The sequence below is a fragment of the Ochotona princeps genome, chromosome 1 (genome assembly GCF_030435755.1).
Source record: "Ochotona princeps isolate mOchPri1 chromosome 1, mOchPri1.hap1, whole genome shotgun sequence".
NCBI lineage: Eukaryota > Metazoa > Chordata > Mammalia > Lagomorpha > Ochotonidae > Ochotona > Ochotona princeps.
The window spans coordinates 63,874,289-64,018,467 of record NC_080832.1 but is presented as its reverse complement, the minus strand read 5'-3'; the positions used below and the strand labels follow the sequence as shown (position 1 = coordinate 64,018,467).

Sequence of the window (144,179 nt, the reverse complement as noted above, 5' to 3'; positions counted from 1 at the left end):
TCTTTGACACTTGCAAATATTTCAATTATCATATATGAAGATTCTTAGTATAAACCAGGGAGATTTTTAAACAATTATTTCATCTTATTTATTTAAACAGAGAGAGAAAAATATCTTCCATCTACTGATTCATTCCCTCAAATTCCCACACAGCCAGAGCTGTACCAGGCAGGATAAAGCTAGGAGAGGGGAACTCCATCCAGTTTTCATCCATGGGTGGCAAGGACCCAACTACTAGAATCAAAAGATTCAAGCACGGGACATTCTCAAGGTACGCCTTAGCAGGAAACTGTATAAGAAGCAACAAGCAAGCCACAATCCCACCATGGGATATATGTATCTCATGCAGCAGCTTAGCCTGCTGTTCCATAATGCCTGCCCCTTGATACTTCACAAAGTGAATTTCACATATACATTGAATTAATCTTACAAAGATAACCTCTCACTTTTATACATGATAAACTTGGATTCCTTGAAGGATTCCAAGATGGCTAATTAGGGAAAAGACATGCTGATTCTGATCACAAGAAAGTGCCAGAAAATCAAGAAGACAGTTGAAGAGGCTTTTTCAGAATCTATAACAAGATGAAAAACTCTGATGAGTAACAAAAGATTGTACAAACACAGACAGCTTGCAGAACAGCACCAGTGACTCCCATGGTCAACTACTTGCAGGGATGCCATCTTCCCAGAATGAGGTGAGAGGACTCTGCAGAAGCCTGTGCTTCCACCCGTGATCCTATCTGGTGAAGAGGCTCACAGTCCCCGCTGACTGATTTTAGGTGCAGAAGTTAGCAGGGGTCACTTACCTCTGGGGACAGAAGGCATAGTGCTCTCTCCCTCACCTGCTGGAAAAGTGCTGTCTTCCAATAAGAGAAATGTAAGCTGTGGTGGCCTGCCACCTCTGGTGAATTTTGTCAAATGAAGATATGTGGTCCCTACTGACTGAATGTAGGAGGGTGTTGTGACAGGGTGCAGGGTTCCCAACCAACTTTGTGAATGAAAGGCACAGTGCTTTGTTCCCCCACAAATCAGAAACAGCCATCTTCCTAGAATAAAGGAATTGGAGGCTGTGGCAGTCAGGGCACCTCTGACAGCTTTTGTCAGAGAGATTTATAGTCCCCACTGACTTGGATTCTTGGCAAAGGAACTGACAGGGGCAGGTTGTCTACTTAACTCTGTGAACCAAAGGTGTCACCTTCCTATCTTTTCTAAAGATGCCCAGGTCAGGGGTAAAGCAGCTCCATCTTTGGATGGAGACATACAGAGAGCAGAGAATGGATTCCTACAGCCCTTGACTATAGGAACCCTGCATTTTGTGACTGTGGGAATCCTAAGATCACGTTATCAGCTGGAAGGATTAAATGCACACACTACATAGTGCATAGATTCCTTATGCCATATGTACCTGAGTGAATGGGGGAGGGTACAGGCACAGAACAGGCTCATGTTGGCACACAGAAGAAGGAAGGCAGTGATCATGCAAGCTGGAGTGATTAGCGTTCTCCCCTACTGACTACAGAGGGGAGCTACCACACATATTTGGGGTGTTATCCTAAACTTCCATCCCACAAACAAAGGCTGTCCCAAGCTCTCTTACTCTACCCAGTGCACATCTCTGGATGGCCAATGAAAGTACAGGCATCCTGATACATCTTGTAGCATGTCACCAAGAACAAAGACTTCAGAAGAGATATTAGTAAGTGCTCCCCAAAATGCATAGAAACTGTGGAAATATAAGATACAATAACAGAAAAAACAATAATGACTTCTCAAAAGGAATATATAATATGTTTTAATATGGGACTGTGAAGATAAGAATATTGACAAAATGTCAAAAAGGAATTTAAAAGATTGAATCTGAGTTTGTTCAAAAATACAGGGAAGCAATCACATGAGTTAAAGAAATCAAAGAATGGCATCTATAAGAAATTCTGCTGAAAATAGAAATATTAAGGAACAATCATACCAAAATATGAGAAAAAGAAGTCAATAAGCCAAAAGTGCATTGGAAAGTCTGTAACACAGAATCAGTGAGGTCAAAGAAATATCTGAACTAGAACACAAAGCTTTTGAAAATATCAAACAAAAAAGAGGAAAAAGTGTTCAGGATCTATATTAAACAAAATGTACACATGTCATATTCATTCTCGCAGGAGCAGAAAAGCAGATTGACTTAGAAACCCATTAAGAAAGTAACAGAAAAGTTACAAAGTTGGACAAAGCTATTGACATTCAAATACAGAAAGGACATGGAACCCAGATAAACAGAGAAAATTGCCACCATTGCACATTGTATTAAAACTTTCAAGAGTGAAATGAAAATTTAAAAAATCCTAAGGTGTGCAAGACAAAAATGCCAAATTGCCATTGAGAAAACTTGATTCAGATTAAATATTTCTCATCAGAAACACTGCAAGTGAGGAGCCAAGGGAGTGACAGAGTCCTTAAGGAAAACAGCCTTCATCCCAGATAAAAGGCTGTGATTTTAAATGAAGGTAAAATAAAGACTTCCCAAAACAAACAAAAAGTGAAGTAATTTGTCACTACCTGGACAGCCTGAAAAACATTACTTAAGGATTAATATACACAGAAACAGAGAAAGAGAACTAGTATCGTGAAGAATGAGAAAGCAGAAAAACCTCCTAATGGCAGCACATAGGATTTTCAAAACAAGCAATAGGAATATTAGAAGAAAAAAAAAATCACCAAGTCAACACCAATAATAACCTTGAATGTAAACAGACTAACCTTTCCAGCTGAAAGATACAGACCGGCTGATTGGATTAAATTGCCGCACTGGGGGCCAGGACTATGGTAAAGCAGGCTAAGACTCTGTCTGTAGTGATGGATGCTCATTGTGATTCTGGCTGTTTTACTTCCAACCCAGCTCCCTGCTAATGCACCTGGGAAAGTACAGAAATATGGCCCAAGTATTTGGGTCTCAGTACCCACAAGAGAGACCTGGAAGACCAGGCTCCAGACTAGCCCAGCTCCAGACACTGAACCAGACACTGAAGCCATTTAGGGAATGATTCAGTGGATGGAAGATTCTCTCTCTCTCTCTCTCTCTCTCTCTCTTTTTCCCTCCCTCCCTCCCTCCCTCCCCTCCCCCATTCTATTTCTTTAGTTCTGGCCTTCAAATAATAAAATAAATTTTTTAAAAAGAAAAACAAGACCTACCCATAAGTTGCCTACAAGAAACATAGCTCACCAACAAATATATATATATATATATATATATATATATATATATATATATATATATATATATATACCATGAAAGTGAAGGGATGCAAATGGAAATCAAAAGCCAGCAGGGCAACAAAAAAGACATAAAGCCAAAAAAAAGCTGTCAAAGAAAATCATTATGTAATGCTTAAGAAACCGAATCAACAGGAAGAGTAATTGTGTCAAATGAACACAAAAACCAGTGGTAGAGCACCCCGTATAAAACACATGTTGATGGATCTAAAGGGAAACATGGGCTCCAATACAAAAATAATAACTGACTTTAACTCTTCCCTCAATTAGTAGATTGACAATACAACAAATGAACAAAGGAAAAAACAGAGTTGGGTCATTGCATCCCACACATATACAATATACTGTCTTTTTAGGAGTGCATGAAAATTTATCCAGGGTAAGCTAAATGCTACATCATTTCTTTAAAAAAGCTTCAAAAATATTGAAAACATACCATGCACCTCTCCTGACCACAATAGAATGAAGATAGAAATTAACAACTTAAGAAATTCTGGAAAATATGCAAACACATGGAAGCAGAACAAAATGCTTCTGTATAAACAGTGGCTCCTAGAATAAATCAAAAGGCAAAGCAAAAAAATTCCTGGAGACAAATAAAGATGACAAAACAACACATCAAAACTCATAAGACACAACGAAAACATTGTTAAGAGAAATGTGTATAGTAACTACTCCCTACATCATCAAATAGAGGATCTAATAATGTATCTAAACCACTTGGAAAAACGAAAAACAAACCCAAAGTTACTATGTGGGAGGAAACTATTAGAATTAGAAAAGAAATAAAATTGAAATGAAAATACAAAATACCAGTAGTAAAGTGAAGCACAAGGTTTTTTAAATAAATAAATAAAATTGATACAGCATTGCTTCAACTAAATTAAAAAAATGATGAAGACCCAAATCAGTAAAATCAGAGATGAAAAGTGGATGTTGGAGATCAAAGATGACAGAATTGGGTGGGAACAAGTTTAAACAGGCAGAAGAATTAGCCAAAGTAAAGTACACAGGGCACAATACCCTGAAATAGGAGAGGACAGCCAAGTGGCAGAGGAACATCAGGGACGCCTGAAGACCATGGGCATGGGGAAGTAGCAGAGACAGCAGAACAGTGTTATGGTGACAAGATACCCCAGTGGTTAGTGGCAAGCAGAGCTCTACTGGCAACCAGGTGGGAAGGAGAATTCATTAGAAACTCAGGAGGTAAACCTAGCCATAGAACTGCCCATTCTGCTGATATATTTAATTTGACCACAAGCAGAAGCAAAGTGGTAGAGCCCAAGCAGTCTGCAGGAACATGCTAAACGTTACTGTGCTACAAATCAGTTTCAAAATTCTTAAGATAATTTATTCTGTGTTATGAAATAAGAACTAAGGGAGCTGAGGTAGCTTGAGTCTAAAATTCCACAAACACACAGACCATACACACACAGAGCAGCACAATGGGAGCTTGAGCATCATCCTAGCATAGATATTATACCGGGATATTCCCCCAAATCCTTCTGCCACGGTCCAACCTGGCTAACTGAATGGGAATCTTTAGAGGGAATATACAAGCCTTGACATTTTTTCAAAATTCCTCGGGTCATTTTAATGGTCATTAGAGTTCAGAGCCACTGTGAAGTTATTTGAAGCCCAGATAAAGTCAATCAACCACTAACCCACTAATATCCAGTGTAAGAGCAAAAATGGATTACAGCCTCTTGTGTGTAGTACAAGCTCCTTTCCCTCACAACAGTGGGTGAAAAAGATCCACCCTCACCAATATACTTGTGTATCAGCTGGTCCTTTAAGGGCCTGTATAGAATGCAAAGTGGGTTTCCAGTTTGCAGACAACAGATTATGGGACATTTTAGCTTACATAATCTGATGAACCCATCCCTCACAATAAATCACTTCCTGGATGTTTATACAGTGTTTATTTGCTCTGTTTGTGGAAATTACTGTTGTCATTGTTGCTTTGCTTTTTGTGTTTCTTTTGGAGAACTATTGGATACAGATGTTGCTGAGCCAGTCATTATTATAGGAAACTGGGTTAGATCTCCCTGTAATCCTGTAGAAGGGCCATTGAAAATGTAGCTTATGACATGCATATAGTGTGCAATTTGAAAAAAAGGCAAGAAATTATAATTAGAGTTGGATATTCCTTTTGGAAGAAATCACATACCAGGAGGGATAGCTAGGCATTGGAAAGACCAAAGGAAAGAATAGACTGTGATGAAAGCATGTGTTCAGCCAAGGGGTGGTAACTGCTGTGAACGTCATTGCACCAATACTAACACTGAGAGAAAGCTGTGCACTGCCTGTGCCCTATGCCAATCCTTTTGTGCATATCCAGAAAGCTTTAATGGGGCTATTATTTTTATTCAGCATAAGTTAGCTGTTTTTCAAATCATTGCTAGACAAAACAGAAAAGAGCACTTTCTGCCTGAAACTGGTAATAGCAAAGTTTTAAGTGAATTTGGCTACAGCTAAAAATGACACAGAAAAAAAGTCCCTTTCCTTGCTTAAGACAATTCTAAACACATGTACTCTTGGGCCTTGTGACTGCTGGCAGAAATTTTCACAGACATATTGTGAATAAATATCTCCTTACTATATTTGTTTGGTTTTGACAGCAGACTCTAATCTTAACACAGAAAGGAAAAACTCTAAATACATTTGATAGCTGTATTCTCCATAGAATTGATACAGCAAACCTAATAATCAGCAAAACAAAACAATCTTTAGCTAAATTACAATTTCTATTTTTGCTTATAAACTCTATATGCTCGTTTTCTATCTATAACTTGGGATGTAAAAAGCTTAAGTCCTGTGTCTACATTCCTTGTCCCGTTTTCCTTGCCTGACATTAACTTAGTGTCGATGGAGTCCAGAGCCCTAAACCTCAGAGTCCGTAAGAAGTTTATGAATTTGGGGAAAATTTTGTCTCTCAAGAAGACTATGATGGAAATATCAAAATACGAAAATAACATTTTGTGAGGTTTTCAAAACCCAGATAGACCTTAACAGCAATGCAAAATGTTTGAAAGTACATTTTTGTTAAAATGTTCAAAACGTAATTATCTTACTTTAAAATATTTATTTGTAATTGGAAAACATGACTTTAATATTTAGTTTCCCATCTGTTTCAATGCAGGAACACCCACAAAGGATGCATGTTGCGAATTTTCCCTATACTCTTTTTTATTGCCATGATATACTTATGCTTATAAACCTGAAAAATCAGCAGAAAAAAAAGAACAGTTCAATAGCAAAATTTCTTTAAAGCTAGTATATCAGAGCCTGGCGCGGTGGCCTAGCGGCTAAAGTCCTAGCCTTGACCGCACCCAGATCCCATATGGCCACTGGTTCCAATCCCGGCTGCTCCACTTTCCATCCAGCTCCCTGCTTGTGGCCTGGGAAAGCAGTCAAGGATGGCCCAAAGCCTTGGGACCCTGCACCCATTTGGGAAACCCGGAAGAGGTTCCTGGCTCCTGGCTTCAGATCAGTGCAACACCAGCCGTTGCAGTCACTTAGGGAGTGAATCGTAGGACGGAATATCTTCCTCTCTCTCTCTCCTCCTCTCTGTATATCTGACTTCACAATAAGAAAGATAAATCTTTTAAAAAATTTAGTATATCAATGTGTGAAGAGAATTGTGCAAAATGTCATCATTCTACTGCTGTATTATATTTTAACTTATTTTTAAATCCAGAAAAATAACTTGACTCAGCAAAGTTATCTTTAAATTCACATGAGTAGAATTTTGCCTTTCAATAAAAGTTAAACAACATCAAAACAAGATCCAAACTTCAAAAGAAAACTAAAATTTAGTGTTCTTCTACTTCTCTTCTATATTTCCTCTATTCTCTGATATCCTTATCTGTCATTCGTTAAGATAAAACAGATACATTATAACTCTTACTCTCTTTCCTTGCGCTATTCTTCACTTGATCTTAGCCAAAAGACTGAAAAGTGATCTCTGTGTTATTCTTTACCCAGTAAATCCTAACATTTCTGGGTTTTGTTTGCCATGTATGTGTTGCAGCACACAATCACCATTTAAGTGTTATAATTCAAATCTGCCATTATAGCTTTAATGCAGGACTTGCTATGGAGAAATGATTCAGAAACCTTCCTGTACTTTCCAAGTTAGGATAGTAGATTGAATATTTTTTAAAATGTTCATTTTATATCCTGTATATTCTTGATTTTATAAAAGATGTAACAATGCCTTGGAGTAAGAAAGACGAGCGAAGCAGAGATAATTGGAATTATTACATATCCCCTTATCACATACTTAGTCTTACAGCAAGAACATACTTCATGTTGTTTAAGCTCAGACTCACATTTCTTAGTGGGTGCTTGCTTTCAGTATCATTTAAAGTGAAGCTTAGAGCATTTGGTTGCAATAGTATTGCTGACTTAGAGTGCACTTGCTCCTAAAATGTCCTTGCTTACACACAGGTCCTGGACTGGAACAGTTCAGAGCTTCACAAAGTTTGTGATAATCTTTCTGTCATCCAAAAAAGAAAGTTCCAATGGCTGAATTCATAACTGTTACTTTCACTATCTATAGAATACAGAAAAGAGTTTCCAAGCCCTAGCATACTCTCATTCTACCCTAGTCTGAGAATTACTCCTGGCTCCCTACCTGGTGACTTTTCTGTCCACAAAAAAAAAAAAAAAAATTGTCACCCTGATGATTTCCTTTCTGATACATATAGGCATTAGACTCGGTGTTTTGGTGTAGCTGACCACTTCAGCTCACTAGAAAAGATTCTTCCTTAGAGATCACTATTAACCAACATTGTTATTACAAAATTCTGTTCTCCTTCTCCCAAAACAAACTCATTTTCTCAATAAGTTATCTCTAGTGTTCGGGCAGGGTGGTAACTAATTGCGTGAGCTGAGTTATCTCCTCTGTGATATCTTTAATGATTTTTTTATTTATAAAATAATACCTGTATTGCATTTCTTAAGATAGCACTGTGCCATGGTACTCATGTAAGGAGTTACAGCAACTAATAGGTAGTTAGCTCAGGTCCCTGATGATATGAGAAAGGGGGAACCTTTTTGCAAGTGGACAAGACACTTCCTTCTGCTGAGAAGGTGCTTTTAGCAAGACAAAAGTACCATCCCATCTTTTTGAATTTCTAGTTCTATCATGAGAATAGAAATTGTCTATTCCAGCACTCTGGTGGCTTTTTGCTTTATTGAGCAGGCTAGACAGGATTATAATTCTGATGGGCTTTGTCTCCACCCTCTGAATGTTCCTTGAATTGTGTTTAAATGACTCCATTTCAACCAGTCTCTTCTGGTGCTCCAGTCCTGACTTCTGTAGCAGAAGATTTCTGACATTAATAAATCCTGCTTTCCTAACTGCCCTGTCCACAGGAAAATTCTTCTACATAGATAACAACTGAAGTCATCCTACTTCATTAACAGTTTCCCCTATAAATAATGACTCTTCATTAGCAGTGAGCAAGTCAAGAATCATTACTAAACTTATACTGATACATTTTGTGACATTGTGACATTAAACAACCATTTAACTTCCCACTTCTACCTCTATTTCTCAAAATTCCATTTGAGGGCCCGGCGGCGAGGCCTAGCGGCTAAAGTCCTCACCTTGAAAGCCCCGGGATCCCATTTGGGAGCCGGTTCTAATCCCGGCAGCTCCACTTCCCATCCAGCTCCCTGCTTGTGGCCTGGGAAAGCAGTTGAGGACGGCCCAATGCATTGGGACCCTGCACCCACATAGGAGACCTGGAAGAGGTTCCAGGTTCCCGGCTTCGGATCGGCGCACATCGGCCCGTTGCGGCTCACTTGGGGAGTGAATCATCGGACGGAAGATCTTCCTCTCTGTCTCTCCTCCTCTGTGTATATCTGGCTGTAATAAAATGAATAAATCTTTTTAAAAAATTCCATTTGAATTTCAACTACATCATTGAAGTAACATAAAACCATTGATTGAAGGCAGAGAGGACAAAATTAAATTACTATTGTAAGTATTTTATATTTTATAAGAGTAAGTATTTTGTAAGCATTTTATATTTTATAAGACTGATTATTAGCAGTGTACAAGTGTTAGAGGGTGCAGCCAGTAATAGCCAGCACCCCTTGACAGTGGGCAAATGGAATGTGGCTATGTCCCCTACCCTCTGTCCTGAAGGTGGGATCTAGCAGCAATGCAATGTTAATTTCATCCTTAGGAAGCCCTCAGCCACTCCCCACCACTACCTAGGTGTTCACTCCTGCCCACCTGTGATTCTCACTTATCAAATGAGAGGGGGCAGTATTGCATTGTTGTATAATCACTCCCCTCACAAGCCCCTTTAAAGGCTCATGATGAAGAAGGACTCATTCTCTTGATGGAGTGTCTGGGTGATTCCATTGTTCTGGCCCTACCCAGGACAGGTAATCTCCTGAGAATGGCCTCTGTGTGTCTGTATTCCTCTCCCTGTGTTTACTGCTTAGGTATGTTATTTCTGGTTTGTGTGCTATCAGGTGTTCCAGGGGAGGTGAGGCCTAGCAGTGTCGGAATGTGGGCAGAGAAGCCAGGGAAAGGTGAATGTCTGCAGCTTTATGTGTCCAGGTTATTCATTGTGTGTCTCTTAGGATAACTTATATTGTTGGGGAAACAGAAACCTATGTTCAGCTTAATGGATGGACTTGAGTAAAATGACCATTTGCTCCTCTTGGGGTTATGTTTGGTTGGATTACATATGGTTGGATTCTTGGGTTATGTTTGGTTGGATTACATTTGGTTGGATTATGATTGGTTGGATTGCCATAGAGACTTGTGATTTGCTATTTCTAGTATGCTCTATTATCATCAAGCTTGGTTAATAAAGACTCCTTAATAAACCTTAAACATGTCTGTTGTGATCTCGCTGTCACTCCCCAACATAAGTGAGCATGTACAAAAATAAAACTATTAGAAATCAGGTGAATCAGACACTGCAAAACTGTAGAAATTATCAGTGCGACTCTTTTGAAGATAAAATATATTTGGAGATTACAATAATTTTTAGAAATCCAGAGACCATAATAAATATGAAGTATCATGTTGGAGAAATCAAGTTTAAAATCAAATCTCTCAATCCCCAAAATAATCTGTTTAAAAGTAGCAAAAGCAGATAAGTTTTTGTACTTACACTGGATAAGCATTTAAGAACAATGTGATGGTCTTTACAGGCAATTGATAAGAAATTGCAAAGTCAGAAAGAAATCACTCATTTTTTATATAAGCAGATAAAACCTACTGCATAACAAACAGGAGTCCTCAAGAAAGACAATTTGACAGTATGTTTGTCACACACAGTTCATCCTAAATTTCCCTATTGCCACAATGATAGGCAAGCAATGTGTTTTCATTAGTAAGCTTTATTCAGAGAAAAAACAAATCTCTCTTATCTTTATGATAGGATACAATTTTGCAATTTGGAGAAGATTCCTACCAAGTTAGGCTCACACACTCCCACAGAAACTGGGAGGTAAGAGTGCTATCTGCCCTGTTGATTACATTTCTAAGATATACCTCCTGGGTCCTTGAGAAAAAACATTGTTGGGTCATGAAACTATCAAAAGACCTACCTGGTTTTTAAAGAGATAACTATATATTTCAAAGAGAGGAGATAATACTTACAGGTTTTGCAAAGCAAAAGTTGTTATAAAAGGGAGAAGGCAAGTAAAATTTCTTCCTTTATTTTCAACAGGGAGAATTAAGTTTCTTAGTTTTTTATACTTCCTGACACATTTATTTGAGTGTTGATTCCCAAGTGACGTGTTTTCATCACTTCTCATTTGAGGCTTCACAATATCCACTTACCTGAGTCTTTTTTTTTTTTTACCTTGAGTCTTTAACTCTACATGATAAACGATAAACTCAACAGCTATTCTAAACAGAATGAAGGAAGATAATATACTCATTTACCCAAAGGTTGAGGGAGGAAATATTATTATAGTGTCTCATGGGTAGTTGGAACAGGAGTAGTTAGAATGTCCCAAGTGTTAAAGAAATAACATGATTAAACACAAAATCTCCTTCTGTCCCAGAATACTGTTTTTACAAATGAATAGTATGGAGAAAAACTTTCAGTTGTAATACTGGACAACTTTTAGTGAGAGTGAGATTTTCATCACAAGCAAGCCACAAAAGATACCTCAAAGACAAAAAGTCTTCCTTTTCTACAACTAAGTGCATGCAGTGCGTTAAATCGGGCTTTGAAGGTGAAGTTACTAGTTTTCTCATGTTTGTATGACTTTGGAATCAAGTGACAGATGAAGTTAGGTTCATCATCTCCTAGAAATTGCGTTCAGAGATATGGCTTTTAATCTGGAGGCATAATTTTTAAAATTGTGGGATTTGGCAAGAGGATCTTTTAGCATTTTACCTTCCAGAAAAAGGTGAAGAAGCTGGGGTGGGGAGGGACACTGGGCAAGAGGTTCAACAAATGTTATACTCATGTTTGGCAAGTCCTTTGGAGCATTTTGTGAGCTTGGAAAATGTACCTTTTAAATGTGTGGATAAAACTTTGAAGCTATTGTGTTTATTTCCAAATGTTTTATATAATTTAAAGAGTTTTGCTCTCATTGCATGCTCCGAGATAAGGAAGGAAACTTTTTTATTCATGACTCAGATCGAATGCTAGGGAGATGAGAAAGAGGAAAAAATAGCTTAAATCAGAATTACTATATTTATACATAGTGAAATGTCATATCTTATACTAAATATGGCAGAATAAGATTAGACTTGCTGCATAAAGAGAAATGCAAGGAATTGTTCATGTAAACAAGGTTGAGAAAATCCCTACTGTCATGGAAACCACAGAGTCATAGGAAAATTACACCAAGTAAGCATAGGAGGTCCAAAGGAGACTCCTAGCTCCTGGCTTCAGGTCAGCCTAGTTCTTGCCATTGTGGCCATTTGGAGAATGAACTAGCAAATATTTCTATTTCTCTCTTTCCTCTCTGTATCTATGCCTTTCAAATAAAAATAAAATGGATCTTTAAAAAAGAAAAAGTTGTTTCAAGAAGAGACTGAAGATAATCGTATCCATCCTCCTCGGTATGTGTAGTCGTTAGACTGAGAAAGGAGTGACAAAGTAAGCCTTCTTCCAGGATCCACAAGTCTCCAAGGGCCTTTAATTTAAATAATCAGTGTACCAGGATGCCATAGATTGTGTTGTCATTCCGGTCCCTGGACTCCTGCAATTACAACATGTTCCTTGAGCATATCACCTGTCACCTATTTGGTATTTGAAAGAGAGAGCCTAATTACAAATTCACAGACACTGAAAAAAAAAGTGGGTATTATTATCCACTGAAAAAAGGTTTCCAAACTCTAGATGATATTTTAACTCTGTTCCTAATATGAAGGTTAAATAAAATATGAATAAGTCACTGCACCTTAAGGTCATGTAAGCTTCTTCTTAATTTCCTTAGCTCAATTCAGGGATATCACTGGTTTATGTCAGTACTTTATAAGGATTTCCACAAATACTTTGTCGGCAATAACAGCAGAAAAACTTGATGAAAGATTACTGTTTATTTATCCATTTATAACAATAATAAATTCAACAAAATTCATTTACCTTTTTGACAGGATGGTAGATAAAAGTAAATATACTTTTTTTTTGACTGGGTGGTAGATAAAAGCAAGTATTCCAAGATACTCTAAATATACAATAAGTGGTAGGTGGTGATAATAGGCAATTCTTTAGTTGAGTCCTTTAATGTTAAATATTAGTATTGCTAACAGCATACATTAAATGAAAATTAATCTTTAAATGGGACATTTAGGAATCATTATGATTAATCATTGTAATTGTATAGTTCACCATCTGGCTGCACTGCCTGCTATAGCTTTGTTGTTGGTAACTTTATAATTAGAGCTTTATGCCTTGAGGAACAGAATCATTCAACGCTATATTATCCGCCAATAGAAGCACTAAATCAGTGACGTTAAAGGCAAATATGTCAAAATAACGGTTCATAGCTAGTGATTGTTCTCCAAAGTTCCCACACTACCTGCCAAAATATTTATTTTATTTTTTTAAAGCATAATTTATTCTCAGGGTACAAAATGATAACTATTCAGTCTTTTTAATTTTTCACACAATACAGACAAATATGAAGACATTAACTTTAGTATTCTTTCCTAGAAATAAACATAACTAACATTTTCTTTCACAACTTTCAGATTTTTTGCTGTCTGCTAGATGTCAGAACCTATAAGCCACCCAGTCATGCATTCTAAACCTTCTTCCTTCCTAAGATCCCTTCAGTTATTGTTGTTATAGTATTACTATCAGTCCTGTGATGCGGCATTGTTATGGCACCAATTTACATCCCAGTTGCTGCACTTCTGATACATCTCCCTCTTACGGCGTGGGAAAGCAGCAGAGGATAGCCCAAGTCCTTCAGTCCTTGTACCCACATGGGACACACAGCAGAAGCTCCTGGTTCCCAGCTTCAGATCAGCTCAGTTCTGGCTGTTATGGCCATCTGGGGAGTGGGGCAGAGACTGGAAGTCTTTCTTTCTCTGTTAAATCTGCTTTTCTAATAAAAATAAATATTTAAAAACAGAAGAAGGAATTAACCCTTTTTTCTTCAGCCACGGCTGCTTGGACTGAGACAGAGTCTTCTGTCCTTGCACTGGGGTTTACACTATTTGCTCCATTTCTCTAGCCTTTGGACTCATGGAAATCATCACTGCAGCTTTCCTGGGTCTTCAGACATCAGGTTGCAGGACTTCTCAGTCTCCCTAATTATACAAACCAATATTGAGACCATCCAAGCCCACTAAAACCTTGATCAGACATTCAAGTGAGTGGCACAAGAATTGTCCAGACGTTTCCTAACTAGTTGAGATAACCACTACCATCTTCCCTCCAGGCTCCCAAACAGATAACAAGGCATCATGGAATGCTTTAAATCCCAAGATGCTTCTGAAAACTTTTGGTGTCTCTCCCTCTCCCCTTGCAAGAGCAACTCACCTGTAGGTTTTCTCTCAAAGGTGATTTCCCTTCCCTCTTCTTTCTATATTCATCTGGTCACTTTGTGAATAAACTTCTCAGTCTGCCATGATTCCTGGCTTTCTATTTCTATGCTAAACTGAGGAAAGAACTCACCGAGCTTTTCTGGTAACAAATATCCTACAATAAATCTCTGAATACATACTATGTATGATATATATATCTATATATATCTATATATAGATATACACACACACACACACAAGACTTTTGTAATATGTGTTTACTATTAACTTGTTGAGGGCCCTCATATACATGAGTTCCAAAAACCCATTTTGACCAAAATTAATATATCTTAATTCCATTTCCTAAATTTTTTCAAAAATGTTTTATTTCTGTTTTGAATTATTTCTCATCTTTATGATTATCTTACCTCGATTAGACTGCAACAGACAAGGCTGATACCATGCCTGTAAAATGGACCTTTCCCTTCACAGGTGACTTTCTTATTTTTTTAAAATAAGATTTATTTATTTATTTATTTATTTATTTATTTATTTATTTAATTGCAAAGTCGGATATATGGAGAAGAGGAGAGACAGAGAGAAAGATCTTCTGTCTGATGATTCACTCCCCAAGTGACTGCAATGGCTGGTGCTGTGCCAATCCGAAGCCAGGAGCCAGGAACCTCCTCCAGGTCTCTCAGGTGGGTGCAGGGTCCCAAGGCTTTGGGCCATCCTTGACTGCTTTCCCAGGCCACTAGCAGGGAGCTGGATGGAAAGTGGAGCAGCCAGGATTAGAACCGGTGCCCATATGGAATCTGGGTGCGTTCAAGGCTAGGATTTCAGCTGCTAGGCCACTGCTCCAGGCCCCACAGGCAACTTTCTTTGCTTTAAAAAATAGAAGTATAAATTATACAAATAGGTAGGATACCAAATACATTCTGGGAAAAAAATCTGTTATGAAACAGATACAATTTTTAAACTATTCAAAGTGGCCTTGCAAGGAAATGTTTTGAGGGTTACTATTGCTAAACTATCTTTAAATTCTATTTCACTGGATGAGGAGGAAGAAATAAATTAATGAAGAGTAAGCACTTCTCATATATTTTGACATAAATGTCTGGGGTATATGGGTTGTTAGCAATTGATCAGTGAAGAAATCCTCAGGAAGGCTAAGATGTGAGCTGGGGTAGAACCTTGAAGCACAATTTACAACTGCCCAAGAGGAACTAAGCAATTGAAAATAGGAGTCCAAGGCAGAAGGTAGGCCCTCCAGGAGCCCACTTCCATGACTCTCCCTCCATGAAAAGTGGGTGCAGGCCAAGACAGAATCCTGAGGCATGAGGAGCTGATATGCAGAGTTTCCCCATCAACCTGTAGCCTGTCATTCAATGTGCAGAACTTAATTTGTGAAGACATATACTCAAATAAATGCTAGATAGTAAATTAAGCTATCCAGAAGTCAATCTACGATACCCACATTCTATGATAATCCACTCCCTTCATTTAATGCACAACTCTATTGAAAAAAATCATTAAATTATTTAGTCTGAAGTAGTCTAACACAGAAATTGGTATGTGAATAAACACTAAATATTTTAAGAAAAGATAATTTCAATAGTTAAATCTATTAATACAAATGTCTAGCAGCAAAAAACAGATATGACAATGCTTGGTGGTCACTTAATGCCACCAACTCAAGGATGAATGGAAACACACACATACAGAGGGATTTCTTATCTCCACTCTGTATCCTCTCCTTCCCAATTATAAAGATGAGCTAAAGCTGGAAAAATTAAAATTGTGGAGTGGAAAGAGCTGCCTTTTTACACAGGTTTACAAAAAAAATCACCTCTTGATTTTGTAACCACAATCTCTTTTCTCATGCATTAATGTTAACCGCAAAGATTCTTTAACTGTGGAACAACTATTTCTGAAAGAAAAAACAGATAGACAAGAAAAAAATCACAAAATTTACAGTTATAGTGCAATCATTATGCTACTACTCTGGATCCAAACAAATGCAACAAAATTTTAAAAGTCTACTTCATTTGAGGATTTTTTTTTTATTGAACAAGGGTTCAGAAATATTTCTATTTTTCTTTCTATTGTTGATTTTGTATCATGACTTTTCATTTAAGGGGATATATAGTAGCTGTGAAATGGAGACTAACATCCAGATGTGAGGATGCAGTGTGATATGCATTTCCACTTCCAGACAAAGATGGACTTACAATGAAACTGTTTACTATATCTTGACAATAGGATTCCGGATCTCTGCCATTGTCCATGCCCGCAATGATGGACATATGGCTGAGTATGAAGAACTATATGTTAGTAATGATATAGAGGAACTAGGTGGGAGGGAGGGAATTGGGGAGGGGATAAGCGAATATGGAACTGTATCATAAAATGATAGCAATAATAATAAAACGTAAAAAAAATAAACATATCCCAATTTTAAGTCAACAAGCCTTAAGACCGTTTTAAAATGCACCTTAAAACCATAATGAGGCAGGATAATGGGTTGGAAAATGTGAAATCACAATTTTTTCTGATTCCTCAAATCCCATCTTTAATGCACACTATATCCTTACTTAGTTTCTATGTGATTGCAAAAGAACAATATACTTAAGTTACTTCCTATGGTTCTTGAGGTAGCTTATTCACATAAAACTTCTAATTCTGTTGTTTATCAAGAACTTTTATAGATATTCACTCAATAATTTTACTGTGAATAGATTTAAAAGCCACATTGTCTATCATAAATACTCATCTCTAATGTCATTTTACTTGGCATTTTAAATGTAAGAAATGTTGAATGTTCTAGAATCATAATTGTTTACTCTTGATCACAAAGCTTCTGAGGAATTTCCAGCAGACCCTTTGAGAATGGCTTAAGTATATCAGCACAATGAGTGACTTTAAGGCAGTGAAGATTTCAGCTCCAATCAAATTGGCTATCTTAGTCATTTATGAAAAAGCTTACCCAACCATTTAAAAACCCTCTCCAAGAACCTGGATTTAAGGAATGATCACATAAACAAGCTGAGGAAAATATTTTCCACATGAAGTATTGTGAAAAAAGTTTTATATGCCAAGAGAACAGACAGGAGGATTATCTACATTTTAAATTTTCCTTATATTTCAAGCTTCTTGACATTTGACAAATTCCTGGATCTTTTCTATCCCATTGCCTTTACATGCTCATACAATAATAAAACCATAATACTGCAATCACTCTTCAATTAGGATTCACAGATTATACCAATCTAAACCTCATTAACTTGTGCCAGGTGTTCCTAAAAACAATTTTAATTCACTGGAAAAGATTAAAAGGTACATTGGCATTTGTACTGCAATGAGAAGTTAGTAGTGGGTGAAAGACTATCACTCTCAGAGTTTACAAGTCAATTTCAAAAGGATTATGAAATCGGTATTCCAGACAAGAACATAAAAAACTAATCAATTCCCATAAGTTTCCCACTGGAAAAGAATATGAGTTCTTGCTTCTGTCAGATTCTTTAACTTAACTAACCTACAAATATATCTTTCAATAAACACAGAGGCACTTCACTTGAGAAATCAAAACAGAATATTTTTTAGCCTTTATTAGGAAAAGAAGTGCCCGTCAGAGTTGGGTCAACACAAACTCTGTCCAGCTCTGTGACCACAGAAACCATCATTCTGGCCGCTTGATAATAGGAAAACGTGCAACAAAGTCAATATGGCTACTTCCTGCTAAAAAGGGGCATTGTCCTTATGTAGCTTCCATAGGCACCAAAGTGTAGGGGTGGAGTAGCATCTGGTTGAAAGCTACCAATGAGGCTTCATGGATTTTCTCCTGGACGAATCTTTGGAAACAAGGGGCAGTAATTAGTCAGAGGTCTATGATTACTAGTGGAGTGATTTTTGGATGAGCCATGACATGAGTGGGGATCTCCAGATATTGAGACCAGTGTTGTTACGAATTTTGCAAGCCATTGAATCTGTTTGGTCAATGAGAGGCAGAGAACTATTTGTAGAGCTGGGGACAAGGGAAGCATTTTGACATTTAAAGCTTAGTGTGGTAGACCCTGTCTGGGACCTCCCACTGAGATGAGGCAGTGGTTCAGAAAGATTTGAGAGATGAGAGATGGTACCGGGAGGAGTGGCCAAGAAGTCTGGCCACAGTGGGTGTGGTGAGGAGCACTGCGTGAGGTCTGATCAACCTTGGCTAAAGTGAGACTGGATGAAGAGTCTTGAGCAGAATCAAGTCCCCCAGTTGGAGAAGGAAGGTGTCCAGGTCCACCAATGAGTTTGGGTTGAGGGTGGAAGGCACCAATCTGTGTGTTCTCAAAGGAGATTGCGAGTGAAAGTAAGATAAGACAAATAGCCAAAGGAACAGGTTTTGTGGGAAACTGGTGGGTAACCAGGAAGGACCAGTCATACATAAGTTCGAAGGGGCTCAGTCCCAGAGGCTTGCAAGGAGTGGCCCTAATGATACACATTAGTGCCCATGGGAGCAGGACCCAAGACAATTGGAGTTTCCAAGGACAGTTTGGTGAGTTGGCCCTTGATGCCATTGGCCTGTAGAACCTTCCCTGAAGATTGAGGACAGTATGGTATGTGGAGCTTCCAGGTAGTGTTCAGGGAATGCAACACTTGTTGGGTAATATGGGAAATGAAAGCTGGCCCATTGTTGCACTGAATGGATAGAGGAAGTCCGAACCTGGGAATAATATGTTTAAGAAGGGTCTTCACCACTACTGCCGATATTTCCTTTGCTGTTGGGAATGCTTCCACCCAACCTGAAAAGGTGTCAACAAATGTAAGCAGGTATCAAAACTTTTTATATGTAGGCATGTGGGTAAAATCTATTTGCCAGTCCTCACTCCTAAGTTGATGGGTGGGTATTCTTGGTTTGAGTGCTCCCTGTGAGGAGACAGTGGAACAAGTTGGGCATGAGCCATGGATTTGTTTGAGAAATCCATGCATATTAAGGCAGAATAGTAAGGTTAGAAACCAGAATAACAAGTCAGGCCCCACATGTGAAAAGTTGTGGATATGTATGGGGGGGTAGAGCATCCCAAGAGGACAGTGTTATTTTGTTGCCCATGAAGAACCAGCCCTCAGGATGTTCTTGGCCCCCTGAGGTGAGTAGATCCGAACATTCCTGTGAAGAATAAGTAGACTTAAGAGTGGTACAGAGGAATAGTGTGGGAGCCACTGTCATCTGCGTGGTAAGTCTCCTCACAGTGCAGTTGGCTGTGTTGTTGCCCTGTGCCACTGGGTCCATGGAGGTCTGATGTCCCTGACAATGAATAATTACCGCCTGTGTCGGGAGTGAAAGTGCCTGGAGAAGTTTGTTAATTAAAGAGGCATTAACAATAGGATTGTCTTTGGTGGTGAGGAATACCCTATCCTGCCAAAAGGCTGAATGTGAGTGGGCAATGAGTAAAGCATATTGGAATCAGTATAAATGTCAATTCATTTTCCCTGAGCTAGTGTTAATGCCCAAACGAATGCATAAAGCTCAGCCCTTTGAGAAATAGTTCCCCGGAGGAGGCATTGTGCCTCAAGGGAGGAATCTGAGGTCACAACTGAATAGGCTACATGTTTTCTTTTTATTATATTTTTGACAATCTTTACATTGTTAATTAGGGTAAAAAGGTACAAGGGCTATAGGGAAGCAGGTAAGACTATTATTTTCCTATTGTTTCCTTCATATATCTGAGGTAAAGGGAATATTGAGGGAGAAGCCCCACCCAGTCTCCCACCCATCCCAGGTCCCCAATGTGGGGCATGCTCTGAGATCCTTGCTCAAGTGGTTTTGATAGTTCACCAGTTATGAATCGTTGCCAATCTCGCCACTCCAGGCACGATGAGGTAGTTGAAGAATCCACTGATTGACATAATCCATCATAGAGTCTCCATTTGTCCAGTATTTCACTGCCAACATACAGCTGAGGTGATGGATTGACCTGTTCTGTCTTCCATCTTTTCTAGGTTAGGGTTCTGAGTCCACCATTTCGACTGGGGATATTAGGTTACCACTCCCAAGGGAGGGCACAAAAAACTGGGACAGGGGCTGGGGTGGCTAGACAGAGAGGCACTCAACATCCGTGAGGGCTGGATGGTTGAGCTGGTTAGATGGAACTAAGCTTCAATACCCATCGACATGTATGAGAGCCAAATGAGATATGGGGCAGACTGGACTAGTCTGCTACACATACTGGCAAACCAGGGTAGGGGCGAGCCTGGTGGGGGTTATTGTGGGTCACTCTGATTGGGCTGCAGCTCTCACTGGTTTATGTGAGGGTCGAGTGTGTGCTGGGTGGAACAAGGCTGGACTGCAACACCCATTGGTCTCAGTGGAAGTCGGGGCTGAAAACAAAACCAACCCAGCAAATGCAACCACCAGCTGATCGGGGTGATGGACTGTGGCGGGCCCTATACTTGCTAGTACATGCAAGAATCTGGTCTAGGCTACATGTTGCTATCCATCAGGCCCACACACTGATGCCATCCATTAAGAATGTGAGATCGGGAGACAGAAGAGTTTGATCCTGTAAGCCAACCCTAGGAGACAAATTAAAATCAACAATTTTGGGCAGGAATGGGTAGTGTTTGACTCCTTAGGAGCTGGCAGAAGGGAGGCCACATTGAGTGGTGGTACTGGAGCTAGAGTGATGTCCCGATTTTGGATGATAAGTAGATGTATCTCCTGAATCTGAGAGGGGCTGAGTAGTGGAAGAGCCTTTGCCCCCAGAAGGTCCTTGAGTTGGTGAGCTGAAAACACAGTTATAGGCAACTGAAGAGTCAATTTTAGAGCTTCCTTTTGTGAGCAAGGCTGCCATCGCTAGAGCCCATAGACATGCTGGCCAACCCCTGATTGTGAGATACAGATGCTTAGATAAATAGGCTACCACCCAGTGATCTGGACCCAGAGGTTGTGCCAATAGGCCCACAGCAATCCCCTGTGGTTCGTCTGTGATGAGGTGGAAAGGTCATTTGGGGTAAGGGAGAGATAACACAGTGAGGAGGTCAACGAGTCCCATTGGACAGTGAAGGCCCACATTACCTCCTTAAGCAGAAACCAAGCGCCACTTGGGGTGTCCTTAGCTGCTTGATAGAGGGGCCTGGCCAGTACTGCAAACTTAGAAATCCAGTGTCTGAAAAACCTGACAGTCCTGAAAAGGAATGGATAGAGCCTGTGCCCATGGGTGGTTGGAGGACCTTGAGGGCCTGGATTTTATCTCCTGTGAGGGACTTCTGTCCTGGTTGGAAGAGGACCTCCAAGTAGGTTACCTGTGGAGTGGAGAGTTAGGCCTTGGTTTCAGAGACCTAGTATCCTTTATCTCCCCAAAATTTTAGTAAAACTGCTGTAAAGTAGTTCAAGACCTCAAGGGAAGGGCTTCATAGGAGATGATCCACGTATTACAGTAAGGCAGAGCTGTCTATCGCTTCTTGGCCTTTTGGCTAAGATCAAGTGTGAAGGCAGAGCTGTCTTGGTCACACAACATAAGGTCCTTGGCAAGCGACTGGCAAAAAAAATGGAGGCTATCTCTGAACCCCACTGGGAGCACAGTCCACCTGAATTGTTGTGATTGACTAGAGTCTGGGTCCTCCCAGTTAAAGGTGAACAGATGGTAGCATTTTTGTGGATGGGGATGGTGAAGAAAGCATCCCTAAGATCTAGGACTGTAAAGGGTGTGGTGTCAGGAGGGACTCAAGAAAGTAAGGTATAGGGGTTAGAAGCTACTGGATGTGATGGAGATCTTGAACCAATCAATAAGCTCCTGAATGTTTACATACAGGAAGAATAGGCATGTTACAAGGAAAGTTAGTGGAGATAAGAAGTCTTTGGTCCAGTAGTCAGTCAATGATGGGCTTAAGACCACATCAGTGCTGTGGTGAAATAGGAATCTGAGGCCTGCGGAGTGCCTGATTTAAGGGATATCTGAACATGTTGATTTTGAGTGGCCATGGCAAGTGTGGAATGTCCCAAACCCGGGGTCCACCTCAAAAGTGGGAAGAGGCCATGATTCATCTAACTGAACACATTCCAAGACTGGGAGGAGTGACATCAGTAAAGGCTGAGTTCTAAACAGGTTAAGGGAGGCCTCCAGTGTGGACAAAATGTCACATCCCAACAATGGAATGGGACATGAAGGAATGACCAGGAAAGAAAGGGTGAAGGGTATTCCCTCAAGGGAGCACGGCAACGACCCATCTGTAAGGGTTTAGAAGGAATGCCATCAATACCCATAACCAAGATCTGGGAAGAATATGTACGGCTGACATGGGCAGGCAACACAGAACAGGTAGCTTCCGTGTCCACTAGGGAATTCATGGACTTACCTGTTACTTCAGTGGAAACTTGGGGCTCAGCCAGTGTGATAAGAGTGTCTACCCCTTTGTCCCCACTAATCCTCAGCCAGTACCAAGATTTTGGGTGTTGGCTACGTCGGTAGCACTGCTCGGGGGAAGAGTGCTGCATTCTGTGGAGGCGGACTGCCAGACCCCCACATTGGGCAATCCGATTTCCAATGACCCATTTGCCTACAGCATGGACATGGCTTAGTAGGCCTGTGAAGCATGCAGGAACCCGGGTTGGCACACTGTTGAGACCAGTGTCCCTCCTGCCCACATTTAATGCAAGCTTCCAGTGGTGCCCAGTCTCCATGAGGTGTGGCTGGCCATAGAGCCGCCACCACTGCCTAGGACTGGAAGGTCATCTTCTGTAGTCTAGGCTGTCTCACCTGTTCAGTCACCTCTTCATGAGTATTGTACTCTTTAAAGGCCATTTTTACCAGTTCCTGGATAGGAACTTGAGGACCCTCCTTCATCCGTTTGAGTTTTCTCTGAATCCAAGGCTAACTGATAAATGAAATGGGTTGCCAAGGCTTGAAAGGGCAGGCTAGTGAAACAGACATTTCTCATATATTGGGGGCCCCGGGACCGAGGGACCAATGTGAAAGGGATGTCTTGTCCAATCGCAGAGGGTCCCAACAATGGAAGCCTGGCGTGAGCACGACTCAGAGGTTCTGAACTGAGAGGACTTTCAGAACAGGAGGGGCTAGGCAGAGGGTCTTATCTTCCTCACGTCTGTTGGTCCCGTGGCAGGCAGAGGTCTCCAGAGGCTAACGGCTGGAAGTCAGGGAGGGGACGCCTCAACCCCATGGGTGGGGGTTGGCTTAACGATCCCTCTTTCCTGCTTGCTAATCAGAGAACCATGATGTCAGGTTCACCGACCACCAGAGAAAGAAAGGCCTTGGTCAACTGTTGGAAAGAGGCCTTTATTGGAAGGAAGGGAAGTCTACTTTCAGGCCCTTCCTCCATGCAATGGATAGGCAGAGAGAAAGCGGGAGCCATGAGGATGAAAAGGTACGCAAACATACGTAGAGGAGGCTTTTATACTCCTCCTGACGTGCAGGTAGGAACGGGTGCTAGCCCAACCTTTATTAGGAAAAGAAATGCCAGTCAGAGTTCCTCATTGGTCTGTCAGGGCTCTGTTGCCCTGGTGACGTGCCTGAAATACACTGCTGCGGGAGATTGCCCCTGGATCACCATCTGCCTAGCCCATATGGGAGACCATAGGCACATGGCACACTGTGCCCTTGGCTAACACACCTCGACATGACCTGTTTACTGGGCATGCAACAAGAGCAATGGGCTGCACCCCAGTCTCTCTTCCATACTCTATTAGGACTTCCTTTGCAAACAACTCTAGGAAGTCAAATGTTACATTCATCCTTTTCAGGAGGTAAAGGGTCTGCCCTGAGATAAAGTTTCCTGTGCTTCCTGATCTTTAACTTCATTGGAGGGTCTAGAGAGATAGGCCTGTTAGCCAGTCACAATGTGGTTGCGCTGTTGGGACAACCGTTCTGCCTTCCCCCTTCTCCTAAATAAGCTTGTGACTTTTCCAAATAAACAGATGTGCTTCACCAAGGATTTGTCTCCAGTGTTTGTGCTGCAGAAGAGCACTGTTGCCTCACCCTTCAGTGGTCTCAGAGCCTGCTTCCCAAGAGACCCCCGAGACACTACTGCTTCTTCCAGGTCTGGCCAGAGGTCAAAGTGTCACAATGGAAACCATCAGGCATAAATTCTCAACAAGCCTCAAGTCCTTTGTTACTGCTCAGTAATGTGGGGTAATCAATATAATTACACTCCATCTTGGCTAAACCCACTTCCCAACTGCACATTTTATGCCAGCATATTAAAAATGTACCAGTGGTTGAAAGCATATCATCTCCTAGGTGAATAATGAATGAATATGCATGTTTTGTTGGTAGTAATATCATCCCTTTCTCTGGGCCCCAGAAACTGACCACCTTGAACATCAATAACCACACCTTGAGTATGCAAAAGAGGACATCAAGCAAATACCAGGACTGCTAGAGATTCCTTGGGAGACTACGAAGTTCCTGGTGAGTATGATTCTCCGACTGTTATCACCTTTGTCTGTACCAGACCTCCTCAACAAACTTTCTCAGAGATTTATTTCCACTACACCTGCCTAATACTAATCACTGTGTTTTAATTTTTATTTATTTCTACAAGAGGCAGAGTGAAGGCCCCTGTCTGCTATCAAGTTTCCGATTACCAGAAATACTCAGGGCTGGGCAAAAAGCAAAACTGGAAAGGAACTCCGGGATTAGAACCGGCACCCATAAGGGATCCCAGCGTGTTCAAGGCGAGGACTTTAGCCACCAGACCACGGCACCGGGGCCTCTCATTTAAAGGTTATTTGTTCATTTGTTTATCTGAAAGAGAGACAGGGATCTCTCTCTCTCTCTCTCTATCTATCTATATACATACATACATAGAGGGAGAGACAGAGAAGTCTTTCATCTACCAGTTCACTCCCCAGATGCCTACAACAGCCAGGCTTCAGCCTGGAATTCCATCTGGATCTCCCTATGTTGGCATGAATCCAAGTAATGAATCCTTAAACTGCTGTCTCCCAAGGCATTCATTAGCAGAAAGCTGGATTAGAAGTAAGGAAGCCAAGATTCACATCAGGTTTTTGATATGCATAAGAATCCCAAGCAGCTTCTTAACCACTGTGCTGAATGTCTTCCTCAAATTACTCACTTTTAAATCTGGAAGATGACATCACAAAATTCACAAATAGACCCATAATTATTTTGTCTACATGTTTTCAATATAACAGATATGGTCTAGTATAATTTTCATGAGAAAACCAAAATAACCAACTCATTCTTTTAATGTGATCACAAACAAAAACAGTCATTTATGAGGCATACTTGAAAAATGCTGCAGGTTCAGTTTCAGATCACAAAAATAAAGCAAATATCACAATCAAGTGAGTCACTCTAATTTTTGGATTATCCAGTGTATACATATAGAAGTTGTATTTATACTACTCTCCATTAGGTGACAACAGTATTGTCTACCAAACAATGTACAGCTCTTACTTGTTGCAGCTTTTACATCTCTTGTGACTTAATTTTTCACTTTTGTGTTATAAACATGATTTGTTTCCTTAAATCTCAGACCAACCTCTACTGCATGCAAACTCTCATTCTGCAACCTCCTCATCCCTCTTTACCTTCGCAGACTTGCAAGAGAGTCCAGGCCTTGTTGTGGTTTAGACTTTGGTTTAAGAACCTTGTGACTGGTTTGCTATTCCCCTCAAATCACTGACATTTTCTCCATATCAGCAATAAGACAGCTTCACTTTTATATCATTCCTGTGTTCACTGGAGCAGTACTTTCAGTTTCCTTCAAGAACTTTTCCTCTTCATTTACAATTTGGCTGTTCACCACAAGAGGCTTAGCTTTTGGTTTGTCCTGGCTTTCAACATGGCTTTCCACTAAGCTTAGTCATTTCTACCTTTTCATTTAAACTGAGGGATGTGTTACTTTCTTACGTTTCAATACTTAGAAGCTATTGTAGTTGGTTAAATTTCAATATTGCTTTCAGGGAAGAGGGAGACCTTAGAAGAAGAAAGAAGGGGAAATACCAGTTGGTGTAACAATCAGAACACAGAATTATGGCTTACAATCATTCTCTTATATGAACACAGTTTACAGTGCCCAAAAGCAGTTAACAATGAGGTAACATCAAAGACAAGGGCCAGGACTGTAGCAAACAGGCCAAAGCCACAGGTCATCCCAAATGGATACCTGTTTGAATCCTGGATGCTCCACTTCTGATCCGGCTCCCCGCTAATGTGCCTGAGAAAACAGCAGAAGGCAGCACAAGTGCTCTGGGACTTACAGCTACATGGAGACCTGGATTCAACTCCTGGATCTAGCTTCAGCTTGGCTCAGCCCTGGACACTGTGGCTATCTGAGGAGAGAAACAGCAGATGGGATATCTTTATCTCTCTTTGCCTCTGCCACTCTGCAACTCTGTTCTTCAATTTAAAAAATAAATAATTCTAAGAGATAATTGGTTAGTATAATAGATACAGCAGATATAATAATACCAATAAAGTTTTAAAATCGTGAAAAGTACCAAATGTAATGCAAACACATGAATGAGTACAAACTTTTGGGAAGATAAATTAATTCACTTGATGCAGTATTGCCAGAATCCTTCAGTCTGTGAATAATCCAGTGTCTATGAATCACCATTTAGTGAGGTACAATGAAATTGAAACATAACAGTATTAATATTTAATGGTGATAACATATAAATGAATATATTTCATACGAATATTCTTGTTATTTGTAATACTACAATGTGTGTTTTCCAAAAAGTAATTAAGATAAAATCTACTTCACATTATCTGTATCCCCCCAAAATAAACATTTTAACTGAATTTATTATTATATTAGTAAATATATTTCTAACAGAAGAGAATTTGCTTTAACTAGGGTTCAATGAGAACAGAATTCTTCACTTTTAATTTTAGATATGTGAAGACTGGGAGGATTTCCAGATTGGTTTCTACTTCTGACACTGTTTTTCTACCATTATCCACATATATTTAGTGCCAGGCACTGAAGGACACATTTGTATAGCTCCTTCCCATCATGGTGCCTGCTGAGTGGGAATGGTGGGTTGCAGGAATATTCCTGGAAACCATTTCTATACTGGGCTGATTAGCAGTAACTGAACTAAATATGCATCAAACAAAACCTTAGTTAAATGTATTTCCTCTTCAATTAGGATCCTCAAATGCCTACAAACTCAAAACTCAAAAAGAAACAGGACAAAAGGCAATTAAAACTAGGAAGACACAGTGAGCCTAAAGCGAAGCGAGTAGGCACAAACAGAAATTTTACAATTAAATTGATTTAACATTGTTTATTGTACAAATACATAACGGCCACATGAGCATACCATTAAAGCCATACCTAGAACTTTGAAAGGAAATTGGGCAAATAAAAAGCTTTGAAATTTTATTAAGACTTATTAGCCTCGTGGTAAATTCATCTCCAGCTGTGAGAAAAATGGAGATAGAAAGGAAGACTGTGCCAGTGGAGAGGAGGGCACAATATTTTTGAGTTTCCTGTAGAGGAGAGAAGATTGGAGTGAAGAGTAGGAAAGGAGGTAAAAGTAGTCTCAATATAGATGAATATGTGTATGTAGTACCAGGGAAATACTAGTTTTTACCCACAAAATTCTGTATGAACATTCCGTACAAAATTCTGTACAAAGCAAGGTTGAGTTCGGGGTTGGGTTTAAGGAAGATGGATGGAGCGTATGAATAATCCTTTTTGGAGTCCATGAAAAAAAGCTGACGAGGAGCATGTGGAAAGTTGACGGACTAGTGCTGGTGTCCAAATAAATTTGGAGAGCATAACTTGAAGATGAACTAAGATGAACCAATTTATCTACTCAATTGAGAAAACTAGTATAATGAAAATCACTGTTGTTTGATCTTGCAATATTCATAGACCATCATTTTAGTCACTGCATTCTAGCTTTTCTCTAAGGAACCATTCACTTATTCTCTCGCCTTCAGCCCACACACTTCTGAGCTATAGGCTGGAGCATGTTCCTAAAACAGATGGTGAGTCATTAACAATGGAAAAGATAACTACCAGATTTTTTAAAATGCACTGGTATTTGGATAACACGAGTGATGGGTTTAAAAGAAAAAGAGAAAAGAAAAAGAAGGTGCAAAAGTGTAGTGGGAAGTTGTAAGCCCTTTTCATCCTTCACAGGGAAATTGGCAATCCTTTCTAGGAGTAGTGAAATGTTCACTTGTATCTTGGGACTGGAAACTAGATTTCTACCCCCTAAAAAAACCAACTTAATAGGAAAAAAGTTACGAGTTCAGAGAATACTTATTGAGTGATTATTCATATAACTTCAGAGAGTATTATTTATTGTGACCTTCTTAAGACAATATAAAGAAAACATTGACTTAGGCTGAAACTGGCCAATTCTGGAAGCAGAAAAATGTGAAAATTATAGCAGTGCTAGGAGAGACCAATACAACAATGTATCAACTAAAGAGAACATACTGATGGTAGAATTAAGAAATGAGGTTAAAGGTGGGAGAATCTTAGCCATGAATCATTACAAATGGGAGGGTCACGGGACACGTGAAAATGTTTAAGATGCATTTCTGTAGAGAATGTTTATGCTTCTCATAGTCAACTTTCAGCACTAGTTCTGTGTGATCCTCCAAACAGGCATACATGAGTCAAAGGCCTTATACCAATTCTCATCCATGGGAGGTATTCAGTGGTATTTATTCACACATGAACAAAACCTGGGGCAGCTCAGCAAATGGGCCTATGCACCAGGACTCAGAGGACATGGGTATTTAGCTATTTTATGAAGTTCTTTCCTCCCCATCTCAATTCCATGAGTACCCAGTATTCATTGGCTTATTGAAACTGATAGAAGACACAAAAAGAGAGAAAAGCTAACATATGCGCTTAGTAGTAGAACAGGCTGCAGTATGTACAAACCACTGAGTAAATGAAGGGAAATCTTTACAAAAGTTATTTTTCTGGAATATAACTGCAAATATACGCACTAACTATACCTTTGTATGATAGTAACATATTTCCTCCACTCACATAACTCCAGTCCTCAGTCAGTGAGGAAAAATTGTTAGCTGATCAACTGAACTTCAATCCACGTTAGCCTTGTGGTATAGAGCAAGAAATTACAGAAATTCACAAAATGCCTTCTTGCTTTCAGACAGATGAATTTCCATTGACTCTGGATAAAACCTATGGCAGCACCCAGAACTTTAAGATATGGGAACATACTGGCTGATGTTGCATTAGAGGCAGCAAATGGTAGTGAAGATACCCACCTCCAAGCCAAAAAAAGTTGGCATGGCCTGGAACACTTTCAGAAATCCTGTGTGGTGGTCTAAAATTAGAGTGTCTGGTGACCAATGTAGGGTTGTTCATGAATTTGCTTCTCTCATCACCCAGGATATTAAGATTATTTGTTGTTTGCACTCATCTATGAATTTCATAGCCTAGAGTGCATTTTGTCAGTGTCAGGAGAGTGACATCTTGGCAGAGGGTCTGGAAAGAAGGCTTCACTTGTGGGAATTCTCATAGGCTACTTTTAAAGAGTAAGGGACATCAAGTTTTGAGTGGAGCCCTCCTGTTCTTGTGATACAAATGAAAATATCGGCTCTACTATGGCAGAAAACACCTTTTCCACAAAAAATTCATTTATTTTTCATTTCAGGAATGCAAAACACATTCTGAGTCTTCACTGCAGAAAGTATATCCATGTAGCCAAATCCTGTCCTCTGGTGAAACCAGGTATGGCCAGGGTGATAAGGCCACAGACTAGAAAATGGGTAAAGGTAATAAATGCATTTTCCGGGTTTGAGCCATCAAAATCTCCATGTGTTCTGGCATAGTACCTTTCAGTATTGGGACCTAGATGCCAACCTGGATACCATTATTTCCTGGATCCAATGAGAAACATCTGAATTACATCATTATGTGAAAAAAATAAACAAATACTCTTTGAGGTTTTCTTTTCACAAAATGGTTTGAGGGAATTTCTTGTCACAAAATATAGCATGGTTTAATAAATGCAGACTTTTGTCCATGTCACATCTGTGAGAACCAGTTATATCACAGGGTTGGACCTGCAGAGATGATTATCCAGGTGTGTGACTAAAGAGAGAATTTCAATTGTAGCATAATAAGTATCCCCTAAACTCAAGATTTACAGAAGAATTCATTTATAAGAGGGTAAGCATGATGTTTCATTCAGGAAGACTATTGTGAGTTGGTTTGCATACCATGGAGACAATCAAAACATGTGGTATAGAACAAGGGCAGAGGAGGTCTGAGGACAGCAAACATCTCTTTTCTTCAGATTAAAAAAGCTCTGGAAGTGAAATGGGACTGTGCAAATCCAGTTTTGTCCCAATTTTTTATAGCCTACTTGACATCCTTTTAACTTACCTGAGGTCTTTACTGCTAGACAAATTGTATTCCTCAGAAATTCCAAGTTTCTTTTCTCTAAGCTCAATGTGTCTTAATACATTTTATTATTATTTAGGTTTGATAGGGCCAACAGAAAAAGAGATGGCTGACATTTAGAAAAAATGTTTATTCTACTGGTATCGGCCATAAGAGAAGATGTGTGCTATGCAAAAGGAAACCACACAAGGAGTCACTGAGTAGTTATGAGAGGCAGGTGTGAGTAAAGATTTTTGTGATATCTTCTGGAAGGAATAGATGACAAGAACACAGGGTTGTCTGTTCTGGAAAATTTTAGGAGGCTCTGAGACATAGGGACGTTCCTTGGTTTTCTGGTATCTTACCCTGGAGTGTTGATGGCAAGCAGGGAATAATGGCTGAGTATGTGGACTTATCAAGTGCTCAAGAATGGCAACTGACCAGACTCCAATCAGGATCCTCAAACTAGGTCAAGAGAGCTTTTGAAAATTGTGATATGAACTATCACACATCAACTGCTTCCACAGTTCATTCCTAGGCCACACCAACTCATGTCTCAGCTTAACTCTGGTAATATCACCTGTTATCATCCACTCCTGTCAGTATGAGGATGAGTACCCATATTGCAAATGGGGGACAGATTTCCCCGAGGTCCTGATTCTGAGAATCTGGACTTCACAACCAAAACCAAAGGACTCCAGGACCTCTAAGGTCCTGCAGCCAATTATCACTTAAAAAGGAGGCATTTGGCCTGCAAAGCAACTTCACCAGCCTGAGACATCCCCCTCACCACCTAAATATTTCCTACCTGTGAATTAGTCACTCAAGGAGGACAGCAGCTCAAAGAAACCATCATCTTTGGGATGATTAGGTACAAAAATAAGTACTCCTTTGAAAGAAGGGCCTGTTTGGCCTGCCTTAATTTTCATTCCATATTCAGATGTCCTCTGAGGATGCAAGTGATTCAAAATTCTTTTCCTGTTCTTGATTGTAAATGAGAAGTGCATGGCATCAGGGCAGAAGTGGATTTTCCTGCTCTACCTGTGTCAGCTCTTGCAGACACTGACACAACTTACCAGTGCTGAGTTGTACTTCAGCAATGCTGAAGCTTGTAAGCATTCAGAGGAAGAGGTGACAAACAGATCACTAAACCTTAGGGTTTTAGACCACAGAAGAGCTGAGGACAGACAGAGAACGGAACCAGAGGTGAGAGAAGTCATGAGATGCAATCCAGCAATCTAGGTCAAACAGGACCATTACATCCTATGGGAAAAGTCTTTAACAACAGAGGCAAAGAAGGTGTAGGAAAACAAAAAGCACAGGTAAGAAGCTGGATAGAAAGTGCTCTAACAAGAAACAAAACCTGAATTTTGGTGTCAATGTAGATGAGGGTTTGAATTCTCCTTCCTGTTGAATCTTGTTGTGGTCTGGTAAATCTTTAAGAAACTTCAAAATAGAATGCTTCCAACTTCCCAGAACTATTAGAAGAATTGAACATTATGTATTTATAGACAAGACGCATCTAACAAACATCAAACAAATAATGGATGCTATCAAGACTATTTCATTGTGGACTTTCTCTGGCCTTGAAATAGAAATAACAGCCTTTACTAGAAGCTAAATGATGCAAATCATAATTTATATGTTACTTTGCTTCGACCAAATGGACCTTTTATGTAGTGTTTACATATTTTAGTGCTTGCTTATGTCTTGAACAGAATAACTTTTTTATGTAAAATTCTAAGCTAGTTGCCAAAACATGATACTAATTTATCCCATATAGATGCCATGTTTCCTGTTTTTATATGATTCTTCTTCTTAGTTTTAAGCTGCCAATGTTTTAAGTATTTGCACTAAATATAATTTTTCAACACTTCTATGCAATGCTGTGCTAATTTGGCAGCATGCTTGTTCTAAGTTTCCTTGCTTTTTTCTTTTACAGCAACCTTTTTTTTTTCTAGCATCTTATTTAGCAGCCTTTTGTCTACTTATACATGTCACATCTTGGATCGACTTTTATTCCTAGTTTCTTCCTGGCAAAGACAATGAGCACAGTGAGCACATTTAATAAATGTTACATAATAATCACTATTAAATGTTCCATTAATATCTCAAGCAGTCCTTTTATCTTTAGCTTCTACTTTGAGATAATTATATACTTCCCCAAAGTTATTTATAGCTCCCATCAGGAAGAATAGCTGGAAAAAAATGTATTCAGAGTCCTGCCAAATCTAAGATGAAAGTGTCTTGAACTCTGCTTTTTACTTTATACAAAAATCAACTCTAAATGGAGCAAGGACATAAATCTGCACCCAGAAACCATCAAACTGTTAGAGGAAAACATAGGAAGCACTTAACAAAATATAGGGATTAGTAAAGACTTCTTGGGAAAGTCATCAAAACCACAGGCAGTCAAAGCCTAAACAAACAGATGAAACTACACCATATGAAGAAGCTTCTGTACAGCAAAGGAAATGAGCAACAAAGCAAAGAAGCAACCAACAAAATGGAAGAAAATTTTTGCACACTACACAGATAGAGAACTAATATCCAGGATTTACAAAGAGCTTCAGAAACTCAACAAGAGAAAAACAGCCCTGTGAAGAAAGGGGTAAAGGAAATGAGCATTTAAACAAAACAAAATAAAACAAAACAAAACATTCAAATGACTAACAGATATATGAGAAAAAAATGCTCAGGTTCACTAGCTACTAGGGAAATACAAAAACAGAAATCACATTGAGGTTCCACATAATTCCAGTAATATTGGGCTACACATGGAAATCTACTAGCAACACCTTTCAGTGTGGATGCGTGGAAAAAGGTACCCTACTCCACATTTGGTGGGAATATAGACCAGTGTAGCAACTATGGAAGTCAATATGGAGAGTGCTAAGACAACTAAAATTAATCTACTGTATGACCGAGTATCCTACTCTTGGGAATATATCCAAAAGGAGTGAAATCTGCATGAGAAAGTAACCTACAACCCTAGATTTATAGTAGTAATACAACCCAAAATAGAGAAGACATGGAAACAAACCAAATGCTCATCAAAAGAGGAACAGATAAAGAAACCGGGATAGGAATGAATGAAGAAATTGTGGTACATCCACTCCATGAAATGCTAATCAGCCATTAAAAATAATGAAATTCTACCATTTGCAACATAATTTTCCCAATTATGTAGACAACTACAGTGAAATAAACCAATCCCAAAAGGACCAATATCATATGTTCTCTCTAATATAACAGATACATAGACAAACATGTATATATATATTATAAATTATATATTATATATTGTATATATGCATTATATTATATGTATATTTATTCTTATCGATGAACTATATAATGGGAACTGACATTCTGGGAAGTAAAGATATGTTGCAATAATCATCTCCATTCCTGAATAAAAGGAGAACTCTCAATGAAACTATTAGATATAGATTGATCACATTGCATTCAGAAATGAAAAAACAAAAACATAAGACTATTACACTTAAACATGATAACCAGTCATTCTTTGAAACATTTGTATGATGAAAATTAATATCTTAAGGTCAATGTAAAGATTAAACAAATAAATACAGTTTCACAATATGATACTAGATTTTCTGCCATCACCCATACCTACAATGACATGATACACTTAAATAGCAGACTATTAGACTTGTGACTGTTGCTGAAGGAATATACTATTCTAAACACATGGGGGAGGGGAATGTGAGGACATGGGGAGGAAGCAAGTGGAGGTGGAAGGGGGAATCCCTATACCTAAAAAGTGTATCATGGAAAATAATGATCACAATAAAGGTACAGAAAAAAAAATTTTTTTAGAAAAACACACTACTTCAAAACAATAGCCTTTACAGAGATGAACATGATATTGTAAAATGCCCTGTATCCAAGCTAATCACATCTCTTCACACTAAACATCTTAGTGGGAAGACATATGCCAGAAACCCATCTTTTCTTTTGGCAGAGAAAAATGACTTTCATGCCACTTGACATTATCTTGCTAGTAGGGTGAGTTCAAGAACAAATGGAGGCCCTGCCATGATAGCCTAGTGGCTAAATCCTTGCCTTACATTGCTGGGATCCCATATGGGTCCCAGTTCATGTTCTGGCTTCTCCACTTCCTATCCAGCTTTCTGCTTGTGGCCTGGGAAAACAGTCAAGGATGGCCCAAAGCCTTAGGATCCTGTATCTACGTGGGAGACCTGGAGGAGGTTCCAAGCTCCTGGCTTCGGATCAGCTTAGCTCCAGCCATTGCAGCCACTTGGGGAGTGAATCAGCGGAAGCAAGACCTTTCTGTTCATCTCCTTCTCTCTGTATATCTGCCTTGCCAACAAAAATAAATAAAGCTTAAAAAAAGAGAGATGAGAACTGAAAGTAATTTCTGGCCACTGATAGCTTTTTCTTCAGATCAGCGAAGCAAAGGTTACTCCAGGAGAAATCCAGAGGACATGATCATTAGTAGAGCAAGTGTTGAGGCTCAGCTTAGGTCCCCTCAAAAGTTTTAGTCCCAACTGAGATCAGACTGCTGACTCACACGCCACTGGTCAGTCCCCAATCATTTCTCCTTAACCTCTGCTGTTTTCCTTCCATTCACCTTGGATGAAGAACTCATGAAAATTGTTATTTCTTTAAGATGTATGTATTCCCTTATTTACATTTCTGCTAATCATCATGTAACTATTTGGTTAAGATCTTTCCTAGGATCAAATTGGCCTCTGCTTGCTTAATTACTGGGTTTTCTAATGTTACTCGTGCCACCCTCAGGCAGTCACTTTCTGAAAGGCAAAAATCTTATCAATGGAGGTAAAATGGAAAGAACTAAAGTTGGCAGTAGGTGAATCTTACTTTGACTATAACTTCTCTCTTCTGCTGTTACAAGAACCTGGGCAAGTTATTCAGTTGTCCTTCAGAACTGCTGCCTAATCTGCTTATTATTGTATCACGTATGTGATAATCTCTAATGGAGGTAGTGCTACAGAGCTAATTATTTAAATTATTTAATTGAAAATATTTTGTTTTTAAAATATATAATGAAGCACAATGAGGTTTTTGGGCATATTTTTAGATATATGCACAAATAATCCAGTTGATTAAGTGATTTTAATTACTGTACTAATCATCAGTTTATATGGGTTTTAAAATACTGCTAATTGACAGGCTAGAAGACTTCCGAGGACAGAGCAGTCGGTCCTGAGCCAGTGCAGAGATGCCAAGGTTCCAGACTCCCAGCTCAGCGTGTAAGATTATCTGATGTGTTATCTGATAATTAAATATTTTCCAATAGCATTTATATTAACTGTCTTAATCAACTTTACTTAGATAGACTAACCCTTTATAAAGAAGCCCCTACTTATTGCAACTGCTAAATCTGTGGGTTGTTGCTTTGCTCAACATACTAGATAGGAACTGATATTATTCAGAAAGTTCCACTTTCCTGCTGGTAGAATTGCAATTTCTATTGCCCATTTCTTCTAAATAATCAAATGCTGGTCTTCCGCTCTTGAGCCACAGTTTAAAGAAAAAAAATATACTTACTAGGCACCAGCATTGTGTTATACCAAGTCAACCCACGGTCTGTGACACTAGCACCCCACACGGGTACTGCCCAACTAATGAACTAGCTCCCTGTAAATGCACCAAGGAAAGCAGCAGAAGATGGCTCAAGTGCTTGGGCCCCTGAACCCATTTGGGATATCTGGAAGAAGCTCCAGGCTCCAGCTCTGGTCATTGCAGCCGCTGGGAAATGAATCAATATCTGGAAGATTTTCTCTCCATGTGTACCTCCTTCTCTGCCTCTCAAATAAAAATCTTTTAAAATAAAAATTTAAGGATAGTTACTAGCCATATTGCACCAAGAATCCTGAAGATACAGTGGTGAAGTTTTTCTTGTTCACTGGCTCTGGTGCTCATAGTGCTAGGGGGACAATCATTTCTGAGTTGCCTCTCTTTCATAGCAGGTTCCAAGTGAAACATTTGGAGTCTTCCTGAACATTCTTTATTCTCTGCTTCTTTGCCCAGAAAGGCCCAGGAAGTGTCTTCAGCAAGGAAAGGCCACAGGGTGGGTGGAAGAGCTACTTCTTTGCAATAAACCTCTGATAGCTGTGTCCTATAGTTCTGATTCTGAGTAAACCCAGACTGATACAACCATGAACTTTGTATTTATTCCTTTTGCATTAAATATGATTGACTGAACCTTGATGTGTAAGGGAGAAATTTGTTAGCAGTCTTTATTTTAGAATTGAATGGAGTTCGTTGTTTTCATAGCAGGGATGGACAAGTGTGCTCTCAGCTCAGCTTATTGCTGTGTTTTCCTATTAAACTTTCTCATCTCTACATTTCAGAAGGAAACATGACAGGCACTCACAACACCTTTTGTATTTTAATAAGAAAAATATATTAAGCTACTATGTAAGTAAAAAAAGAGAATACAATTCATGTTTAATTGGCACAACACTAAAAACCTTATATACAAATAAATGCTGCTTCCTATGAATTTATTAGCAGGTTTTAGGAAAGCTTTACATTTAGAAATGGAAATGCAGTAAGAAATAATTTCAATCAAACGGAAGCACTCAGTCATCTGAGAAAGCCTCGTATTTTGAGAGGTTTCCATACCTATGCACATAATTAAAATGGCTTTGTCATCTTAAAAAAAAAGAAAGAAATAGAAGCAAGCATTGTCATTGCTTTGTTGCTTGGCTATCTAATTTTAAACGAATCAGAAGTATGGGTGTCCTAGTTTTTCTAGAATTCTTAAAAGATATTTTATCCTAATAGATTTCTTTTGTCAAGTTGCATTTCATTCTAAGCTACTCTGAGAACTAAGTAGAACATAGTAACATGCCTTAAGAACTGGTTTGAAAATAAGAACCCGAAGAAAGCCAGATTTGAAACTCAATTCAGATTTTTTAATTTAAATAAAATCATTATTCGTGACAAACTTTTCTAAGATTAACAGAATTTTTAAATTTTTAAATTTTTAAAATTCTATTTTAGAATTCAATTTCTTTTGGGAGTTCTTCCTCAGTTATATTAATATTATGCACAAATAAGCATACCTTTTGATATTTAAGTATTATAACCTCAAATTCAAGGTTTTTTTCTGTATAAATATCAAGCACTATTTACAAAGAACTAGAACCAATAAATATCTTCAAGAAATTTATTACCATTCACCTGCAATAACAAACATGTGCTTTTATATTTTTATTATAAAAATTGAGTTTCCAATGAGGGAAATATAAAGGACTATGATTTTGGAAATAAATTTGAATTTAGCAATTTTTCAAACTTAAACCAAAAAGCATGATAGAATATCAAGCAAATGAAAATTTTTCTGTGCTTAGACATAAATAATTTCATGTAAACAAGAAAAAATATTTTTTTGCAAGCATACAAATCCATAGATTAAAAAGATTATTTTATTTTACTTCATGCTTTCACTTAACATAACTGGCATAAACACAATGACAGGAATTAGAGAAATCTGAATTTTCCTCAGATTGTTCAGAAAAGTTACAATGAAGAGAGGTCCTGGAAAAAGATAGCTCTAAAAGAAAAATACTAGAGTAGTTATACTTTCTCATGAAAGTATAAGATGCCTTTTTATCGGAGATGCCTTTATGAAGATGCCTTTTCATCGGAGTTTTATCAGAGTTTTGCAGCAGAAAGGAAAGCTGATCCTGGCAAGGCGCAGCACTCACATGTGGCAGCCAGTAGGCACAAACACCTGTGGGTGCTGCCTCGCTTGGATTACCCCTGCACTAGGAAGTAAGCGCTCCAATGCAAAAGAAACCTTGTGGGATCACATAGACAAGGCTTAAACGGGTCTATTTTCTACAGGAGTGTTTCCTGAAGTGTACACCAGGGATCACCTGAATCAGAAGCTGGCAGACTGCTCCAGTGCAGAGCTTTTGGGGGGCTCATCTGGAGACACTTAAACACTATGAAAGTTTCAGTATCTCCACTCTATGTGATTTCTCAATTCCCCTCCCTTTTTTAAAAAAAAATCATAAATATGTTTCTTTCATGCTTCTTATTATCCAGAAAGAAAAACAGAACAACAGCAGCAAATGTGATTCTCGGTCGGCAGTGACAAGTAGTAGTGGTATTTATTTTCCCCAAAGAAAATGTGGGGGAATCTGTAACAAACCATGTTGCACCTAAATGTCTTAAAGGTATACCATTAGTACTTTGTTTTAAAGGCTTTCAAAATGTGTACATAATAAAAATGTCCAAAATTATTTGTAAACTGTCATCAGTATCATCCAGTGTAAAGAGAACTGCTGTTCCATGTTGCTGATGAGTTCTTAAAGGCGTCTCTGTAAGTCTTCTTTCAAAAACACTGAGCATTCCAGCACACTCCAGAGCTCTCACCAAGCAGGTACTGCCTCCTCAGCAGCAGAAAAGTAGTAAAGACTGCTCATCAAGCAAGAAGAGAGGAAACAAAACTCAGTTTTCACTTCAAACATGAAAGGAGTCAAGCAAGGTTAGATGAACACAGATCATGCCTTCTTCAGAGAAAGCCTAATCTCAAGTATCCTTATGATTGTCTGCTTGAAATCCAGTTTATATTGACAATGGAAAGCATAACATGTCTCACCATGCTACTTTCATCTAATACAGTGTTTATTCCTATAAGATCCCTAGGGACAAAATAAATTTTACAGGTGAATAATGTAAATTAGAAACTAAAGAAGTAGGTGACTATCATCAATGACATGTTCAACAAGTTCCAAAACAGTTCTCTAAACGGACAGTAAGTTCCAACATAGTTGTAATTGCCTTAAGGGCAGGGTTTGTTAGATTTTTCATAATACCACCAAATTTCCAATGTCCTACCTCATAAAGTACCATGGCATGAATTCTTCAAAGATTCAATTTTTTTAAATATCCAATTAAGTAAAATGTAAAGAAGTAATACTGGAGACCAAGGAGTGGTGTTGAAGTGAGTTGGGCTCTTCAAAAATCTGTATTCTCATATGAAGGAAAGCACATTACAGTTGGACATGATTTTGAAGATTCATCTAGTCCAACTTTCTAGCTTTATCATAAAAGAAATAGATGTTATTAATACATGGTTAATCTGCCTATTTAGCCCATGATGTAGCCAAGAGGCAACACTTCTCTGGCCATCCGCCCTAAGTCTACAGTCCCATTGTTGTGCAGTGGTGGTGACAGAGAAGTTGACCAAACACCCTGGATACACCTAAGGTGCAGACAGTCAGCAAGAGAAAAATGATTCAAAATCCTAGACCTGTCCCATTACGACTTGTTGTGTGTGGGCTCAAGGCAGGGTTTATCACCCCTTCTTGTGAGAGACACATCTCTGAGCACATTCGCATTTTGTGGAGCTCTGCTAGAGCAGCCACTGGGGAAACAATGTCGTTCTGCCCAAAATATTTAGAAGCAACACAGATGGACAGCTGGAAATCCCAAATCCATAAGGGCAAGAGCTTTTGTTTAAGTTCTCTGCAACTGTCAGTCACTTGTCTTGCAAATTTAAATAAATCACAATATTACCTTCAAAGTCTTTTAAATGATGCCTGTGAGTGATGTTTCCTTATCCACTTTCCAGAATCTATGATGAATTGTTTCATGTTTCTTTGATAATAAAAAAAGAATTTTTTTTAAAACAGAAGGTATTAGTCTAAAGAAATTAAAGGATACACAACTAAACTGAGTGAGTGTCTGTTTGGCACAGTGGAACAGCACAGTTTAGAACTCTGACAATTTCAGATTCTATCTCCATTGTTAACCTTGAGCAGAATTTTAGTCTCTGAGATTTGATTTCTTCATATGTTAAAAAAAAAAATTCTTAACTCAAAGGATGCCATGAGGACAATATGATGAACAGTGCCAGACATGTGGTAGTGGTAACTACTTTTAATCTTGGTGCAGAAATCATTTAAAAAAAAGGAATCACCATGGCCTGAACTAACTCATGCCTGCATTGTCCTTTTAAATTTGTAAGACAGGCTTCTCTGTCTCCTCAATTTTGCCCTACCGCTCTAAAAAGTCACTCTTATGCTCAGAATTTTTTTTTTTGTATTTTTATGTTCTCTTCTTTAAAATGTACATGCAGATGAAACATTTAAAAGCTATATTCCTAGAAATGATAAATCATGTTTCCTGAAACATAACATGCCATGTATAAAAACAATTCTGGGGCCCGGCGGCCGTGGCCTAGCCGCTAAAGTCCTCGCCTTGAAAGCCCCGGGATCCCATATGGGCGCCGGTTCTAATCCCGGCAGCTCCACTTCCCATCCAGCTCCCTGCTTGTGGCCTGGGAAAGCAGGAGAGGACGGCCCAATGCATTGGGACCCTGCACCCGCGTGGGAGACCTGGAAGAGGTTCCTGGTTCCCGGCATCGGATCGGCGCGCACCGGCCCGTTGCGGCTCACTTGGGGAGTGAATCATCGGACGGAAGATCTTCCTCTCTGTCTCTCCTCCTCTGTGTATATCTGGCTGTAATAAAACGAATAAATCTTTAAAAAAAAAAAAAAAAAAAAAAAAAAAAAAAAAAAACAATTCTGAAAAATTACTAAATTAATTTGACTATTATTTCTAAAAGTGCACCAAAGTAAATAGTAATAACCTTTAAAACGTCACTAACCTCCTTAGGTTATTTGAAAAAATAAAACTAAATATTTTCCAACTTAGACAGATACAGGTTTTGGCTCCATGAAGAAGGCAAAAAGCAGCAATGTTTTCCAGAACAGAACCTATAAATACAACTACACATACCTTTAGCAGCATACAAAAGGCCTACAAGTCAGTGTAACTGCAGGCTCAATAAAGCACAATCTTTATTCCTACTGCAAGACTGAACTCAATCAAACAAAAACCCATTTCCCCATTCTAAAGCAAGGATTTCTCTTGAATCCTGGAGGTATCATTTGTGATCACTTTCCCATTGTGTATCATGGGTAACAGAAATGTAACTATTCTTTACATCCTTCTTTACATCTGCTTACACACACACACAAAAACAATATTTGGAATAATAAAATCTAACTAGAGAAGCATGTGGAAGAAAACAAAGTCAATTCAGAGCAACCCCGAAATGTCATTTGGTTCCAATATTCACACTACCGTCCGATGTTCCCCACACACATAGACAGCACTAGGACGTATCCTTCGCTTTGTGTGACCAGGGAGCCGTGGCAAAAACTTGAAGGACTTGGGCATCATATCCAGGCAGGCATCATGGAATTTCTTAATCCTCCAGTAGTAGATCAAGGGGTTCAATGCAGACTTGAGGTAGCAGAGCCAGAGCAGCCAGGTGCTAATCTCAAAAAAGTTGTTTTTATAGTAAAAGTGCTCACTGAATGTTGCCACAAGGCTGTAAGTGGTGAATGGAGCCCAGCACACAATGAAGACAGCAAAGAGAATCAAAATAGTGGTGAAGGCACGCGTTTTAAACCCCATGTCAATACTCATCTGGAAGGGTCTCTGTAGGCTCATGAGACCAAGCTTGCTGGCCTGGCTGAGGCATATACCTTCAGGGTAGCTGTGGATCCTCAAGGCATTGTGACGCAGGGTGTTGAGGATGCCCATAAATGAATACAGTATTACCAGGAAGGGTATGAAGAAAGAAATGAGCGAAATCAAAATTACATATGCCTGGTAGCCTACGTCAGTCGTATATCCGAACACACACTGGGGGGCTCGGGAAGGTATCTGCAGGTCAGGGTTTCCTACAGCCAAAGGAAAAGCTACACAAAAGGAAGCTGCCCAAGATACTGCTATCAGAACCTTGGCCCTATATGGATTTAGCTTATCCTGCCTCTGAACTATAATAAGAAATCTATCAATGCTAATGATAACCAGGATGGCTACGCCCTCTATCACAAACAACCAGAAAAACATAGCAGATACCCTACAGAAAAATTTCCCAAAAATCCACCTGGTAGTAAGAATAGTTATCAAGGCAAAGGGCATGTTCAACACTGCAAGCAACATGTCTGCAAAAGCCAGGCTTGCAAGGAGGATGTTAATTGCAGATCGCATGGCAGCTTTTTGGTAAACCATGAGGCAAACTACCAAGTTCCCAAGAAAAGACACAAAGAGAATAAATATCATTATAGCAGAAAGGATGATCTGGAGAGGCAAGTTCAGGCTCTTAAAAACTGCTGGTGTTGGGGGCACAGCTGTGCTATTCACTGTCCAGGAGCTCAAAGCAGCGGGAATCGTAGTTTCAAAACTGTACCGAAGCAGAGGACTGATGCTCGGGTGCTGGAATGGTGGAGGGACCGTAACATTCATGTAGGTGTTTTCATAGACTACAAACGTCGTGTTAGACGGCCCAACATGAGATGCAGTCAATACTGCTGAGACCACCATGGTTTCAGGATGGATGATACATGCAGAGATGTGGGGATTCTTCAAACATCTCAAAGGAGAACAGAAGTTTTAGGTTCCATTGACGGGCTTGGAAACACATTCTGGAAAACAGACAAGGTGTTCCATCTTGTAAAGGAGTCCTTTTGCCTGAAAACAAGTCCAAAACATGAAAGGTAAGTGAGAAATGAACGTTGCAGATATTTTACTTCCACATCATGAAGGATCCATTTGATGTTTTTTAAATCTTTAAGTATTAAAATCTCTAGCTTAGCATCAAAATATTTTTGTTGTGTTGTTCTTAAATCTAGCTGAATATGATGGAATTCTAAAGAATCTCAAAATATATTACTTCCTTGAAGATAAAAGTTAAAACTTGTCAATTTTTTAAAAATTTCTAGCAGTATCATGGCCTTGCCACAGTCATCAGTAATATATTACTTATACATTTTTAAATAGATGCTGATCCAAGTTTTACAGCAGTATAAAACTAGACAGCAAAAATTCTGAAGTCAGTTTCTAATACAATGTGATAATTATATACTTTAGACCTAAATTCTTATAGGTAAATACTAGGTGATTTTCAATGAAAGTCTAAAACCATTTTTTGATTATTTTTTTAAAATCTATTTTCGCAGAAATCCACCACCAAAAATACTCATGCAGTCACAGAGAAAAATATTAAAACTAAAAAACAATGGTCCTCGATCAACTACCTCAGCTATGCATTGGCAATGTAAGTGCTGGGCAAATGGAGACTCTATGATGGACTATGTCAATCAGTGGATTCTCCAGAGACCGCATTGTGCTTGGAGTGGTGAGAGTGGCAGCAATCCAGATCCTTTGAAATGTCAAAAACACTCTGCCAGCTCTGCCTTCAGACCAGAGATGGTCTCCCCAAGGAACTAATGAACTTATCTGGACAATATGATGCTGGACTTTATGCCTGGCAGATGCTTCCAATGAAAGAATCTCAGCTGAATTTGAACTGTGGTAACGCAACAGGGTGGAGGAGTCCACCATGGAGGGGGCTGGGAGGTTTGGGGAGGGGTAGGGGGAACCCCACTGCCTATAAAACGGTGTCACATAATGCAATGTAACCAATTAAAAAATTTAAAAAAAACAATGGTCCTATTTTCAAAACTTTTTTCTGTTTGCATATTCTTTCCTCTCATTTAAACCTGCCCATTTCCATCCTTTTTTATTCTGATAAATATATGAGAGTATATCAAAAAGTTTGTGTAACATGGAATTAACCGCAGAAACAGAAGAACAGTAAACTTCTTTTGGGACTAGGGAGGATAGCTTTCTCTGGTCCTCGCTTGGTTCCAACTTTGGGTCCCCACCCTCTCTCACAATGACCATCAGGATCACTCCAGAAACCCCTCAAAACATACAAACAAACAAAATTCTAGAATGGATAGAGAACAAGTAAAGCTTGGAATCAGACAGGAAACGGTCAGCATGGATACACTTATACCTTACTAGGTGGGACACAAAGATTGGTTACTCCTCACTAGGGTATTGAAGATTTCTCTGCAACCCCTCCTAAAACCGTTCTGCACCTCAATTGTTGACAAATGCCTTGTTAGAGTTATAAGCCAGTCTAGACTACCCCCCAAAAAAACCTAAGTTCAGCAAAATTATGCTTTAACGCTATATAATGCTAAATTCTATAATGTAAATAGACACGAGACAGCTGAATAGTAATCTATAGTCATTTTAAGGTGCATAGAACCCGGTCGTGTATAAACTAAAATTGAAATGTCAACAAAGGAGTCACAGGATGTGGTAAAGAATTTGCTTTTTTTTTTCAACATGTTGGTTACACAATAATATGTCAATTAATTCCATAATTATAAATTGTTGCTGATGTTATGTCAGGGCTTTTAATTGATAGGAATGATACTCTGCCAGCTCTACCTTCAGACCAGAGATGGTCTCCCCAACAAGTCACTGAATTTGGACAATAAGATGCTAGTCTCTATGCTTGGTATGTGCTGGCAATGAAAGAACCTCAACTGATCTTGAACTGTGCTGATTCAACAAGGTGGAGGAATCCACCATGGGGGGAGGGTTTAGGGAGGGGTGGGGGGAATCCCAGTACCTATAAAACTGTGTCACATAATGCAATGTAATCAATTAAAAAATAAAATAAAAATTTTTAAAAAAGAGAAGTTTATTTCGGTGGGAAAATTCTGAAAGCCAAGTAAGCTTAAAAATGGCCTGCGGAAAATGTATCTCATGAAAACAAAATGCAGGCTTTCAAATCGCTTTAGCACCAAAATGCTCTATTTACTTATTCATTTGAGACAAAGAGAGGAAATAGAGAGATAGACAGAGTGCTCCTTTGTGCTGGCTCATGGCAATTCAGGTCTCACATGTAGGTGGCAGAGACCCAACTGCTGCTTCCCAGGATCAACACTAGAAAGAAGCTGAAATTGAGAGCCGGAATTAAGCCCAGGCACTCCACTATGGCACATGAACATCTTAACTGGAGTCTTAACCACTAGCTTAAAGGCTTGCCCCAATTTATCTTTTAATTCCATTTTTTCACAGGATGATTTATTTTTCAAGAACCCTCGTACTTGTATCTTCTGTTTCTTCTAAAACTGCTCTTATGTATGTTAGTAATTAACACAAGATGTTACCCAAATAAAGATGGTGATGTTAAAGAATCTATATAAGAAAATAGCTAAGAATGAAGAAGCTATTTCAGAAGATTTCCAAAGACATTTAGCTGTTTCGCTCTAACAAATTTATCACCCTCTTATTCCTACACCAAGTTCTTAACAATTTTGCAACCTACAGCTTTTTGTCTTGTTAGAAAACTGATTTGTGACATGGGTTCTTCCTTCTGTAGGAGTTTACTGAAGGTGAAGCATCTTCAATCAGAGAATGCTCTTTGAAAGCTACACAGATTCATTAAATAATTTTTTTAAAGTTCTGGGTACAATAAACACACAAAGTTTAAAATAAGACTGAATTAGGGGACTCGCAAGATGGCCGACATAGGAGGATGGTTGTGAGGGAGCTCACAGACAGAGGGATAGAACATGACAAAAGCGTAAGTGGAGCAGCATAGAGCTGCAGGGAGAGGAGAGTGAAGTTCCCTGGACAGTGTGGAGCCAAAAAAAATCCACACAACTCAGAAGAGCAACCAGGAAAAAAACAAAACAAAATAAAACAAAAGGCAGGGAAGATGGCGTTCTGCTCTAGACCTGCTGAGTCACGTTTGGGTGAAGCCACCAGGAGCCACAGCCGCAGCCACAGCCACAGGAGACGCAGGAGCCACAGAAACCGCCAACAGCCCCGCACCCACCACAGACACCGCAGCAAGAGCCGCAGCCTCTGCACCCACTGCACCTGCCAGGAGCCGCACCCGCGGCGTAGGTCCTTGCCAGCAGCAGAGGCAAGCTGCAGGAACCTGAGGTTTGAGTGAGCTGGGTGGGGGTGGCAGTGGGTCGAGGCTCCCGGAGTTAACCCTCCAGGGGCACGCACAGAGCCTGAACATCCTTGGTGCTCATCTCCCCACCCCTCCACCCCAGAGATTCCAGCATCTGGGGACACAGGACAAGTGCCTTGAAACTGCCAAACTGTGTCTTGGAGGTGACGCACAGTGGTCCACACACAGTGGTCCTGTGTGCTGAGGAGAAGGGCAGAAGGCGCACTGAATGCTCCCCCATGCCCTTTGGACTGGCACATAGCTGGGTGGTACTGACCCACAGGAACCCGTGCATGCCTCTGGGCTGTGCGGACCCGGGCGTGCCTCTGGGCTGGGCGGTCCCCTGCCAGCACTGGGGTGGGCGGTCCCACGCTGCGGGGGTGGGCGGACCTGCGCAGGAGGCGCTTCCAGAGAGCACCTGGAACACCCCACGCCCTACAGTCCTGTGCTTGGGAGACATACCAGGAGGGCACTGCAGACCCGCATGCAGGAGGTGTTCCCAGAGAGTGCCTGGAACCTCCATGCCCTGCAGTCCCTGGTACTGTGGACACACCAAGAAAGCACCTAGAATCCTCTGTGCCCTGTGATCCCGCACACAGGGGGCGCACAAAGAGGGTGCCTTCATTCCCTCATGCCCTATGGTCGCATATGTGTAGGGGACGAGCTGAGAGTGCGCTTTGAATCCACTGGGCCTTGGAAGTGGCGCCCTGAATCTAGTGTACTGGAGACACACCAAAAGTGCCTTGAAAATTCCCGCACCCTGCTACTCCACGCCTGCAGGCTCCAATCTCTGCAGGATAGAGCTTGGAGACCCCTCAGCACCCTGGTGCCTGGGTCTCTCAAAAAGAAACACTAACACAATGGGAAGAAATACCAGAAAAGGTAATGATCCAGATGAGAGAGCCAGCACCCCAACAACAAAGGATCAAACGCAAATGTCTATTTTGGGGATGCGAGATGAAGACATGGAAGATCTACCAGACAAGGAATTCAAAAAAATAATGTTAAAATCTGTCAGAGACAATGAGAAGAATTGGGAGGACTTCAAGGAATTCAAGAACCACATAGTCACAGAAATACAACAAATGAAAAGTAAAATCCTTGACTTAGAGCACAAAATTGAGAGCCTAACCAACAGAATAAATACAGCAGAAGAGAGGATCTCTGAAATGGAAGACACGCAAAATGAACATACCCAGCTCATTAAACAGCTAGAGACAAGTCTGAAAAAAGCCAAGAAGACCATACAAGAAATGAAAGACAACCTCAGGAAATCGAATATTAGGATTATTGGCCTTCCTGAAGGAGCGGAAAGAGAGTCAGGAATGCAAATGGTACTTGACAAAATTATACAGGAAAACTTCCAAAACACTTGGAACATGAACCCAGCCCAAATCCAGGACGGTCAGAGGACTCCCAGCAGATATGACCCAAAGGGATCTTCACCCAGACATATGGTGCTCAAGTTCCACTCCAACGAAGACAAAGAAAGAATCCTGAGACAAGTATGAAGCAGAGAAAAGATCACATACCGGGGAAAACCAATCAGAATCACTGCTGATTTCTCTGAAGAGACCTTACAAGCAAGAAGAGAATGGACAAAGATCTTCCAAATCCTGAATCAGAACAACTGTCAACCAAGAATAATGTACCCAGCAAAGATCTCATTCGTATTTGAGAACGAAATCAGATACTTCTATACCAAAGAGAAATTAGAAGAATATGCCAGCACAAAACCAGCTCTACAAAATCTCCTTAGAAATGCACTAAATCCAGAAAAAAAGGAGGTGAATCATAAGCAAAGATGGCAAACAGGAAGGTCTCCCCACTAAAGTCCATACAAGGAGGGGCAATTACACAGATATCAACAAACACAAAAACACATATGTATGGCAGGGCAAAATTGCACCCTCTCAATTTTAACTCTTAACACAAATGGCCTAAACTCACCAATCAAAAGGCATAGATTAACGGAATGGATCATCAAACAGGACCCAACTATCTGTTGCCTACAAGAGACACATCTAACCAGAAAAGACTCGAAGAAACTGAAAGTGAAGGGGTGGAAAAAGATATATCACGCCAATGGACGAGAAAAAAAGGCAGGGGTAGCTGTCTTAATTTCAGATGATATAGACTTCAATCTTACAAGCATCAAAAAGGACAGGGAAGGTCACTATATACAGTGGTGAAGGGATTGATCCATCAGGAAGTAATTACCATCGTGAACATATATGCACTGAATCCCAATGTGCCTAGCTACGTGAAGCAGTTACTTATAGACTTAAGGGGAGACATAGCTATGCACACAATAATTGTGGGTGATCTTAACACTCCACTAACAGCAATAGACAGATCAACAAAACAAAAACTCAACAAAGAAACAACAGAGCTCATACAAACAATAGAACAACTGGACTTGGTAGACATTTATAGAACTTTTTACCCTAAGGCCACAGATTATACATTTTTTTTCAGCAGTGCATGGCACTTTCTCCAGGATCGACCACATGATATGATACAAAGCAAATCTAAATAACTTCAAAAAGATAGGAATCATACCATGTACCCTCTCAGACCTCCACAGAATGAAATTGGAAATCAGCAATTCAAACTGCCCCAGGAAATACAGAAACTCTTGGAGACTGAACAATATGCTATTAAATGAAAAATGAATCAGAGAAGAAATTAAAGATGAGATCAAGAAATTAATGGAAACCAATGAAAACTCTGACACAACATTCCAAGATTTGTAGGACACTGCCAAAGCAGTGCTACGGGGTAAACTCATCGCAATTGGAGCTCATGTTAAGGCCCAAGAGAGGCGCCAAATACAGGAACTAAACACACACCTCCAGGAATTGGAAAAACAACAGCAGAAAAGCCCCACACACAATAGGAAACAAGAAATCACCAAAACAAGGGAGGAAACTAATCAGATAAAAATAAAAAAAAAGATACACAAAATCAATGAATCAAAAAGCTGGTTTTTTGAGAAGATAAACAAAACAGACACCCTACTGGCCCGACTGACAAAGAAAAAGAGAAAGCAAGAATTAACAGCATCAAAGATGAAAAAGGCAACATAACAACAGACACCACAACCATTAAGAACATAATTAGAGGGCCCGGCGGCGTGGTCTAGCGGCTAAAGTCCTCGCCTTGAAAGCCCCGGGATCCCATATGGGCGCCGGTTCTAATCCCGGCAGCTCCACTTCCCATCCAGCTCCCTGCTTGTGGCCTGGGAAAGCAGTCGAGGACAGCCCAATGCTTTGGGACACTGCACCTGCGTGGGAGACCCGGAAGAGGTTCCAGGTTCCCGGCATCGGATTGGCGCGCACCGGCCCGTTGCGGCTCACTTGGGGAGTGAATCACTGGACGGAAGATCTTCCTCTCTGTCTCTCCTCCTCTGTGTATATCTGGCTGTAATAAAATGAATAAAATCTTAAAAAAAAAAAAAAAACAAAGAACATAATTAGAAATTATTACAAAGCACTGTACTCCAACAAATCAGAAGACCACCAAGAAATGGAAAAGTTCTTAGACTTCTACCACCTGCCAAAACTTAGCTCAGAGGCAACAAACAACCTGAACAAACCCATAACTGAAGCAGAGATTGAATCAGTGATTAAAGATCTCCCAACAAAGAAAAGCCCAGGCAGGCCCAGACGGCTTCACTACAGAATTCTACAAAACATTCTGAACAGAGCTAACCCCAATCCTCTACAAACTCTTCAAAACAATTGAAAAGGAAGCAACCCTTCCAAACTCATTCTATGAAACCAACATTACCTTAATCCCAAAACCAGACAGAGAACCAACAGAGAAGGAAAACTACAGACCTATCTCTTTGATGAACACTGATGCTAAGGTTCTCAACAAAATCCTAGCCAATAGATTTCAAAAACACATCAGACAGATCATTCATCCGGATCAAGTAGGATTCATCCCTGGAATGTAGGGATGCTTCAACATTCGGAAATCCATAAATGTGATACACCACATCCAAAAACTGAAAAACAAGAATCACACGATAGTATCAATAGACGCAGAAAAGCTTTCAACAAAATCCAACACAATTTCCTGCTAAAAACTCTAACCAAGGTAGGCATAGATGGAAAAGTCCACAACATAATCAAAGCAATATATGAAAAGCCCAAGGCCAGCTTCATACTGAATGGAGAAAAACTGGAACCCTTCCCACTGAGATCTGGAACAAGACAGGGATGTCCACTTTCTCCACTACTATTCAACATAGTCCTAGAGGTACTCGCTGAGGCCATAAGACAAGAAAAAGAAATCAGAGGAATCCAAATGGGAAATGAAGAAGTCCAGCTTTCAGTATACGCAGATGACATGATTCTTTATGTAGAAGAGCCAAGAGACTCAATACAGAGACTGCTAGAACTTATACGAGAGTTTGGTAGAGTGGCAGGGTACAAAATTAATGAACAAAAATCAACAGCCATCATGTATGCAAACAGCCCCAAGATGGAAAAAGATTTAACCAGCAAGATACCATTCAAAATAACAGAGAAAAGTATGAAGTATCTGGGAATAAATCTAACCAAAAATGTTGAAGACTTATTTGAAGAAAACTACAAACTACTTAAAAAAGAAATTGAACAAGACCTCAAAAGATGGAGTAACATCCCATGCTCCTGGATAGGTAAAATCAATATCATTAAAATGTCTATACTGCCAAAAGCAATATATACATTCAACGCAATCCCAATCAAATTGCCCGAAACATTCTTCATGGAACTGGAGACAATGATCCAAAAGTTCATCTGGAAACACAAAAAACCACGAATAGCTAGAACCATCCTGAAGAACAGGAAGTTAGCAGGGGGAATCACAGTTCCGGACCTCTGGACATACTATAGGGCAGTGGTTATCAAAACAGCCTGGTACTGGCACAAAGATAGAGAGGAAGATCAATGGAGCAGAATAGAAATACCAGAAGGGAACCCATACAGATACAGCCAAATAATCTTTGACAAAAAGACAAACGACAATCCAGGCAAATGGGAAGGTCTGTTCAACAAATGCTGTTGGGACAACTGGTTGCTAGCCTGCGGAAACAAAAAGATAGACCCACATCTCTCACCATACACTAAGATCAAATCTAAATGGATAACAGATCTAAACCTACAGCCAGAAACCTTCAAACTTTTGGAAGAAAATGTTGGAAATACTCTGCAAGATCTAGGGGTAGGTCCCGACTTCCTAAAAAGGACACCAAAGGCAATAGAAATCAAGACCAGAATCAACAAATGGGACCTCATCAAACTAAGAAGCTTCTGTACAGCAAGGGAAATAATCAACAAAGTAAAAAAGGCAACCCACAGAATGGGAGAAGATCTTTGCACACGACATAGGTGATAGAGGGCTGATCTCCAGAATATACAAAGAGCTACAAAACAACCAAAATGTCAAAACAAACAAGCCACTCAAGAAATGGGCACGGGAAATGGGCAGACACTTCACAAAGGAACAAACCCAAATGGCAAATAAACATATGAAAAAATGCTCAAGTTCCCTGGCAATAAGGGAAATCCAAATTAAAACATCAATGAGGTACCACCTGACGCCAGTAAGACTGGCCCACATGAATAAAAGCACCAACAACACTTGCTGGTGAGGCTGCGGGGAAAAGGGAACCCTACTCCACTGCTGGTGGGGCTGCAGGCTGGTACAGCCTCTATGGAAATCAGTATGGAGAACATTCAAACAACTCAAAATCAACATACCGTATGATCCAGCAATAGCACTCCTAGGAATATATCCAGAACACTTGTTTTATGAGAAACCAACATGCACTCCTATGTTCATAGCAGCACAATCAGTAATTGCAAAAACATGGAAGCAGCCAAAATGCCCATCAGCAGAGGATTGGATAAGAAAGCTATGGTTCAGCTACTCCATGGAATACTACTCAGCTATTAAAAAAACAAAATGCAGTTCTTTGTGGCCAAATGGGCCAAACTGGAAACCATAATGCTAAGGGAAATGAGCCAATCCCAAAAGGTTAAATACCACATGTTTGCCTTAATTTAAGATGATGTGATGTTATGTATAACATGTTATGTGATGTATGTTATATGTTGTGTATAAACTAAAATTGAAATGTCAATGAGGTGGTCACAGAAGGTGGTTAAGAACTAGCATTTATTTTTAACATATTGGCTACTCATTACTATGTCAATTCCATAATGATGTAAATTTTTACTGATGGTATGTTGGAGCTTTTAATTGATTGGGATGATACTCTGCTGGCTCTGTCTTCAAACCAGAGAGGGTATACCTAAGAAGTCATTGAACTTGACTGGACAATAAGATGCTGGACTCTATGTTTGGTATATGCTTGCAATGAGGGAATCTCAACTGAACTTGAACTGTGGTTATGCAACAAGGTGGAGAAATCCACCATGGTGGGAGGGTTTGCGGAGGGGTGGGGAGAATCCCAGTACCTATGAAACTGTGACACATAATACAATGTAATTAATGAATAAAAAAATAAATAAATACAATGGGAAAAAAATAAGACTGAATTTATTCATTGTTTGAGCTTAAAATCAGTCATTAATTTTAAGGATAGCTGCCAACAACTCAGTATTCATTTCCTGGTGTGTAAAGGGTGAGAGTAGCAGGTTTGTGAGAACGAAGATCTAGCAATGTTGTCAAACCACAGATATCTGTCACACTCGCATCTCCCCACAATCCCCATGTTTGTTTCCAAGGCTGCTATTATGAATAAGTATATTGATCCATTTGTTCAAAATATCAACTTCACTAGCTACTATTTTTATGCATCTTCCTCACATTTTAGCTTGAAATGCAAGACATATTTGGATAAGATACCACACAAAGCCAGTAATTTACAAACTAATCACAAGGGACCAATAGAAAGGCAAAGTTAAAATGCTTTATTCCATAATCACTTCTCCAGAACTAAAATAATTACACTGAGAATACAGTGTTTGCTAAATAAATCATTCTCAAATCAAACTCACCTCTGGATAACAATCATGAACATTCATATGTGTACCTAAATTGTAATACAATAGCTAAAACTGGGTTTGATCAATAAATTACACATATTCATCCTGCAATAGTTCACATTTTAATAAACTGAGTTTGTGTACCACATCAGAAACAAAACCAAAAAGCAGAATGGAAACAAAGTAAAATTTTATTTTAAAAGATGCCTTGAAAGCACTTATGTTTGCATTATACAGTATGATACCTTTTCTGTCATTAACACTCCTTGACTACAAAACAAATTTAATTCATTCATCAGATATTTATTGAAGAACCTATGAGAAAAATAATGAGCAAATGGTGCCTTCATTTCTTGTACTTTTTAAAGCAGTCTGATCATACAATCTATTTCTGAAATCACACTGAAATGATAGCAAAGTGATTTTTAAAATGTATACATACAAAAGAAGTATGAAAGATATATTACTAGATAAAAGAGGGTTTTTGTAAACATTTTAATGTAAAAAGTAGATGGTGATGTGGTGACTGACTCAACAAAGAAGAAAAAACAAGTTACCCTTGTAACTTGTAAGCTTTAAATAATCTGTAACACCCTTAGGCTCACAGGGAGGTCCTAGACACCAGCTACCACAGAAGGAGTGAGTGAGTCTGAAAACAGTATAGCTGACTGAAATCAGGCCCACTAGAACCCAGTTCACATCCAGGTCTTCTTTGCTCTAAGCAATTACGTGAAAGCACAACACCTCCATTTCAGTCTCCCAAGTCTGTGGCACAACCAAATCTGACAAGCACAATCAAAAATACCAGTGCTGGGTTGAAAACAGGATTGAGTAAACATCTGAAAACTCCAAATTGGGAACTGAGCTCCTCTCTCCTGGACGCTCCCATTCTGCCAGAAAACAGGTGTCTGTTGCCTTTGCAGAAAACTCAAGAGCTCAGACATTCCTGTCACTGAACAGCCCTCTGTGTGGGGGTTGAGGAGGACAGATCATACATGGTGTATCAAAGATAACAACAGAAAAATTCCAGGCTAGTGCTCAGTCATCTTGAGAACTGAAGACAGATGGCTATCAATCCCAGCTTGATAGCTCTTGAACAGAGCCTCTCAGCTTCTCAGTGCAGAATTGGATTTATGATTGTTTCTTTTATATAGCCTTGATGGAAACAACTTAAGGAATATTAGATTAGTGATGAGCAAAATGTTTTGTTTGGAATATAGCAGAACATCACTGCTGCTAGGGCATTCCTTTAATCTTTTATAGTATTTTTGCTATTTACATTATTCTCAGAAAAAAATATTAGATTCTCCTTGAAGGCACAGACTGATTTTCATTCATTTCAGTATTCCCTATGATTAATATGGCTTGCAAAAAAAATAATAAATGTTTGGAAAATTAAGATAACTTGCATTGTGTTTTGTGAAATCATGAAGTATATTTTTTAATCATATGTACACACAAAAGTTATTCAAATGAGGTTTTTCTATTTTATTTAAAAAGCACAGAGGCAAAGGAGAACAGCCACTTTTCTCCGCAAATGCCTACAGAAGCTGGGGCTGAGCCAAGCTGATGCCAGGAGCCTAGAAATTAATTTTGTGCTTGGGTATACAATGGGATGGAGATGGGTGGGAGTTCTGAAGTTCCTGCTTTGAAGAATTTCCTTTGCCAATGGAAACCTTTCCCTGTCTAATGAACTTACAAACATTGCAAAAACAATCACCAAAGGCCTCACCTGCCTCATGAGACTTTTGCTCTTCCTAAGAAACTTGTCCTACCACCTCTACTGCTTCTACACCTATAAAATCAGTCTGTTAAGTCCCAGCAGAAACCAAAGTGTAGAGCCCAGCACAGTAGCCAAGTGACTAAAGCCCTCCTCTTGCCTGCACCAGGATCCCATACGGGTGCTGGTTCATATTCCAGCTTCTCACTTCCCTTCCAGCTCCCTGTTTGTGGCCTGGGTAAGCAGTAGAGGATGGTCTAAATCCTTGGGACCCTGCATCCACATGAGAGACCATGTGGCCACTTGGAGAGTGAACCAGCAGATGTAAGATCTCTCTGTCTCTCCTTCTCTCTTTCCAATAAAAATAAATAAATCTTTAAAAAAAAAAAAAGAAACCAGAGTGTAAATTATAAAGTATGACCTGTAAAAAGATACTAGGTACATAAAAAATGCAAAACTTATATGCACACACACATACATGTATGTGTTTGTGTGTACATATACATAAAAATGTTTAATCAGATCAGCAGAAATATTAGATGAAATTCACTCATGTTGGCATATTAACATTCTGGATTCCATGTGTTAGGTTCAGTTGTTGAAAATGTCTCAGTAGCTAATGTTATTAGTTGAATGAAGTCTAATCCCACTATGTGAAACTGAGATGCTAAAAACTTTCTCGGTGTAAACAAAGCTACCCAAAGACCTACATCAATTATACTAATGGACCAGATTTATAACACCTATTCACTTCTACATCACCTGGGAGGATATAGAAGGCACAGGTTCTGAGAAATGTGAGAGAGATTCACAAAGTTCACGAAAAATTGATTTGGAAGATAAGCTTATATAAATATTAAAAAATAAAGATAGGCAGGCCAGGTGCAATAGCCTAGTGGTTAAAGTCCTCAGCTTACACGCCGGGGATCCCATATGGGCACTGGTTCATGTCCTAGTGGCCCTTCTTCCCATCCAGCTCCATGCTTGTGGCCTGGACCCTGCACCCACATGGGAGACCTGGAAGAAGTTCCTGGCCCTGGCTTCAGATTAGCTCAGCTCCAGCCATTGCCGCCACATGGGGAATGTGAAACAACAGATGGAAGAACTTTGTCTTATCCCCTTCTCTCTATAAATCCGCATTATATATGTAGTAGCTCCCATCACTCATTGTCATGTCAAAAAGGTGCCAGGCAGCCATTCAGAGAGGCATCTGGGGGACAGCCCTGAAGTGTCCTGCAGTCAGCTTGGGAAATGGAGCAATTAAAGGCCAGAGACCAGGAAAAAAAAATCTGTCTTTCCAATCAAAATAAAAAAAGATCTTTTTAAAAAATACGCACATGAGCATGTCTAAAATCCTGTGATTCCTTCCTGTCATATGATATCATATAGGTATCAGAGAACACCAATCAGGAAACTATTATTGACCTTCACTGTAGTTATACTTCTGGAATAAAATGAGAATATATTAAAAATAAAACATTTCGAATTTTGTTTTCAAATATCTGTAAGTACCTGAAAAGAAACAAAGTACCTATAAAGGTACAACTCTATTTTAAAACGTAGTGCTCAAAGAGGCAATTCATACTCTTAAACAAAATAACTTCTTTTCTCCTGAGTTTTGTTAGGAAGTGCAATGTCACTAAAGCTCTTTTTCAAATTTTTAAATTCATTTTAATGCTAGAGAGAGAGAGAGAGAGAGAGAGAGAGAGAGAGAATCTTCCATCTCATCTACTGTAACACTCCCCATACTGATGGCAATGGCCAGAATTGAGCCAGGCTGACGCCATGAGCGCAGAGCTGTACTCAGCTCTCCCATCAAGGCAGCAACCCAAGCCTCTGGGCCATCCCTCACTGCTCTTTCCAGGCGATCAGGAAGAAGATGGATCAAAAGCAGAGCAGATGGAACACAAACCAATCCACATGTGATACCTGTGTCATAGGCGATGCCTTTATCCACTATACCACAACACCAGCCCTCCCCTTAGCTCTTCAATTATATATCCATTAAAAAATCTACAGCAACTTTGAGATGATTATTATTAAAATCCACATTTTTAATTTGAAGAAATCAAAACTGATATATAGGACAGTTAAGGTGTTTGCTTAAATCACACAGCTAACAATGGGAAATAGCCAGCATTTCTGTTATCTACTATGGTATGCTGTAAAATCATAAATGTACAGAAATGTCACTGATGAAAGAAAAATATAGTTTGTCTTCATTTACACTGTTATGTTTTCAAAAATGTACTGCTGAATTTAAAAGGCAGTTATAGGGCCCGGCAGCGTGCCCTAGCGGCTAAAGTCCTTGCCTTGAACGCCCTGGGATCCCATATGGGTGCCGGTTCTAATCCCAGCAGCTCCACTTCCCATCCAGCTCCCTGCTTGTGGCCTGGGAAAGCAGTCGAGGATGGGCCAAGGCTTTAGGAACCTGCACCTGCGTGGGAGACCTGCAAGAGGTTCCTGGTTCCCGGCTTCGGATCGGCACAGCACCGGCCGTTGTGGTCACTTGGGGAGTGAATCATCGGAAGGAAGATCTTCCTCTCTGTCTCTCCTCCTCTCTGTATATCTGACTTTGTAATAAAATAAATAAATCTTTTTTAAAAAAAGGCAGTTATAGTAAAATTAGAAATGATTTGGGATTATGTCTATATTTTTATGAAGACAATCATGTAAATATAGGGCTATGTGCCTTGATTACAAAAATCTGGATCTGACAAAAAATATATGACATATGGAATTCCAACATGCATAGGAAATTCAAATACTCTTTTTTCCCAAAATGAGATTCAATAATAAAAAAATTTTTAACAGTGCTAAATTTGCTTAGTGTTTCACCATGTCTATATCCCAATGTCTGATAAAAATACAATAAATCTCCAAGTAATGAGATCAGTTTTCACTTGTCATCTGAAAAATTGCTGGTTGTTTTTCAATCACCAGCACACTTGACACAATCTGATAATGTAAATATTCTAATTTCTTAACAGAAGCTGAATATTTAGTGAGTGAAAACACAGATTTCTTCATGCCAGTTCTTTCACTGCACAAAAGCATTTCCTGAAGCTGAAGTAACATACATGTTGGCTATATTTTAGAGAAGTATTTCACAGCCTGACATGCCGAGGGCTTCCATAAGACTCTGCTAGAAATCTGTTATCAAAATTGGGACTGCAGAGAAAAGAAGCAACAAGTAGGAAACCTGCACTGATCCCCAATCCAGTCAACTAAACAGAGCCAGTTTCTGTATTTGTTCCTGCTACCTCAAATTCTTCAAGATGATTTTTCTCTCTCACTCTCAATCTCTAAAATTTTCAAAATCAACCTCAATTTCCAAGTGACACTTGGTTTTGTATACAGGCTGGAATATATGGCTCTGCCAATGTATGAGAATTATGGTCCATCACTTACGACTTCCGCCTCCAATGCCACTAGGATAACACTGCTACTCTTACTTCATCAGGTGAGGCCTCCACTTGGCTCAATATTCTGAGAACTTGCTATTTAGTACTTGCCAAATAGGTAGCATTTACGAACCTACCTATTACCTTTAATAGGGCCGAGCCCCAGTGGCTGCAGCTACCTTAACAAAAAAAAAAAAAAAAAAAAAAAAACAGCAATGGGAGTTCTTTTTCTCCCTCTAAAATAAATATTTCTTTAATATAATAACCACTATCTTCTATAGAACTTCACCTTTCATGCAATGTATATCTCCCCCAGTTGTAGGCATTGTCTAGGTTGCCCCATGCCTAGGCTCAGTGTTACACTGATGAGAGAAAAGTAGCCAATAAATAACGCTGGCACTCTGGGCCCAGTTCATGCTAACTTGATGTCAACTACACCACTGTTCCAACGTGGTTGCTTATTCTTCAATGTTACATCTGCAGGAGCAGGGAGGAGGGAAGCGGATGTAGACTGCTGTCACCTGTTTGCCACAGTTCTTGAGGTGGGGGCCACTGAGGGCCTTTGGTTGGGTAGAACTGCAACCACAAGCCTCCCCAGGTGAGGCAACTGCACCCACTGGCATGTATGAGGGCTAAGGCTGGGAGCAGGAAGGGTGAGGTCACCTTGAGAACCAGTGCTTCCAACCTCCCCAGGACAGAGCCAGGTTTAGGGGCACGCTGGGCAAGGGCCCTAAAAAGCTAGCATGCTGGGTCTCCCAGAGCCAACCTGCAGCACCCAATGTGAAGAAAGGTCCACCAACAATTTTTGGCATCAACAAGCAACAATTCTATTCTTTCATGACATTACTCCTCAGATACGTAAGGATCTCAAGTTCACAGACCAGAACCTATAAGTATGTATTCTGTTGTCACACCACACGTTGTATGATTATACCATCTACATTGCTGACTCTTATGCAAAAATACCACAAACAGAATAGAAGGCAGAAATATTTACCTTTATCATACCTTTCTCTTCCCAACTCATTCAAACCCTGAACATGTCCCATATGCATCGTGTGTGTGTGTGTGTGCGCGCGTATCTTCACTATATAATACTGATGGCAGCACAAAGTGGTGTAACTAGCATTTTTTAATATTAAAAATACTGTTGTGCTGGTGTTGTAGCATAGTATGCTCAATTTCCACCTGCAGCACCAGCAACTCATATGGGTGCTGGTTTAAGTTCCAGCTGCTCTGCTTTCAATCCAGCTCCCTGCCAATGTGCCTGGGAAAGTGGCAGAAAATGTCCCAAGCTCTTGGGCACTTTGAGTCGAGGGGAGACCTGGAAGAAGCTCCTGGTTTTTGGCTTTAGACAAGTCTAGCTCTGACCATTATGGCCTTTGGGGAAGTGGACCAGTGAATGAGAAGATCTCTCTCTGCTTCCCTCCCTCCTTCCCACCCTCTCTTCTTCTCTCTCTCTAAATCTGCCTTTCAAATAAAGCTTTAAAAAATAGCAATTGAAATATTCTCTAGAATTCTATCTACAAAAAGTGACACAAATATTAAAAATGCTATTACAACATGAATTCATACTGAAAAATTAGACTCCTTCCTAATGTTCATCAATGAGATAGCACTTAAATGAACTATAATACACAAACTGGTCTATAGTAGGGACACTAGAAAAGTGTCATGACCGAAGGTGTGAAAAATTAACTCGTACAACGACACAAATGATGATATCATTATTTTAATTCATTTAGATGTGTATATTTGTATATGCATGCATGCATAGACAGGTAAAACACATTGAATAATTGGGGTCTTTTAACATTTTATGGAAGCTCATATTGTGACACATAGGCATGACTTCAAAATTTTTGACACAAAAATAAATTTATCTTTTAACTCAATTTTCTAAAACTCAAAGTATTTCTACAAACCATATTGAAAACAAATTAAGCAGCTTTCTATTCTCATATGAAATCAGCAGACCAAAGAACATTCTTCTTATTCACCTGGTTTTGTAAACTTTTCCCCCCACAATATATTAGCAATGAGTTTTATCGGTAGATTTTTCTTTCCCTGTCCCCTGTATATGTTTTTGAATTTACAGGTCTTAAGTTATCTTATCTGTAGCCGAGTAGGCTTAACACAAGCCTGTGCTCTTTGGTGATACTTAAGATGCACCACCTTTTAACCATAACCACAGAGAAGAGAGACAATCACAGTCCAGATTCTCTCTACAATCAGGCCCAGCAAAGAACTGAGACCCGAGCTTCTGAGTTTTCAGCAGAGACCTTCCCTCTCCCAGTTCCAGAACAACCTTTAAAGTGCAATGCTCACTAGGAAAGTTCCAATAGTTGGCCTAGGGGCAGGCAGTTAGCCTAGTAGTTAAATGTTACATATCCCAAAACAGAGAGTCTGGGATTAACTCCTAGCTCCAGCTCAGGATTGAGCTTCCTGCTGCTGCAGACTCTGGAAAGCAGTGGTAATGACTCAAGTCACTGGGTTGCTGTCACCCACATAGGAGGTCTGGATTGAGATCTTAACTTCTTATATCAGCTCTGGCACAGTCTTGGTCATTGTGGACATTTGGGGAATCAGCTAGTAGAAAGGATTTCCCTTCCTTACTCATTCTTGCTTGCTTTCTTTCTCTCCTTAATTAGCTTTGATTCTATTGATCCCCGGCTGGTGGTAAGAACTGAGCAGCACTACTTTGAAATAACTGCTGCTTCTGTGTCTTAATAAGCAAAAAAAAAAAAAAATGCATAATCACTACTAGCAAAGAAGAAAAGAAGATGAAGAGGAGGAACAAAGGGAAGAAAAGAACCTCCGGGTGCTCCAGTAAATTCCTTCTTGACTAGAAGAAAACAGAAAGCAATCTGAAATATTGGCTTAATTCAGACAGTTGTTTGTCTGAAAGTGAAAGCTGGAGAGAAAGCAGAGCTGGCTTGGCTTACTGAGCCTCTCCCTTCTGTTCTGGGCCACAGGCAATACTTCAGTAGGCCAGGGTCACACCACTGTCCTCTGCTGTTCACAGCATAAGAATTTCACTCAACCTCAAAGGCTTCCATCCCTATCAGAGGCTCCTCTCATTTAGGAGATAAATAAAGTAAAAACAAAGTAAGGAAAAGAAGCATCACACATAAACCCGAATTCCTTCCCTCTAATGGGCTCTCACTGCATATCTAGATGTTCAAATTAGAAAAGGGGAATGGCACACAAAGAACATAATACAATGTAAGCAAATATACTGACCATACTCCCGAGTGTTGTTACTACAAAGGAGGAATAGAAAGAAAAAAATGCACTTCACCTCATAAGCAATCCAACTTTCAACTCTGATTAAACACAAAGAAAGCAGTCACTTTCACTGGGCAAGCCATTCTGCAATTAAAAAGAATAGTGCACAAACAGGGACAGGCATTTGGCATGGTGGTTAAGACACCACTTGGAATACTATGTTGGGTCATCTTGGCAATTCCAGCTTCTTAGCTAATGTGCTTCTGGAGGCAGCAGGTGGTGGCTCAAGCAGATGGGTCCTGCTTCTCGTGTGGGGGACTGAGACTAAGCTCCCTGGCCCACGCCTCACTGTTATGGCCATTTGGGAAATAAATCAGTTGAGATGTGAAATCTCTGTCTGACCTTCAAATAAATAAAGCAAGTATTATTTTTATTAAATTCTATGTGTTTTGGTTTATCTGCAACTCTAGAAAAAGGAAGCCCTCATCAAAATATCTGAAAAATCTATGTCAACTGATTGGATGAGGTGGAGGAGGATTTATTTAAAGCCACTTTTATAAACAGCAAATCATCATTGCATCAAAATTCTCACTTATTTCTAAGGTGTATCTAATATAAAACCTGTTGTCAAGAAAGCTAAAGCAATGGGAAATGCTTTGTGCATATTTTAAACATGAAACCTAAGCAATATTCTATTTATAACGCTGTTCCATTCTAAACACATTTCTAATTCCAACTAGAATATTCATTCACCACAGAAAAAGTATCTTCTCACAGATACATGGCAAGAAAAATCAGCATTTAATATAAAAGTAAATTAACTGTAATTAAAACATAGGACAGTATATTTTTAAAGTGGCTAAAATAGAAGATTATCCTTCTGGAACCCTTGTAGGTAGGTAGGTAGATCGATATATAGGTAGATAGACAGATAGACAAAGAATTCTTGTGATGGGTTTTGTTCATATTCCCTTTGTATTTTATTTCTGGTTCTTATTCTTTGGTTCACATTCACTCGATTGATGTTTTGTTGAAAATTGGCACTGAATTGAAACTATTATTGGGAGAAATGCAGGCAGATTTCCTCAGCCATTTTCAGTAGTTCACAGAAACACTACTTACCTGTGATTGATGTTTCTCAAAATGGTATCTGTAAAATCAATGTTTGGTGAGAAATAGCACATCTTATTGAATGACACATTCAGTTTTAAATCATAGGCTGCCTAGATATATAACTTCTGTTACAACTTGAGTCCTCTTATTGCCTATTGACCTTCTGCATAGAACAAGTGTGAAAGGTTTTGTTTTTTATACCTAAAGAGTATATAGGCATTTGGGTACTGGTTCTAATCCCAGCAGCTCCACTTCCCATCCAGCTCCCTGTTTATGGCCTGGGAAAGAAGATGAGGAAGGCCCAATGCCTTGGGACCCTGCACCCGCATTGGAGACCTGGAGGAAGTTCCTGACTCCTGGCTGTGGATTGTCACAGCACTGGCCGTTGCGGTCATTTGGGGAGTGAATCATCGGATGGAAGATCTTCCTCTCTGCCTCTCCTCCTCTCTGTATATCTGACTTTGCAATAAAAATAAATAAATAAATAAATAAATATTTTTTTTAAAAAGAGTATAAGGGCATTCTGTCAAAATCCACATGTTATCCAAAAGTGATACCAGCTTTGTCCGATTTTGAGAAATGCACATAAGAGGGAAAACAGTTCAAAAGTTAAGTTCTCTTCCCATGGCACCGGTGATCTCTTATGATTAACATCTGTAATGTGATACTTAGCAAAAATGTTTCTATGGCTCAAGCCTAACTTTTACCTTCCTATCGCAATTTTTAGATATTTCAGAGCACCTCAAACTCTGCAAATAGAAGAGCTTATTCCTCTTCACTCCAAGCTACCTGTGATGGTTATTTTCAGATGTTAACTTGACTGGGTTAAGGAATGCCAGTTAACTGGTAAGACAGTATTTCTGAGTATGTCTGTGAGTAGTTTTCTGTTCCAGAAGAAAATGGAATCTGAATCAGTGAACTGAACAAGAAAGATCCACCCTCACACAAGTAGTAGACAGGCACCATCTAATCTGCTGAGGGCCCAAGCTGAGGCAAAAGAAAAAAAAAAGGTGGGAAAGCCTACTTCACTCTCTCTTCTGATACTGGAGTATCCATTGTCATCTTTCCTTGAACATAGGAACTCCCAGTTCTCAACCCTGTAGACTCCAGGTCTTATACCACCAGCCTGCAGGCTCTCAGGCCTTCCACTTTAGACTGAGAGCTACATCACTGACACCCTTGGTCCTCCAACTTGTAGATAGCATGTATGCAGACTTACTGGCCTCTATAATTGCATAACAAATTCTCTTATATTATCTAAATTTATACATTTATCTATCTATACTTAGAGATTCTATTAGCTATTTTTTTGTTGAACCCTATTTATTTCCCCTCCAACAGAGTTCCTTCAGTGACTTTATCACTCCCCGTTCAGTTTATATACATTAGAAATCCGAGTCACCTTAACATGTTTTTTCCAGGTATAATCCATTCTATTCCCCCAAAACTGCTCATTTTAACTCCTAAATATTGTTCAGGCTACTTCTTCCCAGTCCCTCCATCATCATACTGGTCCAAATTAACAACCTCCTTCATAAGATACAGTTATGCCTGCCCCATGCAATTTATATTTAATATCCACTTGTCAAATGAATAAACAACCAACTGCTAACTATACACCCATCACCTTTTTAATTTTTTAATTCTTATTTTCCCACTGCTATGGGAATTTTTCCTATTCTATGACTAAGCCAACATTAACTCAATCTCCATCCTCCATTCTACTCTTTAAACTCAACATGTACTATTCCATACTAATATTTACTCAGTAGTCATTTTATAGTTACCCATGTCACTTATGATTCATGCTCATGTCCATGTCCTTGCCTACTTACCTTTGATGGGGAGTGAAATCCAACAAAAAAAGAGCTGTATCATTTATGCCTGAACTGAATCCTTAAACTCAATTAAGTACACACTCAACCAAAAGCCACTGAAAAATAAAGTTTAAAACTTCTCTCATTACATTTAAAATCCAGTGTCTCTTTCTTTTATAATTCATGTTATGAAATCCTTAAAAGAACAGATTTTTTTCACAGAAACTCTTTTAGAAATGTTATTTTTCTGACTCACTATTGAGTTCCCACAGTTCTATATCAGAACATCTGATATAGCTCATCCAATTGGGAAGCAAGCTGCAAAGATAAGCACTATAATAATACACAGGTTATAAATGAAACCAAGTGTATCATGGGATCTGCCTGTTGAGGCAATTTTCTGTCCTCTAAGTAATGAGGCAGAAAGTAAACAGAGAAACAGAATTCTATTAAATCTACAGTCTAGAAATTATGTAAATAAAAATATGAGGATTATAAAACTAGAGAGATAAGGATCTAATACAAAAGTCTAACTAGTAACAAAAACATAAAAGTATAATAAAAATCAGAATATTCAAAAAAACCTTGCAGATGGGAAACTAAGGAGAGAACAGTGTTGACAGAAACTGAGCAAGTATTTTTGCCGCTGTATACACATTCCCTGTATTCTCTCGGTCCTACCTGCCACGTGGGCCTCCATAAATCCCATGAACATCAGCTACCTGCCCAATTCTGATCCTACAGAACCCACAGAAGCTCCAGTTCATTGTGGCTCCCACCAATTCTCACCTCCTATTACTTATTACTATTACCCAATACACTGTGGGATACAAAATTTCTTTTCTCCTGGCTTCCTAGAGCAGCTCCTTAATCCATAATAAGAGTTAAACAGCACACAATGGGGAAGAACTTTGACATCTAGACACAAGAATCAGAAAGAATGTCTCTCCTTTCTGTCCAATAACTGCCCACAAGGGCAACGGAAAGTTGTGTATGGAAAAGAACTCACTTGAAATTGCAGCCAGATCAGTAACACATCATCTTGCATTTATTTTTCTTTTTCCTGGCCTCGCTTACCCTTCCGCTTCATTATTAATATCCCAAGACTACAACTCCCAATGCAGGCTACAGTTTCTAGAAAACTACCACTAAGAAACGCAAAAGCAAAAACATGGGACAGTGTAGGGGAGAGAGAAGAGATGAGACACTCCTCTATAATACTACCACTATTCTTCTGTCTGGCAATCACAGTTAATGACCTTTTCATCCATTTACTTCAGCCTAAAATGGCAGTCAAACATCAATTCCTCTTGTTCCTCTATCAGAACAGCAAACTAGTCAATAAAACCAGCCAAATTCATCCCCTGAGAAGTTCTTTATTTCCTGCACCGTGACCATATTCTGGTAGGAGCGTTCTAAATGATCTCTCTTCCTCGATCTTGCTCTCAATTTAAATTCACCCTCTAAACTGCTAGAGAAATAAAAAAATTACAACTCTAATTATATAAACAATTATAGATTCCCATCAACTGCAGTAATGGCACTTAATATCTCTTTTTATCTTCAACAAAATAGTGATTCAACAGATTCCCAATGGATATGAATTCAGACTGAGTCTGTGAAAGATACATTTGAATTTGGGGAAAGTGTCCTCTATTCTTCTCTCTCAGATAATAATTTGCCTACCTATTTTGATTTGCTTTGTTACAAGCAATCCTTCCATTACCTAACAAAGACAGAGTCCCTTGACCACAGCACCAGCCACACTGATGTGGACTGCCAGTTAGTGAATGACAAGCTCAGGACTGCCAGCAGCACATGAACATGCATGCATTCCAAACCCTACATGCTTCTGTTAGCACTGGCTGGAAGTATCCAACATGACTGCATACTCAGTATACCCGTTCCCCATCATGCACAAGAACTTGACTTCCTATCAGGAACAGACATCATGACACTTCCTAAATTCCAACATGTGCACCTCAGCCCTAACCCAAAACCACCCTTTTTGAACACTCACTTAGGGTCCTCTTACAGGTCAGAGGACAATCCCAACTTCAATGGGGAGTGTGGCCCTTATTTCCTCATGAAGAAAGGTAACCATTACTCATATCTGTCTGCATACCATTCAGTTCAATAAAGTTTGCTTTCCTGTAAAAGCTTATGTTTCCTACTTGGATTCTTTTTTTTTAATTCATTAATTACATTGTATTATGTGACACAGTTTCATAGGTACTGGGATTCTCCCCACCCCTCCCCAAACCCTCCCACCATGGTGGATTCCTCCACCTTGTTGCATAACCACAGTTCAAGTTCAGTTGAGATTCCCTCATTGCAAGCATATACCAAACATAGAGTCCAGCATCTTATTGTCCAGTCAAGTTCAACGGCTTCTTAGGTATACCCTCTCTGGTTTGAAGACAGAGCCAGCAGAGTATCATCCCAATCAATTAAAAGCTCCAACATACCATCAGTAAAAATTTACATCATTATGGAATTGACATAGTAATGAGTAGCCAATATGTTAAAAATAAATGCTAGTCCTTAACTACCTTCTGTGACCACCCCATTGACATTTCAATTTTAGTTTATACACAACATATAACATACATCACATAACATGTTATACATAACATCACATCATCTTAAATTAAGGCAAACATGTGGTATTTAACCTTTTGGGATTGGCTCATTTCCCTTAGCATTACGGTTTCCATTTGGGCCCATTTGGCCACAAAGAACTGCATTTTGTTTTTTTAATAGCTGAGTAGTATTCCATGGAGTAGCTGAACCATAGCTTTCTTATCCAATCCTCTGCTGATGGGCATTTTGGCTGCTTCCATGTTTTTGCAATTACTGATTGTGCTGCTATGAACATAGGAGTGCATGTTGGTTTCTCATAAAACAAGTGTTCTGGATATATTCCTAGGAGTGCTATTGCTGGATCATACGGTATGTTGATTTTGAGTTGTTTGAATGTTCTCCATACTGATTTCCATAGAGGCTGTACCAGCCTGCAGCCCCACCAGCAGTGGAGTAGGGTTCCCTTTTCCCCACAACCTCACCAGCAAGTGTTGTTGGTGCTTTTATTCATGTGGGCCAGTCTTACTGGCGTCAGGTGGTACCTCATTGATGTTTTAATTTGGATTTCCCTTATTGCCAGGGAACTTGAGCATTTTTTCATATGTTTATTTGCCATTTGGGTTTGTTCCTTTGTGAAGTGTCTGCCCATTTCCCATGCCCATTTCTTGAGTGGCTTGTTTGTTTTGACATTTTGGTTGTTTTGTAGCTCTTTGTATATTCTGGAGATTAGCCCTCTATCACCTACGTAGTGCGTGAAGATCTTCTCCCATTCTGTGGGTTGCCTTTTTTACTTTGTTGATTATTTCCCTTGCTGTACAGAAGCTTCTTAGTTTGATGAGGTCCCATTTGTTGATTCTGGTCTTGATTTCTATTGCCTTTGGTGTCCTTTTTAGGAAGTCGGGACCTACCCCTAGATCTTGCAGAGTATTTCCAACATTTTCTTCCAAAAGTTTGAAGGTTTCTGGCTGTAGGTTTAGATCTGTTATCCATTTAGATTTGATCTTAGTGTATGGTGAGAGATGTGGGTCTATCTTTTTGTTTCCGCAGGCTATCAACCAGTTGTCCCAAAGCATTTGTTGAACAGATCTTCCCATTTGCCTGGATTGTCGTTTGTCTTTTTGTCAAACATTATTTGGCTGTATCTGTGTGGGTTCCCTTCTGGTATTTCTATTCTGCTCCATTGATCTTCCTCTCTATCTTTGTGCCAGTACCAGGCTGTTTTGATAACCACTGCCCTATAGTATGTCCAGAGGTCCGGAACTGTGATTCCCCCTGCTAACTTCCTGTTCTTCAGGATGGTTCTAGCTATTCGTGTTTTTTTGTGTTTCCAGATGAACTTTTGGATCATTGTTTCCAGTTCCATGAAGAATGTTTCGGGCAATTTGATTGGGATTGCGTTGAATGTATATATTGCTTTTGGCAGTATAGACATTTTAATGATATTGATTTTACCTATCCAGGAGCATGGGATGTTATTCCATCTTTTGAGTCTTGTTCAATTTCTTTTTTAAGTAGTTTGTAGTTTTCTTCAAATAGGTCTCCTACATTTTTGGTTAGATTTATTCCCAGATACTTCATACTTTTCTCTGTTATTTTGAATGGTATCTTGCTGGTTAAATCTTCTTCCATCTTGGGGCTGTTTGCATACACTATGGCTGTTGATTTCTGTTCATTAATTTTGTACCCTGCCACTCTACCAAACTCTCGTATAAGTTCTAGCAGTCTCTGTATTGAGTCTCTTGGCTCTTCTACATAAAGAATCATGTCATCTGCGTATAGTGAAAGCTTGACTTCTTCGTTTCCCATTTGGATTCTTCTGATTTCTTTTTCTTGTCTTATGGCCTCAGCGAGTACCTCTAGGACTATGTTGAATAGTAGTGGAGAAAGTGGACATCCCTGTCTTGTTCCAGATCTCAGTGGGAAGGGTTCCAGTTTTTCTCCATTCAGTATGATGCTGGCCTTGGGTTTTTCATATATTGCTTTGATTATGTTGTGGAGTTTTCCATCTATGCCTACCTTGGTTAGAGTTTTTAGCAGGAAATTGTGTTGGATTTTGTCGAAAGCTTTTTCTGCATCTATTGATACTATCGTGTGATTCTTGTTTTTCAGTTTTTGGATGTGGTGTATCACATTTATGGATTTCCGAATGTTGAAGCATCCCTGCATTCCAGGGATGAATCCTACTTGATCCGGATGAATGATCTGTCTGATGTGTTTTTGAAATCTATTGGCTAGGATTTTGTTGAGAACCTTAGCATCAGTGTTCATCAAAGAGATAGGTCTGTAGTTTTCCTTCTCTGTTGGTTCTCTGTCTGGTTTTGGGATTAAGGTAATGTTGGCTTCATAGAATGAGTTTGGAAGGGTTGCTTCCTTTTCAATTGTTTTGAAGAGTTTGTAGAGGATTGGGGTTAGCTCTGTTCAGAATGTTTTGTAGAATTCTGTAGTGAAGCCGTCTGGGCCTGCCTGGGCTTTTCTTTGTTGGGAGATCTTTAATCACTGATTCAATCTCTGCTTCATTTATGGGTTTGTTCAGGTCGTTTGTTGCCTCTGAGCTAAGTTTTGGCAGGTGGTAGAAGTCTAAGAACTTTTCCATTTCTTAGTGGTCTTCTGATTTGTTGGAGTACAGTGCTTTGTAGTAATTTCTAATTATGTTCTTAATGGTTGCGGTGTCTGTTGTTATGTTGCCTTTTTCATCTTTGATGCTGTTAATTCTTGCTTTCTCTTTTTTATTCTTTGTCAGTCGGGCCAGTGGGGTGTCTATTTTGTTTATCTTCTCAAAAAACCAGCTTTTTGATTCATTGATTTTGTGTATCTTTTTTTTTATTTCTATCTGATTAGTTTCCTCCCTTGTTTTGGTGATTTCTTGTTTCCTATTGTGTATGGGGCTCTTCTGCTGTTGTTTTTCCAATTCCTGGAGGTGTGTGTTTAGTTCCTGTATTTGGCGCCTCTCTTGGGCCTTAACATGAGCTCCAATTGCGATGAGTTTACCCCGTAGCACTGCTTTGGCAGTGTCCTACAAATCTTGGAATGTTGTGTCAGAGTTTTCATTGGTTTCCATTAATTTCTTGATCTCATCTTTAATTTCTTCTCTGATCCATTGTTCGTTTAATAGCATATTGTTCAGTCTCCAAGAGTTTCTGTATTTCCTGGGGCAGTTTGAATTGCTGATTTCCAATTTCATTCTGTGGAGGTCTGAGAGGGTACATGGTATGATTCCTATCTTTTTGAAGTTATTTAGATTTGCTTTGTGTCCTATCATGTGGTCGATCCTGGAGAAGGTGCCATGCACTGCTGAAAAAAAATGTATAATCTGTGGCCTTAGGGTAAAAAGTTCTATAAATGTCTACCAAGTCCAGTTGTTCTATTGTTTGTATGAGCTCTGTTGTTTCTTTGTTGAGTTTTTGTTTTGTTGATCTGTCTATTGCTGTTAGTGGAGTGTTAAGATCACCCACAATTATTGTGTGCATAGCTATGTCTCCCCTTAAGTCTGTAAGTAACTGCTTCACGTAGCTAGGCACGTTGGGATTCAGTGCATATATGTTCACGAAGGTAATTACTTCCTGATGGATCAATCCCTTCACCACTATATAGTGACCTTCCCTGTCCTTTTTGATGCTTGTAAGATTGACGTCTATATCATCTGAAATTAAGACAGCTACCCCTGCCTTTTTTTCTCGTCCATTGGCGTGATATATTTTTTTCCGCCCCTTCACTTTCAGCTTCTTGGAGTCTTTTCTGGTTAGATATGTCTCTTGTAGACAACATATAGTTGGGTGCTGTTTGATGATCCATTCCGTTAATCTATGCCTTTTGATTGGTGAGTTTAGGCCATTTGTGTTTAGAGATAATATTGAGAGGGTGTGATTTTGGGCTTCCATGAGTGTAAGTGTGCAAGTGTGTATTTGCGACTATTAGAGTTTCTGATTGGTTGACTTTCCTTGTATGGATTTTAGTGGGGAGGTCTTCCCATTTGCCATCTTTGATTTTGGTTTGCATTTTTTCTTTCTGGGTTTAGCACCTCCCTGAGGAGATCTTCCAGAGCTGGTTTCGTGTTGATGTATTCTTCGAGTTTCTCTTTACTGTTGAAGTATTTGGTTTCATTCTCAAATACAAATGAGAGCTTTGCTGGGTACATTATTCTTGGTTGGCAGTTGTTTTGTTTCAGGATTTGATAGGTTTTACCCCATTCTCTCCTTGCTTGGAGCATTTCTTCTGATAGGTCGCCTGTGATCCTGATTTCCCTTCCCCTGAAAGTAATCTTATCCTTTTTTCTTACTTGTCTTAGAATGGTTTCCTTGTATTCACTTGAAGGTAGCTTGAGGACCACATGTCTGGGTGACGATCTGTTTGGATCGTATCTACTGGGGGTTCTTTGTCCTTCCTGGATTTGTGCTGGATTTATATTTCCAGTGTTCTGGAAGTTCTCCTGTATTATCTCATTGAGCACCCGTTGCAAGCCTGTCTCCTTTTCCACTCCTTCGGGAAGGCCTATTATTCTAATATTTGATTTTTTGAGGTTGTCTTTCATTTCCTGTATGGACCTATTGGCTTTCTCTAGATTTGTCTCCAACTGTTTGATGAGCTGCTGCCTTTTATTCTGATTGTCTTCCAATTCTGATATTCTGTTCTCTGGTGTGTTCATTCTGTTGGTTAGGCTTTCAATTTTGTGCTCTATATCGAGGATTCCCTTTTTGATTTGATTTATTTCTGCAGTGACATGGTTTTCGAATACCTTGGACTCTTCCCAGCACTTCTCACTGTCTCTGATGAATTTCATCATTAGTTTCTTAAAGTCCTTATCTACTATTTCCTCTATGTCTTCATCTTGCATCTCAGATATTGGGATTAGTTTTTGGTTGTATTGGGAGGGAGTGCTTGATCTTTCCTCTGGGTCATTGCTTTTTCTGATACTTCTCCTCATTGTGTTTTTGCTTCTTGTTGTTTTGGGATTTTAGCGTCGATTCAGCTGAGCTGACTCTGGTTTGGGGTCTCCGGTTGAGCCCAGCAGGGCGTACTGCCTGAGTCACCAGCTACTTTCAGGGTCTGTAGATCACAACCCCGAGCTGGGTCAGGAGGCTTTGTGGGCCAGCCCTAGTGCCAGGCCCATTCCCCTGTGGCTCCCTCTCAAAGGCGGTGCCCTACAGATTCACTCTGCCAAGCCGCGCCTCGGCTCTGCGTCACAAGGCTAGTACAGCGGGGGTTTCTGCCTCAGTGCTGAGCAGAGACTCTCCCTCAGGGCTTGAGGTTAGCACAGCAGAGGCCCCTGCTGATCGAAGCATGAAATCCCCAACCCCGGGCTGGGCTGGACATCTCCGTGGCCCCAGTGCCGAACTCAGAAGCGCTGTTCCACTGAGAGTCGCAACACCGCAGGCAGGTCTTTCTGAGCGGGCTCCTGCTGGGAAAACCTGTCTGGCCGATTCCGCTGAGCCTGCTCCAGTCTGGCCTCTCCAGCTGAGCCCAGCAGGGGACTCCGCCCTAGAGAAGCCACTTCCTCAGCTGCACTATCTCAAGGGTGGAAGCGGATCCCTGAGAGGCACAGAGCTGTGAGGGGCACAGAGACGTGCCCCCACTAGTCTGCTCCTCCCCCCAGGACGTGAGGCCCTGTCGAGCGTTGCCCAGCCTCTGGAGCTCAGGCAGAGCCCAGAAACTGGATCCACTGGACTCTCCAGCAGCCAGTCCACAGCTCGGAGCCGATAAGGGGATCTCTGAGCCCCAGTCCCACAGCGCCACTCCTGTTCCCTCTGCACTCTCCCAAAGCCGCTGAGCAGCTGGGAGGCAAGCCTCTGGGAAATCTCCCCTGCTTGTCCTCCACTTCTGCAGGGGATGATACCCCCAATGATCAGTCCAATAGCCTCCTCTCGGGGCTCCTGCCCTCCAGAGGACTGGTGTCCCTGTCGGTGTGGGCGCCTATCCTTCCGGCCTCCTCTGTTTTCCCGGGGACGGTTGAGACTTTGCCGCCTTCCCCCTGCCTGGCATCGTGACTCACCAAGTTTCTCGTAGCATGCTGTATTTTCTTTCCCACTTTTTGCGGCTGTTCCTTCATGCTGTGTAGATCTTCTTGCTTTAGTGAACTCCAGTGACCTTCTTGCTCTTCTCCCTACAATTTCGCGCCTCCTGGCCTGTTTCTCTACTGGATAGGCTCCCCTCCTTCCCTACTCCACCCTACACCAGCTCTCTGCGGTCGGCCATCTTTCTTCGTCAAGTGCTTTTAAAAAGAGATGTGTCTCTTGTAGGCAACATATACTAGGGTCCTGTTTGATGATCCACTCCGTTAATCTATGCCTTTTGATTGGTGAGTTTAGGCCATTTGTGTTAAGAGTTAAAATTGAGAGGGTGCGATTTTGCCCTGCCATACATATGTGTTTTTGTGGGTGTTGATATCTGTGTAATTGTCCCTCCTTGTGTGGACTTTAGTGGGGAGACCTTCCTGTTTGCCATCTTTGCTTATGATTCACCTCCTTTTTTTCTGGATTTAGTGCATTTCTAAGGAGATTTTGTAGAGCTGGTTTTGTGCTGGCATATTCTTCTAATTTCTCTTTGCTATGAAAGTATCTGATTTCATTCTCAAATACGAATGAGATCTTTGCTGGGTACATTATTCTTGGTTGACAGTTGTTCTGATTCAGGATTTGGAAGATCTTTGTCCATTCTCTTCTTGCTTGTAAGGTCTCTTCAGAGAAATCAGCAGTGATTCTGATTGGTTTTCCCCGGTATGTGATCTTTTCTCTGCTTCATACTTGTCTCAGGATTCTTTCTTTGTCTTCGTTGGAATGGAACTTGAGCACCATATGTCTGGGTGAAGATCTCTTTGGGTCATATCTGCTGGGAGTCCTCTGACCGTCCTGGGTTTGGCAGGGTTCATGTTCCAAGTGTTTTGAAAGTTTTCCTGTATAATTTTGTCAAGTACCATTTGCATTCCTGACTCTCTTTCCACTCCTTCAGGAAGGCCAATAATCCTAATATTCGATTTCCTGAGGTTGTCTTTCATTTCTTGTATGGTCTTATTGGCTTTGTTCAGACTTGTCTCTAGCTGTTTAATGAGCTGGGTATGTTCATTTTGCGTGTCTTCCATTTCAGAGATCCTCTCTTCTGCTGTATTTATTCTGTTGGTTAGGCTCTCAATTTTGTGCTCTAAGTCAAGGATTTTACTTTTCATTTGTTGTATTTCTGTGACTATGTGGTTCTTGAATTCCTTGAAGTCCTCCCAATTCTTCTCATTGTCTCTGACAGATTTTAACATTATTTTTTTGAATTCCTTGTCTGGTAGATCTTCCATGTCTTCATCTCGCATCCCCAAAATAGACATTGGCGTTTGATCCTTTGTTGTTGGGGTGCTGGCTCTCTCATCTGGATCATTACCTTTTCTGGTATTTCTTCCCATTGTGTTAGTGTTTCTTTTTGAGAGACCCAGGCACCAGTGTGCTGAGGGGTCTCCAAGCTCTATCCTGCAGAGATTGGAGCCTGCAGGCGTGGAGTAGCAGGGTGCGGGAATTTTTAAGGCACTTTTGGTGTGTCTCCAGTACACTAGACTTCAGGGCGCCACTTCCAAGGCCCAGCGGATTCAAAGCGCACTCTCAGCTCGTCCCCTACACATATGCTACCACAGGGCGTGGGGGAATGAAGGCACCCTGTGTGCGCCCCCTGTGTGCGGGATCACAGGGCACAGAGGATTCTAGGTGCTTTCTTGGTGTGTCCACAGTACCAGGGACTGCAGGGCATGGAGGTTCCAGGCGCTCTCTGGGAACACCTTCTGCATGTGGGTCTGCAGTGCCCTCCTGGTATGTCTCCCAAGCACAGGACTGTAGGGCGTGGGGTGTTCCAGGTGCTCTCTGGAAGCGCCTCCTGCGCAGGTCCGCCCACCCCCGCAGCGTGGGACCGCCCACCCCAGTGCTGGCAGCGTGGGACTGCCCACCCCAGTGCTGGCAGGGAACCGCCCAGCCCAGAGGCACGCCCGGGTCCGCACAGCCCAGAGGCATGCACGGGTTCCTGTGGGTCAGTACCACCCAGCTATGTGCCAGTCCAAAAGGCATGGGGGAGCATTCAGTGCGCCTTCTGCCCTTCTCCTCAGCACACAGGACCACTGTGTGTGGACCACTGTGCGTCACCTCCAAGACACAGTTTGGCAGTTTCAAGGCACTTGTCCTGTGTCCCCAGATGCTGGAATCTCCGGGGTGGAGGGGTGGGGAGATGAGCACCAAGGATGTTCAGGCTCTGTGCGTGCCCCTGGAGGGTTAACTCCGGAAGCCTCGACCCACTGCCATCCCCACCCAGCTCACTCAAACCTCAGGTTCCTGCAGCTTGCCTCTGCTGCTGGCAAGGACCTACGCCGCGGGTGCGGCCTCTGGCGGGTGCAGTGGGTGCGGCGGGTGCGGCTCTGGCTGCAGTGTCTGTGGTGGGTGCGGGGCTGTCGGCGGTTTCTGTGGCTCCTGCTTCTCCTGAGGCTGTAGTTGTGGCTGCGGCTCCTGGTGGCTTCACTTAAACGTGACTCAGCAGGTCTGGAGCAGAACGCCGTCTTCCCTGCCATTTGTTTTGGTTTTTTTTCTGGTTGCTCTTCTGAGTTGTGTGGATTTTTTTTGGCTCCACACTGTCCAGGGAACTTGACTCTCCTCTCCCTGCAGCTCTATGCTGCTCCACTTGTGCTTTTGTCATGTTCTATCCCTCTCTGTCTGTGAGCTCCCTCACAACCATCCTCCTATGTCGGCCATCTTGTGAGTCTCTCCTCCTACTTGGATTCTTTTCTCACATGGAGACAAGAACTGGGAACAAGCCTAGCTATGTGCCAACTCCTTCATAACCAAGCAATCAATTACCCAATGTACAGAGCAGTACAGGTATAGGACCATGACAATGGCTGATCCCTCTATTTCAAGATCCTTCCTCATTTCTTTCAGATACCTCTCACTCTTACACTTCCTTGAAAATGTTCTCTCCAGTCTTAGTTGGATGAAGCATGCTCACTCATACACACACTCTCTATCTCTATGCTCCAAACGCACTCTATGTATATCAGAAGGTTGTTACTGTGATACAATGACACTGTCTCACCAGGGGCAAGACACCTTCATGAAATTTTTATTAGATATGTAAAACCAGTTAGTGACAGAATACACATTTCTATAAAAGTCCTGCAACATGAGACTCCTTGGGATTAAATAAACTCTGCTAAATATATTCACCTAGTTAAAAAGAAAGAAAAGAAAAAGAAAAAGCACATCACCACAAATCTCTTTGGTGAAGTAATAAAACCCACATTTGTCAACATTTGGAGATAATTTTAAACTAAGCAAGAAAAAGAAAGCTACTAAAAAGAATATTCTGTTTTCCTAATCATCTATTTCCATTGCCCATTTCTCTACATATATTCCAAGTGCCAACAGCTCTTCAACAATCTTTTAACATAAATGACCATAGAGAATCAAGATGGCAGAATACACTAAGGATATGTTTAAACTGATGGAAAAACATTAGCCAGGGTGAAGCAGAGAGGGCACATTCCAGGAAATAGAAGAGGACAGACTGACAGCAGAGGGGCACCTGGAGACTGATGGACACAAGAAAGCAGCAAAGACAGCGGTGTGGTGTTGCAGTGACAAGACACCCCAGTGGCATTCAGCAAGTAGTGATCTGAACTCCAACAGAAGTAGGAACTGCACCAACATGTAGGTAGGGAGTGGCATTCACCAGGAGCTCAGGAGGTGAACTCAAAGAACTGCTCATCTTGCTGGTTTGTTTGAATTGATCAGTAGCAGAGACAGAGCAGCAGATCCCAAAGAGGCAGTACAGGAACAGTACAGGAAAAAATCTTTAAATGTGCACATGAAAAAAATTAATTGACATATAGAGGAATGGCAACTAGATTCACAGCTAACCTCTCACAGGAAACTCTATAGGCCAGAAGAGAATGTAGTGACATATTCCAGATTCCAACAGCAAAAAATTATCAGTCTAAAACAACGTACCCAGCAAAGCTTTTCTGGTCTTTCAAAAGGAATTAAAATTCTTCAACAGTAAAGAAAAGTTAAAAGAATATGCCTCAGTGGCCTAGTGGATAAATCCTTGCCTTGCACACTCTAGGATCTCATATGGGCACAAGTTCTAGTCACAGCAGCTCCGCTTCCCATCCAGCTCCCTGCTTGTGGCCTGGAAAAGCAGTAGGGGACAGCCCAAAGATTTGGGACCCTGCACCGACGTTGGAGACCCAGAAAAGGCTCCTGACTCTTGGCTTTGGATCAGCTCAGCTCAGTTCCAGCTGTTGCAGCCACTTGGGGGATGAATCAGAGGATGGAAGATCTTCTTCTCTATCTTTCCTCCTCTCTGTATATGTGACTTTCCAAAAAAAATAAATAAATCTTTAAAAAAAAAAAGATTATGCCTCTTCCAAACCTGCCCTACAAATGACACTTAAAGATGCTCTCTTGACAGAGAGAAAGAATATCACCCACCAAAACCAAAGACAAATGTGAAGAACATCCCAGTAAAATAATAGAAGATTTAATCAATGAACAACCCATTGAATGACAGGACCAAATTACCACCTATTTGCATTAACCCTGAATGTAAATTGCTTAAACTCATCAATCAAACATAATAGATTATTAGACTGGACTTAAAAAACAAAATCCATCTATTTGTTGTCTACAGGAAACATATCTCACCAACAAAGATCAGTAGAAACTATACCTCATGGATTTTGATATTTTTGTTTTGTTTTGTGTTGTATTGTTTTTTTAAGATATATTTATTTTTATTGGAAAGTCAGATACATAGAGAGCAGGAGAGAGAGATAGGATCTTCCATCCACTGATTCACTCCCAAAGTGGCCACACCGACCAAAGCTAAACTTATGCGAAGCCAGGAGCCAGGAGCTTCTTCCAGGTCTCCCACATGCAGGTGCAGGGTCCCAAGGATTTAGGTTGTCCTTGGCTGCTTTCCCAGGCCACAAGTAGGGAGCTGGTTGGGAAGTGGGGCCACTTGGACATGAACTGTAGCCCATATGGGATCCTGGCGCATACAAGGTGAGGACTTTAGCCGCTAGGCTACTACGCTGAGCCTGATGTTTTTGTTTTTAGTTTCATTTCTTCAAAAAACTTTTTTCTCATTCAATTCTTCACTGACTCATAGATCATACAGTTGCATCATTTTCTTCGAGAAGGTTCTTAATTTTTCCTTTCTTCAGCAATGCATTAGTCATTCAGGAACATGTTATTTAACTTAATGGCATTATAAATTTCTACTTCTTCCTGTTGTTAATTTTGTTTTGTGACTTTTCACTTAAGGGAATGTATAATGACTGTGTAATAGAGACTATCATATCTAGATGTGAGGACACAATGGAGTATGTATCTCTACTTCCAGATCAAAGATGGACTTCCAATGAAGCTGTTTAAATATCTTGACAATTGGCTGCTGGACTCTCTGCCATTGTTTATGCCCGCAGTGATGAACTTATGACTGTTTAGGAAGAACTATACCATTTTAATAATATAGGGTAACTATAATTTTTTTTTTAAGATTTTAGTGTTATTGGAAAGCCGGATATACAGAGAGGAGGAGACACAGAGAGGAAGATCTTCCATCTGTTGTTTCACTCCCCAAGTGAGCCGCAACGGCCGGTGCTGCACCAATCCGAAGCCGGGAACCAGGAACCTCTTCCAGGTCTCCCACGCGGGTGCAGGGTCCCAAAGCCTTGGGCTGTCCTCAACTGCTTTCCCAGGCCACAAGCAGGGAGCTGGATGGGAAGTGGAGTTGCCGGGATTAGAACTGGCGCCCATATGAGATCCCGGGGCTTTCAAGGTGAGGACTTTAGCTGCTAGGCCACTCTGCCGGGCCCGGGTAACTATATTTTAATGATTTTAATAATTTTATATTAAAATTATTTTAAACTATATTTTATTCCTTGGAAGCTTGCAAATAGTTGGTTTCACTCCGCAGACACAAGACTTTCTCTGAGGGTTACCAACTCCATATGAAGCCTGCATTGGTTTCCTTCTCATCTCTCCCATCACAAAGCAACTGTCAGCGAGCTCTGTGTCTAAAGATGACAGACTTTTCAAAAAACAGGTTTCTTTTTACAGTAAACAGCGGGTGGAATTTCAAATACCAAAAAAGATTAAAAAAAAAACATTTTTGGGGGGTTCACACGTACTTCCTTCATCAACCTCAATTTTCCTCAGGCCATTCCTTTGATTTCATGAAAAATCTAGTTTCACACAGAGGGATAAAATGTGAGGCTGCCCTATTTCATTTTATTTTTATTTGAAAGGCAGAGTTACTGACAGAAGGAGAGATGGAGGGAGAGGTCTTCCATTTGCTAGTTCACTCCCCCAAATAGTCACAACCGTCAGAGTTAAGCCAATCCAAAGTCAGGAGCCTGTCACTTCTTTCAGGTCTTCACAAGGGTGCAGGGATCCAAAGACTTGACCCATCCTGTTGCTTTCCCAGGCCAAAAGCAGGGAGCACGATGGGAAGCTGAGCAGCCAGGACACAAACTGGTATCCATACGGAATGCCAGCATCAAAAGCAGAATATTTGCCTGCTATACCAATAAAGCAACCTCCATGGTTCTGCTCTACTTTACAGGCCAGTCTGAAGGCAGGGGGAAAACAAGTGTGGGACAGAGCTCGACTATCATTTTTATCTTTGCCAATCATGGCACTTGGGCATCACTGTGAAATCTTTCTCTTAAAACACCTACTATGGGTTCGGGCTTGGGTTTGGGGGCAACTGCTGCTCCTCACAGTGTGGCGGCTGTGGGGGGTGCCCCTGCCGGGTCGGACCCAATGCTGGGGGCTCACGCCAAAGACACTGCCGCAAGGCAGTGAACGAGTCCTCGGCCTCACCCAGGACCCAAGAGAGCTCTTTCCTCAGGGTAAGTGCGCCATGAGGGAACTTGGGAACTGGCTTAAAATTGCTAGCTCTACCCAGCTGCTAATATCTGGCAGCTAGGTGAGTTTGGGAGGGGTTCGGGCTTGGGTTTGGGGGCAACTGCTGCTCCTCACAGTGTGGCGGCTGTGGGGGGTGCCCCTGCCGGGTCGGACCCAATGCTGGGGGCTCACACCAAAGACACTGCCGCAAGGCAGTGAATGAGTCCTCGGCCTCACCCAGGACCCAAGAGAGCTCTTTCCTCAGGGTAAGTGCACCATGAGGGAACTTGGGAACTGGCTTAAAATTGCTAGCTCTACCCAGCTGCTAATATCTGGCAGCTAGGTGAGTTTGGGAGGGGTTCGGGCTTGGGTTTGGGGGCAACTGCTGCTCCTCACAGTGTGGCGGCTGTGGGGGGTGCCCCTGCCGGGTCGGACCCAATGCTGGGGGCTCACACCAAAGACACTGCCACAAGGCAGTGAACGAGTCCTCGGCCTCACCCAGGACCCAAGAGAGCTCTTTCCTCAGGGTAAGTGCACCATGAGGGAACTTGGGAACTGGCTTAAAATTCCTAGCTCTACCCAGCTGCTAATATCTGGCAGCTAGGTGAGTTTGGGAGGGGTTCGGGCCTTGAGATTCGGGGGCAACTGCTGCTCCTCACAGTGTGGCGGCTGTGGGGGGTGCCCCTGCCGGGTCGGACCCAATGCTGGGGGCTCACGCCAAAGACACTGCCGCAAGGCAGTGAACGAGTCCTCGGCCTCACCCAGGGCGGCCAGTGCACCATGTGGTGCCAGGCTCTGCCTGCTCTCCGCCCGGTCGGGGAGCTCTGGGATAATGGATGTCCAAATCGCTGCTTAGATAGCTCTAGGGTGACCCCACTGTTTTTGGGTTCTGAGTCAATCCTAAAGATTCCCAACGCCAGTAACTCTTCTTTTGGAGAACTTCTAATCACTCAATAATGCTGAGCTTTGAACACCTATAATGCAAAAGATAAGCCCCAGATTGTCTAGCAGGATATTTTTTTGCCTGACATGATGTTGGTTCAGGAGACTGGTCACATTAGGCAGGTCCATAATTTTAACTAGCACTCTAGAACCTTATCCTGGGGTGGACTCTGTGCAGGATGTGTGGGCCACACCCTGTAGAAAGTTTAGCCCCACTGGTAAACCTAAAGTTTAGGTGGTTATGGACTAAGCTAGGTGTGACCAAGGAGCCTGCCATCAATCACAGGTAAAGGGATCCGCCATAGACTGGACTGGGCAAGGCAGCAGCACCCAAATGTGCATCCTGAATAGGCTGTGGGGTGGGCCGGGCTGCAACATTCACCAGCTCATACAAGGCCAAATGGGAGGCCAGAGTACACCGGGCACTGGCCTAAAAACCAATGGCATCTATGTAAACTGGGTTTGGGAGTGGATCAAGTGGAGGTACTTGGGAAGCTCCCCTGGCAAGTCATAGCTCTCGCTGGTGAACACGTCGTCCAGATCTGGGGGTCGGACAAGCAGGGCACAGTAGCTCCAAAATGTGTAAATTGGTAATGGAACGTAAATGTACTGGGCAGGACTGAGCAAACCTTTGTCTACAAGCAAAACTAGAAACTAGCATTGAGCACAGGTCATACCGAACTAGGCTCTTGCACCTACTGGTCCTCAGAGCAACCACGGGCAGGTGCATGATTTACAGCTAGGAACAAGCCCAATCGGGGAGGTAACAGGACACCCTAACTAGGTTGAGGTTCCCACCAAGGGGCGTATGTGCTAGAATTGGGGCTGCGTTCTATCTAGGAAACAGTTGTAGTCACCCGAGGCACTAGTGTGGGCTGGGATTGGATGCACCAGGCCAGTTCAGATCCTAACACCATCTGGTGTCATGGAGAACCAGAGGGTAGATGTGGGACTGACTAGGCTGGGTCTGAACCCCCTACTGAGCCATGCGTGAGCTGTATGTGGGTATGGACGAGCCATGCCGGGGTTGAAACATCCAACAACAAGAACCAGAATGGGGTGAAAGCCAGCCAGGAAAAGCCACTGTTCCTGCTAGGACAGGAGGTGAACTGAGTTGGGTTGGCTCAAGCACCCCCTGGCATGCGCAAAATCTGCCATTGGGAGGGGTTCTGATGGAGGAGCCTGGGCAACTCCTCTGGCAGGACACAGTCCCTGCAGGTAAGAGCAAGAAGCATGATAGGAAACAGTCCAGAATAGGCCATGGAAAGTTTCCCACTGGCACACATTCAGCATGGGTCAGGAGCAGACCAGGCTCAATCAGTCCATATCACCCACTGGCAAATCCGATCACCAGATCAGAGTGTGGGATGAGCCGGGTTTGGTCGCGACAAAACCAGTACACATTATGGAATGCCAGGGCGTGGTTGCCTGTACTGGATATGAATGCAGTACCCAACCAGCACACGTGAGATCCAGGAAGGAAGGGAGGGGCAGAACTGGCGGGGGGATTAAGGGGCTGGTTCCCTCGCCGGACAGCTACTCCCAATGGAGAGCGTGGGCTGGGATAGAGACAGACTAGACTATGCAAGGCTACAACACCTGTGCGCTGCATGTGGACTAGATCAGGGAAAAGCCAGGCTGGGCTGATTATTCCTGCTGGTGCAAGCATAAATTAGAGTGGGTGAGGGATGTTTGGGCATAGCCGCCGAAGCTGGCACTGGGGACTAATTCTGTCAAGTCAAATCACAGAACCACCTAAAGAGTGCATAAACCGAGACAGAGAGACCTGGGAGGGAAAAAGTGGGTTCCCCCTTCTTGGGTCACTAGTCCTGTGGGAGGGCATGAAAACTAGGACGGGGGCTGGGATGGCTAGATAGAGAGGCATTCAACAACACCCGTGAGGGCTGGATGGTTGAGTTGGTTAGATAGAACTAAGCTTTAATACCCATTGACAAGTGCCAGAGCCAAATGGGATGGGGGACAGACTGGTCTTCTGCTACACATACTGGCAAACCAGGGTAGGGGGCGGGCCTGGCGGGGGTTATTGTGGGTCGCCCCAACTAGGCTGCAGCTCCCACTGGTTAGTGTGAGGGCCGAGTATGTGCTGGGCAGAACCAGACTGGACTGCAACACCCATTGGTTCCAGTGCAACTTGGGACTGAAAACAGAACCAACCCAGCAATTGCAACCACCAGCTGATCGTGGTGATGGACTGTGCCGGGCCCTGTGCTTGCTAGAACATACAAGAAACTAGTCTGGGAATACCTCAAAGTTTCTTTGGAGATCTCCCCAATCGAACTGCTGGACTCAGAACTGTAATCAAGAAAAGACAGAAGACAGAGCAGATCAATCATTCATCTCAGCTGTATGTTGGCAGTGAAATATGGGGCAAACGGAGACTTTATGATGGACCATATCAATCAGTGGACGACCTCATCGAGTGAAACTGGCAGCGATTCATAACTGGAGAACTATTAACGCCACTTGAGCACATATCTCAGAGCATGCCCCACATCCGGGACTTGGGGTGGGCGGGAAACCGGGTGGGGCTTCTCCCTCAATATCCCCCTTTACCTCAGATACATGATGGAAACAATATGGACATAATAGTATCACCCACTTCCCTATCCCCCTGAACCTTTTTTTTTTCTTTTTCTTTCTTTAACTGTAATTAACTATGTAAAGATTGTCAACAACACCACAATAAAATAGATTAAAAAAAAAAACAAACAAAAAACACCTACTATGTTCCATGGAAATCTGTGGAAAACAAGGCATAGTAAACTTTAATAAAATAGTAAGTTGTAAACAGATTCTCTAACTTATGTTAAGAAATACTTATTTATTTATTTATTTATTTATTTATTTATTTAGATTTTATGATATAATTCCAGATGGTCTGGGATTTCCCTAGCTCCTCCCCAAATTCCCTCTGCCTACTGATTTTCCCCATATTGTTACAATAGTATAGTCCTACATAAACAGTCGTAATTTCATCATTCTGTTATTTATGTGTCTTGACATTGCTGGTACAGACAATGCCAGACAGTCCAGCATCTTATTGTTAAGATATATCCAACAGTTTCATTGGGAGTCCATCTTTGATTTGGAAGTAGAGATGCATAATCCATTGTATCTTCACATCTGGATAGGATAGCCTCTATTACCCCATCACTATACATTCCCCTAAATGAAAATCCATGAAACAAAGGCAGCAACAGGAATGAAGTTAAAACAAAAGATCATAGCAACATGGAGTCAAACAATACGCTGCTGAATAACCAACACTTCGATGAAAAAATGAAAAAGAAAACACAAAAGTTTCTTGGCTAAAATGATGCTAATGCATGTTCTATGAGTCAGTGAAGAATTTGATAAGAAAAAAAAAAACTTTTGGAAGAAGTGAAAATAAAAACAAAAATATCAAAACCCCTGGGTTGCAATAAAACAGTATGGCAAGGGTTACTGAGCTTATAGTTTGCATGAAGGCTGCCTTTTATCAAAGAGAACATATGGCATTTGTCCTTTTGGGATTGACGTATTTCACTGAGCATAATGGTATCTAGTTGGAACCACCTAGTTGTAAATAGTATAATTCCATTCTTTTTAATGGCTGAGTAATACTCCATGGAGTAGATGTACCACAATTTCTTTAGCCACTCCTCTCTGGACCATCATCTGGATTGTTTCTATGTTATTGCTATTGCAGATTGTGCTGCTGTGAATATAGGATTACAGATTCCTTTCTCATATACAGTTTTCATTTCCTTTGCATATATTTCTAACAGCAGGATAGTTGGGTCATATGGCAGGTTTATTTGGAGTTCTCTAGGCACTCTCCATACTGATTTCCATAGTGGTTGTACTAGTCTACACTCCCACCAGCAGTGAAGCAGAGTACCTTTCTCCCTATATCCATGCCAACAGTTGCTGTTAGTAGAGTTCTGAATGCAGGCCAACTTCACTGAAGCTAAGTGAAACCTCAATGTGGTTTTCATTTATATCTTCCTGACGGTTAGGGAGCCTGAGCATCTTTTCATATATCTGTTAGCCATTTGAATTTGTTATCTTGAAAACTGTCCATTTCCTTCACTCATTTCTTCATAAGGTTATCTATTTTTACTGTCAATGAGTTTCTGAAGCTCCTTGTAAATCGTGGATATTAGATTAGTCCCCTATCAGTTATGTAGTGTGCAACCATTTTCTCCCATTCCGTTGGTTGCTTCTTCACTTTGTTAATTGTTTTCTTTGCTTAAAGAGGCTTTTTAGTTTGATGTAGTCCTGTTTATTTATTTTGGTTTTGACTGCCTCTGCTTTCGGTGTATTGTCCAACAAGTATTTCCCCATTCCTATATCTTGGAAAGTGCTTTCTGTGTCTTCCTTTAATAGTCTAGTGGTTTCTGGGTGTAGAGCTAAGAGATTATTTACCCCAACTCTTCCACAATCTTTCGTAAGTAATGGCAAATTTTGAGATGCAAAAAAAATAACTCTGCAGGCCCAGCATGGTAGCCTAGTGGCTAAAAGTCCTCATCTTGAATGCACCAGGATCCCACATGTGCACCGGTTCTAATCCTGGAGGCCCCACTTCCTATCCAGCTCACTGCTTGTGGCCTAGGAAATCAGTCAAGGATGACCTAAAGCCTCGGGACCTTGCACCACATGGAAGATCCAGAAGAGGCTCCTGGCTCTTGGATTTGGATTTGGATTGGTGCAGCTCCGGCCATTGAGGCCACTTGGGGAGTGAATCAATAGAGAGACGATCTTCCTCTCTGTCTCCTCCTCTCTGTATAATCTGACTTTCCAATAAAAATAAAATAAAACTTCAAAAAAAAAAAGAAATTATATCTGCCATACAAGGCATTTCATTTTTCCTTTGATGGACATATACATATCCTGGAGTCTTTTCTACAAGTATATTTTACTTTTGAGATGTTTTCTATTTGATCTTTCTAGCAGTAGCTATAGCTTATTTACGTGAGGGTAAGCCACATATGGCGGCATACAAATATCAGCATAAGCCACTAGAGACTGCATTTAAACTAAACAAACCTGATGTGAAGACTATCACTGACTGAAATGCAGGATACAAAGGGGATCATAAAAATCCAACAGAAAAGATAGTTCTAGTACTCTTTATGTTAATTCAAAGGAAAAAGTATTTTATTTATAATGGCACTCAAAATAATACAATCTTATTCACTTAAGACTCTATCTGAAAAATATATGTATTATGTTTACACATACTTACAGAAAATATATATACAAGCAAAACCTTAGTAACTTTTCAACCAAAGAGAAAAAAGTAAGGTGTCATTGAGTGCTAGTGAGGAGCTAGGTAAAAATACTTTCCAGGCAAAACTTGCTTCCCTTTCTACCTCTCTTTTTCCTGACTGCAGATCACGACAGACACCATTCTTGTGATATTTCTCTTCAAGTTGTCACAGAGCAAGCTCTAAGTAAAAGTCAATACCAGTCTGCTGTCCCCCATTTTTCAGGTCACTATAGGAATGTGCTCTATGTTCAGAGTTACCAATTTTGACCTCACTAAACATCTTCTACTTAGTCTCTCATCTGCAGTCCCTCATTTAATATACAGCAAGGCTGACTCCAGATGCATTTCTAAGACCATTGCCTCTATCAATAACAACAACAATGTCGTCTTTCAGTGCTTAGTTTCACCTATCACATTCTTACTTAGTACTTTCATGTTAGCCAGATGTTATTCTGAATTTTTCACAAATTTTAACAAATCAATAACTTCAGAATGTAGACACAGCTATCCTCAAGATGAGCAACAAAGAATTTAAACACCTTACCCAATTGCACACTTCTTATATACTAGAGATAGGATATGAGCCTCGGTAATTTGATTCTAGTTTGTGAATCACATTAGGGAGGAAATAAAAAATCTTATTCCAGAATATGAAAAAAAATTAAAATGTGCAATCATAGTTACCATTTGTTTAACACCCATTATGTACCAAACCCTAATATATATAATTGTAAACTTTGACAAGATAGAGCCCAACCTAAAGTTGACAAGGTAAAAACCCAAACATAGAATCTATTTCTCCCATTTTGAACGTGAGCAGAATAACATGCCTCTGGTAGCATGGCTACTGACAGCTAGAAATGGAACTCAAGGCAGCCCTGCATCAAAGGCTGCACTCTTGCCAACATGCTCTGCAGGCTGGCTCTCTTGTCTTCCCATGAAATAGAATCACACTTTGCTGTATTTAATGTAACAATCTGCAATATTAAGAATGCTGTACCAAGACCTAGCCAACACCCATGGCCTAATATTTTAAGAGTTTTATTTTTGAACTAGCCTTTCCCAAAGGCTTCAGTTTTTCTTTAGAACAATTCCCTGAGGGCCTTAGGCCTTATGAGAACAAATATTGTATGTTAGAAAGATGAAATGATAAAAAAAAGAGCAGTGACTAGAACAAAGTTCTGTGAGCAGCATTACAGTTTCATAAGCAGAAAAGCCAAAATATGCCTAACATAAGGAAAATTCCAACATCCCTCATCACTTTTTCTTAATGCTTACCAAAAATTAAACTGATGTGTTTTTAATCCAAACACTTGGTTAGAGCTATACAAAATATGTGAGCAAAGAATGCTTCCAATTTTCTAAATTTCTGTGTGTATGCATTAGAACTCTGAAGTCTAAACTCCTTCAAAGTGCAACTGACAAGGTTGCCACTAACCTCATGAAGAAGGTAAGACTTATAATTCCTTATATTAGTAGAGATTCATGAAATGGGTATTCCACTGAATACAGTACATTACAAAGAAGAATTTCATCTTTTTGAAATGCTTATTTTTATTTACAAGGCACATTTACAAAGAGAGAGAGAACTTTCATCCATGGTTCCCTCCCCAAATGGCCACAACAGAAGTGAGCTGACCCAAGGTCAGGAATCATCAGCTTCTTCCATGTCTCTTGCATGGGTCCAGAGGACCAAGCCTCTAGCCCAGCCTCAGCTGCTTCCTAGGTCCTTATCAGGGAGTTAGGTCAGAAGTGGAACAATAAGGACTTGAACTGTCTCTTGAACATAATGCTGGCACTGTAGGTGGAGGAATAGCTTGCTATGCCACTATGCTGGCCCTGAGAGAATCTGATCTTAAATAGGTGATTTGGATGGATGTGAGAAAGAAGACAAGAACTCTAAAATTAGATGATGCCTCTGATCCAACCCATTTGCAGTATCTAAAAGGACCAAACTCATACAAGACAAGCGTATCAAGAGTAGCTGCCTGGAGTTGGGGGGTAAGAAAAACTGGAGAGTTGTTCACAGTGAGAATAAAGTGTGTCATATGAGATGTATATGTTTTAAAGTTCTAGTGATCTTTTGTACAACCTAGTGTCTAAAGTTACCAAATGGTACTATGTACTTCAGTACTTTAAGCAGACAATTACCATACACACACACACACACACACACACTGAAGAAATATTTGGGAGGTAATGCATCAGTTCGGCATCTTGGCTGCAGTGATATGTGTATGCAAAGGTGTATACACACATCCAAAATCATTAAGATAAACACATTAAATCTGTGCAATGTTAAACACACACACACACACACACACACACACACACATGCTAAAAAGAGGCAAAGGGAAAAAATAAAGATAGACAGGCAGGAAGGTACCTGATAACCTTATATTTTAAACCATCCCACCCAAACAAAAATACAGATCAATAACTAGACAAACTTTCTTTTTTTCCAGTTTTTTTTTTTAATTGGAAAGTCACATATACAGAGAGGAGCAAAGACAGAGAGGAAGATATTCTGTCCATTGATTCACTAGCCAAGTAGCAGCAATGGTCAGAGCTGCAACAATCCAAAGCCAGGAGCCAGGAGCTCCTTCTGGGCTTCCCATGCAGGTGCAGGGTCCTAAGGTTTTGGGTCATCCTTGACTGCTTTCCCAGGCCACAAGCAGTGAGATGGATGGGAAGTGGAGCCTCCGGGATTAGAACCGGCTCCCATACGGAATCCTGGCATGTGCAACACGAGGATTTTTAGCTGTTAGGCCACTGAGCCAGGCCCTAGACAAACTTTCATACTGATAAATTACCTAGATACAACATGACATAAGGAACCAATCTTCAAGGGCTTCCTCCTCCTATTTTTACTAATTTGTAATACAATCTGCTTCATGCTAATGAGGCATTTATCAAAGAAGGAATAACAAAAGAGAGAGGAAAAGAACCTTATCTTAAAAATTCTTGAAACAGCTCTGTAAAAATCGATGGAAAAGACAATTATTTTGAAATGTATTAATGTAATAAGCCTTTATTATCAGTAGCCTGAATTTGCATTTGATAATAAAATTATACACCTGGAAACTCTTTAAAATCAATCAAAAATAATATTAATGGATAAAGCAAAACTAAAGGATGCAGAAGACTTTCAAATAATATTCAATTCTACTAAAACAAAAATTGAAATTGAAATAAAAACACAATACTATTATTTCCTTAGGAGATGTTCAGAGGGCTAAAAAAGATGGAAGATCCAAGATGGATAAATAGGAGATAGGAACACTAACTTAGGCTGCAAAGGGAAAGGAGGAACTATGGTTCCAGAAGTCTGGCTGACAGACATTTTCAGCAATGAAGCAAAAGAAAGCAGTGGCAGTTCTATGGGATTAAAGAAAAGGGCTCAGAAATGCTGCCTGAGGTCACCCTTGCAGAGCAATGAGTGACACTGGGCTGGAGACTGGGACACACAACAAATCTGGACAAAGAGCTGGGGACATGAGTGACCACAGTCAGTGGCAGGGTCGCCTGGGGTAGAACCTCATGGGCTGACTCTGGGTCTGACCAGGAGTCAGAGCAAGGGAAAGTTTCTCTCCCATGGGGGAGGAGCACACTCCTTTCTCCCATTCTCCCACAAAATGCCTGGCCCAGTACGAAGAAGCTGCCATTTTGATGTGGCCCAGACCTGCTGGGACCAACCACTAAAGTGAGATAAGCGAAAATCAAGTGGCTGCCATGGCAAGGTGCATGTATACCCCTGCACATGCAATTAGGGGGTTCTGTTAAAAGGATAAATCCATGTTCTCCACTGATTTTAAGTCAGAGCTAGTGGTCTGGTAGGGTTGGCACACACATCTAGGACTGTGGGTATGGACACCCCTCTCCTACCAGCCCTGAGGAGAAGCAGCAGGGCAAGCACCATGATGGGTAACTCAGAGGTACTTGGTGCTGTGAATGCCTATGCTCTCTACAGTCAGGGCAGACTTTCAGGACTGGTGCGAGCTTCAGCACCCTGTGATTCTAGGAATTCTGCACATAAAAACTGTGGAAATTCTGTGACTGTGAATTAGTATGTTTTATATAGCCGGGACTCTGAACACACAGACAACTACACAGGTGTTTTATGTTGTTCTTATGCTGGTGTGGAAACGGATTGCAGCCTCTGTGGGCTAACTTTGGGTATTGATCACCTTGAATGAGAGGAGGTAAGGCCTTGATTTTGCTAACAGTCATGATCATCCTCTCCCTGTGCTGTTAAAAGAGGAGATATATCATGCCCAAACTGTCAGCCTGGACTTTCAGCCCACAATGAGCACAGGTCAGAGTATACTGCCCACACCAACACACACTGCCAGATATCAACTAAAGGAGCAGGCCACAGAAATATAGTTCAATAATAAAAACCATTAGAGGAGAAAAGCAGGTGTTTCCAGAAAAGCCTAAAAATTAGCAGGCAAACACGAGAAACATTAACAAGGAAAACCATATGACTCCCCACAGGAGCACAACAGCACGTCATTATTAGATCGTGAAGATGAAGACATTAACTAAATGCCTGAATTTCCAAAAAGTGATTATAAGATTACTCTAAAACAAAAGCCAAATGCATGAATAAGAAAATCTCCGTACAGGACATACATGAAAAATTTCCCAAGAGATTGTGATTTTGAAGAGAAATCAAGCTGAAATATTAGTAACAAAGAATTTAACATGCTCAATAAAAAAATACAGTGGAAGACCTTAACAACATACTTCATGAGGCATAAGAAGCTCTGAGTTAGAAGGCAAATCATCAGAAAAATCTCAGACAAAAATGAGAAGAAATGCAAAAAAAATTGTGTCCTAGATTTATAAAATACCATCAAATGAGCTAACGGATATGTCATAGTTCATGAAGATGTGGAAAGACAAAATGCATTTAAAGATCTAACTCTGGGGCCAGTGTGACAGCTCAAATGGCTAATCCTCTGCCTGCAAGTGCTGGCATCCCCTGTGGGTCCATGTCCCAGCTGTTCCACCAGCTCCCTGCTAGTGGCCTAGGAAATTAGCCAAGTATAACCCAAAGCCTTCGGACCCTGCACGCAACTGGAGGAGATCTAGAGGAAGTTTCTGGATCCCAGCTTCAGATCATCTCAGCTCCAGTTATTGGGGCCATTTGTTGAGTCAACCAGATGGAAGATTTTTTTCTTTCTGTTTCTCCTTCTCTCTGTAAATCTGCCTTTCCAATAAAAACAAATAAATCTTCAAAAAAAAAAAAACAATCTGCTTTAAAAAAAAGAGGACTTAACTCTTTCATAATATGGAGAAAGAAATGTGTATCCAAGTACAGGAAGCACAAAGAACTCCTAAACAGACATGACCAGAAAAGATCTTCATAACACAATAAAGTCAAACTTTCCACAATTAAACAGAGATTCTAAAAACATGCACAACAGAAACAGCAAGGTTACTTCAGAAGATCTCCAATCAGACTTACAACAGGCTTCTTTTCAGAAACCCTATACGCTAGCAGAGAGTAGACAGAAGAAGCATTTGATGAAACACAACATCCTTTCATAATAATAATTATAAAACCTTAGTAAATTGGGTATGGAAGAAACATTCCTCAACACAATTAAGCCAATATATGAAAAACCATAGCCAGGCATCAGACTGAATGCGGAAAAGTTGGAGACATTTCCACTAAGATCTGGTACCAGACACTGATGCCCCTTCTGACCACTGCTATTTAATAAACTGCTGAAAGTTCTAGTGAGTCCTTAAGAAATGAAAAGAAACCAAAGGGATACAAATTAGAAAAGAGGAAGCCAATTATTCCTGTTTGTAACTGACATGAATCTCTATAAAGGGTAACCGAAAGACTCTACCAAGAAGACTACTGAAACCTAGAAGAGAGTTTGGTAAAGTTGCAACATATAAAATCAACACACAAAGCCAATAGCCTTCACATACACAAACAATTCCATGGCTGAGAAAGAACTATTAACAATAGCTGCAAAGATGTTTAATTACCTTGGAATAAATTTAACCAACTATGTAAGGGATATCTATGATGAAAAATTATGAAACAATAAATAAAAAAAGCAATAGAAGACACTAAATATGGAAACATCTAATATGTTTTTGGAATGATAGAATTAATATTATGAAAATGTCCATACCATAAAAAGCCATTTACAGATACAATGTGATTCCCAAAAAAGTGCTGATGAAATTGTTCTCAAATCTAGAAAAAAAAAATGATGCTAAATTCATCTGGAAACTAAAGAGATACCAAATAGCTAAAGCAATTTCAAAACAACAAAAAACTGGGAGCATCAAAACACCAGATTTCAAGATGTACTACAGGTCAGCAGGAAGCAAAGAAGCCTGATACTGGCACCAAAAAAAAAAAAAACAAAAAAAAAAACTAAAAGTCAATGGAACAGACAGAAATTAAAAAATTAATTTGCACATCTACAGCCAGTTATACATGACAAGCAGGCCAAAATCAATCCAGGGAAAAAGAAAAGTCTCTTCCACAAAGGACACTGGAAAACTCTGATCTCTGTAGAAGCGTGAAACAAGAACCCTCTATTACATTTTATGCAAAAATCAAATCTAAATGGGTAAAGGATCTAAAGCTAGGACCTGGTACCACAAATTACTACAGAAATACATCCAGAACATTCTGCAAGACAGAGATGTAGGCAAAAGTTCTTGGAAAACACTCCCAGAAGCACACAATTAAAACAAAGATATACAAATGGAATCACATCAAGCTAAGAAATTTCTAAACTGCTAAAGAAACCATAAAGTGAAAAAAGGAGCCAGAAGAATGGGAGAAAATAGTAAATGATGCAACAAACTGTTAGAAGATTAATACTCAGCATCTATAAAAAGCTCAAGAAAGTCAACAACAACAAAACAAACAATGCAGATAAGAAATGGGCAAAGGACACAAACAAGCATTTTTCAAAGGATGAAAATTCAATGGCCAATAGGCACACTAAAAAAAAAAAAAAATACCAAGGATCATTAGCCACCAGGAAAATGCAAATTAAAAAAAAATGAAATGAAGTTCAACCTCACCCCAGTTAGAATTCTCTCACACAGAAATCAGGAAACAGTAAATGCTGACAAGGATGTAGTTCTTTCATATGACCCAGTCATCCCACTCCTGGGATTTACCAAACAAAAATCAGCATATGGGAGAGTAATCTATGCCCTCATGTTTATAGCAGCTAAAGTCACAACAGCTAAGCTAGATCAACCCAGATATCCAGCAGCTGATAACTGAATATAGAAAACACAGCATATTTACACTGTGGAATACTACTCAGCCACAAAAAAAAAAATGAAATAGTGTCTTTTGCAACCAAATGGATCTAACTGGAAACATTGTACTTACTGAAATAAACCAGTCACAAAAAGATAAACATATGCTTTCCCAGATGTGATAACAAATACACAGAGTGCAACAATGTAAGATAAAGATTGATATCCTGGGATCTGATTGTTGCTTAATGCCTTTTTATACACTCCTGACGAACAGCAGTTTAAGAGGTTTTTCTACTTGATATGTGTTAATATTTTTGCCTAATGGAGTGTTATTCCTACGATTGCAAGATGAAATTAAAATAGTCCACTGTAAAAATTAGGAGAAAAAAAAAGAAATGATGGAAGAAGGTGGGTAGGGAGAACAGGAAAGAGGGAGGATAGGGTAAGGAGTATCACTATGCTCCTAAATCTGAATCATGAAATACACAGAATTGCTTCACTTCATGTAAATTTTTAAAATACAAGAAAAAGGAAAATGAGGGGAAAAATTACATCAAAAGCAAATTTAAAAATAAATAAATAAATCCTACAAGTTGTAAAAGGCTCTCCACACAAAATATTATGTAATACAGAGTTCTTCACATACTTGTTAGGGCTTCTTTAAGTAAAGTCCAAATAAATAAAGAACATTCCTGAAATAGCAATAAACAAATATATGGAAATAATCCTCTCATGTTGATGTTCCACCAATAAAAAATGCAACAGAAATTCAGGAACCTCTATCAAGAACATTAGAAGCATCCTTTCAAAGAAAGCCAATCTGCCACAGATCAACACTCCCACCAAAACCATCAAATAAGGAGTGCAATACTTTTAAGCCTCTTTGAAGGCTTCTAAGAGCTACCAAAGTAGAGAGGACTTGAAAGGCCAAGAAGAAAGTACAGAAAAGCAAAATAACTGCAATCTAGGGTGCTTCTGCTCTCTAAAGGCATGAGCCAATTCTAAAATTCAGGCTCCAAGGTTTTCACAAAGCAGCTGAAAAAACTGGTGAGAGCCTGAAAAGTGGCAGCTGAGAGGCTTGAAAGCATTTGAGTAGCTTGAAAGTTGAGTGAAAGAGGCAGCTGGGAGGCTCAAAAGCTGAGCAGAGCACAGCCCTGAGGGGGTGGCATTCAGGGCTCAGAGGAGGACAGGAGATGGCGTTTCAAGACGTTACATATAGAAGAGGCTTGGAGAGAAATTAAAGATCTCAACTTCAAGTTGCTTAATCTTCATTAGGTTTTCAAATCACATTTATTATTAAGTTGCAAATAAAGGCTCCCAGACAGCGGGAATCCAGGTTGGAGGCTGGGGCGGCCATGTGCTCAGAGCCAGGTGGGTTGGTTCGTCTCGGGACAGGGTTCTGGGCAGTGGAACTTGGAGTAGTGGTGCAATTTTGAGGGGAGAAATGCGAAAGTCTTTAAAGGTCAGACCAAAGCACCAGCCCTTGAATGATAGCATAGCCGGAGTAGTTAGGATTGACCAATGCTAAATACCACTCACTGGTGCACACTAAAGCCTGGGCTGGGGGCCTACCCAGCAGGAATAGACCACAGCACCCTCTACTGGGAGTCAGAACAAGGAAGGGAAATGTTAGGCTGGGCCACAGCACTAACCAGCATGTGACAGAACTGGGTCTGGGGGTATATTCTTTGGAGAATGTGTGGGTCCACCCAGTGATCTGCAATTTCAGATGGTTTTCTTGGGAGCTGGGGGTAGTGACAGGTTGACCTATGCATGTCCAAGAAACCCTCCGACACTCATGGGTACTGGGGTCAGGTACAGACTGGGCCAGCCCAGGGTACAGCAAACACAGGCACACTTAAGAATACAGTGTGAGGTGGACCAGGCCACAACATCCATGCTCATACATAGGCCTAGACGCAGGGGATAGTCTGTGACCAGTAAGAACCTAACACCTGCTGGCACGTGTGAGATCTGGGTCTGGGAGTGGGTCTGATGGGGGGGACTTGGGAAACTCCCCTGGGAAGTAGCTCTCATTGGTGAGCATGTGATTCAGGCATGGGTATTGGTCAGAACAGGCAGGGTGGTTCTAGCCACTGGCAAGTATATGGGTTGGTTTTGGAAGAGGGTATCAGGCAGGGCCAGGCCAACCTAAGCAGACTGGCAAGTGCAGGAGCCAGGCTGGAAAGCAGGGCATGCCTGGCTAGGCTATCACACCTACCAGTTTGCATGCATCAGAGATGGAAGCAGACTGGGCAGGGTCAGGCTGTAGCACTGGCAAGGAAGAGTTGGAACGGAGGGTGGGCAAGTGAAGTGGGCTAAGGAGTTGATTAGCACTTGTTAAGCTGAGCACTACAGGGAATGGGCTTGGGGCCTCATCCCCAGACCCTCGCCGTGTCCACGTTACTGGCTCAGCTGGCCGGAACAGGCAAGGTCAGGCCAGTCTGCAGCATCCAAAGCCAAGGGTCAAGACGGGTAAGGGGCTATGCCGAGGTGGGGCAGAGAAACCACTGGCAAGGGCAAAATCTGTGGCTGGGAGCAGAATTGGTTGGAGTGTTAAGAGGAAGCACCCCAGTTTGGTTGTGGTCCCCACTGGTGAGCGTCAGAGCCAGAAGTGGTGTTCTGGGTCAGACATGGCTGCAGTGTCCCTCAGCACGGTTACAGACTGATTCTGGAATGGGCCAGACTCCAGCACCCACTGATGCTCATGAGAGCGAGAGTGGGTATAGAATGGGCTGGGATAGGTTTCCGCTCCCACTGGGCCATGTGAGAGCTGTGTCAGGGCATGAATTAGGTGTGGCTGCGCTGTAACACACAATAGTATGGACTGGATTGGGTAAGGGCCAGTTGGGCAAGGCTACTATCCATGCCAGGACAGGAGGTGAACTAAGTCAGCCTGGGCCAAGGACCCACCAGTGTGCGCTAGATCTGCCACTGGGAGGAGATGCAGCAAGGAGCTTGGGGAACTCATTTTTAGGGCATAATCCCTGCAGGTGAGTGCAAGAACCAAATCAGTGGGCAGCCAAGAGCAGACCAGGTTACAGTACCTGCCGGCATACGTCTGGCTCAGGTGTGGGAACAGACAAGGCTGTTCCAGTTCATTACATCCAGTGGCAGATCTGAGAACCAGGATGGGGTGAAGACGGGCTGGGTCTGGCCACATCACCAGCCAGTTCACATTAGGGCTGGGACTGGGAGCTGACTGTGCTGGGTTGGACAGCAGCACCTACCAGCATGAGCTGGAACAGGGGCAGACTGGACCCGGCCAGGCCACAGCACCCGTTGGTGAATGCCAAGGTGCGACAGGCAATGCCAGACTGGGCCACAGCACCCACAAGCACACATGAGATGGGGAGAGGTGTACAAACCCAGTAGGAGTAGTGGGGACTCCCCTGATGGGCCGCTGCTCCTGCTGGTGAGCATGAGAGCTGGAAATGGAGGTAGATCAGGCTGGGCAGGGCTATAATACCTATTCGCCTACATGTGAACTGGGTTGGGGGAAAGCCAGGCTGAGCTAACCAACTGTATTCACTGGTACAAGCATGAGCCAGAGTTAGGGCAGGTGGGTTGGCCTTTGCCACAGCATCAACTGGCAAGTGCTGGGACTGGGGTCCAGTCCAGTCAAGCTAGACAGTAGAACCACCTAGAATGTACAAGATCCAGGGCAAGGAGTGGGTCCAGTGAGGGGGCTGTGGGCACCTCTCTGATGGGCTGCAGCACCCACTGGTAAGCAAGAGAACCAGGACTGGGGACAGGTATGGCTGGACAGGCGGTGACACCCACTGGCACAAAAGAGGGTGGAGTCGGTTGGGTTGAGTTAGGCTTCAGTCTCCAATGATGTGTACAAGAGCTGAATGGGATGTGGGACAGATCGGACTAGCCCACTGCACATGCTGACAGGCACAGGCACCAGAGCTGGGAGCCAGTCCAGTGAGGGTTATTGGGGATTGCTCTGCCTGGGCTTCAGCTCCCCCTGGTGTACATGAGGCCCAAGCATGTGGTGAGCCAGGCTGTGCTGGGCTGCAGCACCCACTGGTTTGCAAAGGAGGGCAGAACAAATGGATCAACTATCCAGTGAAACCTGACAGCAAACTTCCGGGCGAACGGAGACTCTGAGGTGAACTATGGCAGCCAATTGACCTTAGAAAGATTTCCTCATCCTTGGAGCAGTTGATATCAACAGCATCTCAGAACTATTGAAATCCCTTGAGCAGAACCCGCAGAACATGCTCCACAACAGGGACCCTAGGATGGTATCTGGTACAGGGGAGACTGGCATGGTCTCTTCCATTATACCCTCTAATCCCCCAGGTATAGGAAGGAAACAAAATGTGTAAACAATGGTCTTGTCCACTTTCCCTTGATCCTTGACTCTTCCCACCCTGATCAACTATTCCTTTGCAACAAAAAAGTTTCTTAGCTTTGTCCATTTTTGCTTTAGCTGTGCTTCTGTGGTCTTTTATTCTTGTGTGGTCTGTTCCTTGCAGTTTCCCTGATGTGTTCTTGTAATAATTTAATGGTATTAAGTCATAGAATCAAATCCTTGATCAAATTTGAGTTAATTTTTGCATAAAGTTTGTCAGGGGTCATGTGTCATACTTCTGCATACATAGATCCAATTTTCCCAGTATTATTTGTTGAAGAGAGTGTCTTTTTTCTAGGAATTGATTTCAGGTCATTAAACTCAACAATAAGAACAACAAGAAAAAAAAATTCCAGTTAAGAAATAGGCAAAGGGGGCCCGGCAGCGTGGCCTAGCGGCTAAAGTCCTCGCCTTTAACGCCCCGGGATCCCATATGGGAGCCAGTTCTAATCCCGGCAGCTCCACTTCCCATCCAGCTCCCTGCTTGTGGCCTGGGAAAGCAGTTGAGGATGGGCCAAATCTTTGGGACCCTGCAGCCCCGTGGGAGACTTGGAAGAAGTTCCTGGTTCCCGACTTCGGATTGGCACAGCACCGGCTGTTGCGGTCACTTGGGGAGTGAATCATTGGACGGAAGATCTTCCTCTCTGTCTCTCCTCCTCTCTGTATATCTGACTTTGTAATAAAAATAAATAAATCTTTTTAAAAAAAGAAATAGGCAAAGGACATGAACAAGCATTTTTGAAAGGATGAAATACAAATGACCGACACATGAAAAAAATGCTCAGGATTATTAGCAATTAAGGAAATGTAAACAAAACCCACAATGAGATTTCACCTCATCCTAGTTAGGATGATTATCATACACAAATCACTAGAGAAGTGTATCTACCTTCTCTTACTAATCACTGGATCATTTTTCTGGTTCCCACAAATTTCCCTTCAAGACAGCACAATCTTCTAAAAGAACAAAAGCAAAAACACAAAAAATTTCAATAACTATGCTTATTTGTGTTATTTTCATGCTATTCCACGCAAGTGTTTTTTTTTCTTGGTTATTTTAATCCAACCTTGAAGTTAATATGAACTTCTGAGTAGAGCTCAGTTTGTCATTCCACTTTCTTAACTTGTTCCCTTAGCAACTACGTGACCCATCTGGTCCTATCAGCCTACCCAGAGGAGGATTGGATATTTAATTTTCTTTCATAGAGATCAAATCAGCACAGTTTCCAAGGCCTTAAAATTAGTAGTTAATCTCAGCAAAACTCGGTGTTTCTACCACCACGAGCAAGGAATTCTTGATGTGCATACAGTGCCCAAGGTGGTATTTCTCTAAAAATGTGGGCACTCTTCTCTGATGTGTGTCTATATGAATGATTTGGATGTGTTCTTTGGAGGGAATATAAAGTGAGGCAGGACACAATAACCTACTCGTTGAACATTCCCACATTCTTCCTCTCAGTACTCACTAGGACCTGCTAGGCTGTGATCAGAGTACTTGGCTGTCATTAGTGAATGCATCACTGGGCATCTTACTCAACCTAGGATTTCTCACCAGAAACATGAAGCTGACTGTAGTGTTCTTTAGCACATTAAGCCAGTATAAGGATTAAATGAGATGGCAAATGTGAAGTACTGACATAGTGCCCAGTAAATATGAACTAGCAGTTTTATTTTGACCAAAAATGAAAGCCGTCTTCTTCATGACACCAACACTTCAGTGACATCTAGGATTCTACCCAAAGTAATTTTTCTTTTTTCCTTTTTTTGACCAAATCATTTTGTTTTAAAATACTGTCCACATAAATAAATTATCCCCCAGAAAACTGTATTAGCACTCAGATCACAACTGTATTTATAGCTACCTTGCAGCTTTGTATATATGATATTCACTTGAAATGAAGAATAAATCCTGCTTGTTACAGAAATATTTTTTCTATATTTCATCACAAAAGTAATTTAAACCTATTTCTCATCTGAAAATTCTACACTGTGACCTTGACATGATACTTCTGTTTCTCTTCCTCTAATCTCCTTTATTTAATGGAAAATTATTTTCAATAATCTTTTTCCAAAGCAAAACTGATACGGGGTTCCTGTATATTCCTTTCTCAAGTGTAGCTTAGTTATTTAAATAACAATACTTTTTATTGTTGTATTCCTAAGAGTTCCAGCCAAATCGGGTAAATAACTGTATCTCAAGCATCCAGCTACGAACAAGGCATAAAGCCAGCTATTTGAGATTCAAATATAATATACTATCTACTGAAAATAAGTGAGGGACACACGTAGACACTATGGTCCTTTGTCCTACACATGGCCAACGCCACTGTCTGAAATGGGTCAAGCATAATCTCTAGCCATAACACAGACATCTAGAAGGATACTGCTACACCTTACCTTGCCCAAGGAAGCACATATTCTCCTATATAATAACAGAATTTTCACAGAATGTATGTATAATCAGAACATACTGATATGTATGTATGTATGTATGTATGTATGTATGTATGTATAATCAGAACATACTGATAAAAAAGGATTTAATTTAGCGGAATAAGCCAATACCCCAAAAAGACTGAGTATCACATTTTCTCTGATTTGTCGAAACCAATATACAGAGTACAAAAAATGAGTATATGAGTAAAATTGACATTTTGATATTTGATTATATATAGTCCTTGTCTGTAATTCCTGAGAAATAGTTTTTCTACAATTATTGAATTCTTTATTTTGTGGAGAATTAACCTTGCGATTATAAAATAAATGGAAAGTATGTCACTGCAAAAATTTAAAGAAAAATAATAAAAGGAGAGAGGGTGGAAGCAGAGTAAGGGAGAGGGTAGGGAGGGAAACATCACTGTTGTTAAAACTGTATATATGAGATACATGAAATGTGCTCTCTTCATATAAATTTTAATAAGACTGATGCCTGACTATCGGTTACGCTGTTGCTTGGGATGCTACAACTCATATGAGAGTGCCAGGTTTGAAGTCCCAGCTCCACTACCTGCCAACATACACCCTAGGAGATAGCAGGTGACAGCTCAATCATTGTTTCTGTATCATTTACCTAGAAGATTCCAACTGAGTTTCAGGTTCCTGGGTTTAACCTAAGTCAGCCCTTGCTACAGCAGGCATTTTAACAGTAAGTCAGTAGAAAGCAGACATCTTTGAATCAATCCCTGATGCAAATAAATACAAATCAATCCTTTAAAGGATGCTTTGGTCTTGGAATATGTAAATGTAATACATCACTGTAGAAAATTACAAGGAAGACAAGGAAAATGTGGAATCACTAATCTTTATCATGAGTGAAAAGTGAGAAAATAACACAGGAGAATTAAAATTCATGCTGCTCTTCGTACATCATTTCAAAATAGGAATGCTTAGGAGAGAAGCATGAACATCCTCAGGAATAATGTCAGGTCTGCCCTGACCTTGATTCAATACCATGATCAAAATAAGTCTAAAAAGTATAAAAGTCATTCAGAAATCTATGAAAAGAGATTTTAGTTTTAACATTCCAAGTGGCCACCAGACAAAGGAAATATGAAGATTCATCTGAAATCACCCTCACCTGTACACCTTGCCCTGATAACTAGTCTTCAACCATATTACTCATACATATCATATAAACCCTTAACGTATATTTATAATTAATTTATACACTTCTTCAAACTCATTCCTGTACTTCCTGCCTTTAAGAGTCACTAAGCACTTGATCTAATCATCTTCTGACTAAACACCCATACAATAAACAAAACAGACAGATCTCCTGTTCTTATGTAAGCTACAAGGTGAGTGGAGACAACTCATTCTAACCATGCAATAACCAATGAGTTATTACATGCTGTATGTACAGTGAAGAAAAGATGTTCCAAGAGTGGAAAGAACAAAAACATAGTTCATCACTGATATTTGTCCATGCCTTCTTATTACAGTCTCTAAATATTACGCTCCTTAGGATATGTTGTTGTCCACTAAGATGATTCCAGAAGTACCACACTGAGCACTAGCATATTTTGTTTTCAGTTACAGTTTGTGCTCATTACATTTTTTGTAGAAAAGATTATGGGGAGTGAAGAAAAAGAAAACTTTTACAAAACCAAGAGTCTTTCACTTGGAAAAATAGATATTACAAAATGCATGTGGTCATGAAAATATACTTTAAAAACTGAGTTACTGGCAAATAATTTTATGCTCAAGAACATTTAGCATTTCCTGAAACCTTACTAGCTGAAGGACTTGTCACCAAATTCTATCAAAAAGCACTGTTTTTCTTTAAACATAACTATCTCTGCCAAGGAAGTCTCATTTCTACTATTGTTAAACTTTAAGATTCAACTGAGATGTTACACACCCAGCAAGTGGAGAAGATCACTCCAGGAAAACAAGCAAACATGCTTTTTATTCTATAACCTTCCAAAACAAACTCTGCTAACATGCTCTATCCCCCAAAAATCCTATCAAAGAAAATTTTCAAAGAAAATATGTAATGTACATATTGTACCTTCAGAAACAAAAAAAATTCAAGGTTATTAAACAGGTGTATTTTAAATGCCAAAGAACAAATTATCATCACAAAACTCACAAGGGAGACAGGCTACAGAAGAGATTGTGGAGTTTGTTACTGAATTACTTTTTTTTTTTTAATAATCTATTTTATTGTGTTGTTGTTGACAATCTTTTCATAGTTAAAGAAAGAAAAAGAAAAAAAAGAAAAGAAAAAAAAAGGTTCAGGGGGATAGGGAAGTGGGCAATACTATTGTGTCCATATTGTTTCCATCTTGTATCTAGGTAAAGGGGGATATTGAGGGAGAAGCCCCACCCGGTTTCCCGCCCACCCCGAGTCCCGGATGTGGGGCATGCTCTGAGATATGTGCTCGAGTGGTGTTAATAGTTCTCCAGTTATGAATCGCTGCCAGTTTCACTCGATGAGGTCGTCCACTGATTGATATGGTCCATCATAAAGTCTCCGTTTGCCCCATATTTCACTGCCAACATACAGCTGAGATGAATGATTGATCTGCTCTGTCTTCTGTCTTTTCTTGATTACAGTTCTGAGTCCAGCAGTTCGATTGGGGAGATCTCCAAAGAAACTTTGAGGTATTCCCAGACTAGTTTCTTGCATGTTCTAGCAAGCACAGGGCCCGGCACAGTCCATCACCACGATCAGCTGGTGGTTGCAATTGCTGGGTTGGTTCTGTTTTCAGTCCCAAGTTGCACTGGAACCAATGGGTGTTGCAGTCCAGTCTGGTTCTGCCCAGCACGTACTCGGCCCTCACACAAACCAGTGGGAGCTGCAGCCTAGTTGGGGCGACCCACAATAACCCTCACCAGGCCCGCCCCCTACCCTGGTTTGCCAGTATGTGTAGCAGAAGACCAGTCTGTCCCCCATCCCATTTGGCTCTGGCACTTGTCAATGGGTGTTAAAGCTTAGTTCTATCTAACCAACTCAACCATCCAGCCCTCACGGGTGTTGTTGAGTGCCTCTCTATCTAGCCATCCCAGCCCCCGTCCTAGTTTTCATGCCCTCCCACAGGACTAGTGACCCAAGAAGGGGGAACCCACTTTTTCCCTCCCAGGTCTCTCTGTCTCGGTTTATGTACTCTTTAGGTGGTTCTGTGATTTGACTTGACAGAATTAGTCCCCAGTGCCAGCTTCGGCGGCTATGCCCAAACATCCCTCACCCACTCTAATTTATGCTTGCACCAGCAGGAATAATCAGCCCAGCCTGGCTTTTCCCTGATCTAGTCCACATGCAGCGCACAGGTGTTGTAGCCTTGCATAGTCTAGTCTGTCTCTATCCCAGCCCACGCTCTCCATTGGGAGTAGCTGTCCGGCGAGGGAACCAGCCCCTTAATCCCCCCGCCAGTTCTGCCCCTCCCTTCCTTCCTGGATCTCACGTGTGCTGGTTGGGTGCTGCATTCATATCCAGTACAGGCAACCACGCCCTGGCATTCCATAATGTGTACTGGTTTTGTCGCGACCAAACCCGGCTCATCCCACACTCTGATCTGGTGATCGGATTTGCCAGTGGGTGATATGGACTGATTGAGCCTGGTCTGCTCCTGACCCATGCTGAATGTGTGCCAGTGGGAAACTTTCCATGGCCTATTCTGGACTGTTTCCTATCATGCTTCTTGCTCTTACCTGCAGGGACTGTGTCCTGCCAGAGTTGCCCAGGCTCCTCCATCAGAACCCCTCCCAATGGCAGGTTTTGCACATGCCAGGGGGTCCTTGAGCCAACCCAACTCAGTTCACGTCCTGTCCTAGCAGGGACAGTGGCTTTTCCTGGCTGGCTTTCACCCCATTCTGGTTCTTGTTGTTGGATGTTTCAGCCCGGCCATGGCTCGTCCATACCCACATACAGCTCACGCATGGCTCAGTAGGGGGTTCAGACCCAGCCTAGTCAGTCCCACATCTATCCCCTGGTTCTCCATGACACCAGATGGTGTTGGGGTCTGAACTGGCCTGGTGCATCCAATCCCAGCCCACACTAGTGCCTCGGTGACTGCAACTGTTTCCTAGATAGAACGCAGCCCCAATTCTAGCACATACGCCCCTTGGTGGGAACCTCAACCTAGTTAGGGTGTCCTGTTACCTCCTCGATTGGGCTTGTTCCTAGCTGTAAATCATGCACCTGCCCGTGGTTGCTCTGAGGACCAGTAGGTGCAAGAGCCTAGCTCGGTATGACCTGTGCTGAATGCTAGTTTCTAGTTTTGCTTGTAAACAAAGGTTTGCTCAGTCCTGCCCAGTACATTACGTTCCATTACCAATTTACACATTTTGGAGCTACTATGCCCTGCTTGTCCGACCCCCAGATCTGGACGACGTGTTCACCAGCGAGAGCTATGACTCGCCAGGGGAGCTTCCCAAGTACCTCCACTTGATCCACTCCCAAACCCAGTTACATACATGCCATTGGTTTTTAGGCCAGTACCCGGTGTACTCTGGCCTCCCATTTGGCCTTGTATGAGCTGGTGAATGTTGCAGCCCGGCCCACCCCACAACCTATTCAGGATGCACATTTGGGTGCTGCTGCCTTGCCCAGTCCAGTCTATGGCGGATCCCTTTACCTGTGATTGATGGCAGGCTCCTTGGTCACACCTAGCTTAGTCCATAACCACCTAAAATTTAGGTTTACCAGTGGGGCCAAACTTTCTACATGGTGTGGCCCACACATCCTGCACAGAGTCCACCCCAGGATAAGGTTCTAGAGTGCTAGTTAAAATTATGGACCTGCCTAATGTGACCAGTCTCCTGAACCAACATCATGTCAGGCAAAAAAATATCCTGCTAGACAATCTGGGGGTTATCTTCTGCATTATAGGTGTTCAAAGCTCAGCATTATTGAGTGATTAGAAGTTCTCCAAAAGAAAAGCCACTGGCGTTGGGAATCTTTAGGATTGACTCAGAACCCAAAAACAGTGGGGTTACCCTAGAGCTATCTAAGCAGCAATTTGGACATCCATTACCCCAGAGCTTCCCGGCCGGGAGGCCAGCAGGCAAAGCCTGGCACCACATGGTGCACTGGCCGCCCTGGATGAGGCCGAGGACTCGTTCACTGCTTTGCGGCAGTGTCTTTGGCGTGAGCCCCCAGCATTGGGTCCGACCCGGCAGGGGCACCCCCCAACAGCCGCCACACTGTGAGGAGCAGCAGTTGCCCCCGAATCCCAAGGCCCGAACCCCTCCCAAACTCACCTAGCTGCCAGATATTAGCAGCTGGGTGGAGCTAGGAATTTTAAGCCAGTTCCCAAGTTCCCTCATGGCGCACTTACCCGAGGAATGAGCTCTCTTGGGTCCTGGATGAGGCCGAGGACTCGTTCACTGCCTTGTGGCAGTGTCTTTGGCGTGAGCCCCCAGCATTGGGTCCATCCCGGCAGGGGCACCCCCCCACAGCCGCCACACTGTGAGGAGCGGCAGTTGCCCCCGAATCCCAAGGCCCGAACCTGTTACTGAATTTCTAAGTGATTGTGTCACAGCATAAACTATCATTCAATAAGAGGGCTAATAGCAGTTAGCCCTATAATCCAAGAATAACGGGTCAGTAAAAGCTTGGCAAGTTCACAAGGCTCTGATGCAACTGATGACTATTAAGAACAAGGATCCTTAGGGAACTCATTGGCCCAGTGTCAACTACACACACAATAGTGAGAACCGCAATTTCTGAATTTCACCTACACAATAGAAGAGAAAGAAATGTATAAACATCATCACATGGGCTCGGCAGCGTGGCCTAGTGGCTAAGGTCCTTGCCTTGATCCCATGTGGCCGCTGGTTCTAATCCCGGCAGCTCCACTTCCTCTCTATCTCTCCTCCTCTCAGTACATCTGACTTTGTAATAAAAATAAAAAAATAAATCTAAAAAAAAAAATAAAAAAAAATAAACATCATCACATGTACTTCAGTGGCACTTTCTTAGTTTTGCCATACCTTACTCATTCTGATTTCTCATTCAATTTCTTCTAGCAGACACACCCTATGACAGAGTGACAGACATCACAAAACAGTGAGTACAACTGTGTGCACTCAATAATGTCTAAACCTTGGCCTAATGTATAGTTTGCTTGATGGCTGAAGAAACAAATGTAAAATTCTTTTTACATGCAAAATTTTGATCATACTTGAGTTTAAAAAAAATAATATAACATGCTTATAAGAAAATCCTCATTCCTACAGGGGCCACACATTAAATGGATATTTTGTAAGCATGGATGTTGACATGAATGTCCCTGTGCACCCACTGATTTTACTTTCTCTGCTACCATTTTTCAGTAAATTATTAGAAATTATGGGAAACAGAAAACTATATTTAACTAGCAGCCTCTTTCAATCTGGAAAATGAAATCCCATAGTTTAAAACAAGTTACCAAAATCACCATAAGCAAAATGATACTTAGGGTTTAGGAAAGGAAAATGTTAATACCCATTTCTTCCTATACAGAATTTTTAATTTATCAATGAAAGAAAGTTATACATTAAAAAGAAAAGTAAATATTTTATTATCATGTCTTTATATATTCTTGTCTGCTTTTTATTTTTAAAGGTAAATAACTATGAATTGCTACATAACTCCAATAACATTCTATTTTACACATGTCTACAAACTCAGAAACAAAAGTTTCTTTCCATGATCACATTTAAATAACCTCAGTTGGAACTATAGGATTTAATTTTTCGCAAGACCCTCATAGCAACCAGAAACCTCAAAGGACCATAAGTGTCATGTTAAAAGTGAGTCAGAAATAAGACAGAAGTGAAAATTTTCAGTTCTTGGTCCTAGGGCTTGATGGATGAGGAAAAATAACATCCACAGAGAATTTAGAAGCATAAACTAACCATAAATTTTTTTTAAAAAAAATCATTATGCAGAAATATTCAATGTACTCAGATCAGCATAACAGCAAAGCTAGTTAGAGAAGCAAACTTATTTACTCAATGGAGGAAGTAACAATCCCCCAGGATTTAAAAAATTACAAGAATCCAAGGCAAGGAATACGGAGAAAAATCACAAAATCTCCAAGCATCCAATGCACCACAAGTAAATGATGAGGAGAAGAAAATAAATTAAAGACTTTGGTTATAGAAATTACCAAAGAATACAAAATAACAATATTAAATATTGGAACTTATGAGCAGGGGACAAGTAGGGTTGAAAAAGTAGCAAATAAAGTTGTAGAAATAAAAATATATAATACTAAAAATCAAATCAACACAGGGGCTTATTACATCTAGCTAAAGTGAATAAATAATGAGTTAGAATAGAAGAAATTTTTCCTAAATTCAATAGAAACAGTAAGGAAAGATAAGGGGAAAGGAGGTTAAAACAAAGAAGTTTATAGAATATAGAATGTTGAACAAAAATGCCTGGAGTTCCAGCAGCAGATCATAAATTGATAAAAACATTTACAAGTAAACATTTCCAAAGTTCCAGAAAAATGCTAGTTCTCAAACGTAGTCCATCTAAGCCAACAGAAATTTGTCTTCAAAATTCATATCCAGATAAAATATATCTCACTGAAAGTCAAAACAGAGACCAAGAGAACAAGAAACTGACTTTAAGGAGAGAGAGGGGAGATTTTCTAAAGTGCTTAGGAATCAGAGTTTGGAAAAGACAGCTCAACTAAGGAAAGAAAAGTAAATGGGTTTGGCTGCTTATGTGTCAATGGCAACTACAAAATTCAAGAAACAACTGAATGATGTGTCGATGGGCTGAAAAACTACCAAAATAGAATTTACTACTAGTGGATCTCTCTCTCAAGAAAGAAGATTGCCATAAACACACACAATTCAAAAGCATCTTTCTCCTTCACACACACACACACACACACTCAATAAAACAATATATATGACGTAGAGGAAAAGTGATTCCCAATAGAAGATCTGGTACATAAGAAGGAATCGTGACATGGATATTGACCAAAATGTGGTTAAATATCACAGATACAATTATATATATGACAGTAAAAGTAATGTCTTCCATCGGAAAAAAGCAGTGTAGAACAGTGACACGTAAGTTGATATCCTAGAACACTTAAACACGTCTTAAGAATATATGTTTATTTCTATTTGAAAGGTGGAGCAGCAAAGAGAGACAGAGACAGAAAGGGGAACAGAAAGAAATGTTTTATCAACGGGTTCACTTCCTTATGGCTGCAACAACCAGGACAGGGTGAGACAAAAGGTTGGAGCCAGGCTGGGACTCCCTTGCAGAGACCCATGTACTTGAGCCACAGTTGGGTGCTTTCCAGGGACACAGCAAGAAGCTGGACTGGCTGTGGAGGCAGGGCTCCATCCCAGACACTCTGATATGGAATGCAGGCATTCCAGGTAGCAGCTTAGCCGGAAATTTCTGCATTTTTTAAAAAGAGGCTGTATTATTAGTCAGCTACAGCTGCCATTGGAAAAAAAAATTACAGGCTGGGTGGTCTTAACAACAGCAATTCCCATTCTCACAGTTTGTGCCGTGAAGATTGGCCAGAACCCTCTTCCTGACTTGGAGACATGTGACCTTCAATACTTAGCACATGCAGAGATATATCTGTTTCCTGAGATGGTCCAAGTGCTCAGAGGGAAGACCTGGATGAAGTTCTAGGCTCCAGATTTTAATTTGGCCCTGCCCCAGCATTTATAGCATTTTGGGGAATGAACCAATGGACAGAAGCTCTCTTTCTCTGTGTGTGTGTGCACGCATGTGTATATGTGTGTGTACCCATGTTTCCCTCTCTCTCCATCATTCTGCTTTCAATTAAATAAACTTTTTACAATTCTCTACATTGTATCATATCCCTATGATACCTCACACTGAGCGACTAGAGAATGCTCATTGCTTTCAAGATATACATAGAATATTTACTAAAAGAGAACATTTTCAATAGCCCATAAAACTTATCTCATAAAGTATCACAGAACTGGTATGCTACAGATCACATGCTGTGACTTTGTCACAATTAAGTTAGAAATCAGCAAGAGGGCCCAGTGTGATAGCCTAGTGGCTAAACCCTCATCCTGTATCTGTCAGGATCCCATGTAGGTGCCAGTTCATGTCCCAACTGCTCTACTTCCCATCCAGCTCTCTGCTTGTGGCCTGGGAAGGCACCAGAGGATGGCCCAAAGCCTAGGGACCCTGCACTCGCATGGGAGACCCAGAAGAGATTCTGGGCTCCTGGCTTTGGATCGGCTCAACCCAGCCATTGAAGCCACTTGGGAAATAAACCAGTGGACGGAAGATCTTTCTCTCTGTAAATCTGCCTTTCCAATAAGAATAAGTAAATCTTATATATAGATATATACATTTTTTTAAAAGAGAGAGAAATAAAGAAATTGGCAAGAACAAAACATGTTAGGAAATACCATTCTCAGAAACTCACAGACCAAGGAAAGCACAGAAACTACTTAGAACCCTAAAATAACATTAAAAATTCTAATAAAGTAGTAAGTCAGGATAACTATAAAACTTCAATGAAGCAAGAATCACAATTAGGGGGCTAGGTACCAAACCTAACAAATCCAAGTAAAACTAGAACAAACATGAAGAAATGGAACAAACAAAATATGAAATAAGAATGAGTTAGGAATATAATAACAACATCCAGCAAAGCAAAAGTCAGTTCTCTGAAAAGACAGAGAAGTGGAACTCCTCAAAATTAAAGAAGAAAACCGAGAGAATACAAATTAATAGCATCAGGAAAAAAAATCAGAATATAGTAATAATGAAACATATTGAAAACATGTCACAGAAAACTTCATGCTTATACTTTTAAAAACCTGAAATGACAAATGTATCTTAACTATTAAGTAGATAAATCGTGGAATGGAGAAATTGGAGTGCTCATACACTAAGACAACGAACAATAAAAAACAATTAATAGCTGCAAACTAAACTGATAAGCCGCAATAACATAACCATGAGCACTTGAAGCAAAGATACATAAATAGTGTAATTCCTTTACATAAATTCTAATAGTAATCAATTCCAAAACGCTTACTGCTTCAAAATGATTTACTGCCTTCAGATGAAGAATAAAAGAACACAGAAATACTGTGTATCAGATTGTTCTAATTTTGTATTTGTAGATTATGAGTAATCATTTTAAACTTAGAATTATACTGTTTTTATTTATATATATATAGTGTACTTTACAACTAATTTTTTTAAGATTTTGTTTACGTGAAGGGAAGAGTTACAAAAAAACGGGGAAGCGGCAGAGAGAGATTGTCCATCCACTGGTTCAATCCCGAGATGGCCACCATGGCCAATGCTGGGCTATTCCAGAGCCAAGAGTCTCTTCTGGTCTTCCATGTGGGGACAGGGGCCCAAGCATTTGGGCCATCCTGCTGTATTCACAGACACGTTAGCAGGGAGATGGGTCAGAAGTGGAACAGCTGGGATTCAAGCTGGCAGCGGTCTGGGATACCAGCATCACAGGCAGTGACTTCAGCTGATGCACCACAATGCCAGCCCCAAGCAGCTGAAGTTTTAAAAAGAGACAGTATGCTGTAAAATCAGCTGCAAAAGAATATTCTGAACTCGACTGCAAAAAGTGAACACCTACAAGCCCCAATGAAAACCATTTATCTCTTCGATCCATTCGCAACTTTTACATGCCATGCCAAAATATGAAGATATGGTTTCTATCTTTTTAAAGTATTACAGAAAGTAGAAAATGACACTTGAGTAAACAGAAGACTCATTTGACGTGCTAAAACCCAGGTAAATTTCCAAGTACCCAGGGAGCCTAGAATCTACATCCAACTTAGAAAAAGGAAAAAAAGAGACTGCTTTTCATAAAGAAGGCCATTGCAGCCTCTTAGGGGGTGAACCAGCAAACGGAAGATCTTTCTATCTCTCCTTCTTTCTGTAAATCTGACTTTCCAATAAAAATGAATAAATCTTAAAAAAAAATGAAGACAATGGCAGAAAGAGTAACTGACTCAAAATTATGATGTGTTTAATTTCTCTTACTTTTTATTATTTTAAAGATTTTTTTTATTGGAAAGTCAGGTAAACAGAGAGAAGGAGAAAGGAAGATCGTCTGTCCACTGAATCATTCCCCCAAGTGGCCACAATGACCAGAGCTGCATTTATCCGAAGCCAAGAGCCAGGAGCCTCTTCCAGGTCTCCCACGCTGGCATGGGGTCCCAAGGCTTTGGGTCACCCTCAAGTGCTTTCCCAGGCCACAAGCAGGAAGCTGAATGGGAAGCAGAGCTGCCAGGATGGGAAGCAGGGCTGCCGGGATTAGAACCTTAGTCCTCATGGGATCCTGGCATGTGCAAGGCGAGGACTTTAACCAGTAGGCTACTGTGAGGGGCCCTTTCTCTTACTTTTTAAAGGCAACACTATAATTCAAAAATGAAAAGTGTACGTGAAAAATGCAAATATGACTACACTTACTGAGTTAATGTCGATAAATAATGGTGACTTAGGAAGGAAAACTCTACACTTAGCTTTTAAGGGTTTTTTTATGTTAGTTATTAACTAGTTTTAACAAATTCAGTGTGGTTTATTGATACAATATTAAGAACATGGTGATATTCTCACCAAACTTCCTTCCTTTGCCCATAAAAGTATTTCTACTTCCTAGTTTTTGTTCATTTTATAACTCTAACTTTGTTCTCAGAAGCAAATCTACGATAGTCAGAATGTTACACAATTTCAAAAGCAGTTTCTACATAAGATGAAGTTTTGCATTTTTGATAGGAAGAGATAAAATGCACACAAAATACAAATACAAACACACGGTCTTGTACACATGCATAATATTAAAGCTAATTTATGCACATTTAAACCTTCTAAATATATCCTAAAAATTAAAGAGTCCAGGAGTTGACAGCAAAAGGCAGAAGATATTTTTTTAAATTTGAGATGACTATATATGAAACAATATTCATTCACTTAACCATAAAAGCAAATTTGTATGCATTAATATATGAGGACAGAAGGTCAGATAGTAACACAGTAAAAGAAACTAAAATTGAAAAAGCAAACTTTTTAGAATACACTATCAACTGCTATACCTACTCTGTTGGAAATAGAATTTATAATAATTCAACACTAATGCATGGCTTGAGGATGAGACTAAATCTTCTCTGTGAAGATAAAAGCATTACTCAATCCAGCAGCAAATCCTTTGACTTGAGTCTTTCATACTACAAACTAAAAAAAAAAAAAAAAAAAAAAAAAAAAAAACCCTACAGAAAATAATCAAGGAAGATTATTACCAGCTTTCTAGATTGCACTCTGGAAAAAATTCACTGCCTTGAAGTCAATTTTTAAAAAACTGCTTTTTATCCTTCTCCAAATATTGTACAACTACAGCTTTACCCAAAGGAAAAACATCATAAATGTGTATAAACATGGAACAATAAAGTATTCACTGCTATATAATCACAAAAAAATAATAATCATAGAAACAACCTAATTCTAGGGCATATTCCCCATCAACTATGGTATATACATAGAATAATCCTATTCACTTTCATGTGAAAATCACAAAGCAATATACAAGGTTACTTCAAAAGGTTCATGTAAAATGGAATTTAAAAGATAAGTTTATTTTGGTACAAAAAAATTTTTTTTGAAACCCAGGATGGATTTTTCACAAAAACGTTCATGGAAAATAAGTGTGTGTGTTTCTCTGCCTCTCAAATAAAAAGATTTTTTTAAACTCATATTATTAAAATTCTAGATAATGCAAACTTTAAAAGACACCTCGATTTTGCAAAGCTAATCAGATGAACCAGAAGACTACTTCACATCCAATCCGAAGGACATGGAAAAAAATTGCAAAAATTATTAAAAGGATGAATTTAATCATTGTATTCTCACACAAATATTCTTCCCTCTGGAAGGCTATGGGAGCTCTGCCTAGAATAATCCCTGCCGTCCCCACCCAATTCCTTTTGTCTACATCTTCTTCTGATCTGAGCTTCAGGCACCATTAAATTCAAACAAATGTTTCTCCTCTAAAATTACTTATGCATTTGTTTTGTTTCTTTATTTTAAAAAGAAACAAACAGTAGGATAAGGTGAGGACACCTTCCTTAGGGAGATGACAACTGGACCGCAAATAGCCAGAACATAGAATCACGTCCTTTCTAAACCAATCTCACCATGGCACACTCTTAGAAGTTTCCACTCTATGCATAAAATATCTGTAAAAGCTGTGATGACACAGAGCTAAGTCAATAGAAAAGAAGATCAAAGATATTCTACTCAAAAACTCTAAAAGGTATATAAAGCTTATGATGATAATTGCATAAGAGTTTCAAATGAAAATTATCTAAGAATCAATTAACATATGTTTAATATATATGTTAGGTGACTGATACAGCATTTGGGAGAGACATTTCTGCTTAAATCGGGCATGGCTATGATATAATTTCATTAGTATCATCACTTAAAGAAAATAGTGATAGTAAGAGCACTACTAATTTCAGCAGGTGACCACCAAATTACCACATTAACTGCAAATGTTTGAGTATACTCTTGCCCAAGACCTGAGAGTCACATTATAGTCCATTTGTTCTCTTTATTAAATTTATAGTAACCATATATGAGCTTTTCAATACACTAAGTTTTGTACTTGAGTTTTCTGAATACGGAAAGAGATAACACAAATTGCTTTTACGAATTTTATCCATTTTTACTGGCATAAAGCTAAAAGGTATTTTATGCTGTGGATCAAACTAAGAAACTGAAACAGCTTGCTATCAGATTTCTGTGACCATTTTTATAAGCATGGCCCATTGCCTCAAACCAACTAAACACTAAAGCATGTTGCGCTGCCCACACTGCAAATTATTTGGAATGTTCTCCATGTTTTGTGGTTGCAAATGCACCAATTCTGTGCATCATCCAGTTCAAAATAAGGGCACATCCAACTTAACAGAAAATTCCCACAAAACTAAAATGACAATTACCCAAGATTCCTACAACTCTGAAAAGTCCACGATCTCAGGCTCCACATCTAAATGTTCCTTTTTGAAAGCTAAAAGGATATAATGAAAATTCTGTGAAACTTGCTCATGTGTTTTGAAGAAAACACAAAGAATTCACCTTAACCAGACACACACACACACACACAAAAGGAAAAAAGTAGTTGCAAAAAAAAGGAGAGGGGGAGTCAAATTGCCCCATGCAACGAAGGACACCAGTGACAAAAATGACACATATAAATGTATCCTATAGACATATTTCTGACAAATCACTAGCAAATTAAAGAAAGTACCAGCCTAACATTTAATCACTAATTTACATACATATGCTGAAATACAACACTTCAGTTGTGAAATACAAGACATATTCCAGGGACAATCAAATGGCAGAATAGGGTAAGGACACACTGAAACGGATGGAGAAACATTTAATCAGGATGAAGCAGAGAGGACACATTCCAGGAAATAGAAGAGGACAGAACAACAGCAGAGGGGTCCCTGGAGACTGACAGTCAGGAAAGCAGCGACACAATGGTGTGGTGTTGCAATGACTGATACTCCAGCGGAATTCAGTTAACAACAGTCTGAACTCCACCAGCAACCAGGTGGGAAGGGACTTTCACTGGGAGCTTGGGAGGTGAACCCAAAGAAATGCTCTTCTTGCTGGTCTGCTTGATTTGACCAGGAGCAGAGACAGAGCAGCAGATCCCAGACACACAGTGCAAGAACAAGGTGGATTTCACAGCCCAGTCAGACCCCTAGAGCCAAATTGGGCGCAATTTTGCCTGAGGAGGCAAAGCCAAGGGAAAGGACTGAGCATACGCTGAGCTGGGAGTGAACTCATTTCTGACTCAGTGAACTGCAGCAATGTGGCATTCTACAGGTTCCACCCAAAACAGGTCTGGGTAGCCCTCAGAGCTGAGGGCCAGCAGATCAAGAACTCTAGTAGTGGTACATCTGGTGCCATTTTGTACACTGTGGCAAAAGGTTTAGGACTGCAGGGGACAACACTGAATTACGCATGGGCTGAGTTAGTGAGAACTCACTGAGTTCCATGATTGCACTGGTCCTGTGAGAAAATAATATCGACTGTGGCAGCGTATGTGTCAAAATAGGTCCATGTGGCACCCAGACCTAATGTCCAACAGGTTCCAAAAAGATCAGCGCTACCAACAACCTAGCTATATAGCACACCTGGTGTCTCCCGAATCCTGGGACCTGCTCCAACCAGAAGTGGGAGAAAGCTTGTACAGACAACAGTGCAGCCTCAGCATGGAATCACAGGAGCTGGAGATCTGTGAGCCAGGAGTTGGGGCTACGGAGTTCTTTGTGAAAATTTAGCATAAGAATCCAGACCTGGAACTCGCTGGAGGGAGTGGCACAAGTGGCTGCAAGCAAAGAGTTGTGTACCAACCGCAATAAGTAAAATCAAACTGTAGACCTGTGGGTGACACAGTTTAGAAACCTGTCCCAAGGACAAAACCCTGCTTATCAGAAGTACAATGACCAAGAGCAAAAGAAGAGACAAAGGCACAATGAATATTACTAAAGGAGTAAAAGCCCATGCCAACCGCAGAGTTAACTAAGGAAGACATCGAGAAAATGGGGGACACAGAATTCAGAAAACTCATTTTAAAGCTTCTGATCAGCAATGATAAGCACATACAAGAGTTCAAAGAATTTAAGGAATATTTTACACAAACAATAACAGCAATAAAGCAAATCAAAGCTGATACATCAGAAATTAAGAACACAGCAGAGCAAATTAAAAGTACAGTGGAGAGTATCCAAAATAGAATAAAGCAAGCAGAATAAAGAATCTCAGAATTGGAAGATATTTCCTGTCATCAGAGGAAAGCAAACAAAAAGCTGGAAGCAGAGCCGGATCAGGCCTAAAAAAATATTCAAGAATTGAAAGACACTATTAAGAAGCCTAATATAAGAGTTATGGGAGCCCCAGAAGGTGCAGAAAGAGAAGCTGAGTTTGCAAATGTATTTAATGAAATAATAAAGGAAAATTTCCCTCATCTGGAGAAAGAATTGGTAAACAACGTCCAGGAGTGGCACAGAACGCCCAACGGGCATGATCAAAAGCGATCTTCACCACGACACATGATCATCAAGCTCTCTTCATTTGAACGTAAGGAAAAGATCCTTAAATGTGCATGTGAAAAAAATCAGTTGACATATAAAGGAATGCCAATTAAACTCACAGATCTCTCACAGGAAACTCTACAGGCAAGAAGGGAATGGAGTGACATATTCCAGATTCTAAAAGAAAAAAAATTGTTGGCCTAGTATAACATATCCAGCAAAACTTTCTTTTGTTTTTGAAAATGAAATAAAATTCTAACACAGTAAAGAAAAGTTACAAGAATTTGCCTCTTCCAAACCTGCCCTACAAATGATACTTCAATATGTTCTCTTGACAGAGAAGAGGAATAACACCAAACAAAATCAAAGGCAAGTATGATGAACATCCCAGTAAAATGACAACAGAAGACTAAACCAATTCCTAAAATGAAAGGACCAAATTACCACCCATAACATTAATGTAAATGGCTTAAGCTCAATCAAACATCATAGATTACTAGACTTGATTAAAAAGCAAAACCCATCTATTTGTTGTCTAGAAGAGACACATTTCACCAACAAAAATCAACGGAAACTGTATCACATGGGTTTTGATGTTTTCTGCTAGTTTCATCTCTTCAAAACACTTTCTTCTGATTAAATCATTCAATGACTCCTAGATCATACAGCAGCATCATTTTCTGCAAGAAGGTTCTCGATTTTCATTTCTTCAGCTACACATTAGTCATTTAGTAGCATGTTATTTAACTTCATGGTGTAAACTTATTTTTTCTTCCTGATGTTGATTTTGTCTTGTGGCTTTTCATTTAAGGGGATGTATAGTAGCTGTGTAATGGAGACTGTCATATCTAGTAACATGTCATTTAACTTCATGGCATTGTAAATTTCTATTTTTTTTTCTATTGTTGATTTTGTGTTATGACTTTTCATTTGAGATGTACAATAGCTGTGAAATGGAGACTAACATACCCAGATGTGAGGATACAATGTGGAATGCATTTCTACTTCCAAAGATGGACTTACAATGAAACTGTTTACTATATCTTGACAATAGGATTCTGGACTCTCTGCCATTGTCCATGCCCGCAATGATGAACATATGACTGTGTATGAAGAACTATACTTTAGTAATTATACAGAGGAACTAGGTGGGGGAAGGTGTAATTCGGGAGGGGAAACGGGAAATACCAGGAGCCTGTGGAACTGTATCATAAAATGATAATAACAAAGAAATAAATAAAATTTTAAAAAGACGTATTCCAAAGGTAAATGGGATTGCTTACCTTGCAGTGACTGGAGCTTTGATTTATAGATACTATTTTCCCAAGAATAAGTCCCATTCTTAAAGGCTTAACGAAATTTCCCAAAGCTTACCCGCCATGCCTCTGAGATCTACTCCCTAATTTCCAAAACTGTGAACTCTAAAGTTATTTTTTTCTTAATAATTATTGTGTTTACTTGAAAGGTCAATGGCAGAGGGAGAGAGAAGAGAGCAAGAGAAAGATCTTTGATCTCATTCACTCCCCAAATGACCTCATCTTTCAAGGCTGAGGTCAGGCTGAAGTAAAGAGATAGAAACTCCATGTGGGTCTCCTTTGTGAGTAACAAGTGCCCAAACACTTCAGTCATCATCTGCTGCATTCCCAGATGTGTAAATAGAGAGCTGGAGCAGAAGTGGGGCAGCCCTGACTGAAACTGGCGCTCATATGGGATGCTGCTATTTTCAGCAGTTTAATCTGCTGTCCACAACACTAGCCCCAAAAGTTCATTTTTAAATGTTAAGCAGCATGTTGGGAAGCCTAAGCACTAGTTTGTCCTAGTTACTCTGCTTCTGATTCAGCTCCCTTTTAATGTACGCTTTGACAGACAGCAGATTAAAGCCTCAAGAACTTGGGGTCCTGGCACTTAAGTGGAAATCCCAAAAGAAGTTCCAGGATATCTCCCTCTCCCGTTGTCTCTCTGCTTTTGAAGTCTGCAAGAAAACTTTTTTTTACCTTGTTTTAGACCCAGTTATCCTGCTTCTAGGAATATATCCAAAGGAGATGAAAACTGTATATGAGAAAGAAATCTGTAATCCTATATGTACAGCAGCACAATCTACAATAGCAACAACATGGAAACAATCCAGATATCCATCCAAAAAGGAGTGGTTAAAGAAACTGTGGTACATCTACTCCATGGAATATTACTCAGTCATTAAAAAAATTACATTATATACCATTTGCAACTAGATGGTCCCAACTAGACCGTTATGCTCAGTGAAATAAGTCAATCCCAAAATGACCAATATCATATGTTCTAATATAAGGACACCATCATGCAAATTGTAAGTTCAATAACCCTTTCCATACTGTTTTTGCTGCAACCCACGGGTTTTGATCTTTTTTATTTCATTTTCATTTCTTCCAAATAGTTTCTTTCCTCTTGCCATATTCATTGCTGGCTCACGGATCACACGGTGGCATCATTTTACCCAAGAGGCTTTTGTGTTATATTTTCATCACCCATGCATAGATTATTCAGTGGCATGTCTTTTTGACTCCATGGTGCTGTATTTTTTTTTCTCCTTCTAGTTTTTGTTTTAACTTACTACCTGTTGACCTTGTTCATGGCTTCTCACTTAATGGAATATATAGTGATGGAGTAATAGAGGCTATCATATCCAGAAGTAAAGATATAATGCAACATGCATCCCTACCTCCAAATCAAAGATGGACTCCCAATGAAACTAGTGGAAATACCTAGACAATGGGATGGTAGACTGTCCAACACTGTCTGCAGCAGCAACATCAGGGCAGACTCAAATAACAGACTGACTGAATTTTAACTCCTTATGAAGAATTATACTATTGTAACAATATGGGGAAAGTCAGTCAGAGGGTGAGAATTTGTGGGGGTGGGGAATCCCAGACCCTATGGAATTGTGCCATAAAATGAAAAATTGAGTATTTTTTAAAAGAAATGCTATAATTACAAGCTAACCATTACCTACTAAAGCTACCTGGCTACTTACTAAAGATAAACTACTGAAGTGTAAGCAATGTCTGGCTCAGTCCTCCACTGGTGGTGCAGTTAGTCACTTTAGTACACAGATATATGGCTACTATCATTAACATATGGTTCCCCATCGCAAGCCTCGTAAGAGTTCAAGAACAAGCTGGCGAACAATATTTTTAACAGCAATCCACTAAAATTACAAAAGGATAAGTTCTAACAAGAATTGTTTTTGGTTTCTAATCTTATAGACCTGCTATTCTTAGAGTATGTGTGTTATCAATGTCCATAATAGCTTTCCTCAGGGCTCAACGGGTGCCGAGGTCTAGCCATGGATGCATGGCTTAAAGAACTAAGTGGACAGCTGGATGGATGGATGGATGGATAGATAGATAGATAGATAGATAGATAGATAGATAGATAGACAGACAGATAGATAGATAGATAGATAGATATAGATAATAAATCTAGAGCTACATAATTCTGTGTGTGAATATAAACTTACAAAAGTAATCATTCATAAAACAATCATTCCAAATCAAATGTACAAGATCTCAAACTGTTCAACACCAAGCAATACTATTCTAAGAACCAAGTTATATTCACCTGACATGCTCAAATCCTCATTTCTTAAACTGAGTTCAGCAAACTTAAGGTAAAACATCAACTAGCAATCAGTCTTAAAATACGTGAAGTTTTAGAACCCATCAGCAACAGCTGGGACTGGAGGCAGGCCAAGTCAGGCTGCAGCATCCGATAGCAAAGGCCAACACTGGGGATAGACTATGCCAGGCTGGGTCAGAGCATCCACCGGTATACTCAAAATCTGTGGCGGGTACAAGCCTGGTTGAGGAGCTAAGGGGACACCCTGGTTGGGCTGTGGTTCCCACTGGTGAGCGTAAGAGCCAGAATGAGGACAGCGAACTCTGCTAAATAAGACTGCAGCATCCCTTGGCATGGGTGTGGACAGGGCCTGGATTGTGGCAATAAGCTCTACCACCCACTGGCACTTGCGAAAGCCAGGGTGGGTATAAGACAAACCAAGCTAAATCTCAGCACCCAGTGAAACACATGAAAGATGGGTCAGGGATGGGTCAGGCAAGGCTGGGCTGTAGCACTCAATATAAGAACCACAATGATCGTAGGTCATTCGAACAAGGCCTCTGTACCTGCTAGTGAATGCAATGAGGACCAAAACCTACCGGTGTGCACAAGATTTATGACTGGAATGTGGCCTGATGCAGGAGCTTGGAGAACTCAAGTCAGGATGCAGTTCCTGCAGGTGAGCACCAGAACCAAGACTGGGAGCAACCCAGATCAGGCTAGGTTACAATACACACACCAGCATACATATATGTAGGTCAGGTCTGGAGGGTGGGCTGGACCAGACCAGTTCATAGACCCCACTGGCAGACATGAAAACCAGAAGAGGGTGTGGGATAGGCCAGATTGGGATGCAATACCAGCCAGTTTTGTTAGGATTGGGACTGGGGATTGACAAGACTAGGCTAGGCTAGGCTGCAGCACCCACCAACATGAGCTGGAACCAGGGGCAGGCCAGGCCAGGCCAGGCCAGGCTAAGGCACCTACTAGGCTGTAACACCCACCTGTGAATGCCAAGATGAGGCAAGACATGCAAGACTACACCAGGGCACCCACCGGCACAAATGAGACCCTAGGTGGAGTGGTGAACCTGGTAGGCAATCTACAGAGGATCCCCTGCTGGGCCACTGCTCCCACTGATTAGCCTGAGAACTGGGACTTGGGACAGATCAAGCCGGGCCCAGCTACAAAATCCATTGGCCTGCATATGAGTTGAGTTAGGTGGAAATCCAGGCTAAGTTAGGCAACTATATCCACTGCATGTTGTGCTCGCTTCGGCAGCACATATACTAAAATTGGAACGATACAGAGATTAGCATGGCCCCTGCGCAAGGATGCCACTGCATGTAGTTCATGCAGACAAATGCAGGCTGGTTGGGTTTTGCCACCGCATCAGTTGGCAAGTGCCAGGACAGGGGGCAAATCCTGTCAGACTAGACTGCAGTACCACCTGAAAAGTGCAAGATCCAGGGCTGGGAGTGGGCCTAGTAGAAAATTCTGGGCACCCTTCTGATGGGCTGTAGCTCTCAAGGGTGAGCATAAGAACCAGGGCTGAGGGTAGGCTTGGCTGAACAGGCAGTATCACCCACTAACTTAGGTATGGGCTGGATAGTGGAGTCAGTCTGGTTGGGTTAGGTTGCAGCATCCACTGCCAAGTATGAGAGACAAATGAATGCAGGAATTTGGGATGGGGACAGGTCTGGTAGGAGTCACTCCAACTAGACTGCAGCTCCCATGTGAGGGCTGCACATGAGGTGGGCAGAGTTAAGCTGGGCTGAGGCATCTGTTGGTTTGCCTAAGAGATGGGTCTGCAGACAGAGCTGATCCAGCAACTGCAACCACCAGTGTATGCAGGCCAGTGTGAGTGATGGAAAAGTCAGAACCCATCCTGGATGGCACACATAGTAGTCAAGTCTGAAGTCATGTCAGGTGAGGTTTCTGTGGACTACTAGACTCAAAACTCCAACCACAGTGAAAAATCACAGAATCTGTGGTCTGACCATGGAGTGCAGGTGTCAGAACCAGGTTTCCTCAGTTGCTGAAGCCTATGCAGTGAATAGCATGTCTAGATGCACATGGGGAACATGACAGCTCCCTGAGACCTGCAGAGGACATCTAGTACCATGGCAGAGAATGGAGGCAGAACAAATTAGACAATACTCTTGGCAAAACTTTAACAGCAAGCACTTGGGCGAGTGGAGACTCTTAAGGTGGACTATGTCATCCAATGGACCTCGGAAGGATTTTCTCAACCTTGGAGCAAAAAAAAAAAAAAATAGCATCTCAGAATTACTGAAACTACTTCAAGTGTATCCCGGGAACATGCTCCACACTGGAGACCCTGTGATGATATCAAGCAGCTGTCCCCCATCCTAGGTCCTGATGCAGTGAGGCTGCTGGGAGCAGCCCTTCCCTCCCCTCCCTTTCTCCCACATGCAGGAAGAAAAAAATTGGAAGTAATTATCTCACCCACTTTCCCCTTTCCTTGACCCTAATCAGTGATCAACATGTACATACATCCACCTCAACTAGGTAAACATCACCAAAAATAAACTAAATTAATAATTTTAAAAAGCACATGAGTTTTAAACAATTTTTCTCCAAAAATTATTCAATTTGCTGAAAATTCTCAGAAACTGCCAGAGATGATGAGTTCCTTTTTAAGTTTCCGTTCTTGTATATGTGGCAGCATATTAGCAAAGATACACTCAAGTATGAAAATTAATATCCCAAACAAAACTTTACCATATTAATGGTTACTCTGAAATGATTTTCCTTCAAAACTTGACCACTGCAAATAAGACATGTTCTACATTATTGTTATGGAGTGCAGCCAGTGATTGCTCCTACACCTCTCCTTATATACTCCTCCCCCGACGCCCTAATTCAGGCTGGATGTTGGGTGCAGATGAGTCCAATTGGTTTTTTTACCCCAGTTTCTGTTCCTGCCCATCCCAACCAGCACCAATTAACTCCTTAACTCACAACATTTAGGTATTCACTCCTGCCCACCTGTGACTCACCTATCAACTGAGAGGGGACAGTATTGCATTGTTTTGTGACCGCTCCCCTCACAAGCCCCTTTAAAAGGCCAGTGAAGGGGGGGCACTCTCTTTCTGGTCAGGTGTTTCTGTTACTCTGGCACCTTGGGCTTGTGATCTGTTATTTTGGTATGTTGTTATCACCAAGCTTGGTTAATAAAGACTCCTTAATAAAACCTTAGACATGTCTGGTGTGATCTCGCTCACACCCCGTAACACTATCTGCTATTTTGATAACTGCATTTTTCACAAACAAAATTCCATGTAAAGAACATATCTAAGACTATAAATACTTAATAACATTCTTTTAAGTAACCTTCCATTTCTGTTTTTATTGTACATGCTGATCTGGACAGGACCATCAATACTAGCACTGAAATTTGGATTATGCAACACTTCACAAAATACCGGCACTTTCCATTAGCACCTTTGATTTGTAGCTGATATCCAATGTCCATAATGTGAGTGGAGAAGACAGACAAGAGTGGCAAAAACTTTAGATGTGAGACGATGCGGCTTCCTTTACCGGAGGAGCACGTAAACAAAACTCAACTGTGGAATTAATGAAGTTGCATATTGGTCTTTATCACATATTTACACATATCATATACCTCATCCGGAGATAAAACTGGAGCAATGTCGAATAACACAAGAAACAACAGGGTTTCATCTAGAAGTCTCAGAAACACTACTGTTAAAATTGGTTGGATTCTTCTTAATCTAACACATGGAAAACAAATCCACCATAAACAAAGGGAAAGTCCTGTTTTTAAAAACAGCTGGAACTTGTCCTGCTTCACTGCAAACTACGTCCTACTTGAGGGGATACCTGGATCTCCTAAGTGTTGAAATATTTCATCGAAGACTAAACCATCACTTTGAAAACGTGATCCAGTATGGGGGGAATTTTTATAAAGCCATATTCTTGGGGCCGGGGATATTTCAGCATCAAGGGCCTCCACAAATATACTCACTTATGTCTCTCCCTCTCTCTCAAGGAAAGAGAAAAACGGCCGGACAAGGGAGAAGTAACACCTTCGGACAGCAGGCGCTCGCACCTAGCCTTCCTTCCCCGGCAACCAGCCGGGCTCTGGGGAACGGCGAGACCCCAGAGGGAAAGTTGAGGAGGCTGCAGCCAGGTCCTCTCACCCCCAGCACGGTGCCTGGCTCGGAACACAGCGGGCGGGAAGACGGACGCTTTCCTAGAAGGCCCAACCGCTTCGGCGCCGGGGCTGGGGGCTCGGGGCTCGGGGCTGGGAAAGGGGCAGGGGCGGCGGCCCCGGAGAGACCCAGTGCCCGCCGGGCCCTCCGCGTGCGGCGCCAGCTGCTGAAATCCCACTTCCACTCTAGCTGCAAAAGCCTCTCCGAAAACCCCAGCTTTTGCTTCCCAACTTCAACCTCGCCCGCCTCGTTTGGCTCATGCACTCCGCCCAACCGCACACTCTTCCTTCTCCACGCTGCCGATCCAGGCGTCTCCGCCCGGGCCGCCTACCTGTCCTGGGGGCAGCGCAGCTCAGACTCACCTCATACAAAGCGCAGCGCGCAGGCACCGGAGGAGGAGAGCAGGGAGCATGGCCCCAGCCAGTTCCTCCCGGAACTTTCCTGACATAGCACTTCTCTCCTCCACGGCCCAGAATAAAGCTTCCAGGCGGCGGTGGAGGGGGAGGAGGGAGAAGAGGGGGCGGTGATGGCAGCGGCAAAGGCGCAGGCAGGAGCTGGAGCCGAAAGTGAGGAGCACCAAGGCCGAGCGCGCGCCTTGCGAGCTGCCGAGGGGTTCCCGCCCCCGGGGAACCGACGCTCCCTCTTAAAGGCGCCGGCTCCGCTTTTTGGGTTTTTTTTTTTTTTTTTTTTTTTTTTAAGCGCGGAGGTGAGAAAGGAGAGGTGAGGGGAGAGAGGAGAAGAAACAGATCCCCGGAAGCCAACGCCCCCTCTGTTCCCGGGGTGCCCACCTCTGCTCTCCACCCAGGATGGGGTCGCCCCTCCACCTAGGCAAAGGCGCAGGAGCCTGACCGGGCGCCTCCCTCGCGGTTGGACTCCTTGTGAGGTTCCCAGGACCTGGCCACTGCACTGTCCCCCAATCTCAATTCCAGGTTACTGCGTTCCCAAAGCCCGCACTCCAGTGCCTCTGCAGTAACTACTCTTGCCTTTTAGTCCCCTGATTTTTCTGTGCACTTCCCAAGGCAGTGATGAGGCTCTTACCCAGGAGTTCAGGGGGTCTAAAATAACAACAGAACAATTGGGACCTCTGGAGAGACCCCTGAAGGTGTCACTGAGGCGTGGCACCAGAGATTCCTTCTTTCCAGGTGTTGTGTTCTCTTCCAATGGGCAGCTGCCCAGTGGCCTCCAGGTGAGTATCCAGGGTCATTGACCTTCATCAACCAGGACTAGCCATGAAGTTGGTCTAAGTGAACCCCAGGAAAGACACTGACCATCATTAACTAAGCTGGCTGTGAAAATGGCTTAACTGAACCCAGAAGAGATGACCTCTTCATAGCTAAATGATCCTGGGAACTAACAGCTTTCTAGCAGCAAGTGATGTTTTTCCAGCTCTCATTACCACATGTGATCATTCCTAGAACCACGGCCTGGGAATGCCCAGGAGGTTTACCTCAACAACAGCTCTTCTCAGCTTGAGTAGAACACAGGGCCCTGTGTGGCAGCCAAGTGGCTAAATCCTCATTCTGCACATGCCGGGATCCCATATGGGCAGTTGCAGGGTCCCAAGGTATTGGGTCATCCTCCTCTGCTTTCAGTGTCCAAAAGCAGGGAGCTGGATGAGAAATGGAGAAACTGGGACACGAACCGGGAGACCTGGAAGAAGTTTCTGGCTCCTGGTTTCAAATGGGCTCAGCTCTGTCCTTTGAAGCCACTTGCGAAGTGAATCAGTGGTCAGAACATCCTTCTCTTTGTCTCTCCTTCTCTCTGTGATTCTGCCTCTCCCCGCCCTCTCCCCCCCCCCAAAAAAAACAAATAAAACTTAAAAAAAAAAAAGCACAGGTCACAGTCCAGAATGGCAGTTGGTCAGCCATTGCCCACCTGCTTTTTATTTTTTTGTACTTAAACATTTATTTCATTTCATTTCATTTTATTTTATTTTATTTGAAAGGCAGAGTGACAGAAAAAGGGAAGAACAGATTCTCAAATGTTGATTCACTCCGCAGCTGATGCTGCCAGCCATGGCTCATAATGTTAGTAAATGCCAAGCCAAGCCAAAGAGACAAGACCTTTATCAAAGTCTCCCACCTGGGTGACAAGGGTCCAAACACTTGAGCTATCTTCCACTGTTTTCCCAGATACATTAGCATGGTGCTGGATTGGAAATAGAGCAGTCATTACTGAAATCTGTGTCCTGCTAGGGGTTGCCAGCTTGCAGGTGGCTGAGACAAAGGTGGGCAGGAAGTTTGGGGTAAAGATCCTGCCTGGGCTTAAAACCAATAGACTCAGAAAGAGTGACATGTCCATAGTCACACAGAGATACCCCATGGCCACACTGGCCTGGGACAGTATTTAATTGCCTCCTCCTTTCTCTTTTGCCAGCTGTATCTATGAAACAAAAACTTGTGGTGAAGTTGTAGAGAGAGAAGGAGGGGAAGGACTGCACAAAATGTTGCAGGAACTTCTGCTACCGGATGGTAGAAATCAGCCATGAGCTCCCTAAAGGCAGGAGACAGAGTACCAAACCTGAGATAGATAGCAGTTGGCAAGGATGAACGTGTGATTTTGTGACGTAAACCATTAAGTAGTCAGGATAGTGGTAGGTAGCCAACTCAAAAAGACTTAAACAACCTGTGTTGGAAGGGATTAGAATTTATTGGCAAGATTGTTAATAGATATCAAGAGTAAATCTGGAAAACTATCTTTTTAAGAGTGTGTGTGTGTGTGTGTGTGTGTGTGTGTGTGTGTGTGTGTGTGAATCTTGTCTACACTGTACTGGGTGTAATTTCCTTAACCAGGGAAAAAACCAATAGTTTCAGAGTTACTACATCCAACCTCCTTGCCAGTTGATCCCTTCAGCAGGAGAGAAGGCCAACCAGCTAGTTTCCTTGGGCCCAAGTGGATCATGTCTGAACTATCCCTTGGAATCAGGTCCTGGAATGCATGGTACCAGGCTGGAGTCATGTGCCTGTGCCTGAAAAATGTCAAAGCAGCTGAGTGCCCTCCTCTGTGTTCATATCTCAACCCAATGGACAAAGTAGAAGGGAAGCATTTCCGCTGGGGGAACATTCAAGTTATTAACAAAGAAGGGGAAGAAATGTTAAGTATAGTGACTTCACATATGCTTACTACAACCTCTTTTCACACACACACACACACACACACACACTCACATATCACCACCACCTCAATGAGATGGGGACTGATTTCTTCTTCGGTTCCTCTACCAACAGTTTCAAGATCAGGCGGATAAGAACGCTGATTGCCATAGAGCTGTAGGTCACTTTAGTAATTAATGGAAGTCTGTCATGACATGTAATGGGATACTCTAGCAAGCTAACAGTAACTAAAACATAATTGTATTTATTGGCTTGCCCTAAATTACAGCTATGAATCTACACATCCTAACTCCACATTTATAGTTAGGCCTTGTATTGTTTGTGCATTCAGTTTCAAATCATCCATAGAAATTTCTTAATCACTGAACTTACTTTAAAAAATGACCCATGAGTATTCACATTTTATATCCATAGTTAACTTCTTTATCTTTTCAGAGATAGCATGGGGGAGTTTATACTTTTCCTAATCAGAATGCCAAAGTTTCATTTTTCTCCCACTTCGGAACTTTTCTTGAGGTTGCCAAAAAAGAGGCCTTATTTACCTTTCTTCAGTTGTGCATATCCCAGAAGTTCTTAATTTTCACAAAAAGATACCTCTATGAACCTGAAACAGAATATCCAAAAGCATCCTCCTCATTTCAAGGACAAAGAAATGACAAATCAGACAGCTCACATGGCTATTTTTAGCATCTGTGATGTACCTAAATCATGCCAGACACTTTGAAGAGAAGCAAAAGCACAAAGCATGATCTCTGTCTTCAAAGACATTAATTTAGTCAAGGAGGTATAACTATATATGACAGAAGGAAATTACAAAGCACTATAATATATCATAATGCGGTGCAAAAAAGAAAAGTGTGATGAGCTCTATGTGTTAAAAGTAAACATCAAGATATAGACACTGAGGACTACTGAGGTAGTCTTTGAAATGCTTTTTACTGAGAACACAGACTTACTGTTTTCTGCACAAAAAGGAAGGCATTTTCGGGTGAGAAAACAAAATGTGAAGGCAAAGAAGAGGGAAAAGATACTGTCATCATTGTTAGAAGAGAAATCTACACTGTTGTAGTTTTTTTTTAATTATTTATTATTTAACTTCATTAATTACATTGTATTATGTGACACAGTTACATAGATACTTGGGTTCTCCCCACCCCTCCCCAAACCCTCCCACCATGGTGGATTCCTCCACCTTGTTGCATAACCACAGCTCAAGTTCAGTTGAGATTCCCCCATTGCAAGCGTATACCAAACATAGAGTCCAGCATCTTATTGTCCAGTCAAGTTCAACGGCTTCTTAGGTATACCCCCTCTGGTCTGAAGACAGAGCCAGCAGAGTATCATCCCAGTCAATTGAAAGCTCCAACATACCATCAGCAAAAATTTACATCATTATGGAATTAATTGACATAGTGATGAGTAACCAATATGTTAAAAGTAAATGCGAGTTCCCACCCACCTTCTGTGACCACCTCACCTATACTTCAATTTTAATTTATATACAACATATAACATTCAAAACATAACATGTTATACATAACATCATATCATCTTAAATTAAGGCAAACATGTGGTATTTAACCTTTTGGGATTGGCTCATTTCCCTTAGCATGATGGTTTCCAGTTTGGCCCATTTGGCCACAAAGAACTGCATTTTGTTTTTTTTAATAGCTGAGTAGTATTCCATGGAGTAGATGAACCATAGCTTTCTTATCCAATCCTCTGTTGATGGGCATTTTGGTTGCTTCCATGTTTTTGCAATTACTGATTGTGCTGCTATGAACATAGGAGTGCATGTTGGTTTCTCATAAAACAAGTGTTCTGGATATATTCCTAGGAGTGCTATTGCTGGATCATACGGTATGTTGAATTTGAGTTGTTTGAATGGTCTCCATACTGATTTCCATAGAGGCTGTACCAGCCTGCAGCCCCACCAGCAGTGGAGTAGGGATCCCTTTTCCCCCGCAACCTCGCCAACAAGTGTTGTTGGTGCTTTTATTCATGTGGGCCAGTCTTACTGGCGTCAGGTGGTACCTCATTGATGTTTTAATTTGGATTTCCCTTATTGCCAGGGAACTTGAGCATTTTTTCATATGTTTATTTGCCATTTGGGTTTGTTCCTTTGTGAAGTGTTTGCCCATTTCCCGTGCCCATTTCTTGAGTGGCTTGTTTGTTTTGACATTTTGGTTGTTTTGTAGCTCTTTGTATATTCTGGAGATCAGCCCTCTATCACCTATGTCGTGTGCGAAGATCTTCTCCCATTCTGTGGGTTGCCTTTTTACTTTGTTGATTCTTTCTCTAGCTGTACAGAAGCTTCTTAGTTTGATGAGGTCCCAATTGTTTATTTTGGTCTTGATTTCTACTGCATTTGGAGTCTTTTTAGGAAGTGAGGGCCTACCCCTAAGTGTTCCAGTGTGTTTCCAACATTTTCTTCCAAAAGTTTGAAGGTTTCTGGATGTAGGTTTAGATCTGTTATCCATTTAGATTTGATCTTAGTGTATGGTGAGAGATGTGGATCTATTTTTTTGTTTCTGCAGGCTATTAACCAGTTGTCCCAAAGCATTTATTGAACAGACCTTCCCATTTGCCTGGATTGTCGTTTGTCTTTTTGTCAAAGATTATTTGGCTGTATCTGTGTGGGTTTCCTTCTGGTGTTTCTATTCTGCTCCATTGATCTTCCTCTCTATCTTTGTGCCAGTCCCAGGCTGTTTTGATAACCACTGCTCTAAGGTATGTCCAGAGGTCCGGAACTGTGATTCCCCCTGCTAACTTCCTGTTCTTCAGGATGGTTCTAGCTATCCGTGGTTTTTTGTGCTTCCAGATGAACCTTTGGATCATTGTTTCCAGTTCCATGAAGAATGTTTTGGGCAATTTGATTGGGATTGCGTTGAATGTATATATTGCTTTTGGCAGTATAGTCATTTTAATGATATTGATTTTACCTATCCAGGAGCATGGGATGTTACTCCATCTTTTGAGGTCTTGTTCAATTTCTTTTATAAGTAGTTTGTAGTTTTCTTCAAATAAGTCTCCTACATTTTTGGTTAGATTTATTCCCAGATACTTCATACTTTTCTCTGTTATTTTGAATGGTATCTTGCTGGTTAAGTCTTTTTCCATCTTGGGGCTGTTCGCATACACGATGGCTGTTGATTTTTGTTCATTAATTTTGTACCCTGCCACTCTACCAAACTCTCGTATAAGTTCTAGCAGTCTCTGTATTGAGTCTCTTGGCTCTTCTACATAAAGAATCATGTCATCTGCGTATAGTGAAAGCTTGACTTCTTCGTTTCCCATTTGGATTCTTCTGATTTCTTTTTCTTGTCTTATGGCCTCAGCGAGTACCTCTAGGACTATGTTGAATAGTAGTGGAGAAAGTGGACATCCCTGTCTTGTTCCAGATCTCAGTGGGAAGGGTTCCAGTTTTTCTCCATTCGGTATGATGCTGGCCTTGGGTTTTTCATATATGGCTTTAATTATGTTGTGGATTTTTCCATCTATGCCTACCTTGGTTATGGTTTTTAGTAGGAAGTTGTGTTGGATTTTGTCGAAAGCTTTTTCTGCATCTATTGATACTATCATGTGATTCTTGTTTTTCAGTTTTTGGATGTGGTGTATCACATTTATGGATTTCCGAATGTTGAAGCATCCCTGCATTCCAGGGATGAATCCTACTTGATCTGGATGAATGATCTGTCTGATGTGTTTTTGAATTCTGTTGGCTAGGATTTTGTTGAGAATCTTAGCATCAATGTTCATCAAAGAGATAGGTCTGTAGTTTTCCTTCTCTGTTGGTTCTCTGTCTGGTTTTGGGATTAAGGTAATATTGGCTTCATAGAATGAGTTTGGAAGGGTTGCTTCCTTTTCAATTGTTTTGAAGAGTTTGTAGAGGATTGGGGTCAGTTCTGTTAGGAATGTTTTGTAGAATTCTGTAGTGAAGCCGTCTGGGCCTGGGCTTTTCTTTGTTGGGAGATCTTTAATCACTGATTCAATCTCTACTTCAGTTAAGGGTTTGTTCAGGTCGTTTGTTGCCTCTGAGCTAAGTTTTGGCAGGTGGTAGAAGTCTAAGAACTTTTCCATTTCTTGGTGGTCTTCTGATTTGTTGGAGTACAGTGCTTTGTAGTAATTTCTAATTATGGCCTTAATGGATGCGGTGTCTGTTGTTATGTTGCCTTTTTCATCTTTGATGCTGTTAATTCTTGCCTTCTCTTGTTTTTTCTTTGTCAGTCGGGCCAGTGGGGTGTCTATCTTGTTTATCTTCTCAAAAAACCAGCTTTTTGATTCATTGATTTTGTGTATGGTTTTTTTTATTTCTATCTGGTTGATTTCCTCCCTTGTTTTGATGATTTCTTGTTTCCTATTGTGTGTGGGGCTCTTCTGCTGTTGTTTTTCCAATTCCTGGAGGTGTGTGTTTAGTTCCTGTATTTGACGCCTCTCTTGGGCCTTGACATGAGCTCCAATTGCGATGAGTTTACCCCGTAGCACTGCTTTGGCAGTGTCCCACAAATTTTGGAATGTTGTGTCAGAGTTTTCATTGGTTTCCATAGATTTTTTGATCTCATCTTTAATTTCTTCTCTGATCCATTGTTCGTTTAATAGCATATTGTTCAGCCTCCAAGAGTTTCTGTATTTCCTGGGGCATTTTGAATTGCTGATTTCCAGCTTCATTCCGTGGTGGTCTGAGAGGGTACATGGTATGATTCCTATCTTTTTGAAGTTATTTAGATTTGCTTTGTGTCCTATCATGTGTTCAATCCTGGAGAAGGTGCCATGCACTGCTGAAAACAATGTATAATCTGTGGCCTTAGGGTAAAAAATTCTATAAATGTCAACCAAGTCCAGTTCTTCTATTGTTTGTATGAGCTCTGTTGTTTCTTTGTTGAGTTTTTGTTTTGTTGATCTGTCTATTGTTGTTAGTGGGGTGTTAAGATCACCCACTATTATTGTGTGCATATCTATGTCTCCCCTTAGTCCGTGAGTAATTGCTTCACGTAGCTAGGTGCGTTTGAATTTGGTGCATATATGTTCACAATGGTAATTACTTCCTGATGGATCAGTCCCTTCACCAATATATAATGTCCTTCCCTGTCCTTTTTGATGTGTGTCAGATTGAAGTCCACATCATCTGAAATTAAGACAGCTACCCCAGCCATTTTTTCTCGTCCATTGGCATGAAATATCTGCTTCCAACCTTTCACTTTCAGCTTCTTCGAATCTCTTCTGGTTAGATGTGTCTCTTGTAGGCAACAGATAGTTGGGTGCTGTTTGATAATCCATTCTGTTAATCTATGCCTTTTGATTGGTGAGTTCAGGCCATTTGTGTTAAGAGTTAAAATTGAGAGGTTGTGATTTTGCCCTGCCATACTTGTTTTTGTGGGTGTTGATATCTGTGTAATTGCCCTTCCTTGTGTGGACTTTAGTGGGGAGACCTTCCTGTTTGCCATCTTTGCTTATGATTCGTCTCCTTTTTTTCTGGATTTAGTGCATTTCTAAGGAGATTTTGTAGAGCTGGTTTTGTGCTGGCATATTCTTCTAATTTCTCTTTGCTGTGAAAGTATTTGATTTCGTTCTCAAATACGAATGAGATCTTTGCTGGGTACATTATTCTTGGTTGACAGTTGTTCTGATTCAGGATTTGGAAGATCTTTGTCCATTCTCTTCTTGCTTGTAAAGTCTCTTCAGAGAAGTCAGCAGTGATTCTGATTGGTTTTCCCCGGTATGTGATCTTTTCTCTGCTTCGTACTTGTCTCAGGATTCTTTCTTTGTCTTCGTTGGAATGGAACTTGAGCACCATATGTCTGGGTGAAGATCCCTTTGGGTCATATCTGCTGGGAGTCCTCTGACCGTCCTGGATTTGGGCAGGGTTCATGTTCCAAGTGTTTTGAAAGTTTTCCTGTATAATTTCGTCGAGCACCATTTGCATTCCTGACTCTCTTTCCGCTCCTTCAGGAAGGCCAATAATCCTAATATTCGATTTTCTGAGGTTGTCTTTCATTTCTTGTATGGTCTTCTTGGCTTTGTTCAGACTTGTCTCCAGCTGTTTAATGAACTGGGTATGTTCGTTTTGTGTGTCTTCCATTTCAGAGATCCTCTCTTCTGCTGTATTTGTTCTGTTGGTTAGGCTCTCAATTTTGTGCTCTAAGTCAAGGATTTTACTTTTCATTTGTTGTATTTCTGAGGCTATGTGGTTCTTGAGTTCCTTGAAGTCCTCCCAATTCTTCTCATTGTCTCTAACAGATTTTAAAATTATTTTTTTGAATTCCTTGTCTGGTAGATCTTCTATGTCTTCATCTCGCATCTCCAAAATAGACATTGGCTTTTGATCCTTTATTGGTAGGGTGTTGGCACTCTCATCTGGATCATTACCTTTTCTGGTATTTCTTCCCATTGTGTTAGTGTTTCTTTTTTGAGAGACCTAGGCACCAGTGTGCTGAGGGGTCTCCAAGCACTATCCTGTAGAAATTGGAGCCTGCAGGCGTGGAGTAGCAGGGTGTGGGAATTTTCAAGGCACTTTTGGTGCGTCTCCAGAACACTGGACTTAAGGGCGCCACTTCCAGGGCCCAGCGGATTCAAAGCGCACTCTCAGCTCGTCCCCTACAGGTATGCTACCACAGGGCGTGGGGGAGTGAAGGCACTCCCTGTGCGCTCCTCCTGTGCGCGGGATTACAGGGCTCGGAGGATTCTAGGTGCTTTCTCGGTGTGTCCCCAGTGCCAGGGACTGCAGGGCGTGGAGGTTCCAGGTGCTCTCTGGGAATGCCTCCTGCATGCGGGTCCGCAGTGCTCTCCTGGTTCGTCTCCCAAGCACGGGACTATAGGGCGTGGGGTGTTCCAGGTGCTCTCTGGAAGCGCCTCCTGCGCAGGCCCACCCACCCCAGCTCTTGCAGGGGACCGACCACCCCAGTGCTAGCACGGGACTGCCCAGCCCAGAGGCGTGCTTGGGTTCCTGTGGGATAGCACCGCGCAGCTGAGTGCCAGACCGCAAAGGCATGGGGGAGTATTCAGTGTGCCTTTTGCCTTTCTCCCAGACACAGTTTTGGCAGTTTCAAGGCACTCGCTAGGTGTCTCTAGACGCTGGAGTCTTGGGGGGGGAGGGGCGGGGAGACGAGCACCAATTATGTTCAGGCTCTGTGCATGCCCCTGTGGGGCCAACTCCCGAAGCCTCCAACCCACCACTGTCCCCACCCAACTCACTCAAACCTCAGGTTCTTGCAGTCTGCCTCTTCCTCTGGTGGGAACCCTCGCCCCGGGTGCGTCTCCCGGCTAGTTGCTGGTCCCAGCGGGTGTAGGCGGATGGAACCTGGAGGCTGCGGTGGTCCCGGCGGGGCTTGGCGACCAGGGTGGGCGGATGCCAGCGGGTCCCGATTACTCAGGGTCCTGGTGTCTGCAGCGGGTCCTGGTGACCAGGGTGAGCAGATGCCAGCGGGTCCCAATCACCGCAGGTCCTCACGGCCACAGCGTCTGCGGGTCGGTTTGCGGGTCGGTCTGCGGCTTTCAGCGTCTGCACTCAAAGGTGACTCAGCAGGTCAGGAGCGGAAAGTCGTCTTCCCTGCCCTTTGTTTTGTTTTTCCCTGGTTGCTCTTCCGAGTTGTGTGGATTTTTTTGGTTCCACACTGTCCAGGGAACTTCACGTTCTTCTCCCTGTAGTTCTATGCTGCTCCACTTACGCTTTTGTTGCGTTCTAGCCCTCTCTGTCTGTGAGCTCTCTCACAGTCTTCCTCCTATGTCGGCCATCTTGTGAGTCTCCAATCCACTGTCGTAGTTTTTAAAGTGCTTCAAAATGCAAACCATTAATTCATTTACTAGAGTTTGGCTATTATGTTGTTATAAGGAAAATAAAGATAGACAAAGCTTTCCTCCACTGGTTCACTCTTCCAATGCCCGCAACAGCCAGAATTGGGTCAGGCTGAGGTCAGGAGCCTAGAACTCAGTGTGGACCTCCCACATGTGAGACAAAAACCCACTGTTGAAGTCATCACCTTCTAACTCCCAGGGTACACATTAACAAGAGGTTGGAATTAGAAGTGGAGTCAGAACTTCAAGTCAAGCATTTTAGTATGGGATACCAGTGTCTTAATCACTCATGACCAGTGTTGTTTTAATTACTGAAAACAAAATATCAGAGTGCTTCATACTTCATAAGCTTATTTGTTAAACTTGTATTTCATTATCATACGTGTTCTTAGCTATGATGTAAATTCCATGTTTTTGGGTCACGTTCAGAATAAATGCAAAAATCTCACCTTATGAAGCAAAAAAAAAAAAAACCTGAGTATAATACTGAATTGTGATGAGACATTAGCACAAAATCATTTCACCAAGCATAGCTTTCTTTATGTACAAAGACTTTCAGCACAGTCCTTTGCACACACAAGATCTGTAAATGCTGTTTCTTCAAATAGACTCAATTTGGAGTTTGAACCTGGACATGAGTGAGCTGGAAAGATTGCCAATTGTCTTAATCACTTTTATGTTGCTCCATCTGATTACCGCTGGTTGGGTAATGCATGAAGAAACATATCCCTCCACAATTCTTAATGCTGGAAAGTCCAATGGCAACATAATGGCACCTGGAGAGGCCTTGTCACTGCATCATGACACAGTGGAGGGGATCTCACAGCAAAACACAGCAAATGTGCTAGGTCAGGACACTCCTTAACACCATCGATCTTGGGGCCCTCATCTTCATAACTTCATCTAATCATAATTGTATCCCCGTGGTTCCACCTGTGCCCAGTAAATCTGGGGAACACGATCCCAGCAGATGAATTTTGGGCAGATATATTCACACAGTCCTAGGTGATTCTACTGCAAAATCACAACTGAGAAATTTTGGTTAGAACCCATAACACAGCACAGCTAGCACTTAAGAAGTGTGGCGATGTTTCAATTGCTATGTGATTTCATGATTTACGTTTTGCTTTCTTCAGCAGATGACAGAAAACATGCTAGGTAGTTAAAACAGAATTTTACCAACTTTGTGCTCTGCATCTGTACAGTCTTTAACTGTGGTAGGAACTACTTATGGTTTGCATCAATAACACAGCATGAGTCCTGAGTCATAAGCTCTAATGTGTCTCTCTACATGTACAATTTATGATCAGTTATAAGCATAAGGTAATTCTGTAGGTATTATAAGGCAGTACAGTACCACCAGAAAATCCCTCAGGAAGAGAAGCACTGGATGAGAATGTTATTGGAAATCCATAAACTGCATAATTAGCAAAAGAATCATTAAATTTCAACTATTTTCATCCTCTCTTTTAATACTGCAGGTTCTAAATATAGTAATTTGTGATGTGTTTTTGGTAATGTTACACTCAGTAATCTCTCTTAAGTGTTCCTAATTTGCATGTTTTCCCTATTGAACCAGTCCCTTCATAGTAGAAACATTTTCAGATTCAATTTATCCACAATTCAGGAGACAGAATCACTGATATATTATCTCGCTGTATTGTCTATATAAAGTTACACTTTTTGGACTTTGTTTACAGAAGAATTGTAAAGGTAGCATTAATTTTGAATCTCCACAAAGAGATGTGACAATCAAGCTAAGGAAAGAAATAAAAACAGCAAGTTCAATAACCAACCATTGTGTACTTCATGATATGATCAAATCAGAAGTACCTAGAGCCATTATGAGGTTTCTTGACTTAAGAAGCTGAATCTGAATGTAATAAAGCCTGTAGACCTACCAGGAAACACAGGGAATAGAGCATCAAGTTTGAAAACCCCCCCAAAGAAGCAATCAGTCAAATCCAGAATATCAAACATTCAATAAGAAAAATGACCCAGGTTCCATACCAAAGCAATGTCTTCAAAAAACAGGTCAAACTCTAAAAGAATAAGAATACTAAGAATCACAGTAATTAAATGCACTGCATGGACTTTGGGTCTTATTTTGAATAAACTACCTCTGAATAGAAATCTTGAAACAATCAGCAAAATCCATTATGAAATCAGTATTAGACACTGCAAATGAAGTATTAATGATTTATTAGATATGACAATGGCGTAAGTTATATGTGAGACAAAAATGGTATCAGAAATGTGTACTAAAGAATTTGTAATAATGAAAAATGGAAGGAGGTATAGATAAGAAAATTGTGTTAATTTTTCAAGCTAGGGCATAAATATGTGGAGGAATGTTATTCTGTATTTCCTTTCTATTACCTGTATTACTGTGTATCTTTGGAATGTTCTATGATCGCTTTTTTTAAAAAATAAGTAAATACTTCCGCTTGAGGTTTAGTTAAAAAATTGTACTTGAGAAATGCACACAGATTTACCCAGAGGGAGAGAGAGACACAGAGAGAGAACTGACAGCTGCTTGTTCAAGCCTCACACACCAGAAATGAATGGGCCTGGGTCAGGTGAAAATCAGGTGTTAGGACCTCACTCTAGATCTTCCACAGGGGTAGAAGGATCCCAATTACTTGAACTCTCACTGCTGCCTTCTAGACTTTGCCTACCAACCCTTCTGTTTCAGTTATTTATATAGTATACAATACAACACTAAGAACTATAGTCACCCCATGGTGCCATGGAACACTATAACATTATTACATTATATAAAACATTATATACATATATATAACATTATATAGAACACCTCATTGTGTTTTGGTACTCATTATACAAACTCTCCCTCTAAACCCATTAATCTTCCCAGAATTTAGTAATCACTATTTTAAGTTTAGAAAAACTTTTATAATTTCCACATAAGAAAGTTTGTCCTTCTGGTTCTGGCTTGTTTTTTCAAATGACTTCCAATTCCATCCATTTGGCTGCAAATCTCAGGATTTCATCCTTTTTGTGGCTGAATAATATTCCATAATATATATATGCCACATTTCTTTATCTGTTCATCTATTGATGGATACCTATTTTAATTTTCTATGTGGTGATGGTGGATACTGCTGCAGTGGAGATGTGATTGACTGATCTCCTTCAAAAAAATCCCACATTTAAAAATTTTGTATTTTCTAAGAGTAAATAATTAGTCTCAAAATTACTTTGCAAAGTAACTTGTAAAATTACTTCGTTTCTAGTTCCACATCACTGCCACTTGCTGTCCTGATTATCCACCACGTTTATCAAGACCACACTTCCCTCAGCCAACACCAAGCTAGAGACACACCATGGATGAGACACTGGTTCTATCCTATTCTTGCTGACATGGGGCACCTCTAACACACAACATCAGTTTGAAGACTCCCCATTGACTTGGCCAAAGCTTTTAGGCCTGTTCTACAAACTAAGACTATTTGTATTTGATCCTCCTTCTTTCCCTATTTCCTTCCACGGATATGAAATCTGCTTCATGGTCTGACAGCTCTCCCTACTAACTCCTCCTTACTCTTTCTCCTTTTATATCTGGCATAACTCATCTTATCCTGGTACTTGCTTCTTGGTGGGTGCAGATAAATAAATCCAACAAGTATGAATATGACCATTTGTGGATAATGATATCAGCATATTGAAAATTGTATTAGAAACTGTAGAAAAGTTGTAACATGGCTGGACAAAGAGTACTATGAGTTAGTGTATCCTTTTTTATCAATTCAGGAAGATTTCTTTGAAGGACCAACATTTACATTATCTGTAGAACCGTGAGATGTCATTTGCAAGTCAAGAAAGAAACAGCATGGTTATAATGAGGAAGAGACCAGCAGAAAAGATGTCTGAAAGAGAGGACTAAAGATACTAGCCATATAAAGAGGTATGAAACAGAAAAAGTGAAAACTAAGTTAGGATCCCCATTTTTGAAAAACAGAGAGATAATCACAACCCACTGAAGGAAGAGAAGGACAAAAGCTATTTCCAACATATATGTAAAGGAATTGGGAGAGAAAGAATAGTATGATTCACTGAAAAATACCACCAGCATTCTTTCTAAGTAGTAGAGTTACTTGTATCACCTGATATAAGTAGGACTTGAAAACTTAAGTGATAACCATATGCCAAAACACGCCTGAAGAGAGAAGCTGAACTTCACAGACTAAGGAAGGGATTTACTGATTCTGTGAATAATTGGAAAGAGGGGAGTGATGAGCCAGAGGAGAAAAGAATTATGAGAGGTCAGCATTGGCAGAGCAAGCTCTTGCTGATGGTTCCTCCTTTCCATATCAGAATACTGAGTTAAGTCCTGACTGCTCTGCTTCCATTCCAGCTCCTTGATAATGTGCCTAGGAGAACAGAGGAAAATGGCCCATGGACTCCTGCCACCCATGTAGGACACCTACAGGAGTTCCTGGTTTCATCCTTGACAGTACCCGCCCTTAAAGTTACTTAGGAAGTGAGACAGTATATGGAAGATCTTTCTGTGTTTTTAAGACAATAAATCTTTGCAAAATAAAAACAATTGTGATAAGAGCTATTTCACTCGTGCATATTCATTACTAATCCCAATTCACGCCTTCATCTCTTCAGAAATTCATTCAAGTAAGTGCGAAACCTGGCATTAGGAGGGGTTCTGAGGGAGGAGCCTGAGCAACTCCTCTGACAGGACACAGATCCTACAAATAAGCACAAGAAGCATTGATGGAAATAGCCCAGAAGAGGTTATGGAAAGTTTCCCACTGGCATACATTTGGCATGGGTTGGGGGCGGACTAGGCTGGATCAGTTCGCGTCATCCACTGGCAAATCCGAACGCTGGAGCACGCTGTGGGTCAAGCCAGGTTCCGTCGCGGCAAAAACAGTACACAACACAGAATGCCAAGGTGAGGCTGCCTGTGCCAGATGTGACCGCAGCACCCAACCAGCACACGTGAGAACCAGGAAGGGAGGGGCAGAGCCGGCAGGGGAATAAGGGTTGGTTCCCTTGCTGGATAGCTGCTCCCATTGGAGAGCATGAGCTGGGATGAGGATAGACCACACTAGGCAGGGCTGCAGCATCTATGCGCCTCATGTGGACCAGATCAGGGAAGAGCCGAATGCGCAGACTATCCCTACTAGTGCTAACAAAACTAGAGGAGGGGAGAGCTGTTGGGGCTTAACCATAGCAGAAGCTGGCACTGGGGGCTAATATGGTCAAGCCCAACCACAGGGCCACCTGGAGAGATCAAAATCCGGGAGTGAGAGAGACCTGGGAGGGAAATAGTGGGCTCCTCCCTCTTCGGTTACCACTCCCATGGGAGGGCACAAAATAACTAGGACAGGGGGCTGGGATGGCCAGACAGAGCAACATTCGACAACATCCGTGAGGGCTGGATAGTTGAGCTGGTTGCATGGAACTAAGCTCCAACACCCTTCGACATTTGCGAGAGCCAAGTGGAATATGGAGCAGACTGAACTGGTCTGCTACACATACTGGCAAACCAGAGTAGGGGCGGGCCTGGCGGGGGTTATTGTGGGTCGCTCTGACTGGGTTGCGGCTCCCACTGGTTTGTGTGATGGCTGAGTATGTGCTGGGCAGAACCAGGCTGGACTGCAACACTCATTGGTTCCAGTGGAAGTCAGGGCTGAAGACAGAACCAACCCAGCAATTGCAACCACCAGCTGACTGGGGAGATGGACTGTGCCAGGACCTGTACTTGCTAGTACATATAGGAATCTGGTCTGGGAACACCTCAAAATTTCTTTGGGGATCCCCTCAATCGAAATGCTGGACTCAGAACCTTAACCAAGAAAAGACAGAAAATAGAACAGGTCAATCAACCATCACAGCTATATGTTGGCAGCAAAACACTGGACAAAGGGAGACTCTATGATGGACTATGTCATCAATAGATTCTTCAACAGCCTCATCGTGCTTGGAGTGGTGATGGGCAGCGATGCATAACTGGTGAACTACCAGGGCCACTTGAGCAAGGATCTCAGAGCATGCCCTACATCCGGGACCTGGGGCGGCGGGGGGAATGGGTAAGGCTTCTCCTCAATATTCCCTTTAGCCCTTGTAACTTTTACTCTATCAACAATGTAAAGACTGCCTAAATAAAAAAAATTTTAAAAAACAGAGCAATTCATTCAAGTCAGACTAAACTGCAAATATTTTCTGCATACTATTGTGGTTGCTTTGGCTGTTGTTTGGTTTAAATGAATTCAAAGAAATTAAATTTTTAGGAGGTGTTGGTGACAGAAGAGTTTAAGATTTCATGAATTCTCACAACTTTTTGGTAGATTTATTTATTTACTTATTTATTTTATTTGAAAAGAAGCGTGACAGAAAGCTAAGCAATGGAACAAAGACTTGAATAAATATTCTGATATGGATTATCCATGTCCTCAGCAGTACCTATTCAAGAATTCTTGAGTCATGAATTTCAAAATGACAATGGTAAGCTCATTTTCTTCTGGCTCTTAAGAAAAAAGAAGGCCGCAGTTAATGTTTGGTTTAGACTTAGTATCATACATTAGGATTACAGAATTCCTTTTACATCTAATTCATACATGCACTTTTTTACAGGTAAGAACATGAAGTGTACAAAGATTCCTAGCTCCTTTAAAAAGCATATTCTAGCAAGAATTTGAATGTGCCTAGTCAATTTGGGAGGTGGGAAAATGAGACCGGAAGTGAAGGGAAAGTATTTCATCCAGCAAATTTCACTGGGAATTGATTGCTGCTGGAAATTCTAGAGCCAATGCACAAGAAGCACTTCTGAGTTATCATGAACATAGGCTAGAGAAGTGGGGCATTTATCTGCCAGCTCCCATCAACCACGAGTGAGTGTTGTTCCATGAGGTTGTTAATTATCTGGAACATTCTACCTGTTGTGTGCTGAAACATTGATGGCCACCAGCTCCAGAGGTGGAACAGAGCCCTCACTCAGGTGGGGATACAGGATCTAACAACTGGAAGTGTGATGAGCAGGCCTGGGAGTGTCACATGCCAAGTAGACTGAAAGAGCATTGACAGTATGTGCTAAATCAAGGTAAAGAGACTTTGCAGGAGTGTCACAGAGGAGTTGCAGAGTGAGGACAAGGGACAGCACTTTGAATTAGTATCTCTCCTCATCACCCTGTACAGTGTGTCAAGCCAGTCTTTTGTTCTTTGCTCATTGTCACTTATTGATATTTCTCACTAATTCTGACGCACATTAGGACAAAATCAAGATACACTGTAAAATCTAATGAATCTTAGATTAGATGAAGTGCTAAAAATAAATCCATGTTGTCAATCAAGCTCATTTTTCATATGTGCAAGTCAAATCCAGGGATGATATTGGGGGCATGTCGAGTGAGAATTCACAGATGGTAAATGTCCCTCTGTCTCTCCTCCATCTATATTTTTCTAATGAAATGAAAGCAATAAGTAACATATTAACAACAACAAAAATAGATTGCTGAAAACCAAGTAGGCAGAACATGAAATACAGAAACAAATAATACAATTGCCCAGAATTTCATAAAGTTATTGTACATAATCTCTGACAGAAATGCCTCTGAGACAATTCTTCAGTCATGAATTCAGGACCAAGCCCTGTTAAAAGTCAGCAGAAAACAAAAGTCGATTTTCCTGCCTTCAAGAGCTTACATTCTGCTGGGAAGAAACATACTGTCAATAAAATGTGTAACCCACAAGTGAAATAAATGGCACGTCAGAATGTGGTAACTATTATGCAGAAAAGGAAGTACAGGGGAGATCCCAAGAGGGTTGCAGGGAAAATTAACAATAAAATCACCTTGGAGTGGTCAGGGGAGTGTATTTCCAGGAGAGTCCCAGCCAGGAGTCACAGAAAAGACTGAACATCTTCTTGTCTGAGAGGAGGGTGATGTGGGCAGAGAGTGATGCTTCTCAGACTGCATTGCCTGGAACATTAGGTCCCACTTCCCTTGGAGAATCACAATTTCATTCACATATTAAATACCCTGCAAGTCCTAATGTTGATAGGCTAGAATTTCTCATCAATTCTTGAACATGGTTCTGTTCTGCCTGAAGTGTCTTGTTTCCAGAACACACCATTTAAGAAAAATATTTAGCTTATAAACTGTTGGAACGAGGGCTAAGTGTGTTATTTTTTGTACCCAGTTCAGTACATTTTCAGTAAATATTTGTTAAATAGATCATTGTTCATTACAAAGTAGATTAGCATTCAGCCTCCTGAGGGAAATGTGGACATTCTCTGTTCACTTCTCTGTCCTCTCCTGACTGAGGAAGTTAAGAGGTCCAACAGCCCAGATACCCTAAAATTCAAGTGTTTAGCAGATTCATTTATGGTGTTTTTTACTGTAATGTTGATCTAAAATGTCAGATGTGCTCTTAGTTTTTGCTTTGGTTTTTATATTGAAAGGTACAGAGACAGCAACATAGTTAGATAAAGCTCCCATCCACTGATTCACTACTAAAATGTTCCAACAGCCCAGCATTGGGTTGGGCCAAAGTTGGAAACAGAGAACTGAATTCATGTCTGCCATATCATTTAAGCTATCACCACTGCCTCACAATGTGCATTATTAGGAATCTGGAGTCAGGAACTAGAGCTGGATGTTAAACCTAAGCTCTCTAATATGGGATGCTAGGCCAATTTCTAGGCTAATATTTAGCCCATGCTCTTAGTTTTTAACAAATGAATCCAGTTGTTAGTTTTGATTGGCTTAGTCTGTGTACATATTACTCAATTAGCAAAAAAACCAAAGGGGAGAGGACTGAGTAGTGGAACTTGGGGAACTTTCCCACAAGCAGCAGTAACTCTTCACTCTGCTCCCTTAAAAGTACGGGTAATAGAAGTTAACATATGTAGATAACTTACCTGCATTTTAATTAACTCATAATAAAAGTATAAGTGTTTACAAAAGGCCTGGGAGTATTAATACTGCTTTTATTTCT

General features: G+C 41.0%; 1 protein-coding gene and 1 non-coding gene across 2 annotated transcripts; one reads left to right on the top strand and one right to left on the bottom strand.

The window, feature by feature from the left end:
• Nucleotides 1-41,179: 41,179 nt before the first annotated feature.
• GPR63 (G protein-coupled receptor 63) lies at nucleotides 41,180-125,126 on the bottom strand. Its single transcript, XM_004580370.2, has 2 exons — nucleotides 124,662-125,126; nucleotides 41,180-43,105 (listed from the first exon to the last, which is right to left on the bottom strand). The coding sequence occupies exon 2, from the start codon at nucleotides 42,956-42,958 to the stop codon at nucleotides 41,699-41,701; it is 1,260 nt and encodes a 419-aa protein (XP_004580427.2). The 5' UTR covers nucleotides 42,959-43,105; nucleotides 124,662-125,126; the 3' UTR covers nucleotides 41,180-41,698.
• Nucleotides 121,363-121,466, top strand: LOC118758378 (U6 spliceosomal RNA). The gene has a single exon (XR_004995675.2). It is a non-coding gene; the product is annotated as a U6 spliceosomal RNA (small nuclear RNA).
• Nucleotides 125,127-144,179: the final 19,053 nt, after the last annotated feature.

Excerpts from the sequence above, each read along its gene's own strand:
- GPR63 (XM_004580370.2), bottom strand. The coding sequence starts at position 42,958 with ATGGTGGTCTCAGCAGTATTGACTGCATCTCATGTTGGGCCGTCTAAC.